This window comes from Leptodactylus fuscus, chromosome 8 (assembly GCF_031893055.1).
Source record: "Leptodactylus fuscus isolate aLepFus1 chromosome 8, aLepFus1.hap2, whole genome shotgun sequence".
NCBI classification, from domain to species: Eukaryota; Metazoa; Chordata; class Amphibia; order Anura; family Leptodactylidae; genus Leptodactylus; species Leptodactylus fuscus.
The window spans coordinates 21,287,492-21,431,670 of NC_134272.1; the positions used below are offsets into that span (position 1 = coordinate 21,287,492).

Genomic DNA, 144,179 nt, shown 5'->3' on the forward strand with positions numbered 1-144,179 from the left:
AGGATTCCTGCACTACCACTTTTTGACTTGTAGGCAGCAGGTCACATCAGGTCTATGGCTCACAAGCTGCAGGTAGTGAAAAGTAAGTGAGGGTACTTACCTCTCTGCTCCCTGGCTTCTCCCACTCTTTGAGTTGCGAGCCTTTCATGTTGAGTTGGGGGCCTCATCATTCCTTCCAGGACTCCTCCTCCAAAGGGCAAAGGTCACACCAAATATTGATGAAATTTACATTTCTCCTTACTTCATTCAAGTTTGTTAATTGGCAAAAATAAACTATTAACCCTTCAATTTCTGAAATTATTCTGACTGTGTAGCATTAGTCACAACTGACAGAGAGAATTATTTCCTTCCTACATTTTTTAGGGTGCAAGAAATGTGTCTGGAGGACTTGACCCGCCCTTACATTAGATAGATGGCTGATGTCTAGGGTTGAGAGATCGGGAAAGATAGGATCCCGATCGGCAATGAAGCAAATTTCACGATCGGGATTGGCTGGAAAATGATCAAAAATCTGATTTTAAAAACGATCCTGAAATCTCAAGATCAGCTCAAAGCTACCGATGTCAATGAGAACTGTATAATGTTCTTTTCCCTATTTTTCCTATTAGTGGTGTTAATTTTTCCTTTTGGGGATTCCGCTTTGGCCTCCTATATAAGGTCATATTGTGAACTGTACAGATCTCCTGTAGAGGTCTTGAGGCCTCTTCTGTACTGCCACATGTCTCCAATTTTATACAAAGACTTTGTCGTGTTCTCAGCAATTACAGAGATATATGAGGGTATTTGTTCCTAGTTTGGTTCTTTTATTAAGTAACCCCTTCATAATATCATATATCATTGTGATGGGTCAAGATGAGATATTTACGCATAGGAAGCTTTTGTAATTTATACAATTTCTTTTTTCTCCACAATGATTTATTATGCTTCGTATTTCTGTAAGTTGTTCCAGTGACCAGTTATACCAAGACCCCATCTCAACCTGTGTGTGGCTCTCCAGTGGTGAATAACCGGATCGTAGGGGGCACGGACGCTGTGGATGGAGAATGGCCCTGGCAGATCAGTCTGCGGTATCGGGGCTCTCATATCTGTGGTGGGTCACTGATCTCCAGCCAGTGGGTCCTGACTGCCGCTTACTGTTTTAAATAGTAAGTGTTATATATGATAATACAGCTATTATACATGAGATAGATAGATAGATAGATAGATAGATAGATAGATAGATAGATAGATCTAGTTACTACATTGTACACTGCATATATTTTTTTTGTATTATTACTAGAGATGAGTGAGGAGTACTCGATCGGGTAGGTGTTCGATTGAATACTACGGTATTCGAAATACTCGTACTCGATCGAGTACTACTAGCTGTTCGAAATTAAGATTCGATGCAGAACCAGCGTTGATTGGCAGAATGCTATACATTGTCAATCAATGCTGGTTCTTCTCTTACCTTTAGAAGTCTTCTCCCTGCACAGCGTCCCGTGTCCTCTTCCGGCTCTGAATTCACTCTGCCAGGCATCGGGCCTGGGCAGAGCTGACTGCGCATGGCCACTTGTAATGCGGGCATGCGCAGACGGTTCTGCCCAGGCCTGATGCCTGGCAGAGTGAATTCAAGGCCGGAAGAGGACACGGGGACGCTGCGCAGGGAGAAGAATCCAGCCCGACCCTCACTCATGGACTTGGTAAGTAGAATTTGATCGAATGTTGCGTACCCCTGAAACAAGCATTTCCCCCCATAGACTATAATGGGGTTCGAAACCCGTTCGAACAGTCGAACAGTGTGCGGCTGTTCGAATCGAATTTCGAACCCCGAACATTTTAGTGTTCGCTCATCTCTAATTATTACATTCTAAATGTTCATCATATCTTATCATTCCCAGCTCTGTATATCCACCTGACTACACCATATACTTGGGAAGATACCAGTTATCAGTGGCAGATGGTCATTCATTCATCTCTAATGTTAGTGACATCATCATACATCCCTTGTATACAAGTATTGGATCCAAAGGGGACATCACTCTGATGAAGCTCTCCAGTCCTGTCACCTACACCAAGTACATCATGCCCATCTGTCTGCCATCGGCCTCCGTCACTTTTCCCGGTGGCATGGAATGCTGGGTAACCGGCTGGGGCACAATAAACTCAGGAGGTGAGGGGCGGCTTTATGAATTGTTCTTTATCATTGCCTATGTAGAGTACAGAAGAGAAACATACAATCCTGTATCTGAATCTCAATTAAAATCTGTCTTCATTATAGTCAACTTAGGCAACTTAGGCATCATCTCTCTGAGGGTCTCAACTAGATCCCTGGATTTTATCTAGTAACTGAACCCCAATGTCATAATCTCTATGTTGCTGTGGTGAGTGCCCCGGGTTTCCATTTAATAAAATCTCTATTTCTAGTGGACTTACAATATCCTAAAACTCTCCAGAAGGTGATGACTCCAATCATTAACCGGGCAACATGCGATGACTACTACCATGTGGCCTCCACCACCAGCAGCGGCACAATCATCATCCTAGATGACATGATATGTGCTGGTTACATACAAGGAGGCAAGGACTCCTGCCAGGTAAGTACAAGCATTCCTTCAGATGTGCCCAGCTATAACATAGAAATTTTCAATATCTCACAAAACCAGTGCAACACATGACATGCTAATAACCACATAGTAGTCGCACATACACAGTGTATAATCTAGACTAGGGTATCACTTTGAAACACACTGCTACAAAATGGTACTTATTTTATAACACACATATTTGGACAATGTCCGTGAACACCAGTGGTGACTTCTTTGTAATTGTGAATATTTGTTAAAAGTTCATATCTAAAGTTTTACAGGACCAGATGATAAACCTCACATCATGTCACCAGTCCAAGTGGTCACCATATCTGTGTTTTTTTCTTCTGTTTAGGGAGACTCTGGAGGACCTCTAGTGTGTAAAGTAAAGGGTGTATGGTACCAGGCTGGCATTGTCAGTTGGGGTAATGGCTGTGCTGTTTCTTACCGCCCCGGAGTCTACACCCTCACTACAGCCTACCAAACATGGATACAAGGCTACATCCCAGACCTTAACTTTACTGACCTGGGAAATATAATTAGTTCAACTCCAACTTCACATGGAATCTCCAAGATGTTGGGTCAGGAACTGAGGACTCTGGTTCTTCTCACCTTGAGTTTAATGGTGTTTCATTGTATTTAAATGATACTGTATCACCACCGAGACCTGAGCTAGAAATAGACAAATGTTTTCCTTCAGCTCTCCGAAAATCTGTATTCTTCCACTCTTCTACAGTACTGTAAGTTACAGTATGGGAGGACAATCTGCTGGAGATGTCTTAAATTCTTTATTCATGAAGGAAATCTGGTTGGACAAATATACCTTGTGGTGGATCTGTGACATATAAAGCTGCTCCTAAAGATAATATGGATTGTGTTTGTATAGTATATGTTAGTATTATTGTATATTGCTACTACAGTTAGTACGAGCTAATGTACATGTATAGTGATCAATAAACATTAATAACAATAGTTCATGTAAATAAAAATAATTACATACATGTGTGTACCCCTAAACATATACATACATGCATATTTATACCCAATGTGTACAGCATATATACAGTATCTATTATTATATATAGGGCCACTATAAGACATTATACTGTGAGGAGGGGGCACTGTGGGGCATTATACAGTGTGGAGGGGCCACAGAAGAATAATAAAGAGAACCCAGAAGAATAATAATTTGACATCTGGTTTGCAGATGACTAACCCACAACCTGAAACTTTTGGAAAATTCAGGTCGAATCTAGTTAGATTAGTTTTTCATCTGAATTTAGTTTTTAGTTGAATTAGTTTTTTCATCTCTAGTCATAGTTCCCATTTTGTAACTAGAGATGAGATTCTGGCTACAAGCTGGTGTAGATTTCAGTGCAGGAGCCCAAATCCACTGGAGGATGTTCTTAATCAAGCTCGCACTGGTCAGGGTACCAGTGAAACCCTCGGTGGTCACCATGCCTTTAAGGGACCCTACCACGCCCCCACTGCTTTTTTAATAGGGAGTGAAGGTCCGGTAATAACCCTTATTAACCAAGCTATTCCCAATGCTGCTCACCAAAGTCTTCTTCAGTCTCCAGTCCCCCTTGCATTGCATATTATATCATCAAGACATAAGGTGCAGCGCTAATTAGCGCTGTAAAGGAACTAATAGGGAGACATATCAGTACCACATAATATTTTATTTATGTAATGACTTGGATAATGTGTTTAGAAACCAGATCACCCCCCCCCCCAATAGAGCCATCATGGTTAAGGAAAGTAACCGCATAGCCATAGAGTAAAATAATGATATTTCTTTTCTCTACGGTCACCACTAGGGGGGCAATGTAATTTTAGTGGCACTTTTAAGGGAGCCTAGTTTCCGTGGATGGAGAATTGCACGAAAATGTACCTAGAAAGAGGAGACAAAGCATTGACAATAACAAGGAAAGTCACAGGAAATACAGAACATGTGGGATTTCCCATCATCCTCAGTGATCCGGTGGTTTGTGGGTTTACAATTCTCTTATGTAGTAAAGTTGACTTTATGTTTCATCAATAAACATATAAAAAAAAAAAGTTTCTAAATCTGGATTTGCAACAACTTGATTTACAAGCTTGACAAAGTTCAGTAGGAAGGTGAGAAATTGCTCTTTTCAGGGACAGGAAAGAGGTTTTAGTTCAGGATAAATCTTCTTAAAGACCCTTAAGCAACTTTCTCTTCTGTTTAAAAAAATATAATTTGCAGAGTCGAAGCTAAAGAGACAACACAGTCATGATGTCCTTATTGTGGTTGGGTTATCTTCTCATACATGTAGTATCCTCCTGATAACCAGCCATAATGTCTTTATTGTGGTCAGGTTATCTTCTCATACATGTAGTGTCCTCCTGATAACCAGCCATGATGTCCTTATTGTGGTCAGGTATCTTCTCATACATGTAGTGTCCTCCCGATAACCAGCCATGATGTCCTTATTATGGTCGGGTTATCTTCTCATACATGTAGTGTCCGCCTGATAACCAGCCATGATGTTCTCATTGTGGTCAGGTATCTTCTCATACATGTAGTGTCCTCCTGATAACCAGACATGATGTCCTTATTGTGGTCAGGTATCTTCTCATACATGTAGTGTCCTCCTGATAACCAGACATGATGTCCTTATTGTGGTCAGGTTATCTTCTTATATATGTAGTGTCCTCCTGATAACCAGCCATGATGTCCTTATTGTGGTCAGGTATCTTCTCATACATGTAGTGTCCTCCTGATAACCAGCCATGATGTCCTTATTGTGGTCAGGTATCTTCTCATACATGTAGTGTCCTCCCGATAACCAGCCATGATGTTCTCATTGTGGTCAGGTATCTTCTCATACATGTAGCGTCCTCCTGATAACCAGACATGATGTCCTTATTGTGGTCAGGTTATCTTCTCATACATGTAGTGTCCTCCTGATAACCAGTCATGATGTCCTTATTGTGGTCGGGTTATCTTCTCATACATGTAGTGTCCTCCTGATAACCAGCAATGATGTCCTTATTGTGGTCAGGTATCTTCTCATACATGTAGCGTCCTCCTGATAACCAGACATGATGTCCTTATTGTGGTCAGGTTATCTTCTCATACATGTAGTGTCCTCCTTATAACCAGCCATGATGTCTTTTTTGCGGTCAGGTATCTTCTCATACATGTAGTGTCCTCCTGGTAACCAGCCATGATGTCCTTATTGTGGTCAGGTATCTTCTCATACATGTAGTGTCCTCCTAATAACCCAGCCATGATATCCTTATTGTGGTCGGGTTCACACAGAGTTTTTGGACTGGAATTTGACTTGGAGGCTGCCCCAGAATCTGGCTCCAAAAAACGCCTCCTACGGCTCTGACTGGCATTCTGCTCCGGATTAGGCGCAAATGAATGGGCCTAGTTGGGAGGGAGTCTCACGCCGCGAACGTCATGGCAGATTCAGCCGCAGAATCCGCTACAAGATAGGGCAGTTTGTTTCTTTTTTTCCGTGAGTGGGAAAAAAACGCTAGCGGAAAAAAGAAGTGAACGTCTACCATTAAAGTCAATGAGAGGCATTTTTTGTAGGCGGATTCTGCATCAAAATCTGGTCCAAAAAACTCTGTGTGAACTCAGCTTAACTCCTTTTCCTTTGTTTCTTTTAATATAAAGCTCAGAACCATCATCTCCAACCATACAAGGAGGTTGGTTATGAAATAGACCACATATAGATTCAGCACTGGTTGGAATAAATCAGGAAGAGAAAGACCAAAAAAACCCACAGTAGTCATAAGGAAACCTCACACCAATAAACACACAGGCTAAACTACTTTCTTATCATTTTTATTGTCAATAAATGATCCAGGTTAACAGGTTTACATACCATAGCCAAGGCCACCACATGCCCTTCTTAAGAGACTGCTCAGCTTGGGACCTTATTCTATTGTCTTATAAGATGTGTAAGGGCTTCCCTCTCCATGGTAACATCAACATTGACAAATAGGTGGGGAGATCCAGGGGTGGGGTATAAAATAAGAAATGGGATGGGGCTCAAAAAACTTCTCTTGTCTAGGAATGAGCTAACACTAACAAGGTGTCCTATTGATTCTACTTATATCCATAAGAAAGTGTTTTTGTAACTTCAATTGCAAAAAATTTGTAAATGATTTCATAACCATATTTTTAAGATAAAACTTAAAGGGATTGTCCATGATTTGTTTTACTTATTTATGGCCCATACAACCAGGATAGGCTTGATAGATGGATAGATAGATAGATAGATAGATAGATAGATAGATAGATAGATAGAACATGTGGCAGATAACACAGTAGAGACATCTCATTGTATGGTCAGAAGTCGAACCTGTGCCAATGCCAAAAATTAATTTTTGCTTCTTTAGCCCCATGTCTTAATGTTCTGATCAAGATAAAGTAGCTTGTTGAAAATCTTCCCCCCACTGGCTCCTAATGGTTCCTGGGAAAACTGCCCTGTACTTAAAGAAAGTCTATCCCAGAGCTCAGCCTATGGAGCCAACCCCACAGATAGATAGGTTAGGGTAATCTGAAATAAACAGTGTTTGTGAATCGTTGCCTACGTTGCCAAGATATCGCTCTCTTTGTCAATATGTAAATGAGCTAATTGGAGCGATGAGGACATTGCCATTGATCCAAGGATGTAAGTCTCCCACCACTCTTTGCCCCCAGTCAACACTCCCTCCTTCATCTGGATTCTGATGACACTACTCTATCTATCTGCAGGACTGAGGTGATATGCTAGATTCTGGTGACATTAACCTATCTATCTGCAGGACTGAGGTGATATGCTGGATTTGGAGATGCTAACCTATCTACCTGCAGGACTGAGGTGGTATGCTGGATCTGGAGACACTAACCTATCTATCTGAGGGACTGAGGTGATATGCTGGATTTGGAGACGCTAACCTATCTACCTGCAGGACTAAGGTGATATGCTGGATCTGGAGACACTAACCTATCTACCTGCAGGACTGAGGTGATATGCTGGATTTGGAGATGCTAACCTATCTACCTGCAGGACTGAGGTGATATGCTGGATCTGGAGACACTAACCTATCTATCTGCAGGACTGAGGTGGTATGCTGGATCTGGAGACACTAACCAATGTACCTGCAGGACTGAGGTGATATGCTGGATTTGGAGACACGAACCTATCTATCTGCAGGACTGAGGTGATATGCTGGATATGGAGACACTAACCTATCTACCTGCAGGACTGAGGTGATATGCTGGATTTGGAGACGCTAACCTATCTACCTGCAGGACTAAGGTGATATGCTGGATCTGGAGACACTAACCTATCTATCTGCAGGACTGAGGTGATATGCTGGATCTGGAGACACTAACCTATCTATCTGCAGGACTGAGGTGATATGCTGGATATGGAGACACTAACCTATCTACCTGCAGGACTGAGGTGATATGCTGGATCTGGAGACACTTACCTATCTATCTGCAGGACTGAGGTGATATGCTGGATATGGAGACACTAACCTATCTACCTGCAGGACTGAGGTGATATGCTGGATCTGGAGACACTTACCTATCTATCTGCAGGACTGAGGTGATATGCTGGATATGGAGACACTAACCTATCTACCTGCAGGACTGAGGTGAATTCTGGTGACATTAACCTATCTATCTGAAGGGTTGGAATGATAGATTAGTATCACCAGAACCCAACATCTGTGGTGCTGGGGTAATATGCTGCGTTCTACCCTATCTGCAGGTAGGTTGATGTGCTGCCTTCTGATGACAAATTCTCTTTAAGAAACATGAATCAAATCTTGAAGTATGTGCCTTTTTATTGGATGTCTATGATATGCAATATTTTTATATTGATCTGGGTGAAAACTCGTCTCTCAGGATCAGCTGTCGCTGTAATAGGTCTGGGCTATTTGCTGAACAGTAAGGAGTGGCCACAAAAATGTATATAAACTGTGTGTATATAAATATTGTATGTAAGTGATAGGTCTTGGTTTGTTAGTAAAGTTCTTTCTCTACACCAAGGTCATGAAATCCCTGCTGTGGAGCAAAGACAAGGCAATGCTTCCAACACTGCTGATACTGTTCTTCATTGGTGAGTTTCATCTTCTCACCTGGTTGTCCTTGGTTTTTCACATTCATTATTTGTATTTGCTACTGGGGACTTCTTTAAAGTACTTTTGGGTTTCTATGTCATCTATGTCATCTTTTTAGTTTTTATTTTGCAAAATTTATGATAAAAACAATGAGTATGGCCAAGCTCTGGCCGGTGGTCTATAGGTGTTTATAGAAGAAGCAAAATAGAAATAATGAGGCCATAACAATTTCTATGATTTGTTTTTTCTTTTGGATATTACAGTTCCTCCTTCTTCTTCTTCTATTAACACAACCTCCTTGCCCCCGGTGTGTGGATCACCAGTAATCTCTAGCAGGATAGTCGGGGGCTCAGATGCTGTGGATGGAGAATGGCCCTGGCAGGTCAGCCTGCGGTATTGGGACTTTCATATCTGTGGAGGAACCCTGATCTCCAACCAGTGGGTGATGACGGCAGCTCATTGCTTTAAATAGTGAGTATAGAGATTAGAGCGTCAGACATGATAAGAAAAATTATCTGTTGTTTTTACTGATGATTTGTATGAGAATCTCATCTATCTATCTATCTATCTATCTATCTATCTATCTATCTATCTACAGTGTTGGCCAAAAGTATTGGCACCCCTGCAATTCTGTCAGACAATACTCATTTTCTTCCAGAAAATGATTGCAATCACAAATTCTTTGGTATTATTATCTTCATTTAATTTGTCTTAAATGGAAAACCACAAAAAGAATTGTCAAAAAGCCAAATTGGATATAATTCCACAGCAAACATAAAAAAAGGGATGGACAAAAGTATTGGCACTGTTTGAAAAATCATGTGATGCTTCTCTAATTTGTGTAATTAACAGCACCTGTTACTTACCTGAGGCACCTAACAGGTGGTGGCAATAACTAAATCACACTGGCAGCCAGTTGAAATGGATTAAAGTTGACTCAACCTCTGTCCTGTGTCCTTGTGTGTACCACATTGAGCATAGAGAAAAGAAAGAAGACAAAAGAACTGTCTGAGGACTTGAGAAGCAAAATTGTGAGGACACATGAGCAATCTCAAGACTACAAGTCCATCTCCAAAGACCTGAATGTTCCTGTGTCTACCGTGCGCAGTGCAGTGTCATCAAGAAGTTTAAAGCCCATGGCACCTAGACTAACCTCCCTAGATGTGGACGGAAAAGAAAATTTGACAAGCGATTTCAACGCAAGATTGTGCGGATGGTGGATAAAGAACCTCGACTAACATCCAAACAAGTTCAAGCTGCTCTGCAGTCCGAGGGTACAACAGTGTCACCCCGTACTATCCGTCGATGTCTGAATGAAAAGGGACTGTATGGTAGGATACCCAGGAAGACCCCACTTCTTACCCAGAGACATAAAAAAAAGCCAGGCTGGAGTTTGCCAAAACTTACCTGAGAAAGCCAAAAACATTTTGGAAGAATGTTCTCTGGTCAGATGAGACAAAAGTAGGAAAAGGCATCAACATAGAGTTTACAGGGGAAAAAAGAGGCCTTCAAAGAAAAGAACACGCCCCCTACAGTCAGACATGGCGGAGGTTCCCTGATGTTTTGGGGTTGCTTTTCTGCCTCTGGCACTGGACTGCTTGACCGTGTGCATGGCATTATGAAGTCTGAAGACTACCAACACATTGTGCAGCATAATGTAGGGCCCAGTGTGAGAAAGCTGGGTCTCCCTCAGAGGTCAGGGCTCTTCCAGCAGGACAATGACCCAAAACACACTTCAAAAAGCACTAGAAAATGGTGGTGAGAGAAAGCACTGGAGACTTGTAAAGTGGCAGCAATGAGTCCAGCCCTGAATCCCATAGAACACCTGTGGAGAGATCTCTTGGTGGCAGTTTGGAGAAGGCCCCCTTCACATCTCAGGGGGGACCTGGAGCAGTTTGCCAAAGAAGAATGGTCTAAAATTCCAGCAGAGCCTTGTAAGAAACTCATTGCTGGTTACCGGAAGCGGTTGTGCGCAGTTAGTTAGTTACTTCTAAAGGTTGTGCTACCAAGTATTAGGCTGAGGGGGCCAATACTTTTGTCCGGCCCATTTTTGGAGTTTTGTGTAAAATGATCAATGATTTGACTTTTTTTTCATTCTCTTTTGTGCTTTTTCATTGCAAGCAAAATAAATGAAGATATTAATACCAAAGAGTTTGTGCTTGTAATCATTACTGGAAGAACACGAGTATTATCTCACAGAATTGCAGGGTGCCAATACTTTTGGCCAACACTGTATCTATCTATTAATCTTTCTTTCTATCTATCTTTCATTCAATCTATTATCTATCTATCTATCTATCTATCTATCTATCTATCTATCTATCTATCTATCTATCATCTAATCTATCATCTCATAGCTATCTAGATCTATATCATATCTGTTTGTGTACCTGTCTGTGTTTGGTACAAAGTCTTCCTGCAGCATAAGTCACTCTGAGAAATTTGGCACAATTTGGTGACTGTCTTGTTTAAAGGGATCCTATCATTAGAATCCCTTTTTTTCTAACTAACACGTAGGAATAGCCTTAAGAAAGGCTAATCTTCTCCTACCTTTAGATGTCTTCTCCTCGCTGCTATTCGCTAGATATTCCATTCCGTCTTTATTAGAGATGAGCGAACACTAAAATGTTCGAGGTTCGAAATTCGATTCGAACAGCCGCTCACTGTTCGAGTGTTCGAATGGGTTTCGAACCCCATTATAGTCTATGGGGAACATAAACTCGTTAAGGGGGAAACCCAAATTCGTGTCTGGAGGGTCACCAAGTCCACTATGACACCCCAGGAAATGATACCAACACCCTGGAATGACACTGGGACAGCAGGGGAAGCATGTCTGGGGGCATAAAAGTCACTTTATTTCATGGAAATCCCTGTCAGTTTGCGATTTTCGCAAGCTAACTTTTCCCCATAGAAATGCATTGGCCAGTGCTGATTGGCCAGAGTACGGAACTCGACCAATCAGCGCTGGCTCTGCTGGAGGAGGCGGAGTCTAAGATAGCTCCACACCAGTCTCCATTCAGGTCCGACCTTAGACTCCGCCTCCTCCGGCAGAGCCAGCGCTGATTGGCCGAAGGCTGGCCAATGCATTCCTATGCGAATGCAGACTTAGCAGTGCTGAGTCAGTTTTGCTCAACTACACATCTGATGCACACTCGGCACTGCTACATCAGATGTAGCAATCTGATGTAGCAGAGCCGAGGGTGCACTAGAACCCCTGTGCAAACTCAGTTCACGCTAATAGAATGCATTGGCCAGCGCTGATTGGCCAATGCATTCTATTAGCCCGATGAAGTAGAGCTGAATGTGTGTGCTAAGCACACACATTCAGCACTGCTTCATCAAGCCAATACAATGCATTAGCCAGTGCTGATTGGCCAGAGTACGGAATTCGGCCAATCAGCGCTGGCTCTGCTGGAGGAGGCGGAGTCTAAGATCGCTCCACACCAGTCTCCATTCAGGTCCGACCTTAGACTCTGCCTCCTCCGGCAGAGCCAGCGCTGATTGGCCGAAGGCTGGCCAATGCATTCCTATGCGAATGCAGACTTAGCAGTGCTGAGTCAGTTTTGCTCAACTACACATCTGATGCACACTCGGCACTGCTACATCAGATGTAGCAATCTGATGTAGCAGAGCCGAGGGTGCACTAGAACCCCTGTGCAAACTCAGTTCACGCTAATAGAATGCATTGGCCAGCGCTGATTGGCCAATGCATTCTATTAGCCCGATGAAGTAGAGCTGAATGTGTGTGCTAAGCACACACATTCAGCACTGCTTCATCAAGCCAATACAATGCATTAGCCAGTGCTGATTGGCCAGAGTACGGAATTCGGCCAATCAGCGCTGGCCAATGCATTCTATTAGCCCGATGAAGTAGAGCTGAATGTGTGTGCTAAGCACACACATTCAGCACTGCTTCATCAAGCCAATACAATGCATTAGCCAGTGCTGATTGGCCAGAGTACGGAATTCGGCCAATCAGCGCTGGCTCTGCTGGAGGAGGCGGAGTCTAAGGTCGGACCTGAATGGAGACTGGTGTGGAGCGATCTTAGACTCCGCCTCCTCCAGCAGAGCCAGCGCTGATTGGCCGAATTCCGTACTCTGGCCAATCAGCACTGGCTAATGCATTGTATTGGCGTGATGAAGCAGTGCTGAATGTGTGTGCTTAGCACACACATTCAGCTCTACTTCATCGGGCTAATAGAATGCATTGGCCAATCATCGCTGGCCAATGCATTCTATTAGCGTGAACTGAGTTTGCACAGGGGTTCTAGTGCACCCTCGGCTCTGCTACATCAGATTGCTACATCTGATGTAGCAGTGCCGAGTGTGCATCAGATGTGTAGTTGAGCAAAACTGACTCAGCACTGCTAAGTCTCTGCATTCGCATAGGAATGCATTGGCCAGCCTTCGGCCAATCAGCGCTGGCTCTGCCGGAGGAGGCGGAGTCTAAGGTCGGACCTGAATGGAGACTGGTGTGGAGCGATCTTAGACTCCGCCTCCTCCAGCAGAGCCAGCGCTGATTGGTCGAGTTCCGTACTCTGGCCAATCAGCGCTGGCCAATGCATTCTATTAGCCCGATGAAGTAGAGCTGAATGTGTGTGCTTAGCACACACATTCAGCTCTACTTCATCAGGCTAATAGAATACATTGGCCAATCAGCGCTGGCCAATGCATTCTATTAGCTTGATGAAGCAGAGTGTGCACAAGGGTTCAAGCGCACCCTCGGCTCTGATGTAGCAGAGCTGAGGGTGCACAAGGGTTCAAGTGCACCCTCGGCTCTCCTACATCAGAGCCGAGGGTGCGCTTGAACCCTTGTGCAGCCTCGGCTCTGCTACATCAGAGCCGAGGGTGCGCTTGAACCCTTGTGCACACTCTGCTTCATCAAGCTAATAGAATGCATTGGCCAGCACTGATTGGCCAGAGTACGGAATTCGGCCAATCAGCGCTGGCCAATGCATCCCTATGGGAAAAAGTTTATCTCACAAAAATCACAATTACACACCCGATAGAGCCCCAAAAAGTTATTTTTAATAACATTCCCCCCTAAATAAAGGTTATCCCTAGCTATCCCTGCCTGTACAGCTATCCCTGTCTCATAGTCACAAAGTTCACATTCTCATATGACCCGGATTTGAAATCCACTATTCGTCTAAAATGGAGGTCACCTGATTTCGGCAGCCAATGACTTTTTCCAATTTTTTTCAATGCCCCCAGTGTCGTAGTTCCTGTCCCACCTCCCCTGCGCTGTTATTGGTGCAAAAAAGGCGCCAGGGAAGGTGGGAGGGGAATCGAATTTTGGCGCACTTTACCACGTGGTGTTCGATTCGATTCGAACATGGCGAACACCCTGATATCCGATCGAACATGTGTTCGATAGAACACTGTTCGCTCATCTCTAGTCTTTATGCAAAGGAGTTCTCTTGCAACACTGGGGGCAGTGCTGCTTGAGCACTGGGGGGGCGTCTCCAATGCTGTGAGAGAACTCTCCAGCGTCACCTCCATTTTCCTCAGGAACTGGACTCTACGTGTCGTCTTCCAGGCTGGCTTTCAATCTTTTACGCATGCGCAATCGGCACTGCCAAGCAGGCCTTGGACAGAGGTGACTGGCCGACCTTCGCATGGCCATTTTTTTGTGGCCGCTTACTACAAGAACTCACGTAAGCGGCCACAAAAAAATGGCCGCACGCAGGTGCAAACGGCTCTTCCCGCTGGCAGATCCGATTGCGCATGCATAGACGATTGAAAACCAGGCTGGAAGACAACGCGTAGAGGCCGGTTCCTGTAGAAGATGGAGGCGGCACTAGAGAGTTCTCTTGCAGCACTTGGGACGCCCCCAGTGCTGTTTGAGTACTGGGACCCGCCCCCAGTGCTGCAAGAGAACTCCTTTGCATAAAGACAGAAAAAGGAATATCTCCTGAGTGGCGGCGAAGAGAAGACATCTAAAGGTAGGAGAAAGTAGTTAGAAAAAAAGGGATTCTAATGATAGGATCCCTTTAAGCTTACATTGTCTAAGCATTAGTAATCTGCCCCAATGTATAATCCAGCATCAATTACTCTGATAACTTTATACAGTATAAAACTGCCTAGTGTAAGGTTACATTGTCGAATATTACACAGGATAAGTAATCTTTACAATCTATGGGTCCATTCACACGGAGTAACGTGCCGCGTGATCTGGCACGTATACGGCGTGTGAGACTTTGAGCGCCCTAAAAGCTTCCATTGATTTCAATGGGAGCATGGATCGTATACGCCACGTTATTTTGCAGCCGTGTTGCCTCTTCTATTATGTTTTTCATAAAAAAAAAGGGCTAGGGTTTCTTTTTGAAGTTTCTTAAATTTTTCCATGAACAAACAGCAAAAAAAAACGGCAGTTTGGCACTCTTTGATTGACCCCCAGGGTGAAATTGGAATACTTTGGAGGGAGTCAAACTCAGCAATGTCCGCGATCAGAGTCCACTCTGATCATGAGCATTAGCTCTGGGTCTTCACTGTACGTTACAGCGGAGACCTGGTACAGTAGCTATGATGGCCGCTCTGCAACAGAGCAGCCACTATCTTTAAAAACTCGGCAACCGCCATAATCGCACGGCAGATGTTGGGAAGGGGTTAAACCCAGTTTACAGTAACTAGGGCTTATTGTTGGAAGAGGGCTTGTATTTCAAGCCTACTACAAAAAACCTGGCAAATCTGGCTAGGGCTTATTTTCAGGGTACGGCTTATTTTTGGAGAAACATGAGTATTACACCGGATTAATAATCTGTAAATCCAGCATCAGTCACTATGATAAATGTGTACAGCGTATCACTGTCTTGTCTAAAGTTATGCTGTCTAATATTACACAAAATAAGCAATTTAGTTCAATGTCTCATCCCAATGCCCCAATGTATATTGTTGTGTTAAGTTACTTTATTTTCTATATGTTTATCTTGTTCTATCATATCATTCCCAGCTCTAGCTCTCCACTTTCCTACACCGTATACCTGGGGACATACCAGTTATCAAAGCCAGATAATCATACCGTCATCTCTGGTGTTAGTCGCATCATCAAACATCCCTGGTTTACAGGTACTGGATCCAAAGGGGACATCGCTCTGATGAAGCTCCCCAGTCCTGTCAACTATACCAAGTACATCATGCCCATCTGCCTGCCATCGGCCTCTGTCACCTTCCCCAGCGGCATGGAATGCTGGGTAACCGGCTGGGGCACAATAAATTCAGGAGGTGAGGGGTGACTTTATGAATTATTATTATTTAAAAAAAGAAACATTTTAAAAATCCAGAATGTTTTATATCTTAGATTCTTAAGTGTAGCCCCCTTTTTTTTTTTCACCGTCTTGACATTCTCTCAATCAGCTTCATGATGAAGTCACCTGGAAAGGTTTTCAATTAATTTCTTACCTTTTTAATGTGTTTCAGCTCATAAATTGCACTGTGTAGGGGTAGGATTGGTACTCAGTTCCATACAGTGTTTAGTACTATCTACCTATTAACATTGCTGTTCCTCATTATGGCAAGAATCACTCAGCTACATTAAGCACAATAACAGTCCAAGATTTGGAGAACAGTTAATCTGGAAAATTTCCAGAATTTTAAAGGTGTCATCAAGCATCAAGTGCAGTCATGAAAACCATCCAAAGCTATGACTAGACTAGCATCAACTCATGAAGACTCCAGAAATGGAGGACCTAGAGTTCCCTCTGCAGCAGAGAAGAAGTTCACTAGTGACCATCCTCAGAAACCACAAATTACCAGCACCTAAGATTACAGAACAGGTAAATGATTCAAAAACATTAAGAATCAGACCCAACTCAACATCAATTGTTCAGAAGAGACTGGTCAGAAGAGACAGCAAAGAATCTACTGCTGTGGAAGAGAGTTGTTTGGGTCAGGAAACACATTAGACCACAACTGCAAGCCTCTGGACGATCCTACACCTTGAGGTTCGTGGGACTCCAGAAACACCAGTAACTTCAAATACCTGTTTGCTTCTTTGTAATGGTATTTTAGCCGCTGATCTCTTATCATAATTAGAGATGAGCGAACAGTGTTCTATCGAACACATGTTCGATCGGATATCAGGGTGTTCGCCATGTTCGAATCGAATCGAACACCACGTGGTAAAGTGCGCCAAAATTCGATTCCCCTCCCACCTTCCCTGGCGCCTTTTTTGCACCAATAACAGCGCAGGGGAGGTGGGACAGGAACTACGACACTGGGGGCATTGAAAAAAATTGGAAAAAGTCATTGGCTGCCGAAATCAGGTGACCTCCATTTTAGACGAATAGTGGATTTCAAATCCGGGTCATATGAGAATGTGAACTTTGTGACTATGAGACAGGGATAGCTGTACAGGCAGGGATAGCTAGGGATAACCTTTATTTAGGGGGGAATGTTATTAAAAATAACTTTTTGGGGCTCTATCGGGTGTTTAATTGTGATTTTTGTGAGATAAACTTTTTCCCATAGGGATGCATTGGCCAGCGCTGATTGGCCGAATTCCGTACTCTGGCCAATCAGTGCTGGCCAATGCATTCTATTAGCTTGATGAAGCAGAGTGTGCACAAGGGTTCAAGCGCACCCTCGGCTCTGATGTAGCAGAGCCGAGGCTGCACAAGGGTTCAAGCGCACCCTCGGCTCTGATGTAGGAGAGCCGAGGGTGCACTTGAACCCTTGTGCACCCTCAGCTCTGCTACATCAGAGCCGAGGGTGCGCTTGAACCCTTGTGCACACTCTGCTTCATCAAGCTAATAGAATGCATTGGCCAGCGCTGATTGGCCAATGTATTCTATTAGCCTGATGAAGTAGAGCTGAATGTGTGTGCTAAGCACACACATTCAGCTCTACTTCATCGGGCTAATAGAATGCATTGGCCAGCGCTGATTGGCCAGAGTACGGAACTCGACCAATCAGCGCTGGCTCTGCTGGAGGAGGCGGAGTCTAAGATCGCTCCACACCAGTCTCCATTCAGGTCCGACCTTAGACTCCGCCTCCTCCGGCAGAGCCAGCGCTGATTGGCCGAAGGCTGGCCAATGCATTCCTATGCGAATGCAGAGACTTAGCAGTGCTGAGTCAGTTTTGCTCAACTACACATCTGATGCACACTCGGCACTGCTACATCAGATGTAGCAATCTGATGTAGCAGAGCCGAGGGTGCACTAGAACCCCTGTGCAAACTCAGTTCACGCTAATAGAATGCATTGGCCAGCGCTGATTGGCCAATGCATTCTATTAGCCCGATGAAGTAGAGCTGAATGTGTGTGCTAAGCACACACATTCAGCACTGCTTCATCAAGCCAATACAATGCATTAGCCAGTGCTGATTGGCCAGAGTACGGAATTCGGCCAATCAGCGCTGGCTCTGCTGGAGGAGGCGGAGTCTAAGGTCGGACCTGAATGGAGACTGGTGTGGAGCGATCTTAGACTCCGCCTCCTCCAGCAGAGCCAGCGCTGATTGGTCGAGTTCCGTACTCTGGCCAATCAGCGCTGGCCAATGCATTCTATTAGCCCGATGAAGTAGAGCTGAATGTGTGTGCTTAGCACACACATTCAGCTCTACTTCATCAGGCTAATAGAATACATTGGCCAATCAGCGCTGGCCAATGCATTCTATTAGCTTGATGAAGCAGAGTGTGCACAAGGGTTCAAGCGCACCCTCGGCTCTGATGTAGCAGAGCTGAGGGTGCACAAGGGTTCAAGTGCACCCTCGGCTCTCCTACATCAGAGCCGAGGGTGCGCTTGAACCCTTGTGCACACTCTGCTTCATCAAGCTAATAGAATGCATTGGCCAGCACTGATTGGCCAGAGTACGGAATTCGGCCAATCAGCGCTGGCCAATGCATTCTATTAGCCCGATGAAGTAGAGCTGAATGTGTGTGCTAAGCACACACATTCAGCACTGCTTCATCACGCCAATACAATGCATTAGCCAGTGCTGATTGGCCAGAGTACGGAATTCGGCCAATCAGCGCTGGCTCTGCTGGAGGAGGCGGAGTCTAAGATCGCTCCACACCAGTCTCCATTCAGGTCCGACCTTAGACTCCGCCTCCTCCAGCAGAGCCAGCGCTGATTGGTCGAGTTCCGTACTCTGGCCAATCAGCGCTGGCCAATGCATTCTATTAGCCCGATGAAGTAGAGCTGAATGTGTGTGCTTAGCACACACATTCAGCTCTACTTCATCGGGCTAATAGAATGCATTGGCCAGCGCTGATTGGCCGAATTCCGTACTCTGGCCAATCAGCACTGGCTAATGCATTGTATTGGCTTGATGAAGCAGTGCTGAATGTGTGTGCTTAGCACACACATTCAGCTCTACTTCATCGGGCTAATAGAATGCATTGGCCAATCAGCGCTGGCCAATGCATTCTATTAGCGTGAACTGAGTTTGCACAGGGGTTCTAGTGCACCCTCGGCTCTGCTACATCAGATTGCTACATCTGATGTAGCAGTGCCGAGTGTGCATCAGATGTGTAGTTGAGCAAAACTGACTCAGCACTGCTAAGTCTGCATTCGCATAGGAATGCATTGGCCAGCCTTCGGCCAATCAGCGCTGGCTCTGCCGGAGGAGGCGGAGTCTAAGGTCGGACCTGAATGGAGACTGGTGTGGAGCGACCTTAGACTCCGCCTCCTCCAGCAGAGCCAGCGCTGATTGGCCGAATTCCGTACTCTGGCCAATCAGCACTGGCTAATGCATTGTATTGGCTTGATGAAGCAGTGCTGAATGTGTGTGCTTAGCACACACATTCAGCTCTACTTCATCGGGCTAATAGAATGCATTGGCCAGCGCTGATTGGCCGAATTCCGTACTCTGGCCAATCAGCACTGGCTAATGCATTGTATTGGCTTGATGAAGCAGTGCTGAATGTGTGTGCTTAGCACACACATTCAGCTCTACTTCATCGGGCTAATAGAATGCATTGGCCAATCAGCGCTGGCCAATGCATTCTATTAGCGTGAACTGAGTTTGCACAGGGGTTCTAGTGCACCCTCGGCTCTGCTACATCAGATTGCTACATCTGATGTAGCAGTGCCGAGTGTGCATCAGATGTGTAGTTGAGCAAAACTGACTCAGCACTGCTAAGTCTGCATTCGCATAGGAATGCATTGGCCAGCCTTCGGCCAATCAGCGCTGGCTCTGCCGGAGGAGGCGGAGTCTAAGGTCGGACCTGAATGGAGACTGGTGTGGAGCTATCTTAGACTCCGCCTCCTCCAGCAGAGCCAGCGCTGATTGGTCGAGTTCCGTACTCTGGCCAATCAGCACTGGCCAATGCATTTCTATGGGGAAAAGTTAGCTTGCGAAAATCGCAAACTGACAGGGATTTCCATGAAATAAAGTGACTTTTATGCCCCCAGACATGCTTCCCCTGCTGTCCCAGTGTCATTCCAGGGTGTTGGTATCATTTCCTGGGGTGTCATAGTGGACTTGGTGACCCTCCAGACACGAATTTGGGTTTCCCCCTTAACGAGTTTATGTTCCCCATAGACTATAATGGGGTTCGAAACCCATTCGAACACTCGAACAGTGAGCGGCTGTTCGAATCGAATTTCGAACCTCGAACATTTTAGTGTTCGCTCATCTCTAATCATAATAATGAATTTGTCTAAAAGAAACCTTCCTCATTATGCCTTTATCTGCACGAACCCATCTGTGCTCTGAATAAGCCACAAACCTCTTCATAGTATGATGATCACACTTACGATTTTGTAAAATATCTTATGTGTTCATACCTTGTCCAAGGTTTTGCAGTATTTGACAGCATTTTTCAGCAGAGATCCTTTTTATTTCCCATTCTGTTTGAAACCTGTGACCTCCGACCTGTGACACGTAAACCAGATTTGCATAATGATTTGGAACGCAGTGTATATACATGGTCTTATCTGGAGTACAGAAGAGAAACATATCATCATATTCATCTTATGAGAAATTCTTGAGTTACATACAGTTAGGGCCAGAAATATTTGGACAGTGACACAAGTTTTGTTATTTTAGCTGTTTACTAAAACATGTTCAGAAATACAATTATATATATAATATGGGCTGAAAGTGCACACTCCCAGCTGCAATATGAGAGTTTCCACATCCAAATCGGAGAAAGGGTTTAGGAATCATAGCTCTGTAATGCATAGCCTCCTCTTTTTCAAGGGACCAAAAGTAATTGGACAATGGACTCTAAGGGCTGCAATTAACACTGAAGGCGTCTCCCTCGTAAACCTGTAATCAATGAAGTAGTTAAAAGGTCTGGGGTTGATTCCAGGTGTGTGGTTTTGCATTTGGAAGCTGTTGCTGTGACCAGACAACATGCGGTAAAAGGAACTCTCAATTGAGGTGTTGCAGAACATCCTGAGGCTGAAAAACAAGAAAAAATCCATCAGAGAGATAGCAGACATGCTTGGAGTAGCAAAATCAACAGTCGGCTACATTCTAAGAAAAAAGGAATTGACTGGTGAGCTTGGGAACTCAAAAAGGCCTGGGCGTCCACGGATGACAACAGTGGTGGATGATCGCCGCATACTTTCTTTGGTCAAGAAGAACCCATTCACAACATCAACTGAAGTCCAGAACACTCTCAGTGAAGTAGGTGTATCTGTCTCTAAGTCAACAGTAAAGAGAAGACTCCATGAAAGTAAATACAAAGGGTTCACATCTAGATGCAAACCATTCATCAATTCCAAAAATAGACAGGCCAGAGTTAAATTTGCTGAAAAACACCTCAAGAAGCCAGCTCAGTTCTGGAAAAGTATTCTATGGACAGATGAGACAAAGATCAACCTGTACCAGAATGATGGGAAGAAAAAAGTTTGGAGAAGAAAGGGAACGGCACATGATCCAAGGCACACCACATCCTCTGTAAAACATGGTGGAGGCAACGTGATGGCATGGGCATGCATGGCTTTCAATGGCACTGGGTCACTTGTGTTTATTGATGACATAACAGCAGACAAGAGTAGCCGGATGAATTCTGAAGTGTACCGGGATATACTTTCAGCCCAGATTCAGCCAAATGCTGCCAAGTTGATCGGATGGCGCTTCATAGTACAGATGGACAATGACCCCAAGCATACAGCCAAAGCTACCCAGGAGTTCATGAGTGCAAAAAAGTGGAACATTCTGCAATGGCCGAGTCAATCACCAGATCTTAACCCAATTGAGCATGCATTTCACTTGCTCAAATCCAGACTTAAGGCGGAAAGACCCACAAACAAGCAAGACCTGAAGGTTGCGGCTGTAAAGGCCTGGCAAAGCATTAAGAAGGAGGAAACCCAGCGTTTGGTGATGTCCATGGGTTCCAGACTTAAGGCAGTGATTGCCTCCAAAGGATTCGCAACAAAATATTGAAAATAAAAATATTTTGTTTGGGTTATGTTTATTTGTCCAATTACTTTTGAGCTCCGTGTTTGTAAAGAAATGTCTACAATTCCTACATTTTCTATCAGATATTTTTGTTCAGCCCTTCAAATTAAACGTTACAATCTGCACTTGAATTCTGTTGTAGAGGTTTCATTTCAAAACCAATGTGGTGGCATGCAGAGCTCAACTCGCGAAAACTGTGTCACTGTCCAAATATTTCTCGCCCTAACTGTACGTTAACTTCTTGTGGGACCAGATACCTGGTTTTGATATGTTGACTGAACTCCCATTACATCATTTCAAGCTGTTTCTGGATTTCAATATAATGAATTAGATCCTTGAATACCTTCTTTTTTTTCTAGTCAATTTACAAGACCCACAAACTCTCCAGAAGGCGATGACTCCAATCATTGACCGAGCAACATGTGATGACTACTACCATGTGGGCACCACCACCAGCAGTAGCATTACCATCATCCTGGAAGACATGATATGTGCTGGTTACACAAATGGACTCAAGGACTCCTGCCAGGTAAAAGTACAGACATTTCTAGTGTGTGATGATGAATAAGACTGATGCTTTCTATAGGAATTTTTTGTAGGTTCCCCTGTTATGTGTAACAGGAACAAGGAACAATAGGAGATAAAACAATGTGCATCTGAAGACTATATCCATATATCACCAGTGCTCTACTGGGATCTAGGATATTCATATAGCAAATTGTTATGTGTTAGTCCTTTCTATTGCAGCAAACAAAGGAACATTTTTGGCCAGAACAAAAGAAAAATTAATATTTGTACATAGAAAATCCCCAGTAATTGACAACAATCATATCATGAAACTCACGTCATGTTGAGATTAAAATTGGTCACCAATGTTGTCTTTTCTTCACTCAGGGAGACTCTGGAGGACCTCTCACGTGTAAAGTAAATGGTGCATGGTACCAGGCTGGCATTGTCAGTTGGGGTGATGACTGTGCTCTTCCATACCGCCCCGGAGTCTACACACTCACTACGGCCTACCAAGGGTGGATACAAGGCTACGTCCCAGATCTTCAATTTACTAACCTGGAAAATTTAGTTACACCAACTAAAGCTCCCAATAGAAGCTCCCAGATGTTGGGTCAAGAAGTGATGACTGATTCTTCTGACCTTGAATTTTATGGTTTTTCATCTCATTTAAGTTTCTGAATAGCTCCACTTTGAATTAAATGTAATATTAAAGACACTTTTGCTAAGAAAATGGACAACTATTTCCATGATGTTCTTCTTCCGCTCTCCTGTAAATAGAGCTCCAGTGCGTTTACGTGACCAGCACTCCATTCACTTCTATGGAGCTGAAGACATTACAAATAGAGATGAGCGAACAGTAAAATGTTCGAGGTTCGATATTCGTTTCGAGTAGCCCCTCAATATTCGACTACTTGAATCGAATATCGAACCCTATTATCGTCTACGGGGGGGAAAATGTTCGTTTCAGGGGTAGGCAACGTTCGATCAAATTATACTTACCAAGTCCGCGAGTGAGGGTCGGGATGGATCCTCCAAGAAGTCTTCTCCTTGCAGCATCCCCACGGCGTCTTCCGGCTCTTCATTCACTCTGCCAGGCATCGGGCCTGGGCAGAGCCGACTGCGCATGCCCGCACTACAAGCGGACATGCGCAGTCGGCTCTGCCCAAGCCCGATGCCTGGCAGAGTGAATTCAGAGCCAGAAGACGCCACAGGGAAGCTGCACGGAGAAGACTTCTAAAGGTAGGAGAAGAACCAGCGTTGCTTGGCCGACTGTATAGCATTCGGCCAATCAATGCTGGTTCCGCATCGAACTTTTACATTCGAACAGCGAGTAGTACTCGATCGAGTACGAGTATTTCGAATACCGTAATATTAGATCGAATACCTACTCGATCGAGTACTACTCGCTCATCTCTAATTACAAGCCTGGCAGTCCCATAGCAATGAATGGAGTACAGGTCATGCAAAATTCACAGGGGGAAACGGTTATCGGGCCCGTACCAATCAAACACTGTGGATAGGGGATAAGCGATCATAACAGCACAACCACTTTAGAGGAACAAGAGAGAAATGATACTATAAATAATCCCATACAGTGATTTGTTGCAGATTTGTAAAAAGACTGTGAGTTCTGTGTGCACAATCTGCAGTGTATTCCTATGACATACATCATAGAGATGGAAATAAAAAACAAAACAAAACAGAAAGCAGGGGAGACAAATTGAGGCCGCACTTTATTGTTTGACACAGTTTCAACCAATTAATAGATAACTGATAAACAGTTTCAGCCATCAGATTCAATTAAAATAGTCTACACCTGTAAATAAAATGTCCGCCATTCATTAATGGCTGTCGATTTTCATATATCAAGGGGACAATAATTGAATTTTTCACCCTTCGTCATCTGTCCAGATCTATCACGTTTCATGTTCTTTGGTATTCAGTAAAGTCAGATGCTTCAGATACCTTCACGTTATTTGCCATCTTCTGGTAAGCAGTTGCTGAAGGGGAAACAGCGGTTATAAAAATAATATCTTTAACATGCGGAATTATCAGGGAGTGGTTTACGTGTAAAGAATATAGGCCTCATGAGGTCAAGATGTCCCCAAGGAGTGTTAGTTCTTTCTGTGTTACCTGTCATATTTACCATGGAATTTAGTGTTTAATTTTAGTATAACATAAAAATCTGACATCTTTACCAACTTTGACAAATGGGAAGGACAAAAACAGAAACAGATTTACATATTAAATATAAACATGGGGATGAATTTTATATTAATCAATGCGTGATCCAAAGAAATTACTCCATTTTCTACAATAATACAACAGCTAACCTTGCAGCAGAGGTAGAGAATCATAGGAGTAGGAGAAGCAGAACAAAATTTAGTCAACTACAGGCCGATTACTGATAGAAATCATAGCTAGGAATGACTGAGAATTTTTGTGTTGTACAAGCCAGACTGCTGCAGTAATGCCATGATTAAGGGGACCACGTCCCTGAAACACGTAGGATAACGGAATCGTTCCTATATTTCAAGGAATTTTATCTACTCTTCTTGATTTTTTAACTTTTGTCAAGTTGTGACATGGAATAAAAGCTAGCCCCTTCAAGACCGAGCCTAAAAGTACCTTCATAACCAGGCCTCATTTTTCATATCTGACATTTGTCACTTTATGCGGTAATACCTTTGAGATGATTTAACTTACATACTGTATATACACGAGTATAAGCCGACCCGAATATAAGCCGAGGCCCCTAATTTTACCACAAAAAACTGGGAAAACTTATTGACTCAAGTATAAGCCGAGGGGGGGAAATGCAGCACCTACTGGAAAATTTCAAAAATTTAAATGGTCGGAGTTTTTGGGTGCAGTAGGTGCTGGGGAAGGGGAGGGGATGTTTTGGTTGTCTGTCTGCCCCTTCCCTGAGCTTGAGGACTGTTTTTTCTTCCCCCACTTGTAATTCAGCCTTGCTGAATATAGGGTATCTGCAGTGCTCCTATTAATGCCTTTCCGACAGAAGAGGAGCACCGCAGATACCCTATATTCAGTAGACTGGGCACTTTCAGACACATAGATTCCCCCCCCCCCCCCCTAAAAAAAAAAAGTTCTTTTTTTGCTGACTCGAGTATAAGCCGAGGGGGGCCTTTTCAGCACAAAAACTGTGCTGAAAAATTCAGCTTATAGCTCGAGTATATACAGTAAGTGATTTTGAGACTGTTTTCTCGTGACATATTGTTCTTCATGTGAGTGTTAGATATTGATCAATATTTCTATATTTATTAATAAAAAAAAATAGGAAATTTGATGGGAATTTAGAAAAAATTGCAATTTTCAAAACATGAAATGCTCTGCTTTTCAAACAGTCAGTCATATCACACAAATACATTAATAACTATTATCTACCATATCTCTGCTTCATGTTGGCATCATCTGTTAATTGTCCTTTAATGTATTTTAGACATTATAAAGCTTACAAGTTTAACAGCGATTTTCCAGATTTATAAGAAAATTTCCCAAACTAATTTTTTAGGGACTACTTCAGTTCTTCCGGAGATTATAAAGGCCTATATATTAGAAACTCCCCCAAGTCACTCCATTTTCAAAACCACACCCCTAAAATAATTTAAAACAGCATTTGGGAAGTTTGTTAACCCTTTAAGCATTTCACAGAATTTTAAACAATATGGAGGTGAAATTTAGACATTTCATTTTTTTTCAACACGTTCATTTAGGCCTAAAATTAACACATACACAAAGGGTTAAAGGATAAATTGCATCTCACAGTTTGCTATGCAATTTCTCCCGAGCACAGAAATACCCCACATGTGGGTGTAAACTGATCTTTGGGGACACGGCAGTGAATGGAAGGGAAGGAGCGACACTGGGTGTTAGAAAAGCAGATTTTGCTGGAATAGTTTTTGGGCACCATTTTGGAAACTACACCCTTCACAGAATTTATCAAGAGGTATAGCGATCATTTTGACACAAAAACCTTTTCACAAATTTTATTAACATTGGAATTTGTAAATGAAAAATTAATAGAATGTAATTTTTTACCAAATTTTTATTTTCACAAGGGGTTAAAGGAGAAAAAGCCCCCACAGTTTGATATACAATTGCTCATGAACACGGCAATATCCCATATGTGGTTGTAATCTGCTGGATGGGGACATGGTGGGGCTCAGAATGGAAAGAGCGCTATTTGGCTTTTGGAGGGCAAATTTTGCTGGAATAGTTTTCGGGTGCCATGTTTCATTTGAAGATCCCCTAAAGAACCAATACAATAGAAACCCCTCAAAAGTGACCCCGCTTTAGAAACTACACCCTTCAAGGAATTTATGAAGGGGTATTTGATTTTGAGCCTAAGAATGCTTTCTGAAAAATAATGTACAAAGCGAAAATTTTAATTTTGAAAGAAATAGGCCATTTCAGAGCCCAATATGTTGCACCCATTTTGTGTCATCAGCAACATGCACTCATAACATTATTTAGTGGGCTTTCTCGGGTAGAAAGAAGTTATATATGTGGGTGTAAACTGCTGCTTGGGCACACAACAGGGCTCAGAAGTGAAGGAGCACTGCGCTTTTTAGCTTTTGGTGTACAGATTTGAAGGGATTTCCTGGGCACCATGTTGTTTTTGCAGAGCCCTGGAGGTGCCAATAAATTGAAATTCCCCAAGAAGTAACGCCATTTTGTAGGGGCAATGTAACATTGCATCCAAAAAGCAACAATCTAAATCGGGCCATAGGATGGTAAGGATTTAATATATGTAACATCCAGAATTAGGACCACAGCGGGTAGAGAACATGAATTAGACGTGTCCTGCAGGTGACGTAATAGATAAATTCCAAAAATTGTTAAGTATTCTTTTAACTAGAGCAAAAATTCATTTTCTACGCTTCATTGTTTCTTAATACGCTGAGCAAGGCATAAAGGCTCAGTACGTGTGGTACATACCCCATTGGTGCCCCTCCCCCATCTTTGCCTAAGGTTAGTAAAGTGTCATAAAAAATGTATTCTTATGACATATTTTTGTATTAATATGAGTAAAAAAAACCAAACTTGTCTTTCTGGATTAGTGTGCACTGTATTTTAGGGAGTCTCTTTGCTGAACACGGAGGAGTGGTCATAAATATTTATCTATACCTATGGGTCGTCAGTGAGGCTCTCCCTCTACACCAAGGCCATGAGATCCCTACCGTGGAGCAAACACAAGGCAATGCTTCTAGCAATATGGATAATGTTCTTCATTGGTAATATATTTTTTTAATATGTAATATAAACATTTTAGACAATGTATTTAGTATCTGGACATTTACTGTATATAAGGAGAGATACAGGAATAATGAGGCCATGACACTTAATAAGAATTGTTCCTTCTTTTGGATATTACAGTTCCTCCTTCTTCTTCCATGGACACAACCTCCTCGCCCCGGGTGTGCGGATCGCCAGTAATCTCCAGCAGGATAGTCGGGGGCACAGACGCTGTGGATGGAGAATGGCCCTGGCAGGTCAGCCTGCAGTATCGGGGATCTCATATCTGTGGAGGGACCCTGATCTCCAGCCAGTGGGTGATGTCCGCAGCTGGCTGCTTAACATAGTGAGTATAGAGATTATTATACTATAGAGTGAGAGTCAGACATGATGGGAAAAGCGTAGAAGGAGAATTATCTTGTGTTTTTATCAGTGTTTATGAGGTATCCTTAGCAAAGGTCATCAATATCAGAGCAGTGGGCTAAAGACAACGGATAGGGGGCCAACAATGGCAAGAGCTATACAGCCCAGTCCACTAGTACCATGAAAAAAATTGATGGAAATATAATTTTAATGGAAATAGCAATCTATCTATCTATCTATCTATCTATCTATCTATCTATCTATCTATCTACATCGTATCTATCGTATCTATCGTATCTATCTATCTAATTATCTATCTATCTATCTATCTCATATCTCCTATCTATCTATCTATCTCCTATCTATCTATCTATCTATCTATCTACATCGTATCTATCGTATCTATCTATCTATCTATCTATCTATCTAATTATCTATCTATCTATCTATCTATCTATCTATCTATCTATCTCATATCTCCTATCTATCTATCATCTATCTATCTATCTATCTATCTATCTATCTATCTATCTATCTCATATCTCCTATCTATCTATCTATCTATCTATCTATCTATCTATCTATCTATCTATCTATCTATCTATCATCTATCTATCATATCTATCTATCTATCTATCTATCTATCTATCTATCTATCTATCTATCTATCTATCTATCATATCTATCTAATATCTATCTATCTATCATCTATCTATCATATCTATCTATCTATCTATCTATCTATCTATCTACCTCATATCTATCTATCTATCTATCTATCTATCTATCTATCTATCTATCTATCTCATATCTCCTATCTATCTATCTATCTATCTATCTATCTATCTATCTATCTATCTCATATCTCCTATCTATCTATCTATCTATCTATCTATCTATCTATCTATCTATCTATCTCATATCTATCTATCAATCTATCTATCTATCTATCTATCTATCTATCTATCTATCTACCTATCTCATATCTCCTATCTATCTATCTATCTATCTATCTATCTATCTATCTACCTCATATCTATCAATCAATCAATCAATCTATCTATCTATCTATTTCCTATCTATCTATCTATCTATCTGCCTATCTCATATCTCCTATCTATCTATCTATCTATCTATCTATCTATCTATCTACCTACCTATCTCATATCTCCTATCTATCTATCTATCTATCTATCTATCTACCTCATATCTATCTATCTATCTATCTATCTATCTATCTATCTATCTATCTATCTATCTCATATCTATCAATCTATCTATCTATCTATCTGTCTATCTCATACCTATCTATCTTTCTATTCAAAATTAAGGTCTTCCATGATATCCCCATTGGAATTTGAGTCCTTTTTGTTTTCAAAAAGTTTTTTTTTTCCCTAGATGAAGGAATAACTATACATTGAAATACAAAAAATATCTTACATTGCGATCATAGATATGATGTCCGTAATGATACCTCTGTATAGAGTCTCCACCTTGGTGAAGATATCTGTATGCAATTTTATAAAGTAGTCTGGAGGTGCCACGGCTTCCATCAGTAACACAGAGAGGTCCATGACCTTCATAGGCCACCGACTATTGAATCCCGATGATCATATGACAAGTCAGGCTGTTTCTATTCCATATGTAGTTCGCTATGATGGTTATTTTTATGCATATTTTTGTGTCTTTTTTTATTACATACTTTTTTTATTGCGTTGGCTCTCCATTGAACTAATTTCCTAAAAAACCAACAACTTAATAGTGTCATAAATTTTAGAATAAAATTCACCTAATGCAAACTGTGATTCCCATGCTGTCAGACACGTCCATTGTTTTTGTTGCCTTTGTATGGGAGGTCATTTGCACCTTTATTTCACTTTTTTATTTCAAAACAGAGCATTTCCTAAGTACAGATAGGCAAAGTGAGGAGCCTTGTGTAACAGCCTTCAACAAAAAATACATCTTGTACATATAGCAAAAAAACGTACAAAAAGAAGAGGATTTAGAAGAAAATAGACGCAAAAGGCTTGATAAATGGCCCAATGGGTGCTATAGATCCAACAAAAATTGGACTGGTCCTCGAAAGTTGCAGAACTTGACTCTTTTATGGAAACTGAAATAAAAAAAAAACAATTGCATTGCTTCATCAGTTTGTGTCTGCCCCTATTGGAGACCCCACATGGCATTATTATTGGATTGGGAGTCATTTTGGATACAAGAGACTCCCTTTGAGTAAATCTGCCCCGTTGTACACTTTTGTTTTCTATCAGTTTAGGTCCTATATGATCATTGTATCCTATTATTTTATTCCCAGCTCTAACAATCCATCTGACTACACCGTATACCTGGGAAGATATCAATTATCAGTGATGGATAATCATACCGTCATCTCTAATGTTAGTCGCATCATCGTAAACACAATGTATGCCGGTGTTACAACCAAAGGAGACATCGCTCTGGTGAAGCTCTCCAATCCTGTCAACTACACCAAGTACATCATGCCCATCTGTCTGCCATCGGCCTCCGTCACCTTCCCCTGTGGCATGGAATGCTGGGTAACCGGCTGGGGAAATGTATTCGCAGGAGGTAATAAAATAGAAGTTATATGATTATAAAGATCTAAACTTTAAGGTTTGACAAATATTCGTGTCTGGCACTTGGTCTACTAAGCCCATCATTGACTGGCACATGGCATTAAAGGGGTATCTGGTGAAGGCTATAACAGGAGGTAGATATGGATGAAGGCTGGAATAGGTGACTTCAGAATCCTATATACTAAGGACATAGCACCATAGTCACAAGAACATTTGGGTTGATAATAAGGTATTACTTCATTGCTCCAGTTTTTGATCCTGGGATGGCCCAGTTAGTGAGAAGAGTGAGGCGTTGTGAAGGAACCTTACTACTGATCTAATAAGTCACGATACCATCTCTTCCTTATAAGACACATTAGGGCTTCTTAGAAGACATGATACAGTGATATCCTCCCCTATATGGTTCTATATTATAGAGTATTATTGCTGTTCTGAAGGCCTTGCCTGAGCTCCAATGTCATTATCTTCTTATTAAGGTCTTTGAGTTTTCGTCTTTTCTAATTTGAATCCATTGTCGTACTAGTCGGTTTACCGTACCCCAAGACTCTCCAGAAGGTGATGGCTCCGCTCATTGACAGAGCAACATGTGATGACTACTACCATATGTACTCCACTATCAACAGTAGCACAACTATCATCCAAGATGACATGATATGTTCCGGATACTTAGCTGGAGGTCAGGGCTCCTGCCAGGTAAGTACAAGCATGTCTATGGAGCAGATATATGTGGTGGAAAATGCTGGAGATGAACTCGTATTGTAAATTGAGAAATGCGTTCCCATGTGTTGTGCGTTCTTCCATAGGTAGTAAGACGGGCACTCATTGCTGTACATTATTTGCATTATGTATTTTACAAATTGTACCTCTCTGACAGAGAAGAACATGTGCACCCCTATGACGGGTCTCTGAAATAGGCTACATTACTATACTGCCATATCTATGGACAAATAAAGAATACTACATGATGCTACATTATACTGTATACACAAACAATACCTCATTATACACCATCTGTTTCTTATTGGTATTTTTGTATTTTATTCTGCTGGATAAGGTTTATATATCATATATTTGTCTGTACTTTTCTGCTTATACCTTGAAATATTCAATAAAAGCAGATTTGCTAAAATTGTATGTACTCGAGTATAAGCCAAATTTTTCAGCATAGTTGAAAAAGCCCCCCTCGGCTTATACTCGAGTTAACCAAAAAAAAAAAAAAGGCTGAATTACAAGAGGGGGAAAAAAAACCCAGTCCTCAAGCTTAGGGAAGGGGCAGACAGACAATCAAAACACCCCCTCCCCTTCCCCAGCAACTACTGCACCCAAAAACTCAGACCATTTTCATTTTTGAAATTTTCCAGTAGCTGCTGCATTTCCCCCCTAGGCTTATATTCGAGTCAATAAGTTTTCCCAGTTTTTTGTGATAAAATTAGGGGCCTCGGCTTATATTCGGGTCGGCTTATACTCGAGTATATACAGAATATTAAGTTTTGCTTTTGGTTTATCTACTAGATTAGTATCCACAAAAGACGTGGCCCTCACATCCCAGTCTTATACATTGATCTAGTGCTTCTAAGCAAATTCTACAATACTGAACATGAGGTTCTTTGTATAAATATTGATCAAGGTGTATAAGCCAACTAGCCACTTCACGGCAACCTCTTTATAGTGGGTCCCTACTGGGTACACACAACCACAACACGGCGCCCACAGGAGGAGTGACCCAGTGGTCAGGCAACACCCTTGCCACCAGACCAAGCCCCCAGATTCTGGGTTGCACAGGTACAGCACCACAGGAGCAGCAGACACCATATAGACACTCAGTAGAGTAGGGACCCACTATAAAGAGGTTACCATGAAGTGGCTAGTGGGCTTATACACCTTGATCAATATGTATACTAAGAACCTCATGTTCAGTATTGTAGAATTTGCTGAGAAGCACTAGATCAACGTATAAGACTGGGATGTGCGGGCCATGTCTTTTTCTCTTTTTGGATCTACTAGATCAGGCTGATGTTTTTAGGACTTATTTTGCAATATTTTCCACTATCTTACAAATCGATCAATTCTGTTCTGAAAATATTGCTCAGTTTGTGTGAATTTCCATTGAATCGTTAATGTCTTCCAGGGAGACGGAGGAGGACCACTAGTGTGTAAGGTACAGGGTGCCTGGTACCAAGTTGGACTTGTTAGTTGGGGAATTGGTTGTGCTCTAGTGTATCGCCCTTTTGTGTACACCCGGGTTACAGCCTATACATCATGGATCCAGAGCTACGTGCCAGAAGTGACCTTCACTGACCTTGTCAATATTCCTCCACCTTCTCTTGTCTGTGGCACAGGTGTTAAGAACTCTACATCACCAGGTGAGGAGAAGACGCTGCTAGGACACCAGGACTTGTACTAAAAAACATCAAAAGAAATAGAAATAAACTCTTTATACAAAATTTATTTTGATAGGTGCAAAAAATATGTCACAGATAGGTCTGGAAAAGTTGATCTGCCCTTACTTTACAACTGTATAAGGTAGTGTGGTAGGAAATCGGGTTCACAATAGTGGGATAGGGTCCCAATCCGTCTATTATACACTGGTGGGATCTCTTAAACGTTACTTTACAACTGATTTTACTAAGAAATGTATAATGCTCCTTTCCCTACTTTTCTTATTAGTAGTGTTATTTATACATTTGGGGCATTCCTCTTTGGCCTCCAGCCCGCAGTTGCATTATGCTTTACATAGATCTCCCAAAGAGATGCTTGAGGCCTCTTCCATTCCGTGATGTGTCTCATTTCATAGACTCATAACTTGTTCTTGTCACCTAGAGGAGAATACCTCTGCACATACCATACCTGATGGATGACGAGGGTATTTGTTCCTACTCATTTGGTTCTTCTATAAATTAACCCCTTATCTCACTGTAATGGATGGAGATGAGACGATTACCCATTCCATACATTGAGTCACTGATTTCAAGCTCCATAGACCATAGAGGGAGAATGGATTTCCTTTTTATTACCAGAAATACAATGTAGTAGTTTTTTCTTTTTTAATTAATACAATTTCACTTTTCTACAGTCGTTCATTATGGTATTTTATTATCTGTATTACCTGAATGTCATTCCAGCGACCCCCTCCCCACCTGTGTGCGGATCTCCATTGGTCAATAACCGGATAGTAGGGGGCACGGACGCTGCGGATGGAGAATGGCCCTGGCAGATCAGTCTGCGGTACCAGGGTTCTCATATCTGTGGTGGGTCCTTGATCTCCAGCCAGTGGGTCCTGACTGCCGCTCACTGCTTTGTATAGTAAGTGTTATATATGGCAATACATCTTTTATACATGATATAGATAAGAGAATATTGTATTATATTGTGTCACTTTACATTGTATATGATCATCACATCTTATCATTCCCAGCTCTGTCTATCCCCCTTACTACACCGTATACCTGGGGACGTACCAGTTATCAGTTCCAGATAATCATACCGTCATCTCGAATGTTAGTGACATCATTGTACATCCCTTGTATACAAGTATTGAATCCAAAGGGGACATCGCTCTGGTGAAGCTCTTCAGTCCTGTCACCTACACCAAGTATATCATGCCCATCTGTCTACCATCGGCCTCCGTCTCCTTCTCCTGTGGCATGGAATGCTGGGTAACCGGCTGGGGCTCAATAAACTCAGGAGGTGAGGGGCAGTTTTATCAATTTTCCTGGAGTTTATGACCCAAATGATTATATAGGTGCAAAATTTAATACAGTGAAAATAAAGACACTTAAGGGCATGGCCCTATTTTATCGTAAGAGGGCTTATGTTTTGCAGGATGTGTTGGATTTTTCTGTTTTCTATTTTAAGAAACATATTGATCAGATTGTATCAACTTTTTCTGAGTAAAATGAAAAACAACAATATTTCCATCTTCTTTTAGAAAATTTTGTTTTAATTTTTGTCAGTACATTATGTAGCAAAACTTAATTCTTCTACAATTCTAGTACAATTATGACCATACTATATTTAGATTTTTGGGTTTTTTGTGTTGTACCATTTATTCACTATAAAGTCCAAGCAAAAACTAATTTATTTCAGTGTCACTGAGAGACAGATTTTACTTTTCTTTTCCCATTGGTGGAGCAGACAAGGACTCAAGTTTTGTGGGATAGCTTTATTTTCCGGGTACTATTTTGAGTGTCCATACTTTTTATTAATTTTTTTTCAACAATTTTGTCTTGTCAAATATGCCCTTTATTTTATTTTCATTGCTTCTACTAAGCAAGATAAATAATGGGTCATTTTTATAGAATGGGTTATTACAGGCACATCAGTACCAAATATGCCACTTTTTTTTCTGGACTAAAACAAATTTGAATGGGAAATTGACTTTTTTTTTTTTTTTTTTTTTTTCAATACTATACAATATTTTATGCTCTTTTTTTTTTTCCTTACATTTTTACTTAGACCAGAATAGGACTTGAACGCTAGGAGGAACAATCACTAACATAATACATTGCAATACTGTCTCTTGCAAAGTTTAATAAAATACCCTCTGATGGTGTATAGGGGGGCATTGAGTGTATTTGAACCCTGTAACACATTGCAAAAGGGGGCTCTATTCCTTACAAACTGCTCATATGTTATGTTATTGAATGTTTGTCTTCTGTAGCCGGCATGTATACTCTTACTTTTCAGGTTTCTTTGTGGCAGTCAGTGTAAAATCCATAAGAGGAGATGTCTGATGGCTGCTTGCAGGACTTTTCTCTCTGCATGATTTGTGCGGACACCTTGCGGAAAATATAAGGACCCCATTATAGTCTATGGGTCCGTGTGGTTTCTTAGCTAACCCCTTTTTAATGCGTTTGTATTCCGTTCCCCAAGCGGACTCCCCAAACACAGATTTGAACTGGGGCTTGCTGATCGTTGCAACAAATCTATCAAACATTGCACAACATTTAATGCATTTAGTGCAATTTACACCAAAAATATCCAGCACAACTGGCTTTAAATATTTTCCTCATTATAAATTCCCCCATTAAGTATTAGAGATGAGTGAATACCTCGCTGCCATAGGAATGCGTGTAAGCAGCTGATCACCAAGGGGTTAAGCGCATCGAACTACAATATTGTCATATCCTTATTGGGGGGATGAATGTTCCAGGATTCCTCATAAATAATTCAGATCTATTAATTCCCTTACATTTCCCAGTGAACTTACCATATCCAAAAACGCTCCAGAAGGTGATGACTCCAATCATAGACCGAGTAACATGTGATAACTACTACCATATGTACTCTGACACCGACAGCAGCACACCCATCATACTGGAAGACATGATATGTTCTGGTTACAAAGATGGATTCAAGGACTCCTGCCAGGTAAGTAAAAAACATTCCTATCATGCCAGAATGAATGAGGCCACCACCTTTTATTGGAGTCGCCTGTAGGTTCCTGTGATACGCAATAATAATTGAGAAAATGGACTATGTAATAGACTGTGACCTTAAACTAGAAAGTCTATGCCGATTTATCACAGTAACTGGAGCTGAGTTGTAAATCTGATCCATCTTTATAGTATTACCACCTATTTATTTGCTGAGTTTGAATGTGCCAAAATTTTAGCTCAACCCTATCTTGAAAGACCACATCACCTTGTTGGACAAGATACAAAAAAGTGTCTACAAAAGTCACGTGTGGAGCACAGAATATGTATAGTCCATTATTACGGGAAGCCCACCTATTACAGCAAATGGAGGAAAGTGTCTGGACAGGACCACCAAGTCAATGGCTACTGTATGTAGATGGTTCCGGCAGAATGTCATAGAAATTTCACCTTTAGTACAGAACCTTCAACTTTGCTTTCCTTTGGTCCACCTGCCAGATCAGGATGGTTTTATCACATCTATTTGCATGATTTCCACTGACTCTGATTCACTGATCTGTTTGTTCTGTTCTGAAGATATTGTATACCATTGTTGTCTTCCAGGGAGACTCCGGGGGACCCCTAGTGTGTAAAGTACAGGGTGCCTGGTACCAAGCTGGAGTTGTAAGTTGGGGTTATGGCTGTGCTGAATCGTATCGCCCTGGGGTGTACACCCTGGTACCGGCCTACACATCATGGATCCAGATGTTGGTGCCAGATGTGACCTTCACCAACCTTGTAAATATTCCTCCACCTTCCCCTGAATGTGGGGCAGATCTTGAGAACTTTACATCTACAGGTAAGGAGAAGACACTACAAAGTCTCTAAGACTGGAGAAGATTTTTATCATGAGCAGACTCTTTTTCTTCTGACCTTTTCTGCCAATTTTTGTTATTTTTTCAGCTTCTGTCAAAAATCATGTACAAGTGAGAAAGATTCCTTACCATATCATACACTATGTTTTATATAGAGAATCCTAGGAATCTTGACAGTGTCATACACTATTTTTTATGTAGAGTCCTAGGAGTCCTTACCGTATCAGTCACTATTTTTTTTTTAATATAGAAAGTACTAGGAGTCCTGACAGTGTCATACACTATGTTTTATAGATATAGTCCTTGGAGCCCTGACAGTGTCATACACTATGTTTTATAGATATAGTCCTTGGAGCCCTGACAGTGTCATACACTATGTTTTATAGATATAGTCGGGGCTGGCATCAGCACCCAGCTGGCATCAGCACCCAGCACCCATCCTTTAATAGTCCCACAGTGGGGAAATTTCAGCGTGTTACAGCAGCATGATAATACAGATACAGGATAATACACAGTAATATATTACAGACGTAGACACACATCTGCTGAGAAGAGAAGATATACTAGAAGTCCATAGCAGCTAAGGAAATGGAAGAGAAAGAAGGAAGACTTCATAGTCATAATCATTAGTTCTCTGTACGGAGTGATCTTCGCTTGGTATTCCATATTACATTGTAATAAAATCAATAGGGAGATAACAGAAAGCACCAACATGGCGGATAAACCCAATTTGCACAAAAATGTGATACTTTTAACATGCCTTACACACCAGAAAACCGTCAGGACTATTAATCTACCCCAATGTGTATAGCCTGTATCATCTGTAGCAGCTGTCAATGGACAGAGGGTCCTGCAAAGTATTGTATCTTCTAGATAAGTTGTCAAAAGCTTTCATATCCTACCAAATATTCAGCACTAGTTTTAATAAAAACTAAAAGTGGCAAAAATATTTAATAAAACTCAATATTTTATTGGATTCCTTTTAAAAAAAAACATATATATAACCACAAACACACAAGGTTACTCCTTTAAGATTTGTATCACCAGCTCACATACTCAGTTGGTCTGGGAAACCCGGAGTAAACACTTCATTCCAGAGTGACCTAGATCTAGTCACCTGGAATACAGATACAGCAACACTAGATTGCAAGCCTAAAACTATTTGAGCATTAGTTATAAACTGGATTGAGCCACAATTTAGCTCACTAGCATTCGAGCTGAGATGTGAGTGTGGTGGGGAGGGTCCTTGCTACCATATCAGGTTGCAGAGCTAGTGAAAATACACTCCCCCACCCTTTCAGTCTATTAACTCACTAATCCAGTCACACTAAAGGGTTACTTAGGGAAAATACCAAGATCCTAATGATATCAGAGGATATAGCATCTACAATGTCCCTAGATTATTGATATTGATGCTCAAAGGGTCACAGCAGCTATAAAGCTCTCAGCTACCTGCTATGTCCTGCTCAACATTCCATATGGTCGGGGGTCAGATAGAGACACATTGTTGCTTCAGCGTCTCTCCTCTGTATGATAGAGCTAGTCAGTTGACCTATTCTGACATACAGCCTTAGCTAGATATATTGCAGCTCAGCTCGGCCAGTGCGTCTGTTGTTACTGATCTAGCCCTAGAAATTCCTCTCTACGCGTTTCATCTAGTGCAGCCTTCACACTAGACTCATCAGGAGAGTAATAATTTTGACTAATCACCCCACGGTCAGAGGTGCGGTTACAACCGCAGTTCTCAGCGCCCTGATGGTGGACGCTGATGCTTTGATGTTAAGCCAGCGAGCGCTGCAGACAGGGCTCTATATATATGTCTATAGCTTCTGCCGTCAGCCAATTCCGGGCTCTTGGCAGTGGAGGCGTTCCAGCAGACCCCGCCTCCACGTCCTGATTGATTGAGCTTCCGTCACAGACTGTAACCGCCTTCTAACATCATACACAGATGGGCTAAGTAAATAAATCTGGATGTTGTCAGATTACAGCCGTGGATTCTAAATGTCATTACTGACCATTTGTATCATATCCCTATCAAACCAGACCACCTTAAAAAAAAGGAGTTGTCTGTATATACACTGTGGTATGTGTAGAGCCATATATGGTTGATCCTACCATTATGTGTATAGCCCAATGTTTTAACCCTTCGGTATCAGTATTCCACAGCTGCAATTTTAGTGTCTCATCTCACAAATTGCAGATATACTTTTGCGTTGTCTAGATGGAAAAAAAAACAAAAAAACCCAAAACAAAACAAAAAAAAAACAAACAAAACAAAACAAAAAAAAAACAAAACGCAACAATGTGAACATGATACCGCGTTTTTTAATGCATAATGTCCCCAGATTATACAATGGACAATCTTAATCATATAGTGTACCAAAGCACATCTGAGCTACACATTGCTAACCAGCATTTCTTTTTTACGCTGCAAACAACCATTGAACACAACCAATTTATTTTGTCTATTAAACAGCTGTCTCATTAAGCACAGTTGTAACCACCAACTTATAGTGGACCATCTCTTGGGAGTGATGGGTCAATGTGTAGAACATCTGATCCCTCCCCTTATAAATCAAAATAGTCCTTCCCTCATACCCACAGTGCTGCTTTCACAGCTATCCTGTGGTTTAGGTGTTGTGCCAAACGTACAGGTTGTTAAATATGATTGGGGATAGATATAAATCTAAATTCTCATTGATCAGTATATTAATCCACCCAATTGAGGAAAAAGAAATGTATCATTAGATGACCAGGGTAAGTCCCAAATTCTGAAAAACTTCCCCTCGCTTCCAGGTTTGTTCGGACATATGGGGAATAATGCAGAGTGTTATAGCTGCCTAACTGGCTATCCTAGGACACTAAGAGCCAAAATCGAATAAACCGGGCTTTCATAGTCCGCAGGCTTATGGGAGACCATTACGGCGGGACACATCATTTGGACAAAAGATGTATTATAAAAAAGAGGTGAATGATATGGCATCATTCAATCCCAACGGCTTAATAGTTTTAAGCCGATAGGTCCATCGTGCTTCACGTTGTAGAAGAACACGATCAACATCACCTCCCCTAATGTCCAATTTAACAGCTTCAATTCCTTGAAATGTGATGCTGTTGGGATTACCGCTGTGACATTCCCATATGTGTCTGCTTATGGGCTGATCTTCCACTCTATTGATATTACCTATATGCTCGAGAATCCTTCTTCTGAATTCTCTTGTGGTTTTGCCCACATAGCTCAAGGGACAAGTGCAGGTTGCAATATACACTATACCTGTGGACTTGCAATTGATGAAGCCCTGGTTTTGAAATGTCTCTCCAGTTACTACACTCACAAAAGATGTACTCTTTTTAACAAATGGGCACGCTTTACATTGTCCACATTTAAAGGTCCCATCTGGGATCCTGTTTTCCAGCCAGTTTGTTTCTCTTTTTGCTGGTCCCAAATGACTATGTGTGAGTAAGTCCTTCAAATTTTTCCCTCTACGATAAGTCACCGAGGGATATGGAGTTACTGAGCCCTTAATGTCCGGATCTAGCCGTAAAATTTTCTACAATGGATCTAACATGTGTTTGATGTCCCTGAATTTGTCATCATACGTGGCGATTAAACGAATCAACGTTTCGTCCTTGTCTTTCATTTTAGGTGCTAGTAGTTCCCCTCTGTTTTGAGACAGGGCATGATTCCTAGCTTTCTTAATTACGGAGTGAGGATAGCCCCAATTAATGAATCTCCGCTCTAAATCGTCCGCTTTTTCTTGATAGTCTTGGAACCCGGAGCAATTCCTGCGTATACGCAGGAATTGTCCCTTTGGGATTCCATTCCTGAGAGACTTAGGATGAAAACTATCATACCGCAATATGTTGTTTGTTGCGGTCTTCTTGCGGAAAACAGTGGTTCCCACTGACCCATCTTGTTCTATCTTGATGGACAGATCCAGAAAGGAAATCTCCCTCTCTTGGATATCCACTGTGAACCGTAAATTGATGGAATTCTCATTGAGCGAGTCCACAAAGGCCCAAAACTCAGCCTCCGTACTGCCCCAGAAGAGGAGGACATCGTCGATGTACCTAACCCATAGTAACACCGACGATGTCCAAACCTCCATCTCCTCACAGAAAACTAGGCGCTCCTCCCACCAGCCGAGGTACAAGTTAGCGTAAGTTGGGGCCGCGGGGCTCCCCATAGCGGTCCCCCTCAGCTGGTGGAAGAAGCGCCCATTAAAAACAAAGTAGTTCCTGGTCAGGAGGAACTCTAGAAGTTCCATAGTGAAAAAACTGTGATTAGCCAGAAAGTTGCCCCTCTTTCTCAAAAAATGTCGCACTGCCTCGCAACCAAGATCATGAGGTATCGAGCTGTATAATTGCTCTACATCCAGACTCGCTACATAAGTGCCTGGTGGAAAAGTGATCCCCTCTATTTGGCGGAGATTTGGCGGCCCCAAATTACGCTAACATAATGGTAGGATCAACCATATATGGCTCTACACATACCACAGTGTATATACAGACAACTCCTTTTTTAAGGTGGTCTGGTTTGATAGGGATATGATACAAATGGTCAGTAATGACATTTAGAATCCACGGCTGTAATCTGACAACATCCAGATTTATTTACTTAGCCCATCTGTGTATGATGTTAGAAGGCGGTTACAGTCTGTGACGGAAGCTCAATCAATCAGGACGTGGAGGCGGGGTCTGCTGGAACGCCTCCACTGCCAAGAGCCCGGAATTGGCTGACGGCAGAAGCTATAGACATATATATAGAGCCCTGTCTGCAGCGCTCGCTGGCTTAACATCAAAGCATCAGCGTCCACCATCAGGGCGCTGAGAACTGCGGTTGTAACCGCACCTCTGACCGTGGGGTGATTAGTCAAAATTATTACTCTCCTGATGAGTCTAGTGTGAAGGCTGCACTAGATGAAACGCGTAGAGAGGAATTTCTAGGGCTAGATCAGTAACAACAGACGCACTGGCCGAGCTGAGCTGCAATATATCTAGCTAAGGCTGTATGTCAGAATAGGTCAACTGACTAGCTCTATCATACAGAGGAGAGACGCTGAAGCAACAATGTGTCTCTATCTGACCCCCGACCATATGGAATGTTGAGCAGGACATAGCAGGTAGCTGAGAGCTTTATAGCTGCTGTGACCCTTTGAGCATCAATATCAATAATCTAGGGACATTGTAGATGCTATATCCTCTGATATCATTAGGATCTTGGTATTTTCCCTAAGTAACCCTTTAGTGTGACTGGATTAGTGAGTTAATAGACTGAAAGGGTGGGGGAGTGTATTTTCACTAGCTCTGCAACCTGATATGGTAGCAAGGACCCTCCCCACCACACTCACATCTCAGCTCGAATGCTAGTGAGCTAAATTGTGGCTCAATCCAGTTTATAACTAATGCTCAAATAGTTTTAGGCTTGCAATCTAGTGTTGCTGTATCTGTATTCCAGGTGACTAGATCTAGGTCACTCTGGAATGAAGTGTTTACTCCGGGTTTCCCAGACCAACTGAGTATGTGAGCTGGTGATACAAATCTTAAAGGAGTAACCTTGTGTGTTTGTGGTTATATATATGGTTTTTTTTAAAAGGAATCCAATAAAATATTGAGTTTTATTAAATATTTTTGCCACTTTTAGGGTCAGTTCACACGTGAAAACCGCCTAGCTTATTTGTGCGAGGTAAAAAACCTCGAGGAGTTTTTTTGACGCTGTTTTTTGCATTCCACGCGGTTTTTGACGAGGTTTTTGACGCGGTTTTCGCTAGCGGTTTTCGCTAGGGTTTTTTTTTCCTATATGTGCTATAGAAACTGCAGGCGAAAACCGCGCGGTTTTTTGCAAAAAACCGCGCGGTTTTGTGTGAAAAAAACCGCGCGGTTTTTTACCGCGCGGTTTTCGCCTCCCATTCACTTCTATGCAATTCTTCAGGCGTTTTCCGCCTGAAGAAAGGTCATGTCGCTTCTTCAGGCGGAAAACGCTAGGAGGAAAAAAAAAGCTAGTGGTCTACATAGACCACCATGTTAAAGGAGAGGTTTTTGAAGCGAATTCCGCTGTCAAAAACCTCCCCTTTGCCCACGTGTGAACTAGCCCTTAGTGTTTAGTACAAGATAGACCCACCCCAGTTTTTGCTAGTTTTAATAAAAACAGAGATATCACTAATTAATAATACTGTTAGGTATCGGGGGATATTGTCACTCCTTAGGGAGAGACCACCATATAGGTGTGTGGAGACTTAAGCCTTTAGCACTCCACTTTGCAAGGAACTATGGGAAGAATATGCAAATCCGCCTTCCATGATGTAATTAGGAAGACAGTTGCTGCCTCATTGTTGCAAACCAATAGAGGGCGCTCACTGGAATGTGCAAGCCTGTCTTAAGACAGGATTCCAGTGAAATAACCCAATGCGCCCTCTATTGGTTTGCAACAATGAGGCAGCAACTGTCTTCCTAATTACATCATGGAAGGCGGATTTGCATATTCTTCCCATAGTTCCTTGCAAAGTGGAGTGCTAAAGGCTTAAGTCTCCACACACCTATATGGTGGTCTCTCCCTAAGGAGTGACAATATCCCCCGAACCCTGTCTAAGCCTCTCACCCCTACCAGGTTATAGTCCTCTCTACATCGGGCTGATGAGATCCAACCAGATCGAAACAGCTGTCCTCGATTGAGAGACTATACCTGGTATTAATCCCAGTGTCATTGCTAAACAAAGGCCTCTTGGAAGGTCGGGCATGAGGCTAAAGGGAGCAGCCATTATTGGGTTATTTCACTGGAATCCTGTCTTAAGTGAGCGCCCTCTATTGGTTTGCAACAATGAGGCAGCAACTGTCTTCCTAATTACATCATGGAAGGCGGATTTGCATATTCTTCCTACTGTTAGGTATGTGATACTTATATGAAGTGGCTTTCATATAACACCAGAACCTCTTTTGTATCTTTCATAAGAAAGGAAAAAGGAAGCAATATAGGTTAAAAAAGTATATTACCAAGCAGCTACCATACACAATATAAAAACTAAGGGCACTTACAGTTTAAAGGGGTTCTCCAGGGGCATTTGTTGCAGTTGGACCATGATAACCCCTGTTCATACATGTTTTAAGTTGCAAGGACTCATCTTGCCCTTACAGTAGACATCCATCTATATAATGCTCCTTTCTCCTCTGTTTTATATTAGTGGTGTTAGTTATACATTTTGGTATTTTTTCATACTCATATTCATAGAGAGAGAATTGATTCCTCTGGTTTTTCCTTTCCATTTGCAAGAAATAAAATTCAGAAGAAGTTTTTGTAATTCATACAATTTCACTATTCTCCATTTGTTCACTAAGATTTTTTTAACCTTTATATTTTTGTAAGTTGTTCCAGTGACCACGACCTCCTCACCTGCGATTTCTGTGTGCGGATCCCCATTGGTCAATATCCGGATCGTAGGGGGCACGAACGCTGTGGATGGAGAATGGCCCTGGCAGATCAGTCTGCGGTATCAGGGCTCTCATATCTGTGGTGGGTCCTTGATCTCCAGCCAGTGGGTCCTGACTGCCGCTCACTGCTTTGTATAGTAAGTGTTATATATGGCAATATATCTATTATACTCAAGATAGATAAGGGATTATTGTATTGTGTTTTGTCACTTTACATTCTATATAATCTTATCATTCCCAGCTCTGTCAATCCATCTGACTACACCATATACTTGGGAAAATATCAGTTATCAGTGGCAGATGGTCATTCATTCATCTCTGGAGTTAGTGACGTCATCATACATCCCTTGTATACAAGTATTGAATCCAAAGGGGACATCGCCCTACTAAAGCTCTCCAGTCCTGTCACCTACACCAAGTACATTATGCCCATCTGTCTGCCATCGGCCTCCGTCATCTTCCCCAGCGAAACTGAATGCTGGGTAACCGGCTGGGGCACAATAAACTCAGGAGGTGAGAGGTGGCTTTATGAATTGTTCTTAAGCTTAGGAAGAAAATGGTTGTACCTTTGAATAAGTTATAGAATTATATATATGACCCTGTTTAGTGTATTTAACAGACATATACAACCTCATGTCCAAGTCTCCAAAACTGGAAAAAATAGCTCAAAAATGTCCTTATAGTATTAGTATCTTTTCATTCCTTACATTGGCTCTGACCAATCATTTTTTAAGAGACTCAGATTCTTGGTTTATACCCATTGACTGAACCCCAATGTTGTTGTAGAGACAAGTGCCCTAGTTTACCATTTAACTGATTCAGATTAGGGCCGTTTTAACCCATTGGTGGGCCCAATTCAAAAGTTGCATAAGTACCCACATCATTACCATTACTTAGAAATTACTGAGCTACACAAATTATAATGCCTCTTCAATGCCCCCTTATAGTATAATGACTCTTAGTGGCCCTCAGACAGTATACTGCTTGCCTAGTGGCCCCATATATATATATATATATATATATATATATATATATATATATATATATATATTATAATGCCCCTCAGGGACTCAGGACAGAAAGAGGCATAGAATGCATTTTGCGTGCTGTGGCAAATTTAGACCATACCGCTTCCACTTTGACCCCGCCCATTCATTTTTTTTGTGTGCTTCCACACAGTATAATACACGCTAACATGGTATTTCCCCGCATTATAATGTTCCCTCCAGTTTCCCTCAAACTGTAATGCCCCTACAGCATAATGTCCCCCTCCAAGTGCACCCACAGTTTAATGTCCCCCTCCGAATAATCATACAGTTATCTCTGGAGTTAGTGATGTGATAGTTTAATGTCCCCCTCCAGCTACTTCCACAGATTGATGTTGCTCTCCAGCTAACCCCACCGTGAAATTGCCAGTTCAATTTACTTTAAAAAGATGTATAGGGGTTGGGGAACCAGGCTTTCCCCAACAGCTATCATGGTGGTCCAAAGCCACAACCATTTCCAGCTGACCATGAACCCACCACCGCTCTGGGCCCAGTCGTGGTCGCATGCCCTGCAACTGCAGATGTCCCTCTTCTACCAAACAAATATTAAAAAATTGCTAGTTCTCACATCCCCTGTCAAGCCTGCTGTCTCTGTTGCGGGGTCTTCAAGGAAGAGTAGGCATAGTATAAATGATGTCATCACATCACGCCCCCTATTGTCTTCAACTCATCGGCATCTTGAGGTCGCCTATGAGTTTAAGTCGGGGAGTCCAGACCTTCTACCCAGGACAGGGGGACATAAAATGCAGGACTGTCCTGCTATCCTAAGGGGCCCCCCGCTACTACAGAGCTCGGTGCAAGTGCACATTTGCCTTATGGTTGAAGCAGCCCTGATTCAGATCCATTAATTCCATTAATTTCCTAGTAGATCTACCATATCCTGAAACTCTCCAGAAGGTGAAGACTCCAATCATTGACCGGACAACATGTGATTACTACTACCATGTGGACTCCCCCACCAGCAGCAGCACACCCATCATCCTGGATGACATGATATGTGCTGGTTACGTAGAAGGACGCAAGGACTCCTGCCAGGTAAGTACAATCATGTATATAGGTATGCCCAGTCAATTTAAAGGACTGTGCAAAAGATTTAGGTAGGTGTGAAAAAATTGGTTAATAGTAGAGATGAGCGAACACTGTTCGGATCAGCTGATCCGAATAGCACGCACCCATAGAAACGAATGGAAGCACCTGTGACGCCGGCCAGCCGCCGGCAAAGTCAGCGTCACAGGTGCTTCCATTCATTTCTATGGGTGTGTGCTGTTCGGATCGGCTGATCCGAATAGTGTTCACTCATCTCTAGTTAATAGTTTATTTTTGTGAATGAGAAAAGAGAAATATAAATCCCATCAATATTCAGTTTGACTTTTGCCCTTTGAATTCTATCAATTCTTCTCGGTAAACTTGCAGACAATTTTTGAAGGAACTTGGAGGCTGTTCAGAATTCCCTGTAAAAAGTCTTGGTACAGGTTGTCATCTTCAGTAAGGAAATCCCATGGTCAATAGTTCACTCCTTAAAATTATTCTAGACCAGGAAATGGAATTCATGTGATGTTGACAGTCCATTTGCTCAGTGATGTTGTGTTTTCTTCTCTCAGGGAGACTCTGGAGGACCTCTGGTGTGTAAAGTAAAGGGTGCATGGTACCAGGCTGGCGTGGTCAGTTGGGGTGACGGCTGTGGTGTCCCATATCGTCCCGGAGTCTACACACTCACTACAGTCTACCAGAGCTGGATACAAAGCTACATCCCAGAAATTCATTTTACTGACGCAGGAATCGTAATTCCTACAACCCCAGATCCAAATGGAAATCCCAAGATGTTCGGTCAAGAAGTGATGATTCTGATTCTTTTTACTTTACTTTTTATGTTTTTTCATTTCATCTAATTTACTGTTCAGATCCACTGAGCATTGAATGCAGCATTAAAGTGTACATCCAGTTATACTGTCCATAAATGAATAATGCAGATTAACAAAAGAAACTTTGGAATATTTCTAATGAAGGAGAACTGTTTCCTTCTGCACTTATTAAACTGTTCTCCTGATCTTCAATGTGACTGTGTATTTACATTAGATTTGTCTATGTATTCAGCCCCACACATAGATGTATATGGAGAAAGGAGGGGCGAAATAGGATTCTCCTGAGGCTGCTTAATTGATTCATTGCCTCATTCTGTGTATTAGTAGCCTCTTATCTCCAAGTGTTACAAGTCGACAGAGTAGGAATAGGAATGTAAAAGCACCATTTATATAGGATATCCTTTCTATCCCCCCTCCCCTCTTCATAGACTAATATGTTGATAGTAACTGCCTGAAAAGGAAGCCGATTTCTTCAAGATATGTTGTAAAGTTTCATATTTATGTATGCAAAGTTGTTAATACATGAAAGAATAATGAGTAGGGTTGAGCGATCGGGATCGGAAAATTGGATTCTGATCGAGCAAATTTCACGATCACGATCGGAATTCCGATCCCGATCTTTTTAGGCGGGATCGAGGTCTCACGTCAGTTCCCACACTGCCTGGCTACTGGCCAATCATTGTGGGAAAAGCTAACATTAGAGTTGAGCGATCGGAATTGGGAAAGATTGGATCCTGATCGGCGATCGAGCAAATTTCACGATCGTGATCGGCTGGAAAATGATGAAAATCGGATTTTAAAAATGATCCTGAAATCTCAAGATCGGCTCAACCCTAGTAATGGGCTAAGAAAGAAAACAAATGTCAATCTTCAATGCTCCTCAAATCTGTAACCTTTAGGGTTGAGCGATTGGAAAAGATCGGATTCCGATCGGCGATCGAATAAATATCACGATCGAGATCAGAATTCTGACCCGATCTTTTCCAGTGGGATCGATATTGGAGGTTATCTCAAGATCGGCTCAACCCTAAAAGTGACTTTTCCCATAGAAAAGCATTGACTAGGGTTGAAGATCGGGATCGGAAAAGATCGGATTCCGATCGGCGATCGAGCAAATTTCACGATCGAGATCGGGATCTAGATCGGCTGGAAAATGATCGGAAATCGGATTTTAAAATCGATCTTGAAATCTCAAGATCGGCTCAACCCTAGTAACCTTCTACTCTTCTAAGATGTTCTGTTGAAGATCTCTTAAATTCCTTGTAAGTGGTGTAAATCTGGTTGGACAAATATGGTAGTATTGTGGTAGATCTGTGAAACCTAAAGCTGATCCTGAAGTTGTAGGGTGTGTGTTTGTCTATATTGTCTGTTTATGTATGTTCATGTATGTGTGTACTGTATGAATACATTGATGTGTATGTAAATGCATGGTGTATATAGATTTTTGGTATGTGCATTTTTATTTGCATTTCTTTCTATCCAAGATAGTCTAAAGCCATTCTCACTTGTGCTGTGCCTGTTACATCTCTATTGGGTTCCATCTATATTATACAACAAGGACTTGGAGCTGGCTGTATGGGTCAGGGAATACTCTGGCAAAATCCTCCATTGCTGTGATTAATAGTGATCATGGCATCTAGTTGGTTAGGAAGGGACATCACCCCTCACCCCAGGTCCTTCACTGTGAGATTGTGGGTATTAGAGAGGTTTTTATGGCAGCCAGTAGGCCGATCTACGCAACAGAGAGTCTGTGTACCATATACTATAATACAGAGGTATTACAGTGTACAGTACTGGTTATCAAGCAATCCCAGGTGCAAGACCCCTAATGGGAAGATAAAAAAATAAAAAATAAGCTGTAAAAGAATTGAAAACAATCAATATCAATGAATATTAAAAAGTTAAAAAAAAAATCCCTTTCCTATTTCAAAAATAAATAACATAACAAAAAATAAAAAATAAACGCTATGTGAGACCCCAAAATCCAAAAATAATGTTATTTATCCCATATGGGGAACATCAAGAAAAAATAAATACAGCAATGTACAAATGAGGTGCTCTAGTCTGGCTTCCCCCCCCCAAAAAAAACACTAAAATGTGATCAAAAATATGTACATACTATAAACTGGCACCTATAAAAACTGCAACTTGCCCCGCAAAAAAAGCGCCCTACATTGCTATATTGTATTGCACTGTATTCCCTGATATCTCTCAAAACCACAGCAGATGCTCAGAGACGCCTGTTCAGCCTGTTTCAATAGTTCAGCTTTGCCTTTCATCAATTCTTCTTGGTACTTGCAGAGAGTTTTTGGCAGAACTCAGCAGGGAGGTTGTTCCCGCCATCTTGGAGAACTAATCAAAGATCTTCTGTGGATGTAGGCCTAGCTCTGAAGATAGTTCTTAATGACATTGGCTGGATGTTTTGAGCCAGTCAGATGCCTCCCACATGATGGATAACTTTCTGGCTGTATTTCTCAGCGTTGAGGACACCATTAATCCTGACCAAGTCCAATTCCTGACCAAATACCCCTACTCCATTTGCTTTAATGCAGCGCCAAACATGCAAGGACCTTCCACCATGCTTCATTGTGGCATGCAGATTATTTTTCCACTCTCCATTCCTTTGGTGAACAAAGATCCAGAGGAAAAGCTATCATTTTTCTGCATCTCATTTGTTATGTTTTCACGCACAGTTGAGTTGCTTGGCCTTGGCCCACATTGAGGGTATGGATTTTTGCTTACAACTCTTCCATAAAGACCACCTCTAGCCAGAAGTCTCCAAACAGTCAATGGGTCTACCTGGGTCCTACTGGTTTTTGTTAGTTCTGAGCTGATGTTACTGCTGAAGTGTTTTTCATCTGCTGCTTTCTTGGCCAACCACTGTGTCTATGGTCCTGCTTTGACATCTTTGCCTTGGAGACCTCATTGATTCAGAATAAGTACCTTGTGTCTTGTTGCCCGCCATGGTGTATGACCTGTGACATGACTCTGACCTCTACACCTAGTTTTCAGTTCAGTTAATACCTGCGTTTCATCCTACATATGTGAATAATCAGTTTCACCTGTTTGGTAAATCTGGATATTCACACCAGACTATAATCCTATACAATCCTTGACATTGTGCAAGTGTACCTAGAAGAACTCACGCTGTATCGAAGGGTGACAAAAATCACAGAAGCAAAACAAAACTATCTCAATTAAAACTTCATTTTTAATATTATTAATGTAAGAAACTACTGTAGACACTAACACATGAAAAGCAAATAACACAAAAGTGAACCCCAAAGTTCACATCTGGACGTGTTTCATCAGGGACTGAAAATACCACCACCACCACACCACAAAAACACCACAGCCCAACCAACTGGTAGACAAATAGATATCAATACAAGGCTGATATATCTGTAGTGGGGTTTTAAACCCAGTTCATACAGATAATAAGATAAGATCATATACAAGGGCTCTCCTACTTAATGCATTGTTGCAAAAATTATATCCCAAAAACAGACAGATTAACAAGGTGAGGATTACACCAAATCCCTCTCACTTCATACATAGATGACAGACCCAGAAACGTCGACCCAAATGACCCTCAACATGGACTCAAAGATATCAAACATATTCAATATATAAATATATACAGTAAATTGTGTATCCGCCCATAAGATTTAATGATGCATCAAATAACCCCATAATACTGTGGTCTATATACCTATTAGAAAGAGAGAGGCCGTCTGTCTATACATAGTTAAGGGTATATTGTCACTCCTTAGGGAGAGACCACCATATAGGTGTGTGGAGATTTATTAAGCCTTTAGCACTCCACTTTGCAAGGAATCATGGGAAGAATATGCAAATCTGTCTTCCATGATGTAATTAGGAAGCCAGAAGCGGCCTCAGTGTTGCAAACCAATAGAGGGCGCTCACTGGAATGTGCAAGCCTATCTTCCCTGATGTAGTTAGGAAACGGCCGTCCTCGATTGAGAGACTATACCTGGTAATAATCCCAGCGTCAAAATAAAGGCCTCTTGGAAGGTCGGGCATGATGCTAAAGGGAGCAGCCTTTATTGGGTTATTTCACTGGAATTCTGTCATCCTAACTACATCAGGGAAGACAGGCTTGCACATTCCAGTGAGTGCCCTCTATTGGTTTGCAACACTGAGGCAGCTTCTGGCTTCCTAATTACACCATGGAAGACAGATTTGCATATTCTTCCCATGTCTATACATAGTATAACCTAGCGCATGGTCTCCAATTTACAAAAACCCTACCCAGCTTATACAAATAGGATACTCATCTTAGGTCAATGGTACATGTAAGTGGGGAGCATAGGTCCCAGGTGGCAGGAAAGGTGTGGCGCCTCCATGTGGTAGGGAGAGATGGAGAGTGCTTTCCCCACATAATTTAATTTCCCCTAAAGTGGCCCAAACAACATAGTATCTCCTTAAACATGATGTCCCCTCCCTCTCAGTGACCATTCAATCAATATATACCATACATATTAAAAAAATTGAACAGTATACTCACCTAACTCCATTCCTATGGATCTGCTACCCAGAACAACAGTACAACTCCCAAAATTCAGGGATTTTCCACTGGATCTTCATTAACTAAGGGGCTCTATGCAGGTGCACCATTTGCCCTACGCCTGAAGCAATCAAGATAGTAAGTAGGATAGTTGGGGGTTCATATGCTGTGGATGGAAAATGGCGCTGGTATGTCAACCTATGGTATTGGGGCTCTCAGTACCCTGATCTCCAGTCAGTAGGTGATGTTTGCAACCCAGTGCTTTACGTAGTGAGTATAGTGATTATTAGAGTCTCAGACATTACATTGCCAGGGCTGGTTATCTAATGCAAAAGGTGAAGCCCCAGTAGGAGAAGACATGCCCCTAAAGCCCTTTGGATTTGGATAAGAATATTATCCCTTTGACTTGTGTACATGGAGAATGGAGATTTTAGTGTCTGGCTTTTATCTCCATATGCCATGCCTTCCAATCATCCCAGATTCAACAAAACTGTTCTGAATTCTGGGTGCTGCCCCCTGTCTTGATGCAGATGAGGTCAGCATGATGCAGTGAAGAAGGGTGCCATGCACCATTCAGCCACTGGTAGGTTGGGTGTAGGTTGGACGAATGTAGTGACATCAATTCTAGATCCAGAACTGGTTTGAAGATGAAACAACACTAACCAAACACAAGATGGTAGAACTGGATTTCTCATTTTCCAGGTACTGATAGTATCTACCATTATCTGTTATCCCCATCAACAGGGCCAAACTACAGTATGTCAAATAAAGAAGAATTATGGAACACGTGTCACAATACTAGCAGGTAACAAGAATGAAAGAGGACTGAGGCAGAACGAGATGATGGAACAGATAGTTGATGGGGGTGATTGAGCGCAATAGAATACTAGAGAGCAATAGGGGAAGGAAGGAAACCAGATTAAGCAGACCTGAACACAACAGCGAGACAACAAACCGGTCCTACAAGAAGCTAGAAACAAAGAAACTAAATATAACCATTGGAATTAAGGAAGACTTCACCAAGAACACCATCGGACAAGAACAAGGATTGGAAGTATACAGAGAACTACTGGACTAAACACACATAGCAAACACTCATCAGCTGAGTCTACAAAGCAGGATCCTTAGAAGAGGGCTAAGAAAGCAAAAGCCTCAAAATCAGCCACAGACTCCCATAAGTGATCATATGACTACAGCTCATTGAAGGTCACATATGACTCATTGAATAACTGATGGAATTGAAGAAGAAGACCTTCTTAACCTCCAATTATTGGGCAAACTCTGGAGTGAAGGCCAGGATGAGACAAACCAATTTACCTCTCTATATGTTAAAGTAGCAAACCACCCCTAGTCTTTGAAAAGGGTCTCATAGACACCTTTGAGTAGATGGTTAAACAAGGCTTGATACATCTTTCTGATCAGGATGCTGTCCCAGGTAGAAGTAACCTCATCATTGTACAATTTAAAGCATTGGTTGACCAAGAAAGAGATGACTCTTTGATTTTAAAACCATCGAACAAAGGAGGTAATATCGTCCTCATGAACCGCCCTGATGATAAGAAAATGGGGTTTGACATATTGTCACACCAGGACTCCAGTGACTCACATCTCACTGATGTGTTTCAGAATGAACTCACATCCCTATTAGATCAAAAGGTCTCATCAACAAAATGACTGGCTATATGTGAGACCTAACAGACTCCAGATAGCCATCTTTTACTGTCTGCCAAAGTTAAAAAAAAAAGTCCTAGTGCCTTTGAAAGGCCGCCCTACCATTTCTGGAATTGACAATCTTACACAAGGTATCAGCACCTATGTGGACATGGACCTCAGACCGTTGGTTTTGTCACTCCCGTAATACATATGAGATACAATGGACGTGTTACGTCATCTTAATGGTGTGCATTTTCCATAAGGCGCCCTGGTAGTTAGCCTAGACATGGAAGCTCTTTATAGCTCCATTCTCATTGACAAGGAGTATCGGACTATTCAACACTATCTATCAATAGCTGCCTTACAACTCCGCCAGCAACTATCTAATAAGAAGAAGATGACACGACAGTAGGGTAATAGTAGTAGAATCAGAAAAAATGTAAGCAAAGGAGGCACCAAGACTCAGACGAGTCACACAGTCACGTAGTCACATCCATCTACCTACACCTACTGAACTATGCCCTGGTAAGTTTTGCAACCAAACATGACTGGAAAATATGCAAGTATTTACACAGGTATACATACCATAGAGGAAACCAGCATAGCTGATGAAAGGTGCTTGGGGTACAAGAAAGTCTCTTCTCAATACTACGAAAAAAACTAACATTTGGATGAAGCCATCCAATGGGCGCAGTTAGTTACTAAGTAACAAAATGCCACAACAATCTTGTGACTAGTAGGTAGGTAAGTATAAGGGGCACAAAGAATGCATAGAGGTGCCATACGTGATATATGGAGGGTAAGGAGAGAAATGTTCTTGTTATACAGTCCTATGAAAAAGTTTGTGCCCCCCTATTAATCTTAATCATTTTTAGTTCTAAATATTTTGGTGTTTGCAGCAGCCATTTCAGTTTGATATATCTAATAACTGATGGACACAGTAATATTTCAGGATTGAAATGAGGTTTATTGTACTAACAGAAAATGTGCAATATGCATTAAACCAAAATTTGACCGGTGCAAAAGTCTGGGCACCTCAACAGAAAAGTGACATTAATATTTAGTAGCTCCTCCTTTTGCCTCTAGTCGCTTCCTGTAGCTGTTAATCAGTTCCTGGATCCTGGATGAAGGGATTTTGGACCATTTCTCTTTACAAAACAATTCAAGTTCAGTTAAGTTTGATGGTCGCTGAGCATGGACAGCCCGCTTCAAATCATCCCACAGATGTTCATTGATATTCAGGTCTGGGGACTGGGATGGCCATTCCAGAACATTGTAATTGTTCCTCTGCATGAATGCCTGAGTCGATTTGGAGCGGTGTTTTGGATCATTGTCTTGCTGAAATATCCATCCCCGGCGTAACGTCAACTTCCTCACTGATTCTTGAACATTATTCTCAAGAATCTGCTGATACTGAGTGGAATCCATGCGACCCTCAAACTTTAACAAGATTCCCGATGCCGGCATTGGCCACACAGCCCCAAAGCATGATGGAACCTCCACCAAATTTTACAGTGGGTAGCAAGTGTTTTTCTTGGAATGCTGTTTTTTTTTTTGGACGCCATGCATAATGCCTTTTTGTATGACCAAACAACTCAATCTTTGTTTCATCAGTCCACAGGACCTTCTTCCAAAATGAAGCTGGCTTGTCCAAATGTGCTTTTGCATACCTCAGGCGACTCTGTTTGTGGCGTGCTTGCAGAAACGGCTTCTTTCGCATCACTCTCCCATACACCTTTTGCTTGTGCAAAGTGCGCTGTATTGTTGACTGATGCAGTGACACCATCTGCAGCAAGATGATGCTGCAGCTCTTTGGACGTGGTCTTGTCCTTGACTGTTCTCACCATTCTTCTTCTCTGCCTTTCTGATATTTTTCTTGGCCTGCCAATTCTGGGCTTAACAAGAACTGTCCCTGTGGTCTTCCATTTCCTTACTATGTTCCTCACAGTGGATCCTGACAGGTTAAATCTGTGAGACAACTTTTTGTATCCTTCCCCTGAACAACTATGTTGAACAATCTTTGTTTTCAGATCATTTGAGAGTTGTTTTGAGTAGCCCATGATGCCACTCTTCAGAGGAGATTCAAATTGGAGAACAACTTGCAATTGGCCACCTTAAATACCTTTTCTCATGATTGGATACACCTGGCTATGTAGTTCAAAGCTCAGTGAGGTTACAAAACCAATTTTGTGCTTCAGTAAGTCAGTAAAAAGTAGTTCGGAGTATTCAAATCAATAAAATGATAAGGGTACCAAAATTTTTGCACCGGTCAAATTTTGGTTTAATGCATATTGCACATTTTCTGTTAGTACAATAAACCTCATTTCAATCCTGAAATATTACTGTGTCCATCTAAAAATGAATATGATTAATAGGGGTGCCCAAACTTTTTCATAGGACTGTTTATTCAGATATCACCAAAGGCAGGTTATGGTAACTATATTGGTGCATACTAAATCTTGAACCAGAATTGCGCGACCTCATTAGGGACAGACAAGTGGTCAGCTATCGTAGAGGTTGAAACCTCAATGATTGACTAATCCAAAGCCATCTGCCATCAGAAGTGCCATCTAATATCTGGTTGTCCAAAGAAAAATGTTAAAGTACCCTCGCAAGTATGTCCTCGGGGGGCCATCATTCACCAGTGTTTCAATGGGAAAAACCTATGATATACGAGAATTTATCATCTATCTTACTAGTAGATTACAAGAAAATCGATGGCAATATAAGGCAACACGTTTCAACTTCATACAGACATCTTCTTCAGGCCAACAAGGCAGAAACCAGGGAAGCAAATGGCTGGATTATTCTATATGGCCGCAAGTCCCTGTCCATAAAATTATATTGGTGAAACCTCCAGGGAATTCAGTTTAATATCTGTATCTTAAGATCCAGGACAATATAGACATGCACCCATTGGCACCTGGGGCAGATATCCCATGAGATCACACCTCTGCTTAAAGAGTTATTCCCGTCTCAGCAAATCACTGCCTAGATGGACATATTGTTTCCCAACTTACTGTTTCCATAACTGTGAAGCTCAGCTGTGCTATGATATATCCTAATCCTCCATTCTCCTCTATGGCAGTAACAGGAACAGTATGGATCTGATAGGTAGAAACCATCTTTCATACACTGCACACAGTAAGAAGAGAATATGCTCCATAACAGTCTCTGTGTCCCTCATAAAAGCCCTAGAATCATGCAGGACATACACAGAGAAGTACTGACTTGTACTGATGAGAGTAAAATGCTTTGGTTGTGATGGAAAGCTCCTATTTACCTCTTTATCTCTCTCCCTCTGCTCATCCCCCCTTCACCTGTCCATACACCTACAGACCTGTAGTCTGTGTCATGTGATCTGCAGTCCATCTTGAGACACACGGAGCAGAGATTTTCTGAATTAAAGTCAGTTTAGCTTAGGAGCAGGGGAATAGGCTGCTAAGAGGAGAAAGAAGCATGTTCTGTCATAAGATATATGACAAAGTTTCTTATGTTTGTTTTTTGGTAATGCAAAGAACAATGAATCAGGTCTTATAAAAACGTTACCTCTCTATGAAATAATATTTTTTCTATTAATCCGGGTAAAAACTTGTCTTTCAGGATTAACATGTGCTGTGTTTTAACTGCCAATACAAAAAAAATCCAGTCTATTTGCTGAATACTGTAGGAGGGGTCATAAACATATGTGTATCTGGATTGTATGTCCAAACACCTTGGTTTCTCATTGAGGTTCTCGCTCTACACCAACACCATGAGCTCCCTGCTGTGGAGCAACGACAAGGGAATGTTTCTCACGATACTGATAGCGTTCGTCACTGGTGAGTTACATTTTTCTTGGTTTTCTTGTATTTACTTTAATTTATTATTGGTGTCTTCTTTGAAGGCATCATCATATCCAGGGCCGGCTCCAGGTTTTTATGGGCCCTTGGGCGACAGAGCCTCAGTGGGCCTCCTTGTAAAGGAGGCGGGGGAGTCGAGACACCGTGCGTCGCAGATGAAGCGAGTGAAGTCATGCAGGAGTGTGGCGTCACCAACGCCATACCTCCCAATTTTTAAAGAGAAGAAAGAGGAGCAAAATGTGCGCTCTGCGCGCCGCGGCAAATTTGGCTCCACCCACTTTTGTTGATTCCACCCACTCATTCATTTATCATGTGCCCACACACAGTATAATCCTCCTACAGTCACCCGTAAATTATATGCCCCCCCTCCATCTCTCCCCCAGTTTCATATACACCCTTCCTCTGCCCCCAGTTTAATGTCCTCCCCTCCATCTCTGTCCCCAGTTTCATCACGTTCTCCTCCTTTATCTGCCCACAGTTTCATGTCCCCCGTCTCTGCCCCAGTGTGATGCTGTTCCACCCCTCCCCTTCATTTGCCCCCTCAGTTTCATTGGGCCCCCTCCATCTCTGTCCCCAGTTTCATGATGTTCTCTCCCCACCCCCTTCATCTTCCCCAGTGTCATGCCGTTTCCACCTCCCCTTCATTTGCCCCCCAGTTTCATTGGGCCCCCTCCATCTCTGTCCCCAGTTTCATGCCGTTCTCTCCCCACCCCCTTCATCTTCCCCAGTGTCATGCTGTTCCCCCCCCCTCCCCTTCATTTGCCCCCCAGTTTCATGGGCCCCCTTCATTATGTTCCACCTTTATATTTAATACAAAACAAACACTTACACTCACCTTCTATCACTCACCTGCCATCGCTCCCCTGACGCTCCTCTCTCCAGTCACATACGCGATTAAAGCAGGAGCTGTGAGTTCAGCTCCTGCTTAGCTGCGGCCCGGCTTGCGTGTGTAGGCGTGATGACGTCATCGCGCCTACACACGCAAGCCGGGCCGGAGCTTTAAAGCAGGAGTTGAACTCACAGCTCCTGCTTTAATCGCCTATGTATTCAGCTCATCGGCGGACGGACGCCGGTGAGCTGAAATCGTGACAGGCAAGTGCTGGGGCGGGCAAGTGCCGGGGGGCCCCCAGAGGCTCTGTGGGCCCCGGCACCTGCCCGACTATGCCGTGCTTTGACGCCGGCCCTGATCATATCTATAGCTGTACCAATCACAATAGGATTCGATAATATGTCATCCATGTTTTCAGGAGGTTTCGTCTTAGATGCTCCAGGTTCCCGTAAAACTACAAAAGTTCTACAAATAGCAACCTGCTTCACAGATACTGATCTTTTTTCAATATATATTGTTTTTTTTTATTCATATTAAAATTAGAAATGAGCGAGTAGTATTCAATCGAGTAGGTATTCAATTGAATACTACGGCATTCGAAATACTCGTACTCGATTGAGTACCACTCGCTATTCGAATGGAAAAGTTCGATGCAGAACCAGCATTGATTGGTCGAACGCAATTCTCCTACCTTTAGAAGTCTTCTCCGTGCAGCTTCCCCGCAGCGTCCGCCGGCTCTGAATTCACTCTGCCAGGCATCGGACCTGGGCAGAGTCGACTGCGCATGTCCGCTTGTAGTGCGGGCATGCGCAGTCGGCTCTGCCCAGGCCCGATGCCTGGCAGAGTGAATTCAGAGCCGGAAGATGCCGCGGGGACGCTGCAAGGAGAAGACTGCTCGGAGGATCCAGCCCAACCCTCACTTGTGGACTTGGTAAGTATAATTTGATCAAACGTTGCCTACCCCTGAAACGAGCATTTTCCCCCCATAGACTATAATAGGGTTCGATATTCGATTTGACTAGTCGAATATTGAGGGGCTACTCGAAACAAATATCGAACCTCGGACATTTTACTGTTCACTCATCTCTAATTAAAATGTTTATGGAAATTTTTTTTTTACAATATTTTTAGAATCTAGACATGGATAGAAGGAGCGAAATAGACATAAGGGAGTTATAATGGAAAACGTGTTATGTTTTGGATTTTACAGTTCTTCCTTCTACTGCCACAAACACAACCTCCTCTCCTCCGGTGTGTGGCTCTCCAGTAATCTCAAACCGGATAGTTGGGGGCACAGACGCTTCGGATGGAGAATGGCCCTGGCAGGTCAGCCTGTTGTACAGGGGCACTCATATCTGTGGAGGAACCCTGATCTCCAGGCAGTGGGTGATGTCGGCAGCTCATTGCTTTACATTGTGAGTATGATGAGAAAAATATAGGAAAGTTATTTTATATTTTTGGATATTGGTGGATTGTATAGGATTGGGGTTCTCAACTACTTTTAATATAGTTCAGTTTTTATGGTACGCATCTGACTATAAGAAGCATAAGCAAAATTTTGAAAAAAATATTTCCTAATATGTTATAATACTGTATAGGGGGCACTGATATGGTATTATACTGTGCGGGGTGCAATAAGGATCTTTATATTTTGGTTGGGTGCACTAAGAAGCATTATATGGTGTGTAGGGTAACTAATGGGACACCCATAGAGTATAATGCTCCATGATTATGCCACATGATTATTCGCCCATTAGCGCCCCCACACATAAATAATATTAATAACAGCTTGGAGAAACCTTCATCTATCGCCCACTGTTCCCAAGCCCAGATCTCTTACACTAAGTGGCAGCAGGGATTGACAATCTCCCCTGCTATCTGCGTAAGAGCCCCCAATGATGATTACCAACCCTGCTGCCCCTAGTGCAAGAGATCAGGACTTAGGGACAGTATAACACACGAATGTTTCTCCTGACACACATGATTAGATACAAAATTTTGGAACAAACAATTCCAATTAAATGGAGTGATCAAGATAGTAAATGTGGACCTCTGTGTTGTCCTTTTCTTCTTGTAATACAAAATGAAGTTCAAAGGGTAAAAAAAAAATGTATTCTCCATTTAGAGAACCGTTTACCCCCTTCTTCCTCCTTCTACTAGATGTAGTGTTATTAATGGAGTCCAGTGTAAAGCAAAAAACTCTTTGAACGGATGGATTCCTGCAGCTGTTGATGTGTATTGCAGTATTATTTTATGTATATGGCTCTTAAGTTACCGATGTATCTTCCCTTCCTTTCCCCTTGGCTCATGATGAGTGATGCAAAAGGATCAGCTTTGAAAAAAATAATAATTTTTAAATATGTTTTTCATATCATGTCATTTCCAGCTATGACAATCCACCTGACTTCAACGTATACTTGGGAAGATACATGCTGTCAGTGCCGGATAACCATACGGTCATCTCTAGTGTTAGTGACATCATTGTACATCCCTGGTATTCATATTCTGGATCCAAAGGGGACATCGCTCTGGTGAAGCTCTCCAGTCCTGTCACCTACACCAACTACATCATGCCCATCTGTCTGCCATCGGCCTCCGTCATCTTCCCCTGTGGCCTGGAATGCTGGGTAACCGGCTGGGGCACAATAAACTCAGGAGGTGAGAATTTAATATGATAAGATAAGATAAGATAATCCTTTAATAGTCCCACAGTGGGGAAATTTCAGTATGTTTCAGCTGCATAGTAATACAGATACATGGTAATACACAGTAAATATTACAGAAGTAGTAGGCACACATATGCTGAGAAAGATATACTAGGAGTCCATAGCAGCTTAGGAACAGAGAAGAAAGGAGGAGGACATTCATAATCATTAGTTCTCTGTGCGGAGTGATCTTCGCTTGGTCTGATGTAGATTATACAGCCTGGTCGCAGTTGGAAGGAAGGACTTGCGATAGCGCTCCCTCTCACACTTGGGGTGAAGCAGACGGTCACTTACAGTGCTGCCAAGTCCCATCAGGGTCCCATACATGGGGTGGGATTTGTTCTCCCGCATGGAGGTCACCACAGACAGTATCCTTCTGTCACCCACCACCTGTACTGGGTCCAGGGGGCTCCCCAGCACAGAGCTGGCCCTCCTGATCAGCCTGTCAAGTCTATTTCTGTCCCTGGTTGATATACTGCTCCCCCAGCAGGCTACACCGAAAAAAGATGGCTGAGGCAACCACAGAGTTGAAGAAGGCCCTAAGAAGTGTCCACTGGACTCCGAAGGCCCTCAGCCTCCTGAGCAGGTAGAGTCTGCTGTGGCCCTTTCTGTGCAGCGCCTCCAGGTGATCAGCCCAGTATAGTTTATTATAGGTACAAGAGTTTAACAGCTGCTATGTTTCAACAAAGAGTATCTCACATGCCAGGAGTTTCTGCCCAGTACTGGCCCATGAACACTAAGAAAATGATCTTTCCTTCTTTGAAGTTCATGAAGGAACCTCACTAAGTGGTCTTTTTTTACTTAACCCCTTGCTAACATACGCTGTACTATATTCAGCTCCTAATTGGGTGACTTAACTGATGGGGTCCATCTCTATTACACAGTGGAGACCCGGGGGCAATGGCCATGATTAACCCTTCCAATGCTTCAATGATGTCCCATGGAACAAAAATCTGGGGACAGTTAGGAACCTATTGAAGGTTTTTAGGCCTGTCTTCAATACATTTCTAGTACAACTTGCCTATGGTGAAAGAAGTAAATGGACTATACAATATACTGCAATACATTAGCATTGCAGTATATTGTACTAGTGATCAAATTCCCTGTTTTCTAGATAGGTTCCTAGTAGCCCTAAGCGTGTTCTACACTATGTTTTATAGCTAGGTTCCTAGGAGCTCTGACAGTATTCTACACTACAATATGGCACCTCTGTGGTTGTCTATGGGTCCATGCTATAACTTCCTGGGGTTCCAGTTTGATATGAAGGCAAATTTATTTTTATTCTTTCAGATGCTTCTATAAAGACATATTTTCCATTATACGGTGGAGTGTCTACGGAAAGTTGCTGGAGGATTATATTCCTGTTTTGCCTTTATCTTGTTGTTGAGATGTGTATTCCACTTACCTAATTCAAATCCATTAATTCCTCCATTGTTAGTCAATTTACCATATCCCAAGACTCTCCAAGAGGTAATGACTCCAATCATTGACAGAACAACATGTGATCAGCTCTACCATTTGGGATCCTACACCAGCAGTATTGACTCCATTATCCTAGATGACATGATATGTTCTGGTTATATAAATGGAGGCAAAGACTCCTGCCAGGTAAGTACAAGTATTATTATTGTGCTATGATGAATGAGACCTTCACCTTCTTTCGGAGCTTCCTGTAGGCTCCTGTGATGTGTAACGATGGTTGAAAGATACTATAGACAGTATGAGATACCATAGGACAATTCTCAGTTTATCTCCAGTTTTCTGTAATTACAGTAAATCGAGATCCAGAACATTTCTACTCCCAGAATTGTATAGTAAGTTGTAATAGATGGCCCACGCTGCTTCCAGGTCACCCATAGCGGGAACTGTATGGACAGGAGTAAGAAAATAACTCAATGGCTTATATATATAGATGGTCCATTAAGAGACTGATACAGTTGGTCACCTTCAGAACAGTGGCACAACTAGGAATGGCGGGGCCCCATGGCGAACTTTTGACATGCCCCCCATGCACGCATTCCTGCACACAGTATTATCCCCCATAGTGGCCCCTGCACACAGTATTATGTCCCTTAGTGGCCCCTGCACACAGTATTATGCCCCACTGTGGACACCCATAAACAATTATTATACTCTGGGGTCTTTTCAGACCCCAGAGTATAATAATCGGAGACCCAGGGGGAGAAAAACATAAAAAAATTCTGTTACTCACCTATCTCCCGGCTCCTATGCTGTCGGCCTCCACTGTAGTCCATCTTCAATGACGTCAGTCGTCACATGACCCGGAACGCAGGCCGGAGTCATGAGACGTCAGACAACTAGGCCTGAGGCCTGCCCAGATTGTGGAGAGATAAGTAACAGTGTTTTTTATATTTCTTACCTTTCCCGGGCCTCCGATCATTATACTCGGTGCTCTGAAAAGACCCCCGAGTATAATGATAGTGTTTGTGGTGCCCGTGGTGTCACTTACCGATCCCGGCCCTGCCAGTTTATGTTGGTTTTATAGGTTTTAATTTTGCACTATTTGCATAATTTACTTCTTGAACTGATCAAGTTGTGTTCAGAAATTGATAATCTATAGAGATTTCAGTAGAGTCGTTAATATATTTCAGGGAGACTCCGGGGGTCCCCTAGTGTGTGAAGTACAAGGTGTCTGGTACCAAGCTGGAATTGTAAGCTGGGGAGCTGGTTGTGCTCAAGTGTATCGCCCCGGGGTGTACACCCTGGTACCGGCCTACACATCATGGATCCAGAGCTACGTGCCAGATGTGACCTTCACTAACCTTTACAATATACCTCCACCTTCCCTTGGATGTGAAACATTTATGGAGAACATTACTTCCACAGGTAAGCAGGAGACAGGGGTGTGACGAAAGAACTTGGAGACATGTTTGAGTAATTTGAACATATCAAATATTTGATGATCATTCGGAATTAACATGAAAATGTCCTTCATCCTCAATATTACTTTGAAGGAAAAAAACGGACCACTTAACGACCATATGCAGCAAATGCCCTTAAGGCAATCTGCGAAATCGAAAAGTCGACCTTTTACCTTTACTATTTTCAGAATTCGCTATGAAAAAAAAAAACTATATTATTAAAAAATAGCATTAAAATGTTCACAAAAATTAAAGATAAACATTAATTGAGTAGCCATGGAAAAATTAGGATGTATACTAACTCATTTCATTCTAATTGGTTTTATTTTCAGATTGTAATCTTTGTCCCAGTCATGATTAAGGGGGCAGCCATCTTGTCTGAGTTTTTGCTCTTTTGTTGGTAGCACTTCAGAGACATGCTTTACAACAACCATGGAACATGGTCTTATTGACTTCTATGGGAGAGTTGTGTGGGCATGCTCGGTGACCTGTGCACAGATCACATGCAGGGAAGGGAAGGAGATTCAATGTACTATTATCTATAGATGTCTATGGTAGAATGTAGAGGGCATGCTCTGTCACCTGTGTAGAGGTTTTGATGTAGGGAGAAGAAAATGAGCTGTGCCTTAATAGATGGATATTGCCAGAATATAGTGGGCATGCTCTGTGAGCAATGCAGAGAATGGAGGGAGGAAGTGATCTGAGTCCATCATCTATTGCAATGGTATGGTAGATTGGTCTTACTATTCATTATAGGGCCCTCTCATCATAATTAGACAACTAGTGAAAAGTGATCTCCACAGGTCAAGAAGTGTCAGTGTTAACTCTCAGCCTTCACAATACGCTGACACTTCTTGACCTGTGGAGATCACTTTTCACTAGTTGTCTAATTATAATTACTGCTCATCTCTAGTTATTATGTAACATTTTTTATATTTGTTATTTTTTAATTTCGGTCAATTCCTGAACTCTGTCCATCGCTTCCATTATATTGTATCATTGACAAAAACAGAATATAGGTAACAGCAACTGAGGGAATGATGCTAGACATCTCTAAAGAATGGCTAGGAGAATGAAATAGTCCGTAGAAACCCTATACTGGATCCCTGACTGACAGGGAAATGGTGAGATACCTCCTAGTTGGGGTAGACAACCAAATGAGCATCATAGGGACCGCTGCCATTGATCAGTACTCAATAATGTTTTAGGAGAAGACCTATAAAAATTACAAATAACACGAGTTCCTCAAATGTAGCATGGACATGATGGTGAACATGGTGGATGCTATGTCATCATGATTAACCAAAAATCTTAACCATAGATGTATATGTCATCTGAAATTGTAACTCATGGAGCCATACATCAGACTCCATTGTTTTATAGTCCTGTTCAGCTCTTTAGTACTTTATTCTCCCAATGGCTTTCTTTTTTTAAATTGTTTTTGAAATCTCCCCTATCTCCATCTGGTTGATCATTATGTTTTTTATTGTTTGTATTTTTGTAAGTTACTCCAGTGACCAGTTATACCTCCCCATCACCCAGTACTTTTGTGTGCGGCTCTCCATTGGTCAATAACCGGATTGTAGGGGGCATGGACGCTGTGGACGGAGAATGGCCCTGGCAGATCAGCCTGCGGTTCCAGGGCTCTCATATCTGTGGTGGGTCCTTGATCTCCAGTCAGTGGGTTTTGACTGCCGCTCACTGCTTTGTATAGTAAGTGTTATATGTGATAATGTATCTTATTTTCCATGAGACAACAAGTAATATCACTACAGATTTTATTGTTTATACATTTTCCATGGTTTTACAGCACCAACCCAAACTATTATAGCGTTCTGCTGGGGAAATACCGACTGTCTGTGACCGATGTCCATGAATATCATGCCAATGTACAACAAATTATAACTTACCCCACATATTCAGGGGATATGAGTAAAGGAGACATCGCCCTTATCAAGCTGACTACCCCTGTCCCCTACACCAAGTACATCTTGCCTATATGTCTGCCATCTTCCTCAGTCACATTCCCTACTGACTTGGAATGCTGGGTAACCGGCTGGGGAAATATTGGATCTGGGGGTAAGTTGTCAGTCTCTTTAATCTTCTGTTTTTATGCTCTAAACAAAGTTTGAGAATTGGAAATTTCATAATCAGACTCTCTACAATTGTAGAATTAGCGAGTATTTTTCACTTAGGCTACGTCCACACCAGATTTGTGTAGTCCATTCTTCTGGTCTGTCGTAATCCGTAATAAAGGTAGTCCATCTAATAGCGGACCACATTGGATCACACGGGACATGAACTTTAATGGGGTCCATCAAGTGACTATTGTTTTTTTCTCTTTTGTGTCCATGATTAAAGACAAACTCTGTAGTGGAATGGAAACCAAAGTAGGTGTGGACATCGCCTTATTATTCTGATAAGTATGTAGGGTAACTCAATGTCAATGTTGCCAGTGAGGAGTATTAGAGAGGCAATAAATACAAATATTTGAAGGGCCCCCACTTGTCAAATAATGAAAAATAAAACGTAACTTTTACTAAATACACCAATAAAACTCGTCCCTCCTTTAGTAGTGGGGCCAACCACCGTGGTCCCGCGAACTGCGGTTTTAACCGCACATCGGGTGCTTGTGCTCAAAATCTACTCCCCCTGATGAACTGAATAGGGAAACGCGTAGGGCATTGTTTTATTTAGGAAGGGACATAGACAGGGAGGGAGATGGATTGTTAGTGAGAGATAGATATGGGGCGGAATGACTGACCGTTGAACACCCGCCTGCCTGAACAAGGTCTCTTACCTACTCACCCCTGTACTGTTATAATTAGAGACATCAGTACCTTCCTATTATGTTATTGGCTATATCTTTAGTAAGCACCAGTGATTGTGCACATATAGTGATGACACCTCCATAATACATGGGTGTGGAAGCAATGTTATGTAGATTGGGGTGGTGTGGACAGAAGGGCTGATTAGTCATTTGATCAGTCAGCCACTGACACTCACCTAGCAATATTTACTTCCTGATCAGGGTGTCCATACTGAACTTCTATTATACCCGATTTGATATCAGAAAGAGGGTGGTGATTTTATTGAATGAGACTGAGGAGGGACGAGTTTTATTGGTGTATTTAGTAAAAGTTACGTTTTATTTTTCATTATTTGACAAGTGGGGACCCTTCAAATATTTGTATTAGTTAGTTTCCCTACACCCTTGTATATTCAGAGGCAATAAATACATCAAAAACTCCAATAATTTTTTTCTTGTTTCATCTTATGAAACTGGACAACCCCTTTAATTATCTTTCTAAAAAAAAATTTGCACCACTCTGCAAATCTGTAAATGAAAATTAGGTTCTTGGTTAATATTTTGATAAAATTGTATAATCCCATCTGCTACGACAAGGCGACGTCTTTAGATGGGACCGTACACTAAAATGCCTCAGCTCTCTCTGGGCTTCGGCCTCCAATAGATTCAGGACAAGTGTGTTTCAGCCATATTATGCCTAGCACATGCTAAAATATTCTCCTCTCTGGGCTTTGACCTCCAAATAAATTAAGGATGAGTGTAATTCCACCATGTTAAGCTCTAACTAATATCGGTCTTGGGCAGTTCAGTGGTGGGCACAACCAAGATGGTGGTAGCCATACTCCCAATTATATTTCTGGAATAAAATTTATAACACAATTTCATTTATTCTGTTGGAAATTGTCAGCTTCAAATATACACATTCAGTATTTCTATATAAAGTGTCCCAAAACTGTAAGGGAGATCAGAACTTGAGTCGCTGTTGTAGAAGTTGAAAGCAGTTCTCAGTTTTGGAGAAACTCTACTTGTTAGAACGTTCCCTTTATAATACACAGATAGATGGCAGTGTTCCATTGTTTAGCAACCAGTGACCGGATGTAGCCTGACAGTAAACGTTCAGTGCTTATAGAACACCACCAGAGGGCCATCTAAGAATTGCACAACACCCATTCATGTCAATAGGTAGCGTAATGCAGGACAGGACAGGTTCTTCAGAGTGAGAGATGTTCCTTATAGATGTTCTCCACTTTAAGAGATGAAGATCTAGAATAGATGACCCTCTCTTGCTAACTCATTACCTCCAATAGGGTATATGTGTTTTCAAAACTGGACAAACCCTTTAAGAATAGGGGAGAATGACGAGACTTGGTTGTGTCCATTAAAAAAGTACCAGAATTCATAGTTACATAGTAGATGAGGTTGGATGTCCATCATTAGTCCATCAAGTCCAACCTATAAAAACTGCCATAAAACAATGGTTGGATGTCCACATTTTAATGGTCATTGGGAATGTATAGACTAAATAGCAGAGACTCCTGACAATGTTTTATGTATCACCGCAGTGAATCTACCGTATCCTGAGACTCTTCAGAAGGTCATGACCCCACTGATTGACCACAAAACCTGTGATGACATGTACCACGTAAATTCTAGTACACCATGGAGCACCACCCTTGTCCAGAATGACATGATATGCTCTGGTTACATATATGGGACAAAAGATTCCTGCCAGGTACATAGATTTACTTTTCATTATCCGTTGCACAGCTTTTATAGTTTTTGGATTCCTATAGAAAATAGAACATTTTTGTCACTTGAATTTTCTTATTATAAACTGTTCGATGGCCGCAGATGGTCTCAGGAAAGGAACATCCAGTCTATGTCTTCATTCTGTGTGTTTAATGTATTCTGAGGGCAGGTCAATACATAGTAAAGAGATCTAAAGGGCAATATTGGTTAATGGATCACATCTATGGGGTCACATGATGAAACTCATGATATGTTAGTCCATGTGGTCACCAATTCTGTCTTTTCTTCACTCAGGGAGACTCTGGAGGACCTCTGGTGTGTAAAGTAAAGGGTGCATGGTACCAGGCTGGCATTGTCAGTTGGGGTGAAGACTGTGCTCTTCCATACCGCCCCGGAGTCTACACACTCACTACAGTCTACCAGAGCTGGATACAAGGCTACATCCCAGGACTTGAATTCACTGATTTAGGAGACTTAGTTGGTCCAACTGAAGATCCATATGGAAGTGCCAAGATGTTGGGTCAAGAAATGACAACTTCACTTCTCACCTTGAGTTGTATGGTTTTTCATTTCATTTAAGTTATAGTACAGCTCAACTGAATGTCCTATGATACTGTATGTGTGTGAATTTTATGGTTGGCGGGGAATGGGACACAGCAAGATTACAAAATGTTCCCTGTACCTGTTGAGGCAAGAATGAAATAAAGTTGAACTATTTTTATTATCATTTAGTCTTATATTATAGTCCTAATGAATGAAGTTACTTTTAATTTGCCAGAACTTACTATAATAGGAACCAATGGTTATGGCATAGTTTACAGCATATGGTCCTCCTTATGTACAAATATGGAATGATAGACTCCTAGGCGCAGCTCTCACCACTCTTCACATTGCTTGGCAGGAATTACTAAATGTCTGTTCCTAATATAGTAATACGGATGTGTCCGGACGTCACATTGGAGGAGTTTTACTGTCAGTAGGTTAACATGAATAGGAAGGAGTGGAGTAAGACCTGACTGCAGGCAAAAGTGTATCCAAATACCCAACCAGACCCCAGGGTTGTCCATTAACCACCAATCTCCTGGTATCATATTCATACGTGGATTACTCCTCATATGGAGGTGGCGCAATAATGTAATTTCCTAGAAATTCTAGGAAATAAAATATAATATCAGGTGGTAGAAATCCAACTGTAAAATGGGCAAATATACTACCTAGTACATTAATAGTAATAAAAGACAGATTTATAGTCTAACAATTCTACCCCGTATAGCTCAAAGGGTGCATTCACATGGGGTAACGTGCCGCGTGACCTGGCACGTATATGCCATGTGAGATTTTGAGCGCCATATAAGCTCCCATTGATTTCAATGGGAGCCTGGATCGTATACGCCGCGTTATTTTGCGGCCGGCAGAACCAGCGTTGATTGGCCGAATGCTGTACACTGTATAGCATGTCAAGCATGTCATCTTTATATGCAGCCTGATGTAAAGATGACATATCTTTTGATTGATCAGCCCTTGTGATATAAATTAATAGTGCAACCAATGGTCAAAAACTACAAAATGTATCCTTAGTGGGTGGCTGTCGTGTATAGTGAGCCTGACCATGGAGTGGACAACAATGTGTTTAGTGGACATTATCTCATTGCATCCCCATGGATTGTAATGTCATTATACAGCAATGGGACTCAATGGTTCTGGGTTTCTCTTTTAGCCAATGGCTGATACCTTTTGCTTCCATGTGTAGCAGAGTTGAGCGCCACCTGAGATGTAGCAGAGCTGTGCGCTCAACTCTTCTACATCTGAGATCGGACCACAATGGAGACTGCTGTAGACCGATCTTAGACTCTGCCTCCTCACAGACGAGCCTCTGGAAGAACCAGCATTGATTGGCCAATGCTGTACACTGTATAGCATTCGGCCAATCAATGCTGGTCAATGCATTCCTATGAGAAAATTCAGCTCCCTGCTACACCTGAGATCAGACCACAATAGAGACTGCTGTGGACTGATCTTAGACTCCACCTCCTCACAGACGAGCCTGTGGTAGAACCAGCGTTGATTGACCGAATGCTATACATTTGGCTAATCTACGCTGGTCAATGCATTCCTATGAGAAAAAGTCAGCTCCCGCATAACGCAAGCTGCCAGGGATCCCTACTAGCATATAATGGGCTGCCACGAGAAGTGCTTGCACGTCAAGTTTGAAAGTGTTGAGACCTTGCCAGCCCAAGCTAAATGCAAGAGTAAGTTCAATGCAAACACATTGTGACAGCACACCATATGCTAGTCAGGATCGCTGGCAGCTTGCGTTATGCGGGAGCTGACTTTTTCCCATAGGAATGCATTGAATGTACTCTTGCATGTATCTCAGGTTTTCAAGGTCGCAGCACTTGGAAGTCAAGGTATATAGAGCCCCAAAGAGCTGTTTGAGTAAGATTCCCACCTAAATAAAGCTAATTCCTAGCTAACCCTGCCAGTACATCTATCCCTGTCTAGTTCACAGTCTCATATGAACCAAATCTGAAATCCACCATTCGTATAAAGTGGAGGTCACCTGATTTCGGCAGCCAATTACTTTTTCAGATTTTTTTTCGATGCCTACATTTTCCTACTTCCTATCCCACCTCCCCTGCACAGTTATTGGTATAAAAAAAGCGTCAGGGAAGGTGGAAGGGGAAACAAATTTCTACTGCGTTTGCAGCGTGGTATTCGATTGGAATCGAATATCTCAAACAGCCTGATATTCGATGAAACGCTGTTCGCTCATCTCTAGTTGTGATGTCATTTATAGCATATAGTCCTTATCCAGAATTAGTAAATTACAGACTTCTGGGTGCAGCTTTCACCACTATTGACTCTCAGGAACTTTATGACCTGATTACTAAACCACTTCCATTCCTGATATGGTGTCCAGCCGTCATATTGGAGCATTTTTATTGTCCGTAGGTGAACAGGGTGTGGAGTAATGCCGGACTGCAGGCAAAAGTGGATTCCTAAACCTAGCCAGATCCCAGGGTTACTCATTAACCATCTATTTTCTGATATCATTTACATATGTGTAATATTTCTCATCTGAAGGTGGTGCAATAATATGACTGTAATAGATGAATTATCTGTCGTTCACGAGATACTGAGCACACCTACAGAGATACGTGGAAATAAGAGATAATGTAAGTTGGCAAACGATTCAGATGAATTTTTTTTTAAACTTCACATTTTACATGTTTGATTGTTCTCATTGATGTAAAAAAAAATCAGCCCCTATGTACTAGCCCCCATATGGGGAAATCTAAAATCCTGTATTTCGTGAACTCCTCCCTGAAAAGTTCCTTAACCCTCAAGTTGTTGCAGAATCTATGCATGTGAATATTTGACTCTGGTTATTGATTTGCACAAGTGTAGGAGAGAAGGTTCCCCTCAGGACACTGCACAGTGCTACCATGTCTTCAGTGACCCTGGTGATCCATCTATTCCTGTATTCTAATCTGTATATTTCCTTCCCACTACTCTCACCCCCAAATATTCCAGTTCTGTTTACACAGATATTGACCTTCTCTCGCCTTTCAAGACTCCACTGCAGTGTCTGGTCTTCTGTCCTACCATCAGTAACCCAGTGGTTCTAGACTGGTTGACTTGGTCACACTCTTCATCACATCAGACAACCCCAGCCAAGAGTTGGTAGGTTCATCAGACACAACCCTTAGTTGCCAACGCCCAGGAGCAGGCCCTGTGCCCTCACCTGTCCTCAATCTGCCACTGTCCTTTGTTTTTCCATCAGCCAGAGAAGTACTCTATGCTGTGGGCTCAGCTCGACAATACAGCGAGGACGAGCTATTAGAAGACAGTCAGCAGATACTGCCCAGCCAAGATCTGGAGGAGACATCTGCTGCTTCCTCCGATAGGTGGGCAAGTAGTGATGAGGAGAGTGGCGTGGGAGCTGGTGTTGCAAGCGGTCAAGCGCCTGGCTCAGAGACCATTGAGGAGAACATCAGCAACATGCAGACAGTACTCGATGATAAGCTAGCTGATCACCATTGGGAGCCAGGAAATGAAGGGGCTTCATCATCATTGGGAGAAGAGGGTGGCAGCTTGCACATGAGCCAGCAAGTGTGACTTCTTCTACAACCTCATTTATACATTACTTATACAAAAAAAGTTCCAAAAATAAAAGGAAGACACAGAAATAGGCCGGTAAGGAAAGTTGCCCCAAAGTTCAGGCCCATCATGCAAATTAATAATCCACCCGTGGACAGGTCATGTTTGGACGTAGCTTCACATATTAAAGTATCTAATATATTTGTCACTGGTTATTGATTTACCCAAGGGCAAGAGAAGGAAATACAGACTCATCTTGTAAAATCTTAGCATACCATAAAAAGAGATATTTTGTAGACCAAATTTTAATGTGAGAACTTCCTGCCCTTTAACGCCTCCTATATCTGATGGACTGCGAGGAATTACCGGCTCAATTTCTAGGAACAGACAGAAAAGTGATTATCTACTGGGCAGAAATGGAGAAGAGCCTTCTGTATGCGCTGGTGGCCTTATACATTGGTAAGAGACTCTTAATGTCACCATATCTCTGGTGACACCTGTTATATGACCTGTACTCTGACATGCCACTTTACAAATACACATAGAGTTTCCACATAACATATACATATACCTGCATTAGGTAAAAGGCTTGACATGCCCTGCATGGATGGATAAACTACAACCCTACAACACCTACAACCCTGCAAGAATGTACATATATTGTATGGAGGGCACTTGCTCAGTAATGGAGGCTAAGGATAACGTATTAGGTGATGGTTGAAAGTAAGCTTGACCACAGCTATGGAAATAGTCCCTCGATGCAGCCTGATGTAAAGATGACATATCTTTTGATTGATCAGCCCTTGTGATATAACCAATGGTCAAAAACTACAACATAGATCCTTAGTGGGTGGTTGTCCTGTATAGTGAGCCTGACCATGGAGTGGACAACAATGTGTTTAGAGGACATTGTCTCATTGCATCACCATGGATTGTAACTTCATTATATATCAATGGGACTCAATGGTCTTGGGTTCCTCTCTTAGCCAATCGGTGATACCTTTTGCTTCCATGTTTGGCCTGACCGGCTTCTTCTGTCTCTCTTTTTCTTCTTTGGCTTCTTCTGTTTGTCTCTTAACCATCTTCTCCCAGCCTCTTCACTTCTCTAATTCCCCTTGTTTTATTGGTATTTGGCGATTACTATTCTTGTGATTTTAATCTTTATAGAAATGGTATATAGAACTGAAATTTATGGCCATGTTTGCATCTAAGCCTTCATCGCAAATTTTGTCATCTTTGATTTAACTCTGTATAAAGAATATTCTCCCATCCATATATTTGAGACAGTTCTAGAAAAATACTTGTACCATAAGTCTATTGGGTCCACCAGTCTTTGCTAGGGCCTGTAGTATGATGGACCCAATTAGGATTTCCATTTGTTTCTGGATATGACTTTTGATAGAAACATTGAGGGAACTTCTTACACAGATAGGGACATAACCTTACAAAATGTTGCTAGTAAATGTATATTTGTTAATTAAAATGCACCCAAATTCTATTGTAGATATATTAAGGCAAATTTAGCCAGGCCCACTTTTATGTTGACTCTGCCCATTCTCATTCATTTTTCATGTGCCCCCACACAGTATAATCCTCCTACAATCACTCGTAAATTATATGTCCCCCTCCATCTCTCCCCCTGTTTCATTCCCCCCTCCATTTCTGCCCCTAGATTCATGTCCCCCAACTCTGCCCCAGATTCATGTCCCTCCCATATATGCCTCCAGAATCATGTCCCCCATCTCTGCCCCAGATTCATGTCCCCCCCCATCTCTGCCCCCAGAATTATGTCCCCCCATTTCTGCCCCCAAATTCATGTCCCCCATCTCTGCCCCCAAATTCATGTCCCCCATCTCTGCCCCCAAATTCATGTCCCCCCATCTCTGCCCCCAGATTCATGTTCCCCCATCTCTTCCCCCAGATTCATGCCGTTACCCCCCCTTCATTTCCCCCGAGTTTCATGGACCCCCTTCATTATGTTCCACCTCAATGTTTAACACAAAGAAACACTTATATTCACCTTTTCCTCACTCCCCCGCCGCTCTTTCCGCAGTTTCACTCACAGAGTTGTAAGCCCGATGTGACGTCATCACATCGCGCTTAGACAGCCACTAGTTGGAGCGCCGCGGCAAAGCAAGGAGCTGAGCTGTGACAGCCCCTTGCTTTAGTCGTGTATGTATTCAACTCAGATCTGCATCTTCCAGATGCAGATCTGAGTTGAAATCGGGACATACCTCCCGCCAACCGGGACTGCAGGACAGGGCACCAAAATCGTGAATGTCCTGCAGAAATCGGGACGGTTGGGAGGTATGTATACCATAGCACACAATAAGCTCCTGAGCTCCCCCTATAGTATGCCATAGCACACAATAAGCTCCTGAGATCCCCCTATAATATGCCATAGCACACAGTAAGCTCCTGAGTTCTCACTATAGTATACCATAGCACACAGTACGCTCCTGTGCTCACCCTATGGTATACAACAGTACAAAGTAAGCTCCTGAGCTCCCCCTATGGTATACCACAGTACAAAGTAAGCTCCTGGGCTCCTCCTATAGTATAACATAGCAGATAAGTATGTTCCTGAGCGCTCCCTATGGTATACCACACCATAGTAAGCTCCTGGGCTCCTCTTATAATAAAACACAACTTGTTCAGTCTCTAACCCCAGAGAATAAACAGTGGAGCCCAAGGGGAGATGTGAAAAAAAAAAAAAAAATACAGATACTCACCTTCAAGTACCTCTCCCAGGCTCCCTCACAATGTCCAATACATGGTCCTCAACATCTTCAGGCCTCTTCTGTGATGTCACAGGCCCCAGAGGACCAGTAAGGCCTCTGATTAGGTCTTAGAGGTCATGCTGGATGAACCAACATCATGATGCCCCCCAGGTAAAATGACATCACTGAAGATACTGGTGAACACATAGTGTGGCTGCAATGGAACCCTGGAGAGGAGAGGGTAGGTGGGCCTCAATGTATATTCTATTTCCACCCTTCCATGGGGCCTCCGTTTATTACACTGTGGACTCTGAAGAAACCCTGGAGTATAAATATGATTTGAGGGTGGAAAATTCCCAAAATTTCATAATGAGCTTGGTGTGTAATAAACCGATTCACTCACGTCTAGTGTGCAGACAACCCTTGCCAAGCAAAACAGAAAAATCTGTAGCTGGGAGGCTGAACAGTGATGCAGTGTTCTATATATTTCCTTCCAGTTATTCCCATCCCAGCAGATGCCAGCTCCAACTGTGGCTCCCCGCAGGTTATCAGCCGTATAGTTGGTGGCACAGATGCCGTGGAAGGAGAATGGCCATGGCAGGTGAGCCTGCATTTCTACTCAATGGGCAAATACTCTCACGTATGTGGAGGCTCCCTGATCGCATCCAAGTGGGTACTGACTGCTGCCCATTGCTTTAATAGGTAAGTACCAGGTTCACTCATCCATCTCTCTCTCTCTCTCTCTCTCTCTCTCTCTCTCACATCACCACTGAGTCCTGATTAATGAAAACATCCAGACAGTGACGTGCTCCGTGCAGTGGTGAACCTAGCCTTTCTGTTGCCTGAGGCGGACGACAGAAAGGTGCCCCCCCTTTCTGCGCCAGACAGAATCCTGGGGAGGGGGGGGGGGTAGCTAGTGGTAACATTACAGTGGGTAACATTTTATGATGACTTACCGGAGACATCCCTGACTAATCGCTCACATTTCCCATCTCTTCCCTCTGGACATAAAGTTTGTAACACAGACATCTTTGACTCCTCACTTCTCCATGCACCTGACCCATATTGTCCTCACCTACACAACGCCCCTTAAAGAGGACCTTTCATGAGTTGGGGCACATGCGGTTTTATATACCGCTGGAAAGCCGACAGGGGTCTGATCACTAATACAATCCATCACAATGCATTGCAAAAATCCGGCATTTCTATTGCAGGCTACGTGGAACGGCCTGCAATAGAAAGTATAGAATGACAGGCTGGAGAGCCTTCACAAGGCTCCTGGCTGCCATAAAAATGCACGCAGGCCCCGCAGCCTGCTCTGGGTGCCTGCAATTGCCAGTAAAATGGCGCCTCAGTCAAAGCTGGGTGGTTAATGTGTAGTGCTCCTATTAACCCCCAGGTGCAAGAATTACAAGTGGGTGGGAAAAAAAAACAGTCCTCAAGCGCAAGGTATGGCCAGACAGACATCCGAAAGCCCCCTTCCCTGTTCCCCAGCACCCCAACCCCCCCCAGCACTCCAACCCTTCCCCCTTCCCCAGCACCCCCCCAGCACTCCAAACCCAACCCCCCATCATCATCATCATCATCAATCCAGTATTTATTCCCTATCCGCAGGATTTTTTTTCAGCAGAAGCTTACCTACTTCTGCTCTTCAGTCTGCGTAGTGGTCTTGTCACTAGAGACTGCGTAGGAGCGCAGGCACACGATGGGTACGGGCCTGATTACGTGGCCACGTCACCCAGCATGTGGGGAGGAGGGGGAGGAGGAGGGGGATAGAATGCAGAGAGCAGGCAGGGAGATGTCCTACTCTCTGCTAAGAATTAGGGGCGGCCGCTGGAGCAGCGCTGCTGCTAATAAGTGAGAGATAAAGCAGCACTGCGTCCACAGTGCCGCCCCGCTCGCTTCCCCTGCTGGGCTGCCGTAACGCTAAGCCAGTCCAGGACAGTTCTCATGCAGCTTGTCCTGGACTGGCTTAGATCAGTAAAAATGCCGTCCCCTGACATAGCGCCGCCTGAGGCAATTGCCTCACGTCGCCTCATTAGAGGTGCAGCACTGACTGTTAAGACCCATTCAATGGCCTCAGTGAAAGCCCCAGAAAGGTGAGTATTAGTAGGGTTTTTTTCACCAAACATCCCTTGGATCTTCACTTATTATACTCTGCAGTCTGAGGAGATCCTGGAGTACTATTAGAGCATTTCTGGGCTGCATTCCACAGGTGAATCTTGTGAATATTTGCAAAATGAATCATGTGAGGTTTGCCCATCTTTAGATGTAGCATGTTGTCTTTTTACAAAACATCTGATCACTTTCTCTGCTCCACAGTTATCCCTATAAGTGGAACTATCGCGTGCTGCTGGGCGCCTACCAACTAAAACTGGACAATTCTAATGAAGCCGTTCATAAAGTGGAGAGAATTATAATTCCTCGCCAGTATACCAAAGAAGAAAGGAGTGAAGGAGACATCGCTCTGCTAGAACTCTCCAGTGCTGTCAACTACACCAAGTATATCATGCCCATCTGTCTGCCATCATCCTCTGTCAGCTTCCCCAGTGGAATGGAATGCTGGGTAACCGGCTGGGGAGATATCAAAACAGGAGGTGAGGAACATTTGTTACAGATGGTGGGAATGATAGTGGTTTGGAGGATAAGAATTATGTGAATGCTATAGACAATCATGATGACCATAAGATGATGGTACATTGTGTATGATCAGACATCCTCCGATGTTAGAGACATTGTAGCAATCAGCAGACTGTGAACCCAACGTGTTACAAACCAGTTTGGCTTAGAGCTACTCCTAAGGATGTTGTCTAAATGGCCTCTCTTGTCTTCACCCATTAACCATTATACAGGGATCTGGACTTCACTGTAGGAAGAAAACCAACAGGTTGCTAGCTATTGGTGTGTTTCCATTGTTGGTGACAGTTGCTCTCAGATATAATTGAGCAAAATGTTTCACAATGATCCAGGTTCTTTATGAACTATTAAAAGATCTTAATTTTGGTCAAGCCGAAATTTTTGAGGTTCAACCCTCACAATCATTTTTAACTCTGGGTGCGTAGATACAGTCCTATGAAAAAGTTTGGGCACCCCTATTAATCTTAATCATTTTTTGTTCTAAATATTTTGGTGTTTGCAACAGCCATTTCAGTTTGATATATCTAATAACTGATGGACACAGTAATATTTCAGGATTGAAATGAGGTTTATTGTACTAACAGAAAATGCTCAATATGCATTAAACCAAAATTTGACCGGTGCAAAAGTATGGGCACCCTTATCATTTTATTGATTTGAATACTCCTAACTACTTTTTACTGACTTACTGAAGCACAAAATTGGTTTTGTAACCTCAGTGAGCTTTGAACTTCATAGCCAGATGTATCCAATCATAAGAAAAGGTATTTAAGGTGGCCAATTGCAAGTTGTTCTACTATTTGAATCTCCTCTGAAGAGTGGCATCATGGGCTACTCAAAACAACTCTCAAATGATCTGAAAACAAAGATTGTTCAACATAGTTGTTCAGCGGAAGGATACAAAAAGTTGTCTCAGAGATTTAACCTGTCAGTTTCCACTGTGAGGAACATAGTAAGGAAATGGAAGACCACAGGGACAGTTCTTGTTAAGCCCAGAAGTGGCAGGCCAAGAAAAATATCAGAAAGGCAGAGAAGAAGAATGGTGAGAACAGTCAAGGACAATCCACAGACCACCTCCAAAGAGCTGCAGCATCATCTTGCTGCAGATGGTGTCACTGTGCATCGGTCAACTATACAGCGCACTTTGCACAAATAGAAGCTGTATGGGAGAGTGATGAGAAAAGCCGTTTCTGCACGTACGCCACAAATAGAGTTGCCTGAGGTATGAAAAAGCACATTTGGACAAGGCAGCTTCATTTTGGAAACAAAAATCGAGTTGTTTGGTTATAAAAAAAGGCGTTATGCATGGCGTCCAAAAAGAAACAGCATTCCAAGAAAAACACATGCTACCCACTGTAAAATATGGTGGAGGTTCCATCATGCTTTGGGGCTGTGTGGCCAATGCCGGCATCGGGAATCTTGTTAGAGTTGAGGGTCGCATGGATTCCACTCAGTATCAGCGGATTCTTGAGAATAATGTTCAAGAATCAGTGACGAAGTTGAAGTTACGCCGGGGATGGATATTTCAGCAAGACAATAATCCAAAACACTCAGGCATTCATGCAGAGGAACAATTACAATGTTCTGGAAGGGCCATCCCAGTCCCCAGACCTGAATATCATTGAACATCTGTGGGATGATTTGAAGCGGGCTGTCCATGCTCGGTGACCATCTAACTTAACTGAACTTGAATTGTTTGTCCAAAATACCTTTATCCAGGATCCAGGAACTGATTAAAAGCTACAGGAAGCGACTAGAGGCTGTTATCTTTGCAAAAGGAGGATCTACTAAATATTAATGTCACTTTTCTGTTGAGGTACCCATACTTTTGCACCGGTCAAATTTTGGTTTAATGCATATTGCGCATTTTCTGTTAGTACAATAAACCTCATTTCAATCCTGAAATATTACTGTGTCCATCAGTTATTAGATATATCAAACTGAAATGGCTGCTGCAAATACCAAAATATTTAGAACTAAAAATGATTAAGATTAATAGGGGTGCCCAAACTTTTTCATAGGACTGTAGATAGAGTCATATACAATAGAAAGTTAGCTAGACGACACATGGACACAGATATATAGTAGATACATCCATCTCTGTGGTGAGTCCCATGCTGGTGTATAATAATGATTTGTGACGGTTTAACCTCGAAAATTAAATCTAGAGATATCTAACCAAAAGGAACGATAACAGAGACCACAGTTGCATGATAAAGTGACTGACTGTTGTGGCTGCTCATTTTCTCAGTGGGTTTGCCAAAACCGATGACCCTCCAGAAGGTGATGGTCCCATTGATCGACCAGAAGACTTGTGATGCCTTGTATCATGTACGCTCAGAGATTGGCAAGTACACTACCATAATCCATGACACCATGATATGTGCTGGATATTCAAGAGGAGGCAGAGACTTTTGTCAGGTGAGCTTCCAAAAGAAAAAAATCCTCCTTTGGATGTACACAAACATTTAAAAATATCAAATATGGACGACAGCATACAGCTAAGTATTATATGTTGATCCGGGCCTCTCTGCAAAATTCACAAAAATGAACACAAGGTTATCAGTATACATCTTGATCAATGTATATAAGTCCACTAGCTAGTTCATGGCGATCTCGGCATATTGGGCCCCTTTATCGGGTGCGGTACCACACTGCAACCTCTGTCACCACAACCCAGCACCCCATCTATTTTCTAAAATTTACATTTTTTTTAAAAAAATCTGAACATGGATAAGATGGATAGTTAGAAGCTAAAGTTACCACAGGGGAGATTTTTATGGGGGAATAGAATTGAAGGTTTGGTCCAAAGATTTTCCTATCTTGAACTGGAAGTGAAATGATTAAGACCTTAGAGTATAATAGGCGGAGGCACAAGGGAGGTGTAAAAAATACCAACCAGTTATACCCACCATCCCTTATCTCTTCTGGACATCTGGTTCCTCTTCTTTGGCCTCCTGGATGACATCATGTTCTCTGGGGTTACTGCTGAGGCTTGTAATTGTTCACATGGGAGTGTGCTATTACCAGGACATCATGATGTCAGCAAGCCTCATGTGACTACTGAGGCCACTGACATTACCCAAGAGGCACGGAAGAGGACCCAGAGGGAGCACTAAGTGTCGCAATATCATCCAAAAAGGTGAGAGAAGGGGAATAAAACTGTTTGCTATTATTTTACATCTCCCTTGGGTCTCCACCTATCAGGGTATATAATCGCAAGCCCAGAGGTGTAGGAAGCCTGTGACCAGTTGAAGATGGGGTCCTGCAGCACCATAATAACGGTTAGGGAAAGTGGGGTTCACTGACCAATTCACATCTCGTTAATGGAAAGGAGTTCGGTGTCACATAATGCATGCACATACTATAGGCCCCTTTTCCAATAGATGTCTGCCCAGGGATGGTGAGTAAAAATAACAAATACTTATATTTACCTTCTCCTGGTCTTTCAATGGTCCCCAGTGTCCTTTTTGGGGCTCTTCTGGCCTGCGACTAAGGTCTCTTGGTCTAAGGTCTAAGGTGCTAGAGAAAACCGGATGGGTGAAGATACATGGTAGAGGTGAGGCAAGGTGATTACTCACCTCTCCTGGGCTTCTACTTATTATATTCTGAGCACTGAAACAAACTGAAGGGCCGAACCTTACGAATATTCATTGGAAAAAATTTCTTGGAGTTCGTCTGCAGCAGCTTGAGGCTTCCAGAGCATATTACATGGGGATGAGGGGGCTCTTGATAGATCCTGCATGCACATCCTAGTATTGTTGATAATGTTGTAGCCCCTATAACTGTCACTATCAAGAAAATGCTGCAGGGAGGAGGTAGGGGGCCCGGTTAACGTTTGCACTGGGGCCAAAAAAATTTAGTTATGCCACTACCGCCTATTATACTCTGTAGCTGTATAGTATTATAATTTCACTTTTGGTTCACACGTGATGAACCCTAAAAGTTTCGGCTTTGGGTCAAGCCCAAAATCTTTGGAAAATTTGGAATGCATATGGTTTGATCCAAACTGTTTTGCTCATCTCTAAAAATGTTGGGAAAGTGCTAAAAGGGATTTTATGGAACAAAACTGAGGCCAGTTGCAATACCAGCTGCAACTGCTAAAACATATGCAGATCTATACATAGTATGCAATGGCCTATTCAGACACCTTATCGGTGGCGGTTCGGAGACTGTTTCCCTTATCGATATCTACTGATATTGATGACCTGTCGTAAGAATAGACTATCAATATTTTAGTCCTTTAAACACTTGCCCAGATTACAGCTGATCACTGGGGTCCAGACTACAGGATACCCCATTGTCATGGGACCATTTAAACAAAAAGTGAACCTAAAAAGGGGAGAACCCCTTAATCCAACTCAGGTAGAAGAAATGCTCAAGTGTGTCATAATGCACACGTCTTACCTGATTGCTAAATTGTGTAAAACCAAAAAATATTACATGTCTAAAAGTTTGAACATCTTAATCCAGAAAAAGAAGGGATTTATCCAATGTAGAGAAAAATATCTCTGTTTCCGACTGTACACTAAGATTATATATGTTGTTTTTCAGCGAGACTCTGGAGGACCTCTTGTGTGTAAAGTCAATGGTGCCTGGTACCAAGCTGGTGTTGTAAGCTGGGCAGAAGGATGTGCTTTACCTAACCGCCCTGGGGTGTATACCTTAGTAACTGCCTATAAGTCCTGGATACAGTCACATGTAAAAGAGCTAAATTTCCAAGATTTCACAGATATCCCAAAAGTCACCTATGTTCCAAAAATGACAAAAACCCCAGAAGTGACGAAAATCCCACAAGATACCAAAACCCCAAAACTGACCAAAACCACAGAAGTGACCAAAACTCTAGAAGTTACCAAAATCACAAAAGGGACAAAAATCCCAGAAGTGACGAAAATCCCACAAGATACCAAAACCTCAAAACCGACCAAAACCACAGAGGAGACCAAAACTCTAGTAGTTACCAAAATCACAAAAGTGACTAAAATCCGAGAAGGCACCAAAACTTCAGGAATGACCAAAATGTCAGAAGTGACAAAACCTTCGGAAGGGACCAATATCCCAAAGCTGACCACAAAATCCAGGGGGAACATAATGGTGCGTTGTTATAGTCTGACATCTCTCATTATCGTAGTCTTAATATCAACTTGTATTTAAAAAAGATATCTTCACAAAGGTGAACACTGATATTTTCTATCTCCTTTCCATCATTAAATTATGCTTGGTGTTTTTTGTGTTCAGTTCATTCTCTTTATAGATATTAGGGCATTGTTCTGGCGTGGGAAGCGGGCTTTATGAAGAAGATGCGGCCTCCAAATAAAAGTGCTGGAGCTCCTGGCGTCGGAATGGAAATCTATGCCAGATCCAAACTAGGGTAGTTTTCCATTCTGGTATTAGAATGTCTAGGGAAAATTCAGTCTAACTGATTTACTATAACTGATGCCAGATACACAAATATATCACCATACTGACTGAGCCACTGGTACTCCTAGGTCTGTCTAAGGTATATTTTTTTCTGAAATCTTCTGTTCTTCTCTTGCTTTCACTCAGCCGACAGCTTTTTCATTTTTGCCACATACCAGTTTGAGGTGGGGATCGAACTCACGACACGATGCTTACAAATAACTTGAATGTGTCAGCCTACTGATTGAGCCACTGGTGCTTCGGGGCTGGTTAGAGGTATTTTTTATCTGAAATCTTCTGTTCTTCTCTGACTTTTTCACATCAAGACTAAGTGGGATGAATACAAATGGCATGAATATTAGGAGTATTTAACTAATAACTATCTTGGGTGTAATAATACTGTACTAGATATGAACATATGCAGCTAGCCACTTTTTTGAAAGGCCACACTTCTTGATAATGCCCCTCCCAACTTTGATTTCAGCTACCATTAGCAAGTCACCCTGTGTAGGGCTTCCCTAGGTCGACAGGTACGCTACATTTCACTGACGGCACACTGAATGTGAATGTAGTTGAGTCTGGGACCGGGTCACAAACCGGGTCACAAAAAATAAAATACTGCTGGTGCAAGGCTCTACTCACTCCAAGGGCCAAAAACACTGCTGGTTCAAGGCTTTACTCACCCCAAGGGCCAAAATCACTGCTGGTGCAAGGCTCTACTCACTCCAAGGGCCAAAAACACTGCTGGTTCAAGGCTTTAGTCACCCCAAGGGCCAAAAACACTGCTGGTGTAAGGCTCTACTCACTCCAAGGGCCTAAAACACTGCAGGTGCAAGGCTCTACTCACTCCAAGGGCCAAAAACACTGCTGGTGCAAGGCTCAACTAACCCCAAGGGCCAAAATCACTGCTGGTGCAAGGCTCTACTCACTCCAAGGGCCAAAAACACTGCAGGTTCAAGGCTTTACTCACCCCAAGGGCCAAAAACACTGCTGGTGCAAGGCTCTACTCACTACAAGGGCCTAAAACACTGCAGGTGCAAGGTTCTACTCACTCCAAGGGCCAAAAACACTGCTGGTGCAAGGCTCTACTCACTCCAAGGGCCAAAAACACTGCTAGTTCAAGGCTTTACTCACCCCAACGGCCAAAATCACTGTTGATGCAAGGCTCTACTCACTCCAAGGTTAGTTACTGGGCATCTGACAGAGTCCATGAACAGCTCCACAAAGATTTACAATAACTGTTTTCTAAAAGGTTTTCTACTTTGGAAATCAGTGATGAGCGAATACCACCACAGCTGAGATCTCCTACACATATACCAATGACCAGGCTTGAGTCAGTCCTTTTGTCTCCATCTACATCATCTGTGGTTTCCGTTCACAGGGAATACTACACAGAATGCTTCTAGATTCTTACTTCTGCCCCTGAGACCTGGCTGACTTTGGGAGAGGGAGATCAATACACTTCTTGAGTCTCTGAAGATTTCTATCTACATCACTATATTTTATTACGCCTCTGCGTAGACAGAAACACTACCGGTGACCACATGCTGTACTGGTATCTGAGAAGATGATCTGTGCCTAATATCTCAATATTATTATTCTTTACAGGGATAGCATACAGAGATATATCATGTTATAGAAAGAAACAAAAGATCAAAGTGAAGGTCCCCTTGTAGAACTAAAACAATGTGACAAAACATAGAAAAAGTAGCAGTGCTAAACAATACAATACAGGTAAATGAAATAAATGGAAAAAAAAAATACCCCAAATAAAACTTAATCCTACTAATACTATAAATGTGAAAATCTGGGTATATGTGTGTTTGGATGTTTGCTCCTCCATCACGCAAAACCGGCTGCAGGGATTCGGCTCAAATTTGGAACCTGGAACGATACATTGGCTACATATTAAGCCGCTAAATGCCCACACAACGCCACCGCAAGCCTCAAATTCGCCATTCTTCAAGGCTAATGGAGCCGAGATGACGTCATCCGCTCTACTTCAGCCGCTTTCCGATAGGCCCGCGGCATTGTGCGGGCGGTGCTGAGGACGTTGTACATGCTGTAGCATGTGCCTCCTGCTGCAAGCTTCGGACTGTCTGGAGTGAGCGACCGTGCTGTAGGTGCGCGAGAAGTCCCTCCACTGTGCGCACGCCGGGGGACTCATGCAGGTGTTATAGTAGGACCTAATGGGGGTAGTAGTCCCTCTGATAGCTGAGCTTTTATAATGGTCACGGTAGCTGTAGTGGTGGTCCAGACTGTGGGGCACCTCTCATAGGACACACAGCAAGTCAATTTTCAAAAGAAGGATAGCAAAAGACACAGTCCTTTGTTAAACAAAAGTTTCTTTACTGAGGACTCTGATAAAGTGCAGCAATACCTCACAGTGATACAGTCTCATGTACAATACAGCGGGTGCATGTGAGGAGGACTACCACATAGTGCTGCCATACCTCCCAGTGATACAGTCTCATGTACAATACAGCGGGTGCATGTGATGCAGGATTCCCTTGTAAGCTGACAGGTAATGGCTGATGCTGACACAACTTTCCTCAGATTTGGTATTTAAAGTATTGAGGAGACACAGGCCAGGTTATAGATACAGAAGAGGGATCTTCACCGGTTGGCTCCCGGCCGGTGACTAATTTGGGGTATATGTAGTTACTCACGGTTACTGGGCTGCGGTATCCGATAGCCGGACGCAGACCTAATACACGTGGCCTGGAAACCACGGAGCACTGGACTTGACCGGAGGCCTTCTTTAGGTCCAGGAATGCAGAAAGGCTCCTCTATAGCTGCTCCTTTCTGTCAGGTTCTCGCCTTCTTGGAGGCAGTAGCAGTATGGCGGTATTATCCCCTCTGTATGGACTGGTGAATGGTCCTAGGAGACTCTGTATCTTACATGGCCTGTCAGATTCACCATGTAGCTCCTAGGGTTTGGCAGGAGTAATCTGAAAATCCTGCCTGGAGTTGGAGTAGCAGCAGGTGCTGTTACCTCACACACTACACTCTCCACAACATGGCTGCTCTGGTTTCCTTTCCCCTGCTAAGAGGAAAGCGGGGCTAAAGTCTCCACCCACAGCTTGCTAGAAACTTCTCTGAAGCTCGTGCTGTGTATGGAGTGATTGGGTTCCTATATCACATGCACCTACATAGAGTGAAACATAGGTGGCAGCAGAATAGTACATGGCAATAAACACAATGTATGCACACAGGAAATACAGATTATACAATAGATAGTGATACTCAGTATTAGTACATTGTGAAAAGCATTACATTGCATAGCATACAACTATTATAATGGCAAGAAGGAGTGTACTGGGACACTACACATGTCCACCCTAAGGTGACATCTACTTAAGAAACATAGTACTCCTTCTGACCCAAGGGCTCCCATAATGTTGTAGCCATCTCTAACTTTAGGTATCAGAAGATAAGCCACCTATCCAGTTTCCATAACTTCTTTTTATCTCCTTGGATGTTATAAAAAGAGTGTAGGACATCTGCATTTGACCTTGTGGTCTGGAGAAGGAGCCACCATGTTTGGCTCCGTCAGGAATACCCTTATAGACATAAACAATCCTAGGGGTGTATTCTCACCGTTCTGACATGTGATAGTGCTGGGCACACCTCCATAAAACCCAATACCTGAGATTCCGACCTGCAAACCATACTGCAGCCTTCAGAAACTCTGAGGAGTTCACTGTGATGTCAGCGGAGAAGTCTATTCATGAGGGTAAAGTGTTAGTTCTCCAGGTCTTTCCATCCTAGAAGACCTTTGTGTTCTTCTAACCTTTGTCTTGAATGTGTTTATTCTTCTTATGATGTTATTTTATTCTTTTGAAACCAAACCCTTGAGAAAAATGATTGCTCCGAGAAATAAGATCACGAGACTGAGAATCTGTGTGGGTGAAACGGCACTGACATGAGGGTGTGTTCCTCTTACATTACAATAGGTTTTTATATCAACAGAGCAATTTTCTGCCAATGTAGTCTTATGAGGCTTTGTTTTTTGAGAGACAAGTTGTATTTGGGAAAGCACAATTTCATTTTCCATTTAATATAATGATAAAATGATAAAAAAAAAGAATATTTGTTGGGTGAAATGGGAAAAAAATCCAGTATTGTTTTGGGGGATTTGGTATTACAGAGTTCTCTGTGCAGTAAACATGATGTTACCTTCATTCTGCTGGTCATGGTAACAGTGATGCACATCATATGGCGGGTGAGCAGCATGGCTCTCGACATGTTATTACCTTTAGCTACCTTGTTTTGGTATAGCAGATCTGCAGGGGTTCTGGCAGGGGGTCCATAGACATAATTCCACTGGTGGGCCCGTGATATCCTAGCCTGACACTGACAGGAGGCAACTCAGGATCAGTACAGGATACAGTGTTGGCCAAAACTATTGCCACCTCTGCAATTCTGTCAGATAATACTCAGTTTCTTCCAGAAAATGATTGCAAGCACAAACTCTTTGGTAATATCTTCATTTATTTTGCTTGCAATGAAAAAACACAAAAGAGAATGAAAAAAAAGTCAAATCATTGATCATTTTACACAAATCTCCAAAAATGGGCTGGAAAAAAGTATTGGCGCCCTCAGCCTAATACTTGGTAGCACAACCTGTAGACACAATAACTGCGCACAACCACTTCCGGTAACCAGCAATGAGTTTCTTACAAGGCTCTGCTGGAATTTTAGACCATTCTTCTTTGGCAAACTACTCCAGGTCCCCCCTGAGATGTGAAGGGGGCCTTCTCCAAACTGCCATCAAGAGATCTCTCCTCCCACACAGATGTTCTATGGGATTCAGGGCTGGACTCATTGCTGCCACTTTAGAAGTCTCCAGTGCTTTCTCTCAAACCATTTTCTAGTGCTGACCTGAAGTGTGTTTTGGGTCATTGTCCTGCTGGAAGACCCATGACCTCTGAGGGAGACCAGCTGGGCCCTACATTATGCTGCACAATGTGTTGGTAGTCTTCAGACTTCATAATGCCATGCACATGGTCAAGCAGTCCAGTGCCAGAGGCAGCAAAGCAACCCCAAAACATCAGGGAACCTCCGCCATGTTTGACTGTAGGGACCGTGTTCTTTTCTTTGAAGGCCTCTTTTTTTTCCTGTAAACTCTATGTCGATGCCTTTTCCTACTTTTGTCTCATCTGACCAGAGAACATTCTTCCAAAACGTTTTTTGACTTTCTCAGGTAAGTTTTGGCAAACTCCAGCCTGGCTTTTTTATGTCTCTGGGTAAGAAGTGGGGTCTTCCTGGGTATCCTACCATACAGTCCCTTTTCATTCAGACGCTGACGGATAGTACAGGGTGACACTGTTGTACCCTCGGATTGCAGGGCAGTTTGAACTTGTTTGGATGTTAGTCGAAGTTCTTTATACACCATCCACACAATCTTGCGTTGAAATCTCTCGGCAATTTTTCTTTTCTGTCCACATCTTTTCTGTCCACAGTGCCATGGGCTTTAAACTTCTTGATGAGACTGCGGACGCAGGACACAGGAACATTCAGGTCTTTGGAGATGGACTTGTAGCCTTGAGATTGCTCATGCTTCATCACAATTTCACTTCTCAAGTCCTCAGACAGTTCTTTGGTCTTCTTTCTTTTCTCCATGCTCAATGTGGTACACACAAGGCCACAGGACAGAGGTTGAGTCAACTTTACTCCATTTCAACTGGCTGCAAGTATGATTTAGTTATTGCCACCACCTGTTAGATGCCTCAGGTAAGTAACAGGTGCTGTTAATTACACAAGTTAGAGAAGCATCACATGATTTTTCAAACAGTGCCAATACTTTTGTCCACCCCCTTTTTTTATGTTTGCTGTGGAATTATATCCAATTTGGCTTTTTGACAATTCTTTTTGTGGTTTTCCATTGAAGACAAATTAAATGAAGATATTAATACCAAAGAGTTTGTGATTGCAATCATTTTCTGGAAGAAAACGAGTATTATCTGACAGAATTGCAGGGGTGCCATTACTTTCGGCCAACACTGTATATATATATATATATATATATATATATATATATATATTACTGTCTGTACAGCTAAAAATCACCCCTTTTACTACCGCATTGATGGAATTTTTATTTTTTTTGTAAGAAAAATACAAGGTTCCTAGAAAGATTACAAAGTGAAATCTATTTCTGTGTCACGAACCCCCTAGGGATTAAATTGAAATGTTAAAAGTGACAACCTTTATGTGTTACATGTTGACATTTCTGCTTGGACAATGGCCTCCGCTGCGCCCTGTCTTCAGTTATTTACCCCAGAAACAGGTCTGCCCACATTCTGAGCTTAAGGTGCGGGATGCGATGAAGCGGATATATAAAGATCACCCCTCACACAAATAGGGGGACTGGTCCTAAGTATATTATATAAGAGCAAAAACCACAAGGTGCGACACACTACGCTGAGCGACCATGAAGGGCGTCCTGTCTTTAGCCAGCCTCCTGCTGCTCTCCGGTAAGTGGCTCACTGGAATCTGCCAAAATCCGATCATAAATCTGATACTTAGGATTGTTTTCGGTGGTGGATGGTGAATCAGTTTTTACAATGGTAAAACTCTAATCGCAGGGGTTAATTCACCGAACCCGTAATGTCTATCGGGAAAGTAAATGGGGACATACCCATAAAATACATGAAAACATATTGGGTACCTAATTGGCTGGTCTTTTTTAGAAGTCTTGGGTTAACGCGGTTGCTTTCACTAGGGTATCGAAGAAAATGAAGCCCTCGGGGTCTTATTTCAAAGTGTTAGTTATTTATACAATATTTGTATGTGTTTCTATTAACGGGTGAGATGTAACATTGTAATATTACAATTATTTGGCCACATAACTTATTGTTTCAAGTAAAAATTTAGAAGTCTTCCATATCTAGGGAAACAATGTGACTATAATCCAGTCATGAACTGTAAATGGAAAGCTACAAATCCGTTACGTCAATGTTCGACCCTTGAATAGACCTTGAAATATTACATGGCAGCATGATTAAAGACGTCAACCCAACCAGACTGTCATCTGCCGTCAGATGTTTTGTGATCATTGCTCTTCATCAGTGCAGAGCAGAGGACTGGTTTGGCTTGGTGAAGGGGTAGAACCCACAAATTTTATTTGGGGGACCCTGAGATACCTTCCTGTTGCTGCAAGAGTTCTGGAAGAACTGTTAAGTTCCCACTATCTGTCCAACGTAGGGGTCTGCACCAGTAGCCACGGTCCTCCTTCCTTCCTCTCATCTTATAAGACGAGAAGGGTGAGGAAGCGAGACGTTGGTGACAGTTCTGGAGGTGGTCGTACTTTCTGTTGTCAGCCTCTCTGTATACTCTATGATCTACATTGGCGTGTTCCTCTCCTCTTCAGGCTTCACTCATTCACTGAACTGCACTGTGATCTGCTTCTCCTGGGGGAATAAAATTACGGGGGGTGGATGGAGAGTTGGGAGCCTCACAAACATCGACACCACACGCATTATTAGCCACATAAGCATATAAGTATAAAATGCAGCACAGGGGCAGTGTATTCAAGCCCAAGACCAGGCTCCAAAAAGAATACCTCTCCCCAGACCACTAACAGACCGCCTAAATGAAAGATATACCAGACCCTAAGACCACATGAAACTCTCTAAATCAAATGCCAAACTCAGACCAGACCCCTAAATATAGACCAGTCCTGCTGCATAAACAGAGACCCCCTAAAGAATGGAGACTTCAAGCAGACCTCCTAAATGAAATAGACCCCTAAATGATAAAGGATCTCTACGGTGTTGTGGGCACCTTCCTTCTCAGCAACTTCAGAGTCAAGAAATACATCTATGAGCCCTGCCCAGCTAATCTCAAGCAGCTCACACCTATATAAACTTACGTAGTCCTTATTTCACATCATAGTTCCTTGGTATACCAGTTCCTGCGAGGGTTTCCTGCCTGTGTTCGCGCTTCTGCTCTTGGTTTGATAATCCATGTATTGACCTTGACCTGTTTATTGAGTCTGTTTCTCTGATTTTCTGGTTCCATTCTTGTCCTGCTGATCTCCATGTATGACTTTTTGGCTTTCTGCTGCCAGACCCTGACCTTTGGACTGGACTTGACCTGACCACGCTTTTGCTTGCATTTATACACATGCGTACTGCTGAAGGAACATCTGATAGCAGTTGTATGCGTAAAGGGGGTGCACTAAGTAAGCATAATACAATTCTAGCCTAATGAATGACGCTGATGTGTCAAATGTAACCGTATACATGATGGAGGATCAACAGGAGATAATGTCGGCAGGAGATTGAGGAGGGAAGGTGGAACATTCCTGTATTACCTGTAAAGCAAACATATCATGGAGACTGCTGCATTTCTCATTGACTAGGTGGAATCCTCCTGCAGCAAAGGTGAAATCCATAGGTCACTCACAGTAGACAATAAAGCTTCAGGGAAATAGGGCACATAGCCAGGGCCGACTCCAGGTTTTTATGGGCCCTTGGGCGACAGAGCCTCAGTGGGCCTCCTTGTAAAGGAGATGGGGGAGTTGAGACACTGTGCGTCGCAGATGAAGTGAGTGACGTCACGCAGGAGTGTGGCGTCACCAACGCCATACCTCCCAAATTTGGATCCACCCACTTTTATGTTGACTCCACCCATTCTCATTTATTTATCATGTGCTCCCACACAGTATAATCCTCCTACAGTCACCCGTAAATTATATGCCCCCCCTCCATCTCTCCCCCAGTTTCATATACACCCTTCCTCTGCCCCCAGTTTCATGTTCCCCCTCCATCTCTGTCCCCAGTTTCATCACGTTCTCCCCCTTCATCCGCTCACAGTTTCATGTCCCCCGTCTCTGCCCCAGTGTCATGCTGTTCCACCCCCCATCTGCCCCAGTGTCATGCCGTTCCCCCCCTTCCCTTCATTTGCCCCCCCAGTTTCATTGGGCCCCCTCCTTCTCTGTCCCCAGTTTCATGCCGTTCTCTCCCCACCTCCTTCATCTTCCCCAGTGTCATTCCGTTCCCCCCCTCCCCTTCTTTTGCCCCCCAGTTTCATTGGGCCCCCTCCATCTCTGTCCCCAGTTTCATGCCGTTCTCTCCCCACCCCCTTCATCTTCCCCAGTGTCATGCCGTTCCCCCCCTCCCCTTCATTTGCCCCCCAGTTTCATGGGCCCCCTTCATTATGTTCCACCTTAATATTAACAAAACAAACACTTACACTCACCTTCCATCATTCCCCCAACGCTCCTCTCTGCTCTCCCACTCCATTCACATAGGCGATTAAAGCAGGAGCTGTGAGCTCAGCTCCTGCTTTAAAGCTGTGGCCCGGCTTGCGTGTGTACGTGCGATGTGATGACGTCATCGTGCCTACACACGCAAGCCGGGCCGCAGCTTTAAAGCAGGAGCAGAGCTCACAGTTCCTGCTTTAATCGCTTATGTATTCAGCTCATCGGCGTCCGACGGACGCCGATGAGCTGAAATCGGGACAGGCAAGTGCTGGGGTGGGCAAGTGCCGGGGGGCCCCCAGAGGCTCTGTGGGCCCCGGCACTTGCCCGACTATGCCGTGCGCTGACGCCGGCCCTGCACATAGCCATTCAAGAGTTACTCCAGACATCTTTCACTTGGTGATGGACTCACTGTAGTCATCCACGCAAACCAATATCAACATAATGAAACATTTCATTCTAAGGAGATACCAATGGACTTAGAGTTTCCAAGTAAAACCTCAAGGGTTAAACATCCATTCCACCATTTCAAGAGTTAATAGTGTTGTGCTTTGGTTAAAGGTATTGCTTCAAGAAAACAAAAAGAGGTGACGTGGAAAATACGTTTCATTGTGTTTTCTAGTCTGCACCGCTCCAGTCATTTCCATCCCCGCCCGTTCCACTCAACCAGCGTGTGGAAAACCAGTGCTTGGGGATCGGATTGTTGGTGGTACAGATGCAACAGAAGGAGCATGGCCATGGCAAATAAGTCTGAAGTCCCAAGGTACCCACATCTGTGGGGGGTCCGTGATCACAGAAAAGTGGGTAGTCACTGCTGCACATTGCATTGACAGGTAAGTAAAGCTTTGAATCATAGCTAAATCTATTTGTGGAAGATGTTGTTTTTTTTATCACCATAGTGGTCTATTGACCTAATATGGCTTCTCTTCAGTGAGATCATACAGTGGACATCATGCCAAATCCCAGGCCCCAGAGAAATCTGAGTTCTTGCTGCTACATGAATAGCTCCGTTGTCCACCGCTAGTGTCCATTCAATCTCGTGCTGGCACCTTCTTGATGGGAGTCCTACACCTTATGTGACCGCTGAAACCAGTTAGGTACAGGATTTCTAGAAATGAGGCGCCGCCATGAGACTGAGCAGACACAGGTGTAGGACAACAGGGTGCTGGGGAGAGGTGAGTGTGTTTGTTTTTTTTTTACATGGGAAGAATATGCAAATCTGACTTCCATGGTGTAAATAGGATGTCAGTGCCTCAAGTGTGCGCACCAATAGAGGGCACTGACTGAGAATGTGCAAGTCTATCTTCCATGATGTAATTAGGAAGACAGAGTCTCAGTCAAACAAACCTATAGAGGGCGCTCCCTTTAACATCATGCCGACCTTCTCAGAGGCCTTTGTTTGCAATGATGTTGGGATTTTACCAGATACAGTCTCTCAGCCAAGGACAGCCGTTTCGATGTATTTGCATCTCATCAGCTTGGCGCAGAGAGGACTGATCTGGTAGAGGTGAGAGGCTTAGACAGGGTTGAGGGGATATCATCACTCCATAAGGAGAGAACACCTGCCTGGCCGTCACAGTGGTCACGAATTTATGGACAACCTCTTTAAAGGGATTGTCTGGGCCAAATTTTTTTAATGGCCCCCAATACAGTGACCTCTTCACTGGTCCCCCATACTATATGAGCAACAGTGATGGGAACCATTATATTGTACGGGGGCAGTGTTGGAGGCTAACATTCATTGGGGGTATGTTAAGCTGTTTGGGGCATGTTAATGGGGTTCTCCAGCGTTATCTTTTTGTATGGCCTATCCTCAGGCCATAAGTACCTGTCCACTAGGGGGCTGACACATGGCCCCATCAGTTGTACGGAGCCACTTCCAGCATCCGTTCTGTACACAATACAGGGCCGGAAGCAGAACGCTTCATCTGCTGTATAGCACCCTTCACTACAGCTCAGCTCCCACTAACTTCAGTATGTGCTAAGATGCAGTGAAGATGCCGGCTAATATACAGTGGACAGAGCTTTCTGCTTCCGGTCTCTTATTGTGTACAGGATGAGCGCTGGAAATTGCTCTGTACAGCTGATCGGTCTAGGGGCCTGATGTTGGCCCCCTACAGATTAGGTATTTATGACCTATCATGAGAATAAACCATTACAAAAAACTTTAATATACCCCCCTAATGTCTCACACTTTAAAGAGGTTGTCCAGCATATTTATTTCATAGTCATGTTCAGTGGGAAGACAACAACATAGCTATAGAACCAAACCACGTTGGAAGACAATGGGCACAGAAGAGTAAGGGTTTTGTTTTCACCTGTCACAACCTAATTTTAAAAAAATAAATAAATAACCCCTTTAATTTCCCCCAGGACATCACTGCCCCTCCTTCCCACCAATACAATGGCCCCATCAATGGTCCTGATACAGTATAGGGGACCAGTGAAAGGGCCACTGTATGGGGGGGGGGGGATAGTGAAAGGGCCCCTGTAATGGGCAGGGGGAAATAGTACATGGGCCACTATATGGGAGGGGATAATGCAGGGGGTTCTCCGATACCCTGGTGGGTCTATCTGACCCTGTGAAAATCACTGTGCTATGTGACGATGCTCATCTCTATGGTATAACATGGTGTTTCATTTCACTCCTTAGCCCTATAAATCCCTCCGACTACACAGTTGGCCTTGGAGAGCACCAGCTGCAAATACCCAATTCTCATAAGGTTCTGTCCACCGTACAAAGTATTATTGTGGACACCCGGTACAATGGAGCAGGCACCCCGGGAGACATCGCCCTCATTGAACTCTCCAATCCTATTACTTTCAATGAGTACATCCTACCAGTGTGTATTCCATCACCATTCATGAGCTTCCCAGATGGCACGAACTGCTGGACTACTGGATGGGGAACTATAAACTCCGGAGGTAAGAAAACTCAGGAGATGCAGAGAATTCTAAGCCAAATGTGCCATACTGTCCTAAAGGAGCACACAGTACTACAACCTCCATTATTTTTCTGTGTCTCTAATCTATCACATGTGAAGCCATCACTGAGACTGCCACATTACTATATCTGCCATTCCAGCTTATATAATCCTATCCTGTGGAATACTGTCCCACGAAATCACAAAATTCTACACTGCCAATAAAAACGGTGGCAGTCAGCATTACACTTGAGTGGATTCTCACCAGTTCATGACGCTGGGCCTAGGATTTTGGGTAACCATATTGTATACTCTATGACATTGACCTTTACTCTTCTTTTCTGCAGTGGATCTTCCATACCCAGAGACTCTCCAGCAGGTCATGGTGCCTATTATCAGTAATAGGATCTGTGATCAGATGTACCACATCAACTCCAACGTTAGTGAAAACCAACAGATCGTTCCCAGTGATGAGATCTGTGCCGGGTTCCAGGCTGGAGGAAAAGACTCCTGCCAGGTAGGTGACTTCTCACCAATTCCTGATGTCTGAGCTATGATACTGTAAAGTTAGAAAGTTGTGGTGCATCCGATACTGAGCTATACCCATATGGTCTTGCTTATGGGATATTTTCTGGGCCTGTAGGCTTCAGGTGACCTTGGCATAAACATGACCATATTTCCCAAACACATCAATTGGAGTACAGTATATGTAAGATAATTCCCTTCATGATGTTACTTAGCAAAGCATAATTCTTCATTTCAGGGTGACTCCGGAGGACCCCTGGTCTGTAAAATGGATGGTGTTTGGTATCTAGCTGGCGTTGTGAGTTGGGGACAAGGATGCGCCCAGCCTGACCGTCCAGGAATTTATACTTATGTCCCGGATTACTACAACTGGATCAACTCATACACCTCCACATTTATCCCACCACCATCATCGTCATCCTCTGTGTATACAGCATCGGGATTACTACTGGCCGTCTGTCTATTGCTGCACACAGGGCCATATTTACAGGCAATGCAGCCCTAGACGTTTACTCTGAATATGACCCATATTAGCAGTTCAGTCACATTTGTCCTTGAATAATCTGCATAGATTATAATTTCACGTTGTGGTTTTGACACAGTTTTCACTAAATTGGTCATTTTGGCTTAAAATCTGTGACAAAATTGTAATACATGGTTACCCAGATTCAAGCTGATGTGAAACATGGCAGCTATACAAAAGTGAATTTCATCAAAGTCAGTGACTTCTCAGGTATATAACTTTGCGGATTCACTCGTTTAAAGGGTGTCTCTCATCGGAGCCCAGGATACCGACCCAGACATACAGATAGATAGGTTATGGTCACCTGAATCAGTATTTCCTACCTTGTGAATTGGTAACTCCACTGCTGTCTTTTATTAGTAGGATGTTGACATGTTTTTGTTGTGTCCAAGTCTGACCTCCACCCTATCCCATGTAAGTGATCGCACTGACTTTACACTGTTGTTTATGATAAAAGGGGTTAACGTTTCTGGTTTATTATGGCAGCCAGCGACCGACCGACGTGTCTGGCCATAAGTGTAAACTTTACATTTGTCTGAAGGAAAGGGCAAATGGACTGATCTGTTAATAAAAACAAAATATATGGGTGTCATAAAGTGGATTTTTTTTATTTTAAAAATCTTATTTGTTTTAGAAGAGCGAAAGCGTGGTGTGAATATGGTGCGAGGTTATGTGCCGTATTCATGGAGCCCCTGAACCACTTGTTCCCACGCACATAATCATATCAGAAGAAGTGACTGGTTCAGAAGGTGCAGAAAACAAAACCAGCGTTGACCTTTCATTGTTTATAGTCTACATGAGCCATCAACAGGGCCTACACCATCTGACACATGTACTAAGTGCCCCAGTAGTCATAATTGTCCATCACAGGGCATATATACACACAATGCACATACCGTATTTTCCGGACTATAAGGCGCACATAAAAACCTACGATTTCCTCAGAAATCATAAGTGCGGCTTATAGTCCGGTGCGCCTTATATATCGATGGAAGCGGCGGCAAAGTCTGCGTGCCGCTTCCATACATACATAAAAGGCACCGTAAGGGTGCATTCACACTACGGAACGCCAGCGTGTATCACAGCCATACACGCCGGCGTTACAGCAGGGCTGCCGGACACTTCCCATTCATTTCTATGGGAGCCGGCATGCGAGCGCTCCCCATAGAAATGAATGGAAAAAAGCAGTCCATTCATTTCTATGGGGAGCGCTCGCATGCCGGCTCCCATAGAAATGAATGGAAAAAAGCAGTCCATTCATTCCTATGGTGAGCACTCGCATGCCGGCTCCCATAGAAATGAATGGAAAAAAGCAGTCCATTCATTTCTATGGGGAGCGCTCGCATGCCGGCTCCCATAGAAATGAATGGGATGTGTCCGGCAGCCCTGCTGTCACGCCGGCGTGAAACAGAACGTGAAACTTACCGACCGGTGCAGGGTAGGCGGGCGGGCATTCAGGCCTCCTCTTCCTCCGATGTCCAGACCACTTCCTCCGGCGCTCGCTAACTGATAATGGCCTGGGCGCATGCGCAATATCATAATGCTTCTACTACGGCTACTGCGCATGCGCCCAGGCCATTATCAGTTCGCGAGTGCCGGAGGAGGAGGACGGAACATCGGAGGAAGAGGAGGCCTGAATGCCCGCCCACCCTGCACCGCTCGGTAAGTTTCACATTCTGTTTCAGGGTTTTATGTTAAAACGGGGGGGGGGGGGGGGATGTAGTTTAATGTAACTTTTACGGTTGGGCTCTATCAGCATGATTTTGCTGATAGAGCCCCTCCTCGCCTGCCGAGCGCTTCCAATAGAAGCGGCTGGCACGCGGGGGGTTAAGCGGCCACTGGCAAAGTCTGCCTGCCGCCGCTTTCAATAACATATAATGTGCACCGGACTGCACCTTATAGTCCGGTGCGCCTTATATATGAACCGAGACGGACTATAAGGCGCTCATGGGCAATGCGCCTTATAGTCCAGTGCGACTTATAGTCCGTAAAATACGGTACACAAAATGTGCACACATCAAACACTGCACACTTCACAGACATACACATTATGCACACACACTTCACAGACATACACATTGTGCACACACACTTTACATACACACAGTGCACATTCACACTACACTTACACTTCACACATATATACTCACTGCACAAATACTTCACATATACACATACTGCAGAGTAAACCATCTACACTGAATGGCCACTTTATTAGAGACTGCTATCTAGTCGCACTTTGTGTACATTGTAATAATCAATCTCCATTTTTTCCTACATGTCCATTGGTTATGTGCTCCAGACCAGAGAGCAACTTTTCAGTAAATGTCTCTGTTTTTCCTAGAGCCAGACATCACATTTCTGTATCTTTCTTGCACAGTCTGGTGAGTGTCAGTGTAACTGTAGCTACAATGTGCATCTGTGAACCAGCAGCCGGGTGTTGTTTAAACAAATCTTTACAGCCAGTTTTTCCAGTGAAACCAAGGAGAAGATCTGAAACCGGCCGGCGTACAAAATAAAAGTCAATACTGGCCTTTGTTTCCAACATTGTAAGAGCACAATACAGTGCAGGACTAGCAAAGGTTAACAGGGTATGCAAAGAAAAATGTTCTGAACTGGATTAGCTTTATGACTAATATATTCCCTGGTCCCTCGGATCGAAGCTGGGGAGGCTGGAAATCTCTTTTCTCCATTTCTCTTGCTGAAACAACTGTGCTCTACTCTATGGATCTGCAGCTGGAGTAGAGCAGAGTCAGAGACATCACAAAGAGCAGAAGCAGCAGCTGAGGCTCAGCACAGAGACTTCTAACCTCCAACTGAAAAGTGCCAAGTTAATGTTTACTAAGGGGCCACACGGTGGCTCAGTGGTTAGCACTGCAGTCTTGCAACGCTGGAGTCCTGGTGTTCAAATACCGCCAAGGGCAAAAAATCATCTGCAAGGAGTTTGGATGTTCTCCCTATGTGTGCATAGATGGAAATCCCATATTCCAAAAAGACATACTGATAGGGAAAAATGTACATTGAGAGCTCTATGTGGGGCTCACAATCTACATTAAAAAAAAAAGTTTAACTTTACTACATCTGTACATCCAGTACTGTCACATTGACCGTCACCAGACAGACGGTGGTTCACTCTGCAAAGACTCTTGAGTTTTGTGAACTTGGACCATTGGGGCTGCTCTGTTGTCTTATTGTCTAGATGTCTTATGGCTGAAATCTCATGTCTTGGAGCTGTTTGTTGCCTAGTGGCCTTGATCCCTGGTGAAAAAATCCTTATGACTTGGGACTGCTCTGTTGTCTCATAGCCTAGATGTCTTATGGATAGAAACTCATGCCTTGGAACTGTTTTGATGCCTTAGTGTCTGGATTCCTGGTGGAGGGAGCCTCATGGCCAGGGCTGGTTTGTTGCCTCAGTGCCTAGATGCCTAATGGAGGGGACTTTATGGCTTGGGTCTGCTTTCCCACTTCAGGGCCTGGATGCCTGATGGAGGACTCATGGCTTGGGACTACTTTGTTGACTTGGTGCCTGGAGGAGGGAGCCTGATGGCCAGGGCTGGTTTGTTCCCTCAATGCCTAGATGCCTAATGGCTTGGGCCTGTTTTCCCATGACCATCATTGTGGTGAATGTTTTGAACTTCCTTGAAAATTTATTTCATTCTTTTGAAGAAAAATCTTTCTAAAAATAGATAATGAAGAGTAAAGCTACAATAAAGCTGAGCAGCTGAATGTGTGATATGCACAAGAAAGACCCACAATGATATTAGAGCTTACTGATGATTTGCTTCTCTTACCTCACAGTCCAATATATGATAAAACAGAACATTTCTGTGTCCTACTTGTTTTTCCTCCCATGTTCCAAAAGTCATGTCTTTTTCTTTGTTTCTGTTAGCATAGTCATTGGTAAGATAAGATAAGATAAGATAAAATAAGAAGATAATCCCCTAGTAGTCCCACCTGGGGAAATTCAGTGTGTAATATAAAATAATACAAAATACAAATAGAAAAGCTCCAGGAATATTGGAGAGATTACAGTGACTGTAGATACAGGTAAAAAGATAAAGGTAAAAAATAGTAGAAGGGATATCATAACTTAAGGATCTTCCAGTTCTCTATATGCAGTGATCTTTGCTTAGCCAGGTATTGGTTGTACAGCCTAAGACTCATCGGGAAGAAAAGAGTTCCAAAAGCACTCCTTCACGGCAAAATCATGGCCGCAAAATAACGCGGCGTATACGATCCTGGCTCCCATTGAAATCAATGGGAGCGTATACGGCGCTCAAAATCTCACACGGCGTATACGTGCCACATCACGTGGCACGTTACTCCATGTGAACGCACCCTTAGTGTGAAGCAGTCGGTCACTGACAGTACTGCCCAGTGCTGTCACAGTCTCATACATGGGATGGGACTTATTCTCCAACATGGAACTCACCACAGATAGTAGCCTTCTGTCACCCACCACCTGAACTGGGCCCAGGAAGGAGCTGGTCCTTCTAATCAGCTTGTCAAGTCTATTTCTGTCCCTGGCTGATATACTACTCCCCCAGCAGGCCACCCAAAGAAGATGGCTGATGCCACTACAGAGTCGAAAAAGGCCTTAAGAAGTGGCCTCAGAATTCCAAAGGCCCTCATACTCCTAAGCAGGTAGAGCTTGTTGTGACGTTTTCTGTGCAGCACCTCCATGCGATCAGCCCAGTCCAGCTCAATATTGTGGAGCACACCCTGGTAGTTATAGGTGTTGACTATCTCAATGCCCGTCCCTTGGATGTCCACTGGTTTTGGAGCATGTCTGCATTTACGGAAGTCCACCACCATCTCCTTGGTTTTCCAAGAATTAATCCTGAGGTGGTTTCACCGACACCAATCCAAAAACTCCTGATTCATTTCTCTGTATTCCCTGTCATCTCCGTCTGTGATGAGGCCTACTATTGCAGAGTCATCAGAATACTTCTGTAAGTAACAGCTGGAGGAGTTGCACCTAAAATCTACAGTGTACAGTGTACTGTACTTTGTGGTGCCCCCGTACTACAGATCAGAGTGTCAGACACACAGCCCCGGGCTCTCACATACTGAGGTCTCACATACTGTTTGTGAAGTAGTCTAATATCCAGTTGGACGGGTGATGGTCCACTCCAACAAGGTCCAGCTTGTCCCTCAGTAGCCCTGGCTGAATGGTGTTGCACACTGCAGAAATTGAAGAACATTATTCTCAGTGTTCCCTGGTTTCTGCAGGTGAGAAATAGCTCTGTGTAGAAGGTGGATGACGGAATCATCCACCCCAATACCCAGCCAATGGGAAATCTGGAGAGGGTCCATAGCTGAGCTCACTAGAGGGCGGAGATGTGTGAGAAACAATTTCTCTAAGACCTTCCTCAAGTGGGATGTCAGTGCTACAGGACTGTAGCCGTTAAGATCCACCAGATGAGGTGTCTTTGGAACTGGTACCACACAAGATGATTTCCATATATATTACACATGTGTGTAATAACACCAAACAGCTAATCCCCACACGTCTTAAGTAGCCTCAACCTGATGCCATCTGGCCCTGCTGCTTTCCCCATTTTGATCTTTCAGAGTCCAAGTTTCTCACTTGTTCATTTGTGAAGATCAGACTATGGCCAGATAAATGATTGCTGTATTTACTGGATTTACTGGTCAGGAGGTGAAAATTAACAGTGGGGGAGAGGTCAGTGTGGGGGAGAGGATTTGGTTGGACAAGTTGAATTTCTAATGAAAATAAAAAAAAAATATTGAAAATGAAAATAAATATATAAAAGTTTTCAGAAGTGGGAAAATGTAAAAAATTCATTGGTATCTGTCACACTTATGCTACTGACACCAGAGTCTTATGGACAGTGGTATATCTACAGTTGATATCCTTCTGCAATGACCAAGGTTGACCTTTACTAAAACACTATCATGTTATAAATGCCATAAAATAAAACATTTTGCAGATTTTTTTCAATTAGTTTTTTAAACTTCTTATGATAGCCTTAAATAAAGTCTTTAAAAATAGAGCTCACCCTTCTAAAAATCCCCCCATTATGACTATATCAGTGGAACAATAAAAAAGTCATAGCTACAGAAACATGGAAGTATAAAAAAAATAGAACACTACTGTTATACCCCAAAATATGGTTTGTTCTCTGTGTGATATTTTGCAGTGACGATAATTTGACTTTAGTTACCTGAATTTTCCCAAAAAAACCAGACCAGTCACATTCTGACTCAAGGTGTGGGATACAGAGTAGTAGCAGGAAGACACCACCACACTGACTGAGGACTTGGTCATAACCAAGGTATTCTACACAATATCTGCAAGGTGCTACATGACAAAACAGAGTGACCATGAGGGGCGTCCTTTGTCTCGCCGGCCTCCTGCTGATCTCTGGTAAGTGGCTTCTATGATTACTGGGATTTGCCAACATAGACAGCAGAGGAGACTAAGTGGCCGGCAGATTTTTTAATCACTACACAGCGTGGAGTCCAAAAATTTAAGCCTTGGTCACTCGATTTTGTGGTGTTGCACCTTGCAGATATTATATAAAGCCTTCAATTTTTGGACTTCATGCTGTGTAGTGAATAGGATTGTTTTTAAAATCTGATCTTCGATCATTAAAAAATCCCATTGACTTGCATTAAGATCAGAATTGGGATCGGGATCGGGTTCAGATGGAAAATGATCAGAAATCGGATTTTAAAAAGGTTCCTGAAATCTCAAGATCGGCTCATCCCTAAAAACAACAAAAACAATGCTACCACACACATTAATGACCACATAAGTATATATGTAGAAGATTTAGGATAGGGACAGTGGAGGCATCAAACTAAAACCAGACCCCAAAAATAATACAGACTTCAGACCAGAGCCCTAAATAAAGGAGAACTTAAATTGACCCTCTAAATGAAGGAGGCCTCAGACATAGATGCTTAAATAAAGGAGACCTTAGACAAGACACTATAGATACAGTAAGTAGATGACTGACCAGACCCCTAAATAAATAAATACAGGCCTCAGACCCAAGCCCCCTAATAAAATGTAGCAAAAAAGTCAATGGTACCACACACTCTAAAATTATATGTGGTGCTAGCAAAAAAAGGTCCTACGACCCAAATATACTAGTGAAAATAGATTTTGCTGCACACACTGTTTTGTGATCAAAGGAATATAGAGATTTATTTTACAATATAGTTAACGCCTTTTGACACAATGCAAAAAATTGGCATAGAAAGACAGGCTGGATCAATTGGATATGCATGCCTTGACACTTATACTGATCCTGCTACCACACTAGATCGCTTCTGATGAAGGTCTAAGGACCGAAACGTCATATCCAATTGATCTAGCCTGTCTTTCTATGCCAATTTTTTGCATTGTGTCAAAAGGCGTTAACTATATTGTAAAATAAATCTCTATATTCCTTTGATCACAAAACAGTGTGTGCAGCAAAATCTATTTTCACCCTAATAAAATGTAGACCTCATTTCAGCCCCCCCCCCAAAAAAAAAAAAAAATTAGACAACAGATCAGACCATGACATTTATCAGTCCCTCTCATCATTGCTATCCTCATCAAATACTCTCCCAGGTCCCTTATGGCACAGTTTATTGAGCTGAGCCTTGCAGTCACAAAGTAACATGGAGGCACAATTAACTTACAACATATGGTATCCACACTTTTGGGCACTCTACACAAATGGAAGTTGTATCTACTCTTAAGTCTATAGTCCTCTGGTCATTTCCACAGTGGTGCTTTGGGGCGACCCCTGGAACTTTGTCCTCTCTCTCAGCCACTATTGGGGAAATGCTGTGTATGTTTCAGCCATGCATATCAGATTTCCCCTCTAGGGCAACAGTGGAGATGGTCATTTCCAAAAAAAGTTTTGTTTTTTTTTTGTTTTTTTTTTTGGGGGGGGAGGGTTGCAAGCAATGGGGTTTGTTGGCATGGTTTGTATCCTATCTACCACTAACTAACATCTTAAACCTCTAAAAAGCTCCTGCCTTCCAATTTATATACCTACCATCTAACTGAAACATGCTCATGCCAGTATTAGTAAGGACTATCTGTAGGAGATATCTGCAGTTCACTGATACTACAAAAGGTAGCCAAGCTCCAGTCCCCAATCCCTACCCTAGATACTTTATAATGTCCCTTTTTTTGGCCCTACAAATGCTCCAGTGTTCTCACAATACTAAAAGCAGTCGTGGACATTCTGCTGCCTCCTGTGTTTCCCCTCACCCCTTCTATATATATTGTAATGCACACTTTACTCAAATGTGGAAACTAATATGTTCCCTGTCGTCCGTACCAGCGGCACAATGTGGGGTATTTCTGCCCCTGTGTGCTGGTAGGACAGGCGGATTTTTAATTAGCCAATCAAAAAGCGTGGCTGGCCCTATAAGAGGGCACAAGAACCTCCCCTCTGCGTGTTTTTTTCTGTCCTGTGTGGTCAAGGACAGGTGGGGAGGACTTGTGTCCTCTTATTTTGGGCTCTATGGGTTACTTACCTTTGGAGCATAATTCTTCTTTCTTCAGTTTCAGACCTTCTTGATTGAAGGTTCCCTTCCCCTGTCTGGGGAAAAAAGTTTGTTAGCCTGCGTGGCTCCTTTCCTTCCCTCCTACCTCCCTCCCTCCTCCCTCCCCTCCTCTTTCTCCCTCAGACTCACCTGTCAGCGCGTCGCAGACCGAGCTGGTGAGTTGGCCCGGCACTCTGCTTATCGCGGGGCTCCGCTCGCTGTGTGCTCACGGACGTGCTCTGCCGGAACTAAGTTCCCGGCGGAGAGTCGCAGCGTCCGCATTTGCCGGGCGCACACTTCCGGTTGTGTCCGGAAGTATAGCGGCGCCATTGAAAGTCCTGGCGCCGGCGGGATGTGTTTACTCCGGCATTCTGCTTATTGCAGAATCTATGCAGCACGCAGGTTCAGGCCAGGAATTGAGGGGGTAGGCGCCCCTGCTGGGGCTGTTTGGAGGGGGGGGGGGGTAACCTTTTTTCTTTTCTGGAGGGTGCATGTGATTATGGCCCCTCCCATTTCCGGCCGGCCGGTTTAAAGGTCAGGCCGGCCGGTTATTAGTTACCTTCTCCTTTTCTAAGGCGGAAGGCTGTGCATCAGAGGTTGTTGCCTAGCTTCAAGTCTCCTTTTGCCTCCAAACCAAACCTTCAGTTTCTTGTCACCTTGCTGTCCGGTCTAGGACACGGTAAGATCTACCCCTTCTTTTGATACGTGGTAGGATATGTTGGTGACAATTTTGCATGGTCTATGGTCTCTCTGTAGGATATGTCTTCCTCTACTACCCCCCCTGGGGATTATAGGAGGAAATCTACTGCCAAAAGGAAGCACCTTTCCTGTTTTGACTGTGACACTCCGCTCCCTGATGGTAGGTAGCGGCTTAAAGAGTTATCCCCTCCGGGGTACTACCGGTCCTATAACCCGCCTATTATTTTTAGGCTATGAATGGGCCCGTTGTCGCGGTTGCAGAGGCCCCCCACCTGAGGAGCCTTCTCCTAGAGATATGATGGCCTGGGTCAAGGAGATGGTGAGTTGGGCATCGCTTGGGTAAAGATAATTCCCTTGCTTGTACTCTCTCTTTATTTTGCAGGATGATTCCCTTAAAGGCATACAGTCTACCTTGTCTCAGCTCGCCAAGAGACCATGCACAGAGCATCGTTCCTCGTCCCTCCCTCCCCTGGAACATCTACGGGTGGCAGAGGATGTTTCCTCCGAGGACGACTCTGTAGTTTCCAGCAGACCTGTGTTCCACTATGAACAAACAGGCAGGCTGCTGAAGTCCATCCGGTCTACAGTGGGCCGAGATGTTGACGGGGAAGCCTCCACGTCTGCCTCTGGGGGACATATTGCCTTCCATGCGGACGCCACGCTGACCGACCTCATGGTGCAGCAGTGGAAGCAGCCAGAGAAAGGACATTCATTATCCAGGATCTTTAAGCACCTGTTCCCTATGGATTCGGCTCAGTGGGATTCCTGGGGGCCTCCCCCGAAGGTGGATCTAGCCGTGGCGAAGTTGTCTCGTAGAACCCTGGTGCCCCTTGAAGATGGATCAAATCTTCAGGATCCTTTGGATCGCAGGGCTGACGCCACTTTAAAGAAGGTCTATTCTGCTTCCTCTGCCCAAGCTTCAGTAGCCATAGCCTCTACCACTGTGGGCGATTTTCTTCGTAACCGCCTAGCCACCTTGGAGCGGGATATTGATTCCGGTGTGGACAGGGATGACATCTTGGCTTCCATGAAGAATATTCATAGGGCTGCAGATTTTTTGGCAGAGTCTTCTCGCCATCAGTTGAGAATTTCAGCCAAGTCGATGGCGTTGTCCACTGCGGCCCGCAGACCCCTGTGGCTAAAGCCTTGGCGTGCAGACTTTGCATCCAAGGCTGCTCTTTGCGCGCTCCCTTTTGAGCCAGGAAGAGTATTTGGGCAAGGCTTGGATACTATCATAGAGGGATTAGCTGAAGGTAAGGGGAAGTCCTTACCTCAAGCTGCCAGGGGCAGACGTGCCCCCTCTAGAGGCAGAGGTTCTGCCTCTAATTATAGACGCCCAGCCCAGCAAAGGCGTCCCAGATATCGTCCTAGAGGATCCGGACGAGGTGCTTCAAGGGAGGACACCAAGAGGAAGCCGGAATTTTGACGCGGGGCAGCTCCCTGTGGCCCCCCTTCCTGTGGGAGGACGTCTTTCGGTTTTCTTCAGAACTTGGGTCACCCATATTCAAGATCCATGGGTGTTAAGAATTATACAGCACGGTTATCTTATCAAATTCCACCTTCCACCTCCAGATCGGTTTGTTGTCACCAGAACCCTTCCACCTTCTCAACAGGCCAGTCTAGAGGCCTTGGTCGCCGAGTATGTTATCAAAGGCGCCCTGGAGAAGGTCCCAGCCTCAGATCTCGGTCTGGGAGTTTACTCCCCCGTCTTTCTGGTCCCCAAAGTCACCGGGGGCTGGAGAATGATAATAGACCTGAGGTACCTCAATCGCTTTATCAGGAAGAGGTCATTCCGTATGGAAACCGTGGATTCCGTGTCTGCTTTTTTCCAGCCAGGAGACGTGATGGTTACCCTCGACCTGAAGGACGCCTACCTTCATGTCCCTATTGCTCACTCCCACAGGAAATTCCTCAGGATCGCCGTTTCTATGGCCGGCCACAGGGAGCACTTTCAATTTACAGCTCTGCCGTTTGGCATCACATCCGTCCCCCTGGTATTTACCAAGGTGATCGCTCCGGTCGCTGCGGCCCTCAGACTGCAGGGCCTCTTCATCGTTCCTTACCTAGACGACTGGCTTCTGAAAGCTCAGTCTCCTGCTGCTCTCCTCCAGCAGCTCAACCTTGCCATCAGTTTCCTACAAGAGTTAGGATGGATCATCAACTGGGAGAAGTCCGAAATCGTTCCTTCCACACGGAGGAAGTTCCTCGGGTTCATAGTGGATTCAGAAACGATGCAGATCTTCCTCTCCAGCCCAAGGAAGGAAAGGATCCAGGCCGGTGCACGGTTTCTATTACACACCCGGCGGGTAACTATCCGCACCGCCATGAGGGTCCTCGGCCTAATGTCATCCTCGGCCAGAGCAGTCCCTTGGGCTTTATGGCATTTGCGTCCCCTGCAGATGGAAGTGTTGACAACCTGGAACAGGTCTCCACGGGGACTGCACAAGAAGATCTGCCTTTCTCCCGCTACCCATCTTTCCCTCAGATGGTGGATACACCTGAAAGACGGAAGGTCCACGGTCCCGACATTGTGGACCCTGTTGACAACAGATGCATCCCAGTGGGGATGGGGAGCCCATTGCCAGGACAGGACTGTACAAGGACGATGGAGACGTCCGGAGCTGGGATCTTCCAATCTCAAGGAACTCAGAGCTGTGTACTTGGCCCTAGTGCACTTTGCCCCGGAGTTGAAAGGCAAGTCTGTCAAGATCAGGTCAGACAACATGACGGTGGTAGTCTACATAAACAAACAAGGGGGCACCAGGTCACCAACCTTACTGAGAGAGACGAATCTTATATTCGCCTGGGCAGAGAAGAACCTAGCCCAGTTATCCGCTGTTCTCATAAAGGGCTCCCTGAACATAGTAGCGGATCATCTGAGTCGGGGTATTACCGTATCAGGAGAATGGTCTCTCAATCCAGACGTATTTCAACAGATCGTCCAGAGATGGGGTCTCCCGGAGGTCGATCTAATGGCTACCCGACTCAATGCCAAGGTAGGGACCTTCTGCTCCCTATACCAGGAGGACAATCCCTTGGCAGTGGATGCCCTGTCCATCCCATGGAGGTTCAGGCTGTTTTACATATTCCCTCCAATTCCAATCATACCGAAGGTATTGATCAAAATAAGACAGGACCAAGCCTCGGGAATAGCCATAATCCCGTTCTGGCCAAAAAGGGCTTGGTTTGCTCAGCTCATACAAATGAGTCAGGGCATATATTGGAGGCTTCCCCCTCTCCCAGATCTGGTAACCCAAGGAGAGCTGAGATGCCAGGATCTGAGGAGACTCAACCTGACAGCCTGGAGGTTGACCAGTCCCTATTGAGGAATAGAGGACTGTCACAAGCCGTCTTGAAGACCCTATCCAGCGCCAGAGCGGATTCGACTAACAGGAATTACCGTCGAATTAGTAACATCTTTAATGCCTGGTGTCTGCAGCATCAAGTGGACTCCACTGGTCCCCCGACTGAGGCGATCCTGGACTTCCTTCAAGACGGACTAGACAGAGGTCTTGCTGCGGCCACACTCAAAGTACACGTAGCGGCCCTGTCCGCCTATCTGGGGAGGCGTTTGTCTCAGGATCCTTTAGTGAGCACCTTTATTAAAGGAGCAACTAGGCTGAGACCGGTGGTGAACACCCCTGTCCACCAATGGGACCTTATTCCGGTCCTGAACGCTCTTTGTGACCAACCATTCGAACCCCTGGAAGAAGTCTCACTTAAGTTACTGACCGGCAAAATGGCACTGCTATTGGCAGTTACAACTGCCAAAAGAGTTAGTGAGCTACAAGCCTTATCTGCCGAGGAGCCATATACTATATTTTTTTCGGACCATGTGCAGCTTAGGTTCCTCCCAGGATTTCGTCCCAAGATTCCATCCGCTGCAAATAGGAACCAAACTATTTTTCTTCCAGCATTTTTTCCCTTCCCCTCTTCACCTGAAGAGGAAAGATGGCACAGGCTGGATGTAGGCAGATGTCTGCAAATTTATCTGCAGCGCACTCGCCCTTTTAGGCAGGCCGAAAACCTGTTAATCAGTTATACGGGGAAGAATAAGGGCGCCAAGGCCGCCAAGGCCACGATACCCCGCTGGGTCTCCGAAACCATAAAGGTCGCCTACACCGCCCAAGGGCGTCCGGTCCCATCTTTTCTTCATGCCCACTCGACCAGGGCAGTGTCCACCTCTCGGGCTGAGAGGAGTGCGTTGTCCTTGGATCAGATTTGTGCAGCTGCCTCCTGGGCATCTGAGTCCACGTTCATTCGGCATTACCGCCTGAGGGACCGGGTGACCGATTCCTCCGCCTTTGCCCAAACCATTTTGAGCTCTGTCATGGAATAATCCCGCCCATCTTTGGGCCTACTTGCTATATCCCCACATTGTGCCGCTGGTACGGACGACAGGGAACAAGTGATTATGAAGATAATCTTGTTTCCCTTAGTCCTAACAGAGGCACAAGATTTCCCACCCTGGGAATCATATCTTATGTATAAAACTGTGTATAAATATGGAGGTACTTTTGTATTAACACGCAGAGGGGAGGTTCTTGTGCCCTCTTATAGGGCCAGCCACGCTTTTTGATTGGCTAATTAAAAATCCGCCTGTCCTACCAGCACACAGGGGCAGAAATACCCCACATTGTGCCGCTGTTAGGACTAAGGGAAACAAGATTATCTTCATAATCACTTGTTCTATTGCGTTTCCAGTCTACATCCCTCCAGTCATCTCTAACTTCACTGCCCAACCAACATGTGGAAACCCAGTGCTTGGTGATCGAATTGTTGGTGGCACAGATGCAAGCGAAGGAGCATGGCCATGGCAAATCAGTCTACACTTTCGAAATTCCCATATCTGCGGTGGGTCTTTGTTCTCCGAGCAGTGGGTGATCTCTGCCGCACATTGCTTTCTAATGTAAGTGGTTACCTGCAGAGAGAATTCTATAATCTGACCTACCCTGACATCATACAAGGAACAGATCAGTGGTCTGTATGGTCAGCCATGATAGTCTGAGAAATCAATGGCCTATACAGCTGGAAGTTAATCATCCAGAAAGGTGATAATGACTGGGCCATCAATGTATTCTATATTATTCTGACAACTAGGATGGAAAAGTGATCTCCTACTGTAAGGGGTTGCTGATTTTACATGGAGGTCAGTTTTGAGATATTAGATATTGGTCCATACATGAACCTGTTGGTGGAAGACACAGTGATCTATTGGCTTAAATGTGTTTTCTTATGTTGGATTGTAAGGTGCACCTTGTGTCCATATCCAGAGGTGTAAATTGAAGCTACTAGGTCCCAATGGAAAAATCTGAACCAGGTCCTCCAACTATCAGTTATTGTTCATAGTACTGGTCTCATTATATTGGAAAGAGACTCCTGGGTCTGGGTGCAACTGCACACTGTACCCCTCAAGTTACACCCCATCCATATCCCACGGGATAATTAGTTCCAGTCCAGGGTCCAAGAGAAATCTCATTTTTTTGCTGCTACATGAATAACATTGTGAGAGGAGAAGGTGCTCAATATCATTGCTTATCATGACTTCTGGTTTCACTCCTTAGGTCTACAAATCCTTCTGACTACACTGTCGTACTTGGTGCGTATCAGCTGAGTATCCCCAGTGTTCACCAGGTTGTGTCCACCGTACAAAGTATTATTGTGAACTCCTTGTTCAGCGGAGTGGGCTACCCGGGAGACATCGCCCTGATTGAGCTCTCCAGTCCTATTAATTACACTGAATACATCCTACCAGTGTGCGTCCCATCACCATTAATGAGCTTCCCAGATGGCACCAAGTGCTGGACTACTGGATGGGGCAGTATAGACTATGGTGGTAAGAAAACTCATGACATGTACAGTAGTCTGATCGTGTGGTGTACTGTACCACAAAACACTACAACTGTGACGGCATCACAAAAAGTCCACATATCATTACAACTTAAGTCATTCGCCATTGTATCTAACAAATGAGAAAAACTAAAGCTCCAGTGCAAACTTATCCTATACAGTCAAAATCATAACTATTAATCACATACCCATAAAACATGTATCCACATAAGGATCCACATAACACGACAACCCACCATTTTATCATGGGTGATAAATCCTATGATCCTATGGTATATTATGATACTAGAGAAGAATAAAGCCCATCATTTGCCCACCAAGTAATATCCTAGCTGTATGGGAAGAATATGCAAATCTGTCTTCCATGATGTAATTAGGAAGTCAGGTGCCTCAGTGTTGCGAACCAATAGAGGGCGCTCACTGGAATGTGCAAGCATGTCTTCCCTGATGTAATTAGGAAGACAGAATCTCAGTGAAATAGCCCAATAAAGGCTGCTCCCTTTAACATCATGCTCGACCTTCCAAGAGGCCTTTGTTTTGCAATGATGCTGGGAATATCACCAGGTATAGTCTCTCAATCGAGGACGGCCGTTTCAATGTTATTGCATCTCGTCAGCCCATGTAGAGAAGACTAACCTGGTGGCAGTCATCAGGGGACTTCTACATGAATTCCCCCATTGCATGACTATTGTCCTAGGTCTCTACGGTATTGTCTACTACATGACTATGACTTTACTCTTCTTCTCTGCAGTGAATCTTCCATACCCAAAGACTCTCCAGCAGGTCATGGTGCCTATTATTAGTAATAGCGCCTGCGAGAAGATGTACCACATCGGCTCTAACACTCCTGTCAACAAACAGATTGTTCCCAGTGACCAGATCTGTGCCGGGTACCAGGCTGGCAATAAGGACTCTTGCCAGGTGGGTGACTTATCTTCCTCTGTATTCCATTGATCTGAACTATGATATTGTAAGTCATAAAAAAGGGGTTGTAATGCACCCCAGTATTGCCCTATACTGATAAGGTCTCATGTAAGTGATATTTTCTGGAACCTCTGTACAAACATGACCATATATACCAGACACAATACCTGGAGTACAGTATATATAGGATAATAGATGTTTAGTATTTTTATGTTATGTTATTTATTTCATTTCAGGGAGACTCCGGGGGTCCCCTCGTCTGTAAAATTGGTGGTATTTGGTACCTAGCTGGCCTTGTGAGTTGGGCAGAAGGATGTGCTCTACCTAACCGGCCAGCAGTATACACCTATATCCCACACTACTACAAATGGATCTCCTCGTATGACACCCCGATTACCCCATCCTCATCCTCTGTGTTTACGGCATCAGTATTACTACTGACTGTCTGTCTATTGCTGCAGATAGAGCTGTATACAATCTGAATACAACCCATATTAGAAGATAGGCAGTGGCGTAACTACCGTGGTAGCAGCAGTAGCAGCTGCCACAGGGCCCGGGCCATTAGGGGGCCCGGTGACAGCCGCTACCGCTGCATTTTTTTAAAAAAATAGGCTGTTACGGGCCCTATTCACTTGCCGATCCTGGCTGGGCCGGGATCGGCAAGTGACACTGCGGGCCCCACAGGGGCTATCATTATACTCGGGGGTCTTTGCAGACCCCCGAGTATAATGACCGGCGGATCGGGAGAGGTAAGGGAACCTAACAAACTGTTACTTACCTCTCCGCGATCCTGCCAGGCCTCCGTCCTACTGTTGTCTGACGTCTCTGACGTCACATGAACCCGGCATGCTTCCCGGGTCATGTGACGTCCGACATCATTAACGAAGGACGCGAGCACAGGAAGACAGCACAGGAGGACAGCACAGCACAGGAGCCGGGGAACAGGTAAGAAGCAACAGTGTTTTTTTTTTTTTTATGTTTTTATTCCCCGGGTCTCCGATTATTATACTAGTATAATAATTGTTTATGAGTGTCCACAGAGGGACAATATTGGGGTTAATACTGTGTGCAGGGGCCACTATTGGGATTAATACTGTGTGCAGGGGACACTATTGGGGTTAATACTGTGTGCAGGGGACACTATTGGGGTTAATACTGTGTGCAGGGGACACTATTGGGGTTAATACTGTGTGCAGGGGACACTATTGGGGTTAATACTGTGTGCAGGGGCCACTATTGGGGTTAATACTGTGTGCAGGGGCCACTATTGGGATTAACACTGTGTGCAGGGGCCACTATTGGGGTTAATACTGTGTGCAGGGGCCACTATTGGGGTTAATACTGTGTGCAGGGGCCACTATTGGGGTTAATACTGTGTGCAGGGGCCACTATTGGGGTTAATACTGTGTGCAGGGGACACTATTGGGGTTAATACTTTGTGCAGGGGCCACTATTGGGGTTAATACTGTGTGCAGGGGCCACTATTGGGGTTAATACTGTGTGCAGGGGCCACTATTGGGGTTAATACTGTGTGCAGGGGACACTATTGGGGTTAATACTTTGTGCAGGGGACACTATTGGGGTTAATACTGTGTGCAGGGGACACTATTGGGGTTAATACTGTGTGCAGGGGACACTATTGGGGTTAATACTGTGTGCAGGGGGACACTATTGGGGTTAATACTGTGTGCAGGGGACACTATTGGGGTTAATACTGTGTGCAGGGGCCAGTAAGGGACATAATAGAGTGCGGAGGAGGGGGTCGTTCGAGGTCTTCGGCGTCAGTTGGGATGGGGGGGGGGCCATGTCAAAAGTTCGCCACGGGGCCCCGCCATTCCTAGTTACGCCACTGAAGATAGGCTACACTTGTCATTCAATAAATGATGTACTATATACCCATATCCGGCTGGTATCACACATGGCATTTGTTGTATCTATACCTGAGCAGACTACAACAAGGTGAGTGACTATTCTTCAGGTATTTCTATTTGCAGATCACTGGAGTCTGATCACTCTGATCCCCAAAGATAAGGAGAATGAGAACTTTCTTCCCCTGTTGGAGTAGTGGGGCGGCAATTGCACGGCTCCATTCATTTCTATGGGAGTGCCTGAGATAGACAAAGTCACACGCTGTCCAACCTCCACTCAATTAAGAACAAGGGAACAACTCCAGCAGCAGATGTTATACAAAGTTTAAGTGTAACTGAATGATCTCTAGGCTGAGGTTCAACGTTGACGAAATGCAGATTTTTTTGTTGCAGACTTTGCGGCTTTCTAATGTATCACATAGTGTGGTGGTCATTCATTTTTATGTGTAGGTGATTCTCACTATTGCTTAGGCTAAAAAAATGTTGATGGTTTCTAAAGGAAGGCGATGGGAGATGTGTTTAGGCAGAAAAAACAAAAAAGGACTGATTCGTTAATAAAAATAGAATCGTACGGTTGGTATTGTCGGGGGATGGCCCGGGGTAGATGCCATTGGTTTCCAAATCTGGGAAAGATCTGTGTGAGCGCTCAGAGAACACAGTCACAGACATACACAAAGATGCTGTATACAAAGTGTTCTGAGATTTATTATGAATTATCATTAGATTATAAAGAGAAGTCATGGCTTAAACGTAACAACTTGCATCACATAGAGATATGAATTATCATTGGTCAGAGTATATAATGGGCGTTTACAGATGATAAATACGTACATACATAATCCATGGGTTAACACATGATTGTCCGTGTCCATCATTTTAGCCTTATGAAAGTATTTGCACATATTGCTAAACAGGATGATATGGCCTTGAAAGTTTCATAGTAAGCTACCTCGCTACCTTCCTTATCTTCATCTCTTTTTCCACCGCTGAACCCTGGAGGTCACGCTGAAGTTACTACCGTATATGCTCAAGTATAAGCCGACTTTTTCAGCCCAGTTTTTATGCTGAAAAAGCTCTCCTCGGCTTATACTCGAGTCAGAGTCCATGGAGCACAGAGAACTTAAGGACCTGCATAAATTAAATGAAGGGGGAGGTCCTTTAGTGCTACTGCTCTGTGATTGGCTTTGTCATGTAGGTCACGTGACTGTGATGTCATCAAAGGTCCTGTAGAAATTAGAATGTAATATCTGCAGATGCCAGTGGCCAGGAGGTTGCGTCTAGAATGGAGTTGCTCCTGGTAGGTCCTCCCTTCAGCAACTCCAATCTAGTCACCTCACTAGTGAACGGGCTAGAATGGAGTTACTGTAGGGAGGACCTACCAGGAGCAACTCCAATCTAGACAATTCACTAGTGAGGTGACTAGATTGGAGTTGCTGGAGGCAGGAACTACTAGAATCAACTCCAATGTAGACTGTTCAGTACTGAAGTGACTAGAATGGAGTTGCTAATAGGAGCTGCCGCCAGAAACTCCAATCTAGTCACCTCACTACAGGAGCAGCTACGGTAGAGTGGAGTGTCTATAGGAAGGAGCCAGAACTGGCCAAGAGAGACATTGTATATGTATATGATTATCAATAATAATACACCTGATTGCGCAATAGGCTACTTTTCGTCACAATAGCGCACATACGTTTGTGCCAGGACCCCCACAAAACCCAAACTCACACCACCATCTCTGCAATCTCACACACTTTGGACCATAGCAAGCCACAAAATTCCTATTGCCCTCTACAGCCTAGCCCCTAACCCCACACAATCACATATACATATACTTTACCACTTTGCCCCTCACCTTAACAATACTCCAGGAGGCTCTCTTTAACGCTCCGGAGCAGCCATGTTTGCCGACCCCCACCGCTCTGACAATCCGCGACACCGCCCACCCATGTCAATACTCCTAGGAGGTCTAAAAAATGCAAAAAAAAAGTTTAAAAAAAAGTTAAAAAATTTAAAAACAAATAAAAAGGATTAAAAATTCAAATCACTCCCCTTTCCCTAGAACACATATAAAAGTAGTTAAAAACTGTGAAACACATACATGTTAGATATCCCCGCGTCCGAAATTGCCCGCTCTACAAAGCTATACAAATATTTTTCCTGTTCGGTAAACGCTGTAGCGGGAAAAATGGTCAAAAGTGCCAAACCGCCGTTTTTTCACTGTTTTGATTCTGATAAAAATTTGAATAAAAAGTGATCAAAGCAATAACATTTCCCGAAAATGGTAGAACTAAAAAGTACACCCGACCCCGCAAAAAAGACGCCCTATGCATCCCCGTACACGGACGTATAAAAAAGTTACGGCTGTCGGAATATGACGACTTTTCAAAAAAAAATAATTTTTAACACAGTTTTGGATTTTTTTAAAGGGTCAAAAAGTAAATAAAACCATATAAATTTGGTATCCCCAGCATCGTAACGAAACACAGAATACAGGGGACATGTCATTTTGGCTGCACAGTGAATGCTGTAAAACCAAAGCCCGTAAGAAAGTCGCAGAAATGCATTTTTTCGTCAAATCCACCCCATTCAGAATTTTTACCCTGCTTCCCAGTACATTATATAGAATAATTAATGGTGGCATCATGAAGAAAAAATTGTCCCAGGAAAAATTAAGACCTCATATGGCTCTGGGAGCGGAGAAATAAAAAAGTTATGGGGTTTAGAAGGAGGGGAGTCAAAAACGAAAATCAAAAAATGCCATCGGCGGGAAAGGGTTAACTTCAAATACTTCTGTCCCAAAGTCACTATGTAAAGTTTCTCACAACACCGTATAGCAGCTCAAATACAAATTACCTCCATCACAAAAGTCTCATGTATTGTCTGAATTACAGCCACAACAAGATACAAAGTTACATTTCATATCCCATACCTTATACACAGTACGAAAACCTTACCCACGCCTGTATACACCCACTGCTACAAACACCGCAGACGAAGTCACTGGTACCAGCTAGTATATTATAATTGTGAAATGTTTGTGGGTTTGGATGTTTGGCAGTCAATCACGCAAAACCCGCTCCACCGATTTGGCTGAAATTTTCCACAAACATAGTCCCTACACTCGATTGCACAATAGGCTACTTTTCGTCACAATAGCGCACATACGTTTTTCCCAGGACCCCCACAAAACCCAAACTCACATCACTATCTCTGCAATCTCACACACTTTGGACCATAGCAAGCCACAAAATTCATATTACCCTCTACAGCAGAGGTCAGCAACCCCTGGCACACGTGCCAAGAGTGGCACTCCTGCCATATTTCACTGGCACACCAGCAGCACAGGACCTGCAAGAGTTAAATGAAGTCGGAGCGTCCCTTCAGTGCTCTGCTAGAGCTGAGGCATAAGGACACTCCCCTTCTCTCACTGCCCTCCAATGAGAGGGGTGCAGGAAACCCAGGGGGTGGAGCTTAATCGCTCAGGTCTCTGCCTGCTATAGTGATAGCTCCTGCCGTCTGCATCCTGCAAAGGCTGCCCGAGGAGGAGAGGAAGCTGCTAGCAAAGTGAAGAAACACACAGGTCCCTTCCTGTAGTTCCTATTCTCATTAATGTCAGGCATTTGGGGTTATTAGTTTAGTGTTAGTAACTCCATGTGCCTCACATTAATAGGAATAAACCCCATCATGTCCCTCACATTAACCCCTGTGTGCCCCATATAAAGGTTACTAATATGTGAGACATATGGAGGTAGTAATAAAAGACCTCAATAATGAAGATACTTAATTATTACCTCCAAGTCTCTCACATATCAGTAACTCTTACACAAGGGTTAATGTGAGGGACATGATGGGTTACTAAACTGGCATGCACAGGGCCAGACTTTATGTTGCTTGCTCCAGAGTATCCTGTGCCCAAAACTTACATGTACTGGCGGAAAATAACAAATCATATAATGTCGTATATCGAAGTATATTAACCTGAAATATTTCTGTCCCAAAGACACTATGTACAGTTTCGCAGAACACCGTATAGCAGCTGAAATACAAATTACATTCAACACAAAAGTCTCACGTATTCTCAGAATTACAGCAAAAACAAGATACACAGTTACATTTTATATCCCATACCTTATACACACTACTAAAACCTTACCCGCGCCTGTATTTACCCAGTTCTACAATCACCGCAGACGAAGTCGCGGGTACCAGCTAGTATGTATATATATATATATATATATATATATATATATGTGTGCGTGCCTATATATGTGTGTGTGCATATATATGTGTGTGTGTGTGTGCGTGCGCGCATATATATGTGTTTGTGTGTGTATATATAGATGTACGCGCATATATATATATATATATATATATATATATATATATATATATGTGTGTGTGTGCGCACATATATATGCGCCCCACCCTGTATATGCGCGCACATATACAGGGTGTCCAAAAAATGTATACACATTTTAGCAGCTGATAACTCAATTATATTCTTTCTTTACAGACTGAACCCATTAAACCGAGTGATGGCATACAGACTTGAAATGCTACTGAAAGTATGAAAACGCAGTAGAAGTGCAAAGACAATTTAGGAGGGAGTTTAACAAAGAACCACCTACACGAGTTACCATCACTCGAATTAGAGATAAGTTTGAAGCTGATGCGCATATATATGGGACACCCGCGCACATGTGCGCGCGCATTTTTTTGGGACACCCAGTATATATATGCAAGCACCTTGTATATGTATATGTATGTATATATATATATATATATATATATATATATATATATATATACACATACATACATACATACATACATATACACGAGCACATATATATGGGACACCCGCGCATATTTATATATATAGCGAGGGCGAGCGCCTATATAGGCGAGCATTTTTTTGGGACACCCAGTATATATATGCGAGCACCCTGTATATATATATATATATATATATATATATATATACATACATACATATACAAGAGAACATATATATGGGACACCAGCGCGAGCGCATATATGCCAGAATCAGTCATATAAAAATATATGCATATATATGCGCTCGCATATATATGCATATATTTTTATATGACATCACATATGACCTCTCATATTGATTCTGGGTGTCCCATACATATGCGAGCGCATACATATGCGAGCGCATACATATGCGAGCGCATACATATGCGAGCGCATACATATGCGAGCGCATACATATGCGAGCGCATACATATGCGAGCGCATACATATGCGAGCGCATACATATGCGAGCGCATACATATGCGAGCCCCGCGCACATATGCGCGCACATTTTTTTGGGACACCCAGTATATATATGCGAGCACCCTGTGTATATATATATATATATATATATATATATATATATATATATATATACACATACATACATACATGAGCACATATATATATGGGACACCCGCATGAGCGCATATATATGCGATGTAAGAGCCAGAATCAGTATGAGAGGTCAGAGCCAGAATAAGACTGAGAGGTCAGAGCCAGAATTAGTATGAGAGGTCAGAGCAAGAATCAGTATGAGAGGTCAGAGCCAGAATCAGTCTGAGAGGTCAAAGCCAGAATCAGTATGAGAGATAAGAGCAAGAATCAGTCTGAGAGGTCAGAGCCAGAATCAGTATGAGACATCAGAGCCAGAATCTGTATGAGAAGTCAGAGCAAGAATCAGTATGAGAGGTAAGAGCCAGAATCAGTATGAGAGGTCAGAGCCAGAAAAAGTAAAAAAGGTCAGAGCCAAAATCAGTCTGAGAGGTCAGAGCCAGAATAAGTATGAGAGGTCAGAGCCAGAATCAGTCTGAAAGGTCAGAGCCAGAATCAGTATGAGACATCAGAGCCAGAATCAGTATGAGAGGTCAGAGCCAGAATCAGTATGAGAGGTCAGAGCCAGAAACAGTAAAAAAGGTCAGAGCCAAAATCAGTCTGAGAGGTCAGAGCCAGAATCAGAATGAGAGGTCAGAGCCAGAAACAGTAAAAAAGGTCAGAGCCAGAATTAGTATGAGAGGTCAGAGCCAGAATCAGTATGAGAGGTCAGAGCCAGAATCAGTAAGAGAGGTCAGAGCCAGAATCAGTATGAGAGATCAGAGCCAGAATCAGTATGAGAGGTCAGAGCAAGAATCAGTCTGAGAGGTCAGAGCCAGAATCAGTATAAGAGATCAGAGCCAGAATCAGTCTGAGAGGTCAGAGCCAGAATCAGTCTGAGAGGTCAGAGCCAGAATCAGTCTGAAAGGTCAGAGCCAGAATCAGTATGAGACATCAGAGCCAGAATTTGTATGAGAGGTCAGAGCCAGAATCAGTCTGAGAGGTCGGAGCCAGAATCAGTATGAGACATCAGAGCCAGAATCAGTATGAGAGGACAGAGCCAGAATCAGACTGTGAGGTCGGAGCCAGAATCAGTATGAGAGATCAGAGCCAGAATCAGTCTGAGAGGTCAGAGCCAGAATCAGACTGAGAGGTCAGAGCCAGAATTAGTATGAGAGGTCAGAGCCAGAATCAGTCTGAGAGGTCAGAGCCAGAATCAGTATGAGAGGTCAGAGCCAGAATCAGTCTGAGAGGTCAGAGCCAGAATCAGTATGAGAGATCAGAGCCAGAATCAGTATGAGAGGAGAGAGCCGGAATCAGACTGTGAGGTCGGAGCCAGAATCAGACTGTGAGGTCGGAGCCAGAATCAGTATGAGAGATCAGAGCCAGAATCAGTCTGAGAGGTCAGAGCCAGAATCAGTCTGAGAGGTCAGAGCCAGAATCAGTATGAGACATCAGAGCCAGAATCTGTATGAGAGGTCAGAGCCAGAATCAGTATGAGAGATCAGAGCCAGAATCAGTATGAGAGGACAGAGCCGGAATCAGACTGTGAGGTCGGAGCCAGAATCAGTATGAGAGGTCAGAGCCAGAATCAGTCTGAGAGGTCAGAGCCAGAATCAGTATGAGAGATCAGAGCCAGAATCAGTATGAGAGGACAGAGCCGGAATCAGACTGTGAAGTCGGAGCCAGAATCAGTATGAGAGATCAGAGCCAGAATCAGTCTGAGAGGTCAGAGCCAGAATCAGACTGAGAGGTCAGAGCCAGAATTAGTATGAGGTCAGAGCCAGAATCAGTCTGAAAGGTCAGAGCCAGAATCAGTATGAGAGGTCAGAGCCAGAATCAGTCTGAGAGGACAGAGCCGGAATCAGACTGTGAGGTCGGAGCCAGAATCAGTATGAGAGATCAGAGCCAGAATCAGTCTGAGAGGTCAGAGCCAGAATCGGACTGAGAGGTCAGAGCCAGAATTAGTATGAGAGGTCAGAGCCAGAATCAGTATGAGAGGTCAGAGCCAGAATCAGTATGAGAGGTCAGAGCCAGAATCAGTCTGAGAGGTCAGAGCCAGAATCAGTATGAGAGATCAGAGCCAGAATCAGTATGAGAGGACAGAGCCGGAATCAGACTGTGAGGTCGGAGCCAGAATCAATATGAGAGATCAGAGCCAGAATCAGTCTGAGAGGTCACAGCCAGAATCAGACTGAGAGGTCAGAGCCAGAATTAGTATGAGAGGTCAGAGCCAGAATCAGTATGAGAGGTCAGAGCCAGAATCAGTCTGAGAGGTCAGAGTCAGAATCAGTATGAGAGAACAGAGCCAGAATCAGTATGAGAGGACAGAGCCGGAATCAGACTGTGAGGTCGGAGCCAGAATCAGTATGAGAGATCAGAGCCAGAATCAGAATGAGAGGTCAGAGCCAGAAACAGTAAAAAAGGTCAGATCCAAAATCAGTCTGAGAGGAAAGAGCCAGAATCAGTATGAGAGGTCAGAGCCAGAATCAGTATGAGAGGTCAGAGCCAGAAACAGTAAAAAAGGTCAGAGCCAAAATCAGTCTGAGAGGTCAGAGCCAGAATCAGAATGAGAGGTCAGAGCCAGAAACAGTAAAAAAGGTCAGAGCCAGAATCAGTATGAGAGGTCAGAGCCAGAATCAGTCTGAGAGGTCAGAGCCAAAATCAGTCTGAGAGGTCAGAGCCAGAATCAGTATGAGAGGTCAGAGCCAGAATCAGTCTGAGAGGTCAGAGCCAGAATCAGTCTGAGAGGTCAGAGCCAGAATCAGACTGAAAGGTCAGAGCCAGAATCAGTATGAGACATCAGAGCCAGAATCTGTATAAGAGGTCAGAGCCAGAATCAGTATGAGAGGTCAGAGCCAGAATCAGTATGAGAGGTCAGAGCCAGAATCAGTATGAGGGGTCAGAGCCAGAAACAGTAAAAAAGGTCAGAGCCAAAATCAGTCTGAGAGGTCAGAGCCAGAATCAGAATGAGAGGTCAGAGCCAGAAACAGTAAAAAAGGTCAGAGCCAGAATCAGTATGAGAGGTCAGAGCCAGAATTAGTATGAGTGGTCAGAGCCAGAATCAGTCTGAGAGGTCAGAGCCCGAATCAGTATGAGAGATCAGAGCCAGAATCAGTATGAGAGGACAGAGCCGGAATCAGACTGTGAGGTCGGAGCCAGAATTAGTATGAGAGATCAGAGCCAGAATCAGTCTGAGAGGTCAGAGCCAGAATCAGACTGAAAGGTCAGAGCCAGAATTAGTATGAGAGGTCAGAGCCAGAATCAGTATGAGTGGTCAGAGCCAGAATCAGTATGAGAGGTCAGAGCAAGAATCAGTCTGAGAGGTCAGAGCCAGAATCAGTATGAGAGATCAGAGCCAGAATCAGTATGAGAGGACAGAGCCGGAATAAGTATGAGAGATCAGAGCCAGAATCAGTATGAGAGGACAGAGCCGGAATCAGACTGTGAGGTCGGAGCCAGAATCAGTATGAGAGATCAGAGCCAGAATCAGTCTGAGAGGTCAGAGCCAGAATTAGTCTGAGAGGTCAGAGCCAGAATCAGTATGAGAGGTCAAAGCCAGAATCAGTCTGAGAAGTCAGAGCCAGAATCTGTATGAGAGATCAGAGCCAAAATCAGTCTGAGAGGACAGAGCCGGAATCAGACTGTGAGGTCAGAGCCAGAATCAGTATGAGAGATCAGAGCCAGAATCAGTCTGAGAGGTCAGAGCCAGAATCAGTATGAGAGATCAGAGCCAGAATCAGTATGAGAGGACAGAGCCGGAATCAGACTGTGAAGTCGGAGCCAGAATCAGTATGAGAGATCAGAGCCAGAATCAGTCTGAGAGGTCAGAGCCAGAATCAGACTGAGAGGTCAGAGCCAGAATTAGTATGAGAGGTCAGAGCCAGAATCAGTCTGAGAGGTCAGAGCCAGAATCAGTATGAGAGGTCAGAGCCAGAATCAGTCTGAGACGTCAGAGCCAGAATCAGTATGAGAGATCAGAGCCAGAATCAGTATGAGAGGACAGAGCCGGAATCAGACTGTGAGGTAGGAGCCAGAATCAGTATGAGAGATCAGAGCCAGAATCAGTCTGAGAGGTCAGAGCCAGAATCGGACTGAGAGGTCAGAGCCAGAATTAGTATGAGAGGTCAGAGCCAGAATCAGTATGAGAGGTCAGAGCCAGAATCAGTATGAGAGGTCAGAGCCAGAATCAGTCTGAGAGGTCAGAGCCAGAATCAGTATGAGAGATCAGAGCCAGAATCAGTATGAGAGGACAGAGCCGGAATCAGACTGTGAAGTCGGAGCCAGAATCAGTATGAGAGATCAGAGCCAGAATCAGTCTGAGAGGTCAGAGCCAGAATCAGACTGAGAGGTCAGAGCCAGAATTAGTATGAGAGGTCAGAGCCAGAATCAGTCTGAGAGGTCAGAACCAGAATCAGTATGAGAGGTCAGAGCCAGAATCAGTCTGAGAGGTCAGAGCCAGAATCAGTATGAGAGATCAAAGTCAGAATCAGTATGAGAGGACAGAGCCGGAATCAGACTGTGAGGTCGGAGCCAGAATCAGTATGAGAGATCAGAGCCAGAATCAGTCTGAGTGGTCAGAGCCAGAATCGGACTGAGAGGTCAGAGCCAGAATTAGTATGAGAGGTCAGAGCCAGAATCAGTATGAGAGGTCAGAGCCAGAATCAGTATGAGAGGTCAGAGCCAGAATCAGTCTGAGAGGTCAGAGCCAGAATCAGTATGAGAGATCAGAGCCAGAATCAGTCTGAGAGGTCAGAGCCAGAATCGGACTGAGAGGTCAGAGCCAGAATTAGTATGAGAGGTCAGAGCCGGAATCAGTATGAGAGATCAGAGCCAGAATCAGTATGAGAGGTCAGACCCGGAATAAGACTGAAAGGTCAAAGCCAGAATCAGTGTGAAAGATCAGAGCCAGAATCAGTATGAGAGGTCAGAGCCGGAATCAGTATGAGAGATCAGAGTCAGATTCAGTCTGAGAGGTCAGAGCCAGAATCAGACTGAGAGGTCAGAGCCAGAATTAGTATGAGAGGACAGAGCCAGAATCAGTATGAGAGGTCAGAGCCAGAATCAGTATGGGAGGTCAGAGCCAGAATCAGTCTGAGAGGTCAGAGCCAGAATCAGACTGAGAGGACAGAGCCGGAATCACACTGTGAGGTCGGAGCCAGAATCAGTATGAGAGATCAGAGCCAGAATCAGTCTGAGAGGTCAGAGCCAGAATCAGTCTGAGAGGTCAGAGCCAGAATCAGTATGAGACATCAGAGCCAAAATCTGTATGAGAGGTCAGAGCCAGAATCAGTCTGAGAGGTCAGAGCCAGAATCAGTATGAGAGATCAGAGCCAGAATCAGTATGAGAGGACAGAGCCGGAATCAGACTGTGAGGTCGGAGCCAGAATCAGTATGAGAGATCAGAGCCAGAATCAGACTGAGAGGTCAGAGCCAGAATTAGTATGAGAGGTCAGAGCCAGAATCAGTATGAGAGGTCAGAGCCAGAATCAGTCTGAGAGGTCAGAGTCAGAATCAGTATGAGAGATCAGAGCCAGAATCAGTATGAGAGGACAGAGCCGGAATCAGACTGTGAGGTCGGAGCCAGAATCAGTATGAGAGATCAGAGCCAGAATCAGTCTGAGAGGTCAGAGCCAGAATATGTCTGAGAGGTTAGAGCCAGAATTAGTATGAGAGGTCAGAGCCAGAATCAGTATGAGAGGTCAGAGCCAGAATCAGTATGAGAGGTCAGAGCCAGAATCAGTATGAGAGATCAGAGCCAGAATCAGTATGAGAGGACAGAGCCGGAATCAGACTGTGAGGTCGGAGCCAGAATCAGTATGAGAGATTAGAGCCAGAATCAGTCTGAGAGGTCAGAGCCAGAATCAGTCTGAGAGGTCAGAGCCAGAATCAGTCTGAAAGGTCAGAGCCAGAATCAGAATGAGACATCAGAGCTAGAATCTGTATGAGAGGTCAGAGCCAGAATCAGTATGAGAGGTCAGAGCCAGAAACAGTAAAAAAGGTCAGAGCCAAAATCAGTCTGAGAGGTCAGAGCCAGAATCAGAATGAGAGGTCAGAGCCAGAAACAGTAAAAAAGGTCAGAGCCAGAATCGGACTGAGAGGTCAGAGCCAGAATTAGTATGAGAGGTCCGAGCCAGAATCAGTATGAGAGGTCAGAGCCAGAAACAGTAAAAAAGGTCAGAGCCAAAATCAGTCTGAGAGGTCAGAGCCAGAATCAGAATGAGAGGTCAGAGCCAGAAACAGTTTAAAAGGTCAGAGCCAGAATCGGACTGAGAGGTCAGAGCCAGAATTAGTATGAGAGGTCAGAGCCAGAATCAGTATGAGAGGTCAGAGCCAGAATCAGTATGAGAGGTCAGAGCCAGAATCAGTCTGAGAGGTCAGAGCCAGAATCAGTATGAGAGATCAGAGCCAGAATCAGTATGAGAGGACAGAGCCGGAATCAGACTGTGAAGTCGGAGCCAGAATCAGTATGAGAGATCAGAGCCAGAATCAGTCTGAGAGGTCAGAGCCAGAATCAGACTGAGAGGTCAGAGCCAGAATTAGTATGAGAGGTCAGAGCCAGAATCAGTCTGAGAGGTCAGAGCCAGAATCAGTATGAGAGGTCAGAGTCAGAATCAGTCTGAGAGGTCAGAGCCAGAATCAGTATGAGAGATCAGAGCCAGAATCAGTATGAGAGGACAGAGCCGGAATCAGTATGAGAGGTCAGAGCCAGAATCAGTATGAGAGGTCAGAGCCAGAATCAGTCTGAGAGGTCAGAGCCAGAATCAGTATGAGAGATCAGAGCCAGAATCAGTATGAGAGGACAGAGCCGGAATGAGACTGTGAAGTCGGAGCCAGAATCAGTATGAGAGATCAGAGCCAGAATCAGTCTGAGAGGTCAGAGCCAGAATCAGACTGAGAGGTCAGAGCCAGAATTAGTATGAGAGGTCAGAGCCAGAATCAGTCTGAGAGGTCAGAGCCAGAATCAGTATGAGAGGTCAGAGCCAGAATCAGTCTGAGAGGTCAGAGCCAGAATCAGTATGAGAGATCAGAGCCAGAATCAGTATGAGAGGACAGAGCCGGAATCAGACTGTGAGGTCGGAGCCAGAATCAGTATGAGAGATCAGAGCCAGAATCAGTCTGAGTGGTCAGAGCCAGAATCGGACTGAGAGGTCAGAGCCAGAATTAGTATGAGAGGTCAGAGCCAGAATCAGTATGAGAGGTCAGAGCCAGAATCAGTATGAGAGGTCAGAGCCAGAATCAGTCTGAGAGGTCAGAGCCAGAATCAGTCTGAGAGGTCAGAGCCAGAATCAGTATGAGAGATCAGAGCCAGAATCAGTCTGAGAGGTCAGAGCCAGAATCGGACTGAGAGGTCAGAGCCAGAATTAGTATGAGAGGTCAGAGCCGGAATCAGTATGAGAGATCAGAGCCAGAATCAGTATGAGAGGTCAGACCCGGAATAAGACTGAAAGGTCAAAGCCAGAATCAGTGTGAAAGATCAGAGCCAGAATCAGTATGAGAGGTCAGAGCCGGAATCAGTATGAGAGATCAGAGTCAGATTCAGTCTGAGAGGTCAGAGCCAGAATCAGACTGAGAGGTCAGAGCCAGAATTAGTATGAGAGGTCAGAGCCAGAATCAGTATGAGAGGTCAGAGCCAGAATCAGTATGGGAGGTCAGAGCCAGAATCAGTCTGAGAGGTCAGAGCCAGAATCAGACTGAGAAGACAGAGCCGGAATCAGACTGTGAGGTCGTAGCCAGAATCAGTATGAGAGATCAGAGCCAGAATCAGTCTGAGAGGTCAGAGCCAGAATCAGTCTGAGAGGTCAGAGCCAGAATCAGTATGAGACATCAGAGCCAAAATCTGTATGAGAGGTCAGAGCCAGAATCAGTCTGAGAGGTCAGAGCCAGAATCAGTATGAGAGATCAGAGCCAGAATCAGTATGAGAGGACAGAGCCGGAATCAGACTGTGAGGTCGGAGCCAGAATCAGTATGAGAGATCAGAGCCAGAATCAGTCTGAGAGGTCAGAGCCAGAATCAGACTGAGAGGTCAGAGCCAGAATTAGTATGAGAGGTCAGAGCCAGAATCAGTATGAGAGGTCAGAGCCAGAATCAGTCTGAGAGGTCAGAGTCAGAATCAGTATGAGAGATCAGAGCCAGAATCAGTATGAGAGGACAGAGCCGGAATCAGACTGTGAGGTCGGAGCCAGAATCAGTATGAGAGATCAGAGCCAGAATCAGTCTGAGAGGTCAGAGCCAGAATATGTCTGAGAGGTTAGAGCCAGAATTAGTATGAGAGGTCAGAGCCAGAATCAGTATGAGAGGTCAGAGCCAGAATCAGTATGAGAGGTCAGAGCCAGAATCAGTATGAGAGGACAGAGCCGGAATCAGACTGTGAGGTCGGAGCCAGAATCAGTATGAGAGATTAGAGCCAGAATCAGTCTGAGAGGTCAGAGCCAGAATCAGTCTGAGAGGTCAGAGCCAGAATCAGTCTGAAAGGTCAGAGCCAGAATCAGAATGAGACATCAGAGCTAGAATCTGTATGAGAGGTCAGAGCCAGAATCAGTATGAGAGGTCAGAGCCAGAAACAGTAAAAAAGGTCAGAGCCAAAATCAGTCTGAGAGGTCAGAGCCAGAATCAGAATGAGAGGTCAGAGCCAGAAACAGTAAAAAAGGTCAGAGCCAGAATCGGACTGAGAGGTCAGAGCCAGAATTAGTATGAGAGGTCAGAGCCAGAATCAGTATGAGAGGTCAGAGCCAGAATCAGTATGAGAGGTCAGAGCCAGAATCAGTCTGAGAGGTCAGAGCCAGAATCAGTATGAGAGATCAGAGCCAGAATCAGTATGAGAGGACAGAGCCGGAATCAGACTGTGAAGTCGGAGCCAGAATCAGTATGAGAGATCAGAGCCAGAATCAGTCTGAGAGGTCAGAGCCAGAATCATACTGAGAGGTCAGAGCCAGAATTAGTATGAGAGGTCAGAGCCAGAATCAGTCTGAGAGGTCAGAGCCAGAATCAGTATGAGAGGTCAGAGCCAGAATCAGTCTGAGAGGTCAGAGCCAGAATCAGTATGAGAGATCAGAGCCAGAATCAGTATGAGAGGACAGAGCCGGAATCAGACTGTGAGGTCGGAGCCAGAATCAGTATGAGAGGTCAGAGCCAGAATCAGTCTGAGAGGTTAGAGCCAGAATCAGTATGAGAGATCAGAGCCAGAATCAGTATGAGAGGACAGAGCCAGAATCAGACTGAGAGGTCAGAGCCAGAATTAGTATGAGAGGTCAGAGCCAGAATCAGTATGAGAGGTCAGAGCCAGAATCAGTCTGAGAGGTCAGAGTCAGAATCAGAATGAGAGATCAGAGCCAGAATCAGTCTGAGAGGTCAGAGCAAGAATAAGTCTGAGAGGTTAGAGCCAGAATTAGTATGAGAGGTCAGAGCCAGAATCAGTATGAGAGGTCAGAGCCAGAATCAGTATGAGAGGTCAGAGCCAGAATCAGTATGAGAGATCAGAGCCAGAATCAGTATGAGAGGACAGAGCCGGAATCAGACTGTGAGGTCGGAGCCAGAATCAGTATGAGAGATCAGAGCCAGAATCAGTCTGAGAGGTCAGAGCCAGAATCAGTATGAGAGATCAGAGCCAGAATCAGTATGAGAGGACAGAGCTGGAATCAGACTGTGAGGTCGGAGCCAGAATCAGTATGAGAGATCAGAGCCAGAATCAGACTGAGAGGTCAGAGCCAGAATTAGTATGAGAGGTCAGAGCCAGAATCAGTATGAGAGGTCAGAGCCAGAAACAGTAAAAAAGGTCAGAGCCAAAATCAGTCTGAGAGGTCAGAGCCAGAATCAGAATGAGAGGTCAGAGCCAGAAACAGTAAAAAAGGTCAGAGCCAGAATCAGTATGAGAGGTCAGAGCCAGAAACAGTAAAAAAGGTCCGAGCCAGAATCAGTATGAGAGGTCAGAGCCAGAATCAGACTGAAAGGTCAGAGCCAGAATCAGTATGAGACATCAGAGCCAGAATCTGTATGAGAGGTCAGAGCCAGAATCAGTATGAGAGGTCAGAGCCAGAATCAGTATGAGGGGTCAGAGCCAGAAACAGTAAAAAAGGTCAGAGCCAAAATCAGTCTGAGAGGTCAGAGCCAGAATCAGTCTGAGAGGTCAGAGCCAGAATCAGTATGAGAGGTCAGAGCCAGAATCAGTCTGAGAGGTCAGAGCCAGAATCAGACTGAGAGGTCAGAGCCAGAATTAGTATGAGAGGTCAGAGCCAGAATCAGTCTGAGAGGTCAGAGCCATAATCAGTATGAGAGGTCAGAGCCAGAATCAGTCTGAGAGGTCAGAGCCAGAATCAGTCTGAGAGGTCAGAGCCAGAATCAGTATGAGAGATCAGAGCCAGAATCAGTATGAGAGGACAGAGCCGGAATCAGACTGTGAGGTCGGAGCCAGAATCAATATGAGAGATCAGAGCCAGAATCAGTCTGAGAGGTCAGAGCCAGAATCGGACTGAGAGGTCAGAGCCAGAATCAGTATGAGAGGTCAGACCCGGAATAAGACTGAAAGGTCAGAGCCAGAATCAGTGTGAAAGATCAGAGCCAGAATCAGTATGAGAGGTCAGAGCCGGAATCAGTATGAGAGATCAGAGTCAGATTCAGTCTGAGAGGTCAGAGCCAGAATCAGACTGAGAGGTCAGAGCCAGAATTAGTATGAGAGGTCAGAGCCAGAATCAGTATGAGAGGTCAGAGCCAGAATCAGTATGGGAGGTCAGAGCCAGAATCAGTCTGAGAGGTCAGAGCCAGAATCAGACTGAGAGGACAGAGCCGGAATCAGACTGTGAGGTCGGAGCCAGAATCAGTATGAGAGATCAGAGCCAGAATCAGTCTGAGAGGTCAGAGCCAGAATCAGTCTGAGAGGTCAGAGCCAGAATCAGTATGAGACATCAGAGCCAGAATCTGTATGAGAGGTCAGAGCCAGAATCAGTCTGAGAGGTCAGAGCTAGAATCAGTATGAGAGATCAGAGCCAGAATCAGTATGAGAGGACAGAGCCGGAATCAGACTGTGAGGTCGGAGCCAGAATCAGTATGAGAGATCAGAGCCAGAATCAGTCTGAGAGGTCAGAGCCAGAATCAGACTGAGAGGTCAGAGCCAGAATTAGTATGAGAGGTCAGAGCCAGAATCAGTATGAGAGGTCAGAGCCAGAATCAGTCTGAGAGGTCAGAGTCAGAATCAGTATGAGAGATCAGAGCCAGAATCAGTATGAGAGGACAGAGCCGGAATCAGACTGTGAGGTCGGAGCCAGAATCAGTATGAGAGATCAGAGCCAGAATCAGTCTGAGAGGTCAGAGCCAGAATATGTCTGAGAGGTTAGAGCCAGAATTAGTATGAGAGGTCAGAGCCAGAATCAGTATGAGAGGTCAGAGCCAGAATCAGTATGAGAGGTCAGAGCCAGAATCAGTATGAGAGATCAGAGCCAGAATCAGTATGAGAGGACAGAGCCGGAATCAGACTGTGAGGTCGGAGCCAGAATCAGTATGAGAGATCAGAGCCAGTATCAGTCTGAGAGGTCAGAGCCAGAATCAGTCTGAGAGGTCAGAGCCAGAATCAGTCTGAAAGGTCAGAGCCAGAATCAGAATGAGACATCAGAGCTAGAATCTGTATGAGAGGTCAGAGCCAGAATCAGTATGAGAGGTCAGAGCCAGAAACAGTAAAAAAGGTCAGAGCCAAAATCAGTCTGAGAGGTCAGAGCCAGAATCAGAATGAGAGGTCAGAGCCAGAAACAGTAAAAAAGGTCAGAGCCAGAATCGGACTGAGAGGTCAGAGCCAGAATTAGTATGAGAGGTCCGAGCCAGAATCAGTATGAGAGGTCAGAGCCAGAAACAGTAAAAAAGGTCAGAGCCAAAATCAGTCTGAGAGGTCAGAGCCAGAATCAGAATGAGAGGTCAGAGCCAGAAACAGTAGAAAAAGGTCAGAGCCAGAATCGGACTGAGAGGTCAGAGCCAGAATTAGTATGAGAGGTCAGAGCCAGAATCAGTATGAGAGGTCAGAGCCAGAATCAGTCTGAGAGGTCAGAGCCAGAATCAGTATGAGAGATCAGAGCCAGAATCAGTATGAGAGGACAGAGCCGGAATCAGACTGTGAAGTCGGAGCCAGAATCAGTATGAGAGATCAGAGCCAGAATCAGTCTGAGAGGTCAGAGCCAGAATCAGACTGAGAGGTCAGAGCCAGAATTAGTATGAGAGGTCAGAGCCAGAATCAGTCTGAGAGGTCAGAGCCAGAATCAGTATGAGAGGTCAGAGCCAGAATCAGTCTGAGAGGTCAGAGACAGAATCAGTATGAGAGATCAGAGCCAGAATCAGTATGAGAGGACAGAGCCGGAATCAGACTGTGAGGTCGGAGCCAGAATCAGTATGAGAGATCAGAGCCAGAATCAGTCTGAGTGGTCAGAGCCAGAATCGGACTGAGAGATCAGAGCCAGAATTAGTATGAGAGGTCAGAGCCAGAATCAGTATGAGAGGTCAGAGCCAGAATCAGTATGAGAGGTCAGAGCCAGAATCAGTCTGAGAGGTCAGAGCCAGAATCAGTATGAGAGGACAGAGCCGGAATCAGACCGTGAAGTCGGAGCCAGAATCAGTATGAGAGGTCAGAGCCAGAATCAGTATGAGAGGTCAGAGCCAGAATCAGTATGAGAGGTCAGAGCCAGAATCAGTCTGAGAGGTCAGAGCCAAAATCAGTATGAGAGATCAGAGCCAGAATCAGTATGAGAGGACAGAGCCGGAATCAGACTGTGAGGTCGGAGCCAGAATCAATATGAGAGATCAGAGCCAGAATCAGTCTGAGAGGTCAGAGCCAGAATCAGACTGAGAGGTCAGAGCCAGAATTAGTATGAGAGGTCAGAGCCAGAATCAGTATGAGAGGTCAGAGCCAGAATCAGTATGAGAGATCAGAGCCAGAATCAGTATGAGAGGTCAGAGCCAGAAACAGTAAAAAAGGTCAGAGCCAAAATCAGTCTGAGAGGTCAGAGCCAGAATCAGAATGAGAGGTCAGAGCCAGAAACAGTAAAAAAGGTCAGAGCCAGAATCAGTATGAGAGGTCAGAGCCAGAATTAGTATGAGAGGTCAGAGCCAGAATCAGACTGAAAGGTCAGAGCCAGAATCAGTATGAGACATCAGAGCCAGAATCTGTATGAGAGGTCAGAGCCAGAATCAGTATGAGAGGTCAGAGCCAGAATCAGTATGAGGGGTCAGAGCCAGAAACAGTAAAAAAGGTCAGAGCCAAAATCAGTCTGAGAGGTCAGAGCCAGAATCAGAATGAGAGGTCAGAGCCAGAAACAGTAAAAAAGGTCAGAGCCAGAATCAGTATGAGAGGTCAGAGCCAGAATCAGTATGAGAGGTCAGAGCCAGAATTAGTATGAGAGGTCAGAGCCAGAATCAGTCTGAGAGGTCAGAGCCAGAATCAGTATGAGAGATCAGAGCCAGAATCAGTCTGAGAGGTCAGAGCCAGAATCAGACTGAAAGGTCAGAGACAGAATTAGTATGAGAGATCAGAGCCAGAATCAGTCTGAGAGGTCAGAGCCAGAATCAGTATGAGAGATCAGAGCCAGAATCAGTATGAGAGGACAGAGCCGAAATAAGTATGAGAGATCAGAGCCAGAATCAGTATGAGAGGACAGAGCCGGAATCAGACTGTGAGGTCGGAGCCAGAATCAGACTGAGAGGTCAGAGCCAGAATTAGTATGAGAGGTCAGAGCCAGAACCAGTATGAGAGGTCAGAGCCAGAATCAGTCTGAGAGGTCAGAGCCAGAATCATTATGAGAGATCAGAGCCAAAATCAGTATGAGAGGACAGAGCCGGAATCAGACTGTGAGGTTGGAGCCAGAATCAGTATGAGAGATCAGAGCCAGAATCAGTCTGAGAGGTCAGAGCCAGAATCAGACTGAGAGGTCAGAGCCAGAATTAGTATGAGAGGTCAGAGCCAGAATCAGTCTGAAAGGTCAGAGCCAGAATCAGTCTGAAAGGTCAGAGCCAGAATCAGTATGAGAGGTCAGAGCCAGAATCAGTCTGAGAGGTCAGAGCCAGAATCAGTATGAGAGGACAGAGCCGGAATCAGACTGTGAGGTCGGAGCCAGAATCAGTATGAGAGATCAGAGCCAGAATCAGTCTGAGAGGTCAGAGCCAGAATCAGACTGAGAGGTCAGAGCCAGAATTAGTATGAGAGGTCAGAGCCAGTATCAGTATGAGAGATCAGAGCCAGAATCAGTCTGAGAGGTCAGAGCCAGAATCAGTATGAGAGATCAGAGCCAGAATCAGTATGAGAGGACAGAGCCGAAATAAGTATGAGAGATCAGAGCCAGAATCAGTATGAGAGGACAGAGCCGGAATCAGACTGTGAGGTCGGAGCCAGAATCAGACTGAGAGGTCAGAGCCAGAATTAGTATGAGAGGTCAGAGCCAGAATCAGTATGAGAGGTCAGAGCCAGAATCAGTCTGAGAGGTCAGAGCCAGAATCATTATGAGAGATCAGAGCCATAATCAGTATGAGAGGACAGAGCCGGAATCAGACTGTGAGGTTGGAGCCAGAAACAGTAAAAAAGGTCAGAGCCAAAATCAGTCTGAGAGGTCAGAGCCAGAATCAGAATGAGAGGTCAGAGCCAGAAACAGTAGAAAAAGGTCAGAGCCAGAATCGGACTGAGAGGTCAGAGCCAGAATTAGTATGAGAGGTCAGAGCCAGAATCAGTATGAGAGGTCAGAGCCAGAATCAGTCTGAGAGGTCAGAGCCAGAATCAGTATGAGAGATCAGAGCCAGAATCAGTATGAGAGGACAGAGCCGGAATCAGACTGTGAAGTCGGAGCCAGAATCAGTATGAGAGATCAGAGCCAGAATCAGTCTGAGAGGTCAGAGCCAGAATCAGACTGAGAGGTCAGAGCCAGAATTAGTATGAGAGGTCAGAGCCAGAATCAGTCTGAGAGGTCAGAGCCAGAATCAGTATGAGAGGTCAGAGCCAGAATCAGTCTGAGAGGTCAGAGCCAGAATCAGTATGAGAGATCAGAGCCAGAATCAGTATGAGAGGACAGAGCCGGAATCAGACTGTGAGGTCGGAGCCAGAATCAGTATGAGAGATCAGAGCCAGAATCAGTCTGAGTGGTCAGAGCCAGAATCGGACTGAGAGATCAGAGCCAGAATTAGTATGAGAGGTCAGAGCCAGAATCAGTATGAGAGGTCAGAGCCAGAATCAGTATGAGAGGTCAGAGCCAGAATCAGTCTGAGAGGTCAGAGCCAGAATCAGTATGAGAGGACAGAGCCGGAATCAGACCGTGAAGTCGGAGCCAGAATCAGTATGAGAGATCAGAGCCAGAATCAGTCTGAGAGGTCAGAGCCAGAATCAGACTGAGAGGTCAGAGCCAGAATTAGTATGAGAGGTCAGAGCCAGAATCAGTATGAGAGGTCAGAGCCAGAATCAGTATGAGAGGTCAGAGCCAGAATTAGTATGAGAGGTCAGAGCCAGAATCAGACTGAAAGGTCAGAGCCAGAATCAGTATGAGACATCAGAGCCAGAATCTGTATGAGAGGTCAGAGCCAGAATCAGTATGAGAGGTCAGAGCCAGAATCAGTATGAGGGGTCAGAGCCAGAAACAGTAAAAAAGGTCAGAGCCAAAATCAGTCTGAGAGGTCAGAGCCAGAATCAGAATGAGAGGTCAGAGCCAGAAACAGTAAAAAAGGTCAGAGCCAGAATCAGTATGAGAGGTCAGAGCCAGAATTAGTATGAGAGGTCAGAGCCAGAATCAGTCTGAGAGGTCAGAGCCAGAATCAGTATGAGAGATCAGAGCCAGAATCAGTCTGAGAGGTCAGAGCCAGAATCAGACTGAAAGGTCAGAGACAGAATTAGTATGAGAGATCAGAGCCAGAATCAGTCTGAGAGGTCAGAGCCAGAATCAGTATGAGAGATCAGAGCCAGAATCAGTATGAGAGGACAGAGCCGAAATAAGTATGAGAGATCAGAGCCAGAATCAGTATGAGAGGACAGAGCCGGAATCAGACTGTGAGGTCGGAGCCAGAATCAGACTGAGAGGTCAGAGCCAGAATTAGTATGAGAGGTCAGAGCCAGAATCAGTATGAGAGGTCAGAGCCAGAATCAGTCTGAGAGGTCAGAGCCAGAATCATTATGAGAGATCAGAGCCATAATCAGTATGAGAGGACAGAGCCGGAATCAGACTGTGAGGTTGGAGCCAGAATCAGTATGAGAGATCAGAGCCAGAATCAGTCTGAGAGGTCAGAGCCAGAATCAGACTGAGAGGTCAGAGCCAGAATTAGTATGAGAGGTCAGAGTCAGAATCAGTCTGAAAGGTCAGAGCCAGAATCAGTATGAGAGGTCAGAGCCAGAATCAGTCTGAGAGGTCAGAGCCAGAATCAGTATGAGAGATCAGAGCCAGAATCAGTATGAGAGGACAGAGCCGGAATCAGACTGTGAGGTCGGAGCCAGAATCAGTATGAGAGATCAGAGCCAGAATCAGTCTGAGAGGTCAGAGCCAGAATCAGACTGAGAGGTCAGAGCCAGAATTAGTATGAGAGGTCAGAGCCAGTATCAGTATGAGAGGTCAGAGCCAGAATCAGTATGAGAGGTCAGAGCCAGAATCAGTCTGAGAGGTCAGAGCCAGAATCAGTATGAGAGATCAGAGCCAGAATCAGTATGAGAGGACAGAGCCGGAATCAGACTGTGAAGTCGGAGCCAGAATCAGTATGAGAGATCAGAGCCAGAATCAGTCTGAGAGGTCAGAGCCAGAATCAGACTGAGAGGTCAGAGCCAGAATTAGTATGAGAGGTCAGAGCCAGAATCAGTCTGAGAGGACAGAGCCAGAATCAGTATGAGAGATCAGAGCCAGAATCAGTATGAGAGGACAGAGCCGGAATCAGACTGTGAGGTCAGAGCCAGAATCAGTATGAGAGATCAGAGCCAGAATCTGTATGAGAGATCAGAGCCAGAATCAGTATGAGAGGACAGAGCCGGAATCAGACTGTGAGGTCGGAGCCAGAATCAGTATGAGAGATCAGAGCCAGAATCAGTCTGAGAGGTCAGAGCCAGAATTAGTCTGAGAGGTCAGAGCCAGAATCAGTATGAGAGGTCAGAGCCAGAATCAGTCTGAGAGGTCAGAGCCAGAATTTGTATGAGAGATCAGAACCAGAATCAGTATGAGAGGACAGAGCCGGAATCAGACTGTGAGGTCAGAGCCAGAATCAGTATGAGAGATCAGAGCCAGAATCTGTATGAGAGATCAGAGCCAGAATCAGTATGAGAGGACAGAGCCGGAATCAGACTGTGAGGTCAGAGCCAGAATCAGTATGAGAGGTCAGAGCCAGAATCGGACTGAGAGGTCAGAGCCAGAATTAGTATGAGAGGTCAGAGCCAGAATCAGTATGAGAGGTCAGAGCCAGAATCAGTATGAGAGGACAGAGCCGGAATCAGACTGTGAGGTCAGAGCCAGAATCAGTATGAGAGATCAGAGCCAGAATCTGTATGAGAGATCAGAGCCAGAATCAGTATGAGAGGACAGAGCCGGAATCAGACTGTGAGGTCAGAGCCAGAATCAGTATGAGAGGTCAGAGCCAGAATCGGACTGAGAGGTCAGAGCCAGAATTAGTATGAGAGGTCAGAGCCAGAATCAGTATGAGAGGTCAGAGCCAGAATCAGTATGAGAGGTCAGAGCCAAAATCAGTATGAGAGGTCAGAGCCAGAATCAGTCTGAGAGGTCAGAGCCAGAATCAGTATGAGAGATCAGAGCCAGAATCAGTATGAGAGGACAGAGCCGGAATCAGACTGTGAAGTCGGAGCCAGAATCAGTATGAGAGATCAGAGCCAGAATCAGTCTGAGAGGTCAGAGCCAGAATCAGACTGAGAGGTCAGAGCCAGAATTAGTATGAGAGGTCAGAGCCAGAATCAGTCTGAGAGGTCAGAGCCATAATCAGTATGAGAGGTCAGAGCCAGAATCAGTCTGAGAGGTCAGAGCCAGAATCAGTATGAGAGATCAGAGCCAGAATCAGTATGAGAGGACAGAGCCGGAATCAGACTGTGAGGTCGGAGCCAGAATCAATATGAGAGATCAGAGCCAGAATCAGTCTGAGAGGTCAGAGCCAGAATCGGACTGAGAGGTCAGAGCCAGAATTAGTATGAGAGATCAGAGCCAGAATCAGTATGAGAGGTCAGACCCGGAATAAGACTGAAAGGTCAGAGCCAGAATCAGTGTGAAAGATCAGAGCCAGAATCAGTATGAGAGGTCAGAGCCGGAATCAGTATGAGAGATCAGAGTCAGATTCAGTCTGAGAGGTCAGAGCCAGAATCAGACTGAGAGGTCAGAGCCAGAATTAGTATGAGAGGTCAGAGCCAGAATCAGTATGAGAGGTCAGAGCCAGAATCAGTATGGGAGGTCAGAGCCAGAATCAGTCTGAGAGATCAGAGCCAGAATCAGACTGTGAGGTCGGAGCCAAAATCAGTATGAGAGATCAGAGCCAGAATCAGTCTGAGAGGTCAGAGCCAGAATCAGTCTGAGAGGTCAGAGCCAGAATCAGTATGAGACATCAGAGCCAGAATCTGTATGAGAGGTCAGAGCCAGAATCAGTCTGAGAGGTCAGAGCCAGAATCAGTATGAGAGGTCAGAGCCAGAATCAGTCTGAGAGGTCAGAGCCAGAATCAGTATGAGAAATCAGAGCCAGAATCAGTATGAGAGGACAGAGCCGGAATCAGACTGTGAGGTCGGAGCCAGAATCAATATGAGAGATCAGAGCCAGAATCAGTCTGAGAGGTCAGAGCCAGAATCAGACTGAGAGGTCAGAGCCAGAATTAGTATGAGAGGTCAGAGCCAGAATCAGTATGAGAGGTCAGAGCCAGAATCAGTATGAGAGATCAGAGCCAGAATCAGTATGAGAGGACAGAGCCGGAATCAGACTGTGAGGTCGGAGCCAGAATCAGTATGAGAGATCAGAGCCAGAATCAGTATGAGAGGACAGAGCCGGAATCAGACTGTGAGGTCGGAGCCAGAATCAGTATGAGAGATCAGAGCCAGAATCAGTCTGAGAGGTCAGAGCCAGAATCAGACTGAGAGGTCAGAGCCAGAATCAGTATGAGAGGTCAGAGCCAGAATCAGTATGAGAGGTCAGAGCCAAAATCAGTCTGAGAGGTCAGAGTCAGAATCAGAATGAGAGATCAGAGCCAGAATCAGTCTGAGAGGTCAGAGCAAGAATAAGTCTGAGAGGCTAGAGCCAGAATTAGTATGAGAGGTCAGAGCCAGAATCAGTATGAGAGGTCAGAGCCAGAATCAGTATGAGAGATCAGAGCCAGAATCAGTATGAGAGGACAGAGCCGGAATCAGACTGTGAGGTCGGAGCCAGAATCAGTATGAGAGATCAGAGCCAGAATCAGTCTTAGAGGTCAGAGCCAGAATCAGTATGAGAGATCAGAGCCAGAATCAGTATGAGAGGACAGAGCCGGAATCAGACTGTGAGGTCGGAGCCAGAATCAGTATGAGAGATCAGAGCCAGAATCAGACTGAGAGGTCAGAGCCAGAATTAGTATGAGAGGTCAGAGCCAGAATCAGTATGAGAGGTCAGAGCCAGAAACAGTAAAAAAGGTCAGAGCCAAAATCAGTCTGAGAGGTCAGAGCCAGAATCAGAATGAGAGGTCAGAGCCAGAAACAGTAAAAAAGGTCAGAGCCAGAATCAGTATGAGAGGTCAGAGCCAGAAACAGTAAAAAAGGTCCGAGCCAAAATCAGTCTGAGAGGTCAGAGCCAGAATCAGTATGAGAGGTCAGAGCCAGAATCAGTCTGAGAGGTCAGAGCCAGAATCAGTCTGAGAGGTCAGAGCCAGAATCAGACTGAAAGGTCAGAGCCAGAATCAGTATGAGACATCAGAGCCAGAATCTGTATGAGAGGTCAGAGCCAGAATCAGTATGAGAGGTCAGAGCCAGAATCAGTATGAGAGGTCAGAGCCAGAATCAGTATGAGGGGTCAGAGCCAGAAACAGTAAAAAAGGTCAGAGCCAAAATCAGTCTGAGAGGTCAGAGCCAGAATCAGAATGAGAGGTCAGAGCCAGAAACAGTAAAAAAGGTCAGAGCCAGAATCAGTATGAGAGGTCAGAGCCAGAATTAGTATGAGAGGTCAGAGCCAGAATCAGTCTGAGAGGTCAGAGCCAGAATCAGTATGAGAGATCAGAGCCAGAATCAGTATGAGAGGACAGAGCCGGAATCAGACCGTGAAGTCGGAGCCAGAATCAGTATGAGAGATCAGAGCCAGAATCAGTCTGAGAGGTCAGAGCCAGAATCAGACTGAGAGGTCAGAGCCAGAATTAGTATGAGAGGTCAGAGCCAGAATCAGTATGAGAGGTCAGAGCCAGAATCAGTATGAGAGGTCAGAGCCAGAATCAGTCTGAGAGGTCAGAGCCAAAATCAGTATGAGAGATCAGAGCCAGAATCAGTATGAGAGGACAGAGCCGGAATCAGACTGTGAGGTCGGAGCCAGAATCAATATGAGAGATCAGAGCCAGAATCAGTCTGAGAGGTCAGAGCCAGAATCAGACTGAGAGGTCAGAGCCAGAATTAGTATGAGAGGTCAGAGCCAGAATCAGTATGAGAGGTCAGAGCCAGAATCAGTATGAGAGATCAGAGCCAGAATCAGTATGAGAGGTCAGAGCCAGAAACAGTAAAAAAGGTCAGAGCCAAAATCAGTCTGAGAGGTCAGAGCCAGAATCAGAATGAGAGGTCAGAGCCAGAAACAGTAAAAAAGGTCAGAGCCAGAATCAGTATGAGAGGTCAGAGCCAGAATTAGTATGAGAGGTCAGAGCCAGAATCAGACTGAAAGGTCAGAGCCAGAATCAGTATGAGACATCAGAGCCAGAATCTGTATGAGAGGTCAGAGCCAGAATCAGTATGAGAGGTCAGAGCCAGAATCAGTATGAGGGGTCAGAGCCAGAAACAGTAAAAAAGGTCAGAGCCAAAATCAGTCTGAGAGGTCAGAGCCAGAATCAGAATGAGAGGTCAGAGCCAGAAACAGTAAAAAAGGTCAGAGCCAGAATCAGTATGAGAGGTCAGAGCCAGAATCAGTATGAGAGGTCAGAGCCAGAATTAGTATGAGAGGTCAGAGCCAGAATCAGTCTGAGAGGTCAGAGCCAGAATCAGTATGAGAGATCAGAGCCAGAATCAGTCTGAGAGGTCAGAGCCAGAATCAGACTGAAAGGTCAGAGACAGAATTAGTATGAGAGATCAGAGCCAGAATCAGTCTGAGAGGTCAGAGCCAGAATCAGTATGAGAGATCAGAGCCAGAATCAGTATGAGAGGACAGAGCCGAAATAAGTATGAGAGATCAGAGCCAGAATCAGTATGAGAGGACAGAGCCGGAATCAGACTGTGAGGTCGGAGCCAGAATCAGACTGAGAGGTCAGAGCCAGAATTAGTATGAGAGGTCAGAGCCAGAACCAGTATGAGAGGTCAGAGCCAGAATCAGTCTGAGAGGTCAGAGCCAGAATCATTATGAGAGATCAGAGCCAAAATCAGTATGAGAGGACAGAGCCGGAATCAGACTGTGAGGTTGGAGCCAGAATCAGTATGAGAGATCAGAGCCAGAATCAGTCTGAGAGGTCAGAGCCAGAATCAGACTGAGAGGTCAGAGCCAGAATTAGTATGAGAGGTCAGAGCCAGAATCAGTCTGAAAGGTCAGAGCCAGAATCAGTATGAGAGGTCAGAGCCAGAATCAGTCTGAGAGGTCAGAGCCAGAATCAGTATGAGAGATCAGAGCCAGAATCAGTATGAGAGGACAGAGCCGGAATCAGACTGTGAGGTCGGAGCCAGAATCAGTATGAGAGATCAGAGCCAGAATCAGTCTGAGAGGTCAGAGCCAGAATCAGACTGAGAGGTCAGAGCCAGAATTAGTATGAGAGGTCAGAGCCAGTATCAGTATGAGAGATCAGAGCCAGAATCAGTCTGAGAGGTCAGAGCCAGAATCAGTATGAGAGATCAGAGCCAGAATCAGTATGAGAGGACAGAGCCGAAATAAGTATGAGAGATCAGAGCCAGAATCAGTATGAGAGGACAGAGCCGGAATCAGACTGTGAGGTCGGAGCCAGAATCAGACTGAGAGGTCAGAGCCAGAATTAGTATGAGAGGTCAGAGCCAGAATCAGTATGAGAGGTCAGAGCCAGAATCAGTCTGAGAGGTCAGAGCCAGAATCATTATGAGAGATCAGAGCCATAATCAGTATGAGAGGACAGAGCCGGAATCAGACTGTGAGGTTGGAGCCAGAAACAGTAAAAAAGGTCAGAGCCAAAATCAGTCTGAGAGGTCAGAGCCAGAATCAGAATGAGAGGTCAGAGCCAGAAACAGTAGAAAAAGGTCAGAGCCAGAATCGGACTGAGAGGTCAGAGCCAGAATTAGTATGAGAGGTCAGAGCCAGAATCAGTATGAGAGGTCAGAGCCAGAATCAGTCTGAGAGGTCAGAGCCAGAATCAGTATGAGAGATCAGAGCCAGAATCAGTATGAGAGGACAGAGCCGGAATCAGACTGTGAAGTCGGAGCCAGAATCAGTATGAGAGATCAGAGCCAGAATCAGTCTGAGAGGTCAGAGCCAGAATCAGACTGAGAGGTCAGAGCCAGAATTAGTATGAGAGGTCAGAGCCAGAATCAGTCTGAGAGGTCAGAGCCAGAATCAGTATGAGAGGTCAGAGCCAGAATCAGTCTGAGAGGTCAGAGCCAGAATCAGTATGAGAGATCAGAGCCAGAATCAGTATGAGAGGACAGAGCCGGAATCAGACTGTGAGGTCGGAGCCAGAATCAGTATGAGAGATCAGAGCCAGAATCAGTCTGAGTGGTCAGAGCCAGAATCGGACTGAGAGATCAGAGCCAGAATTAGTATGAGAGGTCAGAGCCAGAATCAGTATGAGAGGTCAGAGCCAGAATCAGTATGAGAGGTCAGAGCCAGAATCAGTCTGAGAGGTCAGAGCCAGAATCAGTATGAGAGGACAGAGCCGGAATCAGACCGTGAAGTCGGAGCCAGAATCAGTATGAGAGATCAGAGCCAGAATCAGTCTGAGAGGTCAGAGCCAGAATCAGACTGAGAGGTCAGAGCCAGAATTAGTATGAGAGGTCAGAGCCAGAATCAGTATGAGAGGTCAGAGCCAGAATCAGTATGAGAGGTCAGAGCCAGAATTAGTATGAGAGGACAGAGCCAGAATCAGACTGAAAGGTCAGAGCCAGAATCAGTATGAGACATCAGAGCCAGAATCTGTATGAGAGGTCAGAGCCAGAATCAGTATGAGAGGTCAGAGCCAGAATCAGTATGAGGGGTCAGAGCCAGAAACAGTAAAAAAGGTCAGAGCCAAAATCAGTCTGAGAGGTCAGAGCCAGAATCAGAATGAGAGGTCAGAGCCAGAAACAGTAAAAAAGGTCAGAGCCAGAATCAGTATGAGAGGTCAGAGCCAGAATTAGTATGAGAGGTCAGAGCCAGAATCAGTCTGAGAGGTCAGAGCCAGAATCAGTATGAGAGATCAGAGCCAGAATCAGTCTGAGAGGTCAGAGCCAGAATCAGACTGAAAGGTCAGAGACAGAATTAGTATGAGAGATCAGAGCCAGAATCAGTCTGAGAGGTCAGAGCCAGAATCAGTATGAGAGATCAGAGCCAGAATCAGTATGAGAGGACAGAGCCGAAATAAGTATGAGAGATCAGAGCCAGAATCAGTATGAGAGGACAGAGCCGGAATCAGACTGTGAGGTCGGAGCCAGAATCAGACTGAGAGGTCAGAGCCAGAATTAGTATGAGAGGTCAGAGCCAGAATCAGTATGAGAGGTCAGAGCCAGAATCAGTCTGAGAGGTCAGAGCCAGAATCATTATGAGAGATCAGAGCCATAATCAGTATGAGAGGACAGAGCCGGAATCAGACTGTGAGGTTGGAGCCAGAATCAGTATGAGAGATCAGAGCCAGAATCAGTCTGAGAGGTCAGAGCCAGAATCAGACTGAGAGGTCAGAGCCAGAATTAGTATGAGAGGTCAGAGTCAGAATCAGTCTGAAAGGTCAGAGCCAGAATCAGTATGAGAGGTCAGAGCCAGAATCAGTCTGAGAGGTCAGAGCCAGAATCAGTATGAGAGATCAGAGCCAGAATCAGTATGAGAGGACAGAGCCGGAATCAGACTGTGAGGTCGGAGCCAGAATCAGTATGAGAGATCAGAGCCAGAATCAGTCTGAGAGGTCAGAGCCAGAATCAGACTGAGAGGTCAGAGCCAGAATTAGTATGAGAGGTCAGAGCCAGTATCAGTATGAGAGGTCAGAGCCAGAATCAGTATGAGAGGTCAGAGCCAGAATCAGTCTGAGAGGTCAGAGCCAGAATCAGTATGAGAGATCAGAGCCAGAATCAGTATGAGAGGACAGAGCCGGAATCAGACTGTGAAGTCGGAGCCAGAATCAGTATGAGAGATCAGAGCCAGAATCAGTCTGAGAGGTCAGAGCCAGAATCAGACTGAGAGGTCAGAGCCAGAATTAGTATGAGAGGTCAGAGCCAGAATCAGTCTGAGAGGACAGAGCCAGAATCAGTATGAGAGATCAGAGCCAGAATCAGTATGAGAGGACAGAGCCGGAATCAGACTGTGAGGTCAGAGCCAGAATCAGTATGAGAGATCAGAGCCAGAATCTGTATGAGAGATC

At 44.1% G+C, this 144,179-nt stretch overlaps 6 protein-coding genes across 6 annotated transcripts; all 6 read left to right on the forward strand.

Annotated features, from left to right (window-relative positions):
• Positions 1–1,068: 1,068 nt before the first annotated feature.
• LOC142217178 (prostasin-like) lies at positions 1,069–3,210 on the forward strand (the record flags this gene model as incomplete). The annotated part of the gene is made up of 4 exons (XM_075285368.1): positions 1,069–1,145; positions 1,881–2,152; positions 2,407–2,576; positions 2,923–3,210. Coding segments are annotated over 4 exons (807 nt in total), but the record flags the coding sequence as incomplete, so codon positions are not given.
• Positions 3,211–9,086: 5,876 nt separating this feature from the next.
• Positions 9,087–83,074, forward strand: LOC142217179 (transmembrane protease serine 9-like). The gene is made up of 18 exons (XM_075285369.1): positions 9,087–9,134; positions 30,458–30,729; positions 31,261–31,430; positions 36,716–36,950; positions 59,362–59,566; positions 60,538–60,809; positions 62,295–62,464; positions 63,469–63,703; positions 65,244–65,451; positions 65,549–65,817; positions 68,110–68,189; positions 68,591–68,852; positions 72,081–72,212; positions 75,615–75,819; positions 77,440–77,714; positions 80,006–80,175; positions 82,309–82,884; positions 83,012–83,074. Exons 1-18 carry the CDS (start codon positions 9,109–9,111, stop codon positions 83,072–83,074), a joined length of 3,825 nt encoding a protein of 1,274 aa, XP_075141470.1. The 5' UTR covers positions 9,087–9,108.
• LOC142216750 (prostasin-like) lies at positions 15,131–23,202 on the forward strand. Its single transcript, XM_075284783.1, has 4 exons — positions 15,131–15,177; positions 15,616–15,887; positions 22,374–22,543; positions 22,909–23,202. The coding sequence occupies exons 1-4, from the start codon at positions 15,131–15,133 to the stop codon at positions 23,200–23,202; spliced, it is 783 nt and encodes a 260-aa protein (XP_075140884.1).
• Positions 41,283–47,437, forward strand: LOC142216751 (serine protease 33-like). Its single transcript, XM_075284784.1, has 7 exons — positions 41,283–41,314; positions 42,183–42,189; positions 42,425–42,485; positions 44,336–44,528; positions 44,633–44,904; positions 46,303–46,472; positions 47,039–47,437. Exons 1-7 carry the CDS (start codon positions 41,283–41,285, stop codon positions 47,324–47,326), a joined length of 1,023 nt encoding a protein of 340 aa, XP_075140885.1. The 3' UTR covers positions 47,327–47,437.
• A 6,519-nt stretch (positions 83,075–89,593) lies between the features above and the next one.
• Positions 89,594–96,375, forward strand: LOC142217180 (serine protease 33-like). Its single transcript, XM_075285370.1, has 5 exons — positions 89,594–89,636; positions 92,988–93,198; positions 95,019–95,290; positions 95,637–95,806; positions 96,053–96,375. Exons 1-5 carry the CDS (start codon positions 89,594–89,596, stop codon positions 96,317–96,319), a joined length of 963 nt encoding a protein of 320 aa, XP_075141471.1. The 3' UTR covers positions 96,320–96,375.
• A 6,310-nt stretch (positions 96,376–102,685) lies between these two features.
• On the forward strand, positions 102,686–112,809 carry LOC142217181 (serine protease 33-like). The gene is made up of 5 exons (XM_075285371.1): positions 102,686–102,728; positions 110,258–110,462; positions 111,118–111,389; positions 112,155–112,324; positions 112,564–112,809. Exons 1-5 carry the CDS (start codon positions 102,686–102,688, stop codon positions 112,807–112,809), a joined length of 936 nt encoding a protein of 311 aa, XP_075141472.1.
• The last annotated feature ends 31,370 nt before the right edge of the window (positions 112,810–144,179 follow it).

Excerpts from the sequence above, each read along its gene's own strand:
- LOC142217179 (XM_075285369.1), top strand. The coding sequence starts at position 9,109 with ATGACGGCAGCTCATTGCTTTAAATA. Across the intron at positions 72,213-75,614 it reads TTCCTCCGATAGGTGGGCAA|TTATTCCCATCCCAGCAGAT; the intron begins GTAGTGATGAGG and ends ATTTCCTTCCAG. Across the intron at positions 82,885-83,011 it reads GTCTGACATCTCTCATTATC|ATATTAGGGCATTGTTCTGG; the intron begins GTAGTCTTAATA and ends TTCTCTTTATAG.
- LOC142217181 (XM_075285371.1), top strand. The coding sequence starts at position 102,686 with ATGAGGGGCGTCCTTTGTCTCGCCGGCCTCCTGCTGATCTCTG. Across the intron at positions 111,390-112,154 it reads GGGCAGTATAGACTATGGTG|TGAATCTTCCATACCCAAAG; the intron begins GTAAGAAAACTC and ends TCTTCTCTGCAG. Across the intron at positions 112,325-112,563 it reads GCAATAAGGACTCTTGCCAG|GGAGACTCCGGGGGTCCCCT; the intron begins GTGGGTGACTTA and ends ATTTCATTTCAG.
- LOC142217180 (XM_075285370.1), top strand. The coding sequence starts at position 89,594 with ATGAAGGGCGTCCTGTCTTTAGCCAGCCTCCTGCTGCTCTCCG. Across the intron at positions 95,291-95,636 it reads GGGAACTATAAACTCCGGAG|TGGATCTTCCATACCCAGAG; the intron begins GTAAGAAAACTC and ends TCTTTTCTGCAG. Across the intron at positions 95,807-96,052 it reads GAGGAAAAGACTCCTGCCAG|GGTGACTCCGGAGGACCCCT; the intron begins GTAGGTGACTTC and ends TCTTCATTTCAG.
- LOC142216751 (XM_075284784.1), top strand. The coding sequence starts at position 41,283 with ATGTCGCACTGCCTCGCAACCAAGATCATGAG. Across the intron at positions 44,529-44,632 it reads GCCGCTCACTGCTTTGTATA|CTCTGTCAATCCATCTGACT; the intron begins GTAAGTGTTATA and ends TATCATTCCCAG. Across the intron at positions 44,905-46,302 it reads GGGCACAATAAACTCAGGAG|TAGATCTACCATATCCTGAA; the intron begins GTGAGAGGTGGC and ends TTAATTTCCTAG.
- LOC142216750 (XM_075284783.1), top strand. The coding sequence starts at position 15,131 with ATGAGCATTAGCTCTGGGTCTTCACTGTACGTTACAGCGGAGACCTG. Across the intron at positions 15,178-15,615 it reads TACGTTACAGCGGAGACCTG|CTCTAGCTCTCCACTTTCCT; the intron begins GTACAGTAGCTA and ends TATCATTCCCAG. Across the intron at positions 15,888-22,373 it reads GGGCACAATAAATTCAGGAG|TCAATTTACAAGACCCACAA; the intron begins GTGAGGGGTGAC and ends TTTTTTTTCTAG.